Below are 144179 nucleotides of genomic sequence, written 5' to 3' on the forward strand. Positions count from 1 at the left end.
ACCTATCAGTAATAGCGCCCACATATACTATAAGGCTATGTTCACAGACAGAATGTCCACATGGAGATTCTCCGTGCAGATATTCCGCAAACTGCAAGACACCAACATAATATGTCGTCACTAGGACTGCACAGGAATGCGCCGTCTCATAGACAGCCATGAATTCTGTGCGGACACAGAAAATGGAATTTCCGTGCCAGAAACATCTGTGGATCCACCGGTGACCTGACCCATTTTGTGCCTCCAGCTGTTGCCACCCCCCTTCTCCCGCCTCACCCGCCCCTGGCCTGCTGAAAATGTTCCGAACGCTGGGGCAGTGGACTACCCCTTTAAGTACGCAGCATAGTCCCCCCCACCACCACCACCACATTAGGTAGGCAGTATAGTTCCCCCACATTAGGCTGGAAGTATGTTCCCCCACATTAGGCTGGAAGTATGTTCCCCCATATTATACTGGCAGTATAGTTCCCCCCCCCCCCCCCCACATTAGGCTGGCAGTTTATTCCCCCACATTAGGCTGGCAGTATATTCCCCCACACTAGGCTGGCAGTATATTCCCCCACAGACATACAGCCTACAACCATATACAGTGTATGGCTGGAGGCTGTATGTCTATGTATTGCCCTGCTTCAGTGCTCCTCCTGGCTTATAGGCCAAAGCAGTAGGGGCAACCTTGTGTCCCGAAAAGATCTTTCAGGACATAGGGATGTCCTTAAAAGTGATGGGGGCAATTAACCTGGGGGGGGGGGGGGGGGGCTTGCGGTCGGGCAATATCCCCATTGCCAATCCCCCCCCCCCCCCCCTGGATCTGCCACTGATACACTACCAATACTGCCAGGGCCATCTTTAATTTTGATTGGACCCTGGGCAAGCAATTTTTTTTTTTGCCCCACTCCCCTCCCCCTCCCTCATTTTTGCAACCTTAGGCAAAAGCTAATTTTGCCGCCCCTTCACTTCCACCTTACTACTGGGGTGACACACTGTAACATACCTCATCCTCATGTAATCTCCTTACTACTGGGATGACACACTGTAGTAACCCCCTCCTCATGTTATCACCTTACTACTGGGATGACACACTGTAACAACCCCCTCCTCATGTAATCACCTTTCTACTGGGATGACACACTGTAACAAACCTCCGCTTCAAGTAATCACCTTACTACTGGGGTAAAGCACTGTAAGAAACCTCCTCCTCGTGTAATCTCCTTACTACTGGGGTGACACAATGTAACAACCCCCTCCTCATGTAATCACCTTACTACTGGGGTGATACACTGTAACAAACCTCCTCCTCATGTAATCTTCTTACTACTGGGATGACACACTGTAACAAACCTCCTTCTCATGTAATCTCCTTACTACTTGGGTGACACATTGTAACAAACCCCCTCCTCATGTAATCTCCTTACTACTGGGGTGACACACTGTAACAAACCCCCTCCTCATGTAATCTCCTTACTACTGGGGTGACAAACTGTAACAAACCTCCTCCTCATGTAATCTCCTTACTACTGGGGTGACACACTGATAACACACTGTAACAAACCTCCTCCTCATGTAATCTCCTTACTACTGGGGTCACACACTGATAACACACTGTAACAAACCTCCTCCTCCTGTAATCTCCTTACTACTGGGGTGACACACTGTAACAAACCTCCTCCTCCTGTAATCTCCTTACTACTGGGGTGACACACTGTAACAAACCTCCTCCTCCTGTAATCTCCTTACTACTGGGGTGACACACTGTAATAAACTTCCTCCTCATGTAATCTCCTTACAACTGGGGTGACACACTGTAACAAACCTCCACCTCATGTAATCACCTTACTACTGGGGTGACACACTGTAACAAACCTCATACATACATACATACATCATAGATACATAGCTAACACACATCATCCATACACATAAATCTATCATGCACACATCATACAAAATCATACACATACTTATATACAATACACAGCCCCAACCCAAAGCCTCTCCTTACCCGGGTTGGCTGAGGCTGCGTTGCTTCTGCGCCAGGGTCACGTCAGCAGGGGCTCCCAGCAGCCCCTGGCCTCCTCAGCCCTGCAGGGCCGCAGATAGTAGAATAAAAAAAAAAAAAGTGCTGGCCCGGGCCCCGAGCAGTGAAGCGCAAGCAGGATGTGAGTGGGATTCACTAGTGGAGCGCTGCCTTCCAGCGACGTCTGATAAGTGGAGCCCAAGCAGCGCTCCTCCAGAATGCTCAGGACAGGGGGAGGAGTGTTAGTGCCTTATGCCCTGAATACTGCATTTTAAACAAATTTGCAGCAAAAACGCAGCGATTTTACCGCGATTTTTTGCAAAATGGAGTATTGTTAGCTTTTCAGGGGCCCCCTTTTGGATGGGGGCCCTAGGCAATTGCCTAGAATGCCCCGCCCTAACGCCGGCCCTGATCACAGGGGTGCCAGCGTTCGGACACCCTGCGATCAGACACTTATCCCCTATCCTGTGGATAGGGCATAAATTGTTATGGCTGCATATTTCCTTTAACCTGTTAAGGACTCAGTCCATTTTGGCCTTAAGGACTCAAGGAATTTTATTTTTATGTTTTCGTTTTTTCTTCCTCGCCTTCAAAAAAATCATCACTATTTTATATTTTCATCCACAGACTAGTATGAGGGCTTGTTTTTTGTGCAACCAGTTGTCTGTTGTAATGCCATCACTCACTTTACCATATAATGTATGGTGCAACCAAAAAAATACTATTTGTTTGGGGAAATTAAAAAGAAAACTGCAATTCAGCAAATTTTGGAAGGTTTCGTTTTCACGCCATACAATGTACGGTAAAAATTACATGTGTTCTCTATTCTTTGGGTCAATAGGATTAAAATGATACCCATGATTACATACTTTTTTATTACCGTTACTAGAGATGAGCGAATTTACAGTAAATTCGATTCGTCACGAACTTCTCGGCTCGGCAGTTGATGACTTATCCTGCATAAATTAGTTCAGCTTTCAGGTGCTCCGGTGGGCTGGAAAAGGTGGATACAGTCCTAGAAAAGAGTCTCCTAGGACTATATCCACCTTTTCCAGCCCACGGGAGGACCTGAAAGCTGAACCAATTTATGCAGGATAAGCCATCAACTGTTGAGCAGAGAAGTTCGTGACGAATGGAATTTACTGTAAGTTAGCTCATCTCTAACCGTTACGCTTACAAAAAAATCGCAAACTTTTTAACCAAATTAGTACGTTTAGAATCCCTCTATTTTGAAGACCTATAACTTTTTCATTTTCCCATATAAGCGGCGGAATGAGCGCTCATTTTTTGCGCCGTGATCTGTACTTTTTATTGATACCATATTTGCATATATATAACTTGTCATACATTTTTATACATTTTTTGGGGAACAAAATGTTATAAAAAAGCAGCAATTTTGGACTTTATTTTATTTTACGTTCACGCCGTTCACCGTACAGTATAATTAACATTATATTTTAATAGGTCGGATAAATACGCATACGCCGATACCAAATATGTTTATTACATTTTTTAATGGGAAAATGGGACAATTTACATTTTTATTGGGGGAGGGAAGTTTTCACATTTTAAAAAAACTTTTTTTTACTTTTATTTTTACACTTTAATAGTCCCCATAGGGGACTATTTATAGCAATCATTCGTTTTCTAATACTGTTCAGTGCTATGCATAGGGCATAGCACTGATCAGTGTTATCGGTCATCTTCTGCTCTGGTCTGCTCGATCTCAGACCAGAGCAGAAGACCCGTGGAAGGCAGCGGAGGCAGGTGAGGGGACCACCGTCTGCCATTCTGGATGATCGGATCCTCACGATCTGTATTGATCACAGCATCTGAGGGGTTAATGGCAGACATCCGCACGATCGCAGATGTCGGCCATTACTGACAGGTCCCTGGCTGCTATCAGTGTAAATGTACGACCTGGTGCGTTAAGTACCACCTCACCAGGACTTACATTTGTGTCCTGCATCGTTAAGGGGTTAAAGAAGCGATCTGATTGGTTGCTATGGGCAACTGGGCAATTTTTCCTCTGCACATGTTTTGATAAATCTCCCCCCTATATGCTGCACACAGGTGTCTGATTCTTTGCTGTGTTCTGGACACCGGGAGAGGTAAAAATAAGGGAAAGTGGCTTGATGTTTTTGCCAGGACATATATATATAATATATATATATATATATATATATATATATATATATATATATAAAAAGTGATATTTTGTGTGGGAGTGCATGGGATTACCAGGATCTGCAGGTATAGCATGAAGCGGGATCCCGTTCCCAATGCAAAAGTGTATAAAAACATAAGTGTTTTGCTAAATCGGATACAATTTTGCTAAAATTTAGGGGGGAAAAAAGCCCAATAAAGTGTAGGCAAATGGGCAGTCCTACTAAGGCAGTGTTTCCCAATTTAGTACTGGTACCTGTAGTTTTACAACAGCTGGAGGCACCCTGGTTGGGAAACACTGTACTAAGGTATTGACAGCTGTATGTGTATAGATGGCTGTCAAACACTGAGGTCTACCCTCACCATTACTTGTAGTATAGAATCAGCAAAGACTTCCATGGATAAATGACATTATCCTGGAAATCTCCCTTAAAACAATATATTAATCTGCTTGGCTCCTCCTGATTTATAATATGATTCCTGCAAATTGGGTTGCATTTCAATGTGCCAGGTACCCTTTAATTTACCTCATTTGCCACTTGATAGATTACTTTTTAACCCCTTAACAATAGAGTACGAACATGTACGTGCTAGGGAACTTAGCTCAGGAGCCGGATCTTACTGCTAATGACTGACATCAGAGATCATGGTGATGGTCAATTATTTATCTTTTTAGATGCCGTGATCAATGCAGATCACAGCATTTAAAAGGCTAAAATAATATTGGTGGTTCACGGCTTTGATCGGGACTTCTGCAGTGTGTAAGTTCCAATGGGGGCCTGAGGTTTTTTCCTTACCTCTGTGATGCTGATTGACCCTCTTTTTGTACAGTCTGCCTTGGGCAGAATAAAATTATATAAAAAAAAAAATTTTATAAAAAAAACACATAAAAAAGCCCCTTCTCTAATAGAAAAATTTAATCTCCCCCTTTTTTCCTGAATAAAAAAAATGTAAAACAAAAAAACATTTGATATTGATATGAGAGTTTAAAATGAATAAAATATAATGTTAATGAAACTACACAGAGAATGATGTATACATAAAATAGTAAACCACAGAATTGCAGATTTTTGGTCATTTCATATATCCAAAAAAATGTATAAAAAGTGAACGAAAACTAAACCTGACCACAGGTTGTGTGGTATTGCAGCACAGCACAACCCACTTTCATAGAGCTGGGATAACAAGATGGCAAAAGATCACAGCACAAAAAACCAAGAGGCTGTATATGTGGAAGAAAAAAGGCACAAGTAAGAGTAGGGCAATTTTAGCACTCATTACAAAGTGACCAAAAATGCGCAATTTTGGACTTTTTTTTTATGTGTATGCCACTGACCGTGCGGTTTAATTAACATTATATTTTTATAGTTCGGACATTTACGCACGTGGCTATACTACAAGAAGCCTCCCACTGTCCTCTCAGCTGTCCGGGACACTGCAATTTCACTGTGGCGGTCCCAAACAGCCCACTGAGCTAACCGGCAACAGTTCTCCTGTTTTAGACGCCACAATCAACTTTGATCGTGGCGTCTAAAGGGTTAATACCGCACATCAGCCAGATCGGCAATGTCCGGTACTAGCCATGGGTCCTGGTTGCTGATAGCAACCGGGTCCTGCCGGGTATGAAGCGCGCTCAGCTCGTGAGTGCGCTTCACATATCAGGAGCCGGTGCAGGATGTAAATATACGTCCTGCATCATTAAGGGAACCCCCTTAAAAGGAATGTTTTGCTCACTGTTGTCATCTTTCACTGTTATCCTGTCTGTTATAGGAAGCAGACTGCTGTAAAGTGATCTGAACAGAAGTCTCAGTTTAGGCTTAGTTATCAAAAAGATGAAAAAAAAAATTAAATTATAGACAGTAAAATGGAAAATTAGAAGGAAAAAAAAACACCAAATTCTTAACTGTGTTTAACATACAAACTTGATTAAAACAATAGGTCATTTTCTAATGGCACATTGGAGGGAACTTATTATGCATGCCAGACAGTCAAAAGTTGCAAAATTTTCTGCGTGGCTATTTACCTACAGGAGTTGGGGGGGGGGGGGGGGGGTGGAATCTGTATAAGAGCCTTCCTAATTCACTCTGTCAAGGATCCTAATATAAAATTGTGTTGACCAGCAAATACACAGTGGGGACACTAAACCAGTACATTGAACCCAAACTTGTCCACCTAAGACAAAACTGTTAATAATTTACATAAAGGGGCCAAAAAAGGCCAGATATAGAAAATGTCAAATACTGGGATCCGTAGTCAATCCCTACAGAAGAAGAAAATGGCAATAAAAGAAGTCTAATAGGCAGATAATAGAGTCACGGACTACTCAGTGAACAATTCATGACATGAACCCACTAGCATTCATAACCGGTATCGATGAATCAAATGGATTTTGTTTTGAAGGTAACACAAATAGTCTTAACCTAACATTTCTCTGTGATGTTTTCAACCATTATTGATCAAGGATATCAATTGTGAAACCAGTGATAAACCAATGTTCAAATTCGATTATACAACTAGAAAATATAGAAGATTTTGATTGGTTGGGGTGTTCAGATTCTGACCAATTGTTAGAAATAGCGGGGAGAAAAAAAAGTTGATACTCTCATCTCATAGACTAAGGCTAGTTTCATACTATGATTTGTGCCTCCGAGATATGGGAAATTACATGCTGACATGTCCGTGCACATTTCAATTGCCCTTTGCGTATTAACTTAGAGGGACATTTATCAATGTTTGCTTATGTATTCTTTTTTTTTAGTAATTTTTTCCTTACTTTTTTTTTTGCTTATGTGTGACTTATTTATCAACTGGTTTCAGCCTGTTGATAATTTTCTTTCACGTAAGCAATTTTTCCTTTTTTTACTTTGGTAGTAGCTTTTTCTGCTCCATGTTTGAGCTGGAGTAAATATAGTCAATTTTTAACCCTGTTGCGACTTTTTTTTTTAGCGCAGTTGCGACTGTCGCAGTTAATAAATACCTGACTACCCGTAGTCCATTTTAAAATTACTACGTAGTTAATTTTTGGAAAACTTGCTTTTCTCGATTTTCAGTCAAAATGTAGCACGAAAAATCGCGTAGTCGCAGTTGCGACAATTTTGCGACAATTATAGTAAAGAAAACCTAACTAAACCCGTTGATAAATGTCCATATTAGTGACTACGTTCTGGTCAAAAATCCTCCCACTGTCAGCTTGTGTCCCGCTACTGTCAGTGAGGACAAGCTGGGAGTTGTAGTTTTCCTAATGCTAGGGGAGATGTGACCAGACAGCATACTGAGGGAGGGGGCGGAGACCTGCACTGTGAGGCCACACCCCCTCCCTTTGAGAGGAATTCAGACTAGTGAGATAAACTAAAAGTGTAATAAAAAATAAATAAAGGTGCTAGACACATATACATGTACATGGTCAGGATTAGGTACGGAATGATATATAAAAAAATGTTTTTTGTTGGATCTGACAGGTACACTTTAAAAATCTGTTCCCGCTCTGCATCAATTTTTATGTTTAAATTTCAATATCTATAGGCAACATTTTACACCCCAGTCTTAAAGGAGTTGTCCTGCTATTTTTTCCCCAATAAATGTCCCCAGGCTGTCTGCTTAAAGTAAAAAAGCCTATACCTCCTGTGCTTCCCCACAGCCTGTTATCATGGCGCCTAGTCCCCACCACACTACACTTCCTGGTGCAATGGTCAATACATCACATTTACTGAGGCAGGACACCACTGGGGGAGAGGGAGAGAGCTGTCAGCGTATGGCCAATTTATCTCTAACATATGGTTTGTGTCATTATACAAACTTATGTTCAACCTGCTAAAACTATGCAATTTCATAAGGATTTGTGGCCTCCCCAAATATTAGGGCGTCCCGAGTGTCAGATATGAAGATTTTTGTACCCTTCATTACAATGCTGTGTTCTGATGCTGCAGTGAGGGGCTGTGATTTACATAAGGGTCGTGCTAGAGTCGGCTGTGAGAGTCTCAGGTTATACCATCCTATAGGTGTAGGGGATGATCGGGGTAATGGTACCTGCACAATCCTTTCCCCTTCAGATCCCTCATATTACAGAGACCTGTAAATGCAGCACCAGATCCCGGCTCACAGTATGTAGCGTAGAGGCTGTGAGATTTTTAGTGTAAAGGTCCTGGCAGTGTGGAGCTCACGTTGTATACAATGGCTCCTGATCTACACTTTGCCAGGAACTGCAGGCTTTACACTACAAACTTACTTTAGCATGGGTCTGAGCTGGGAACTGGTGCTGCACTGGTATTTTTTTCTATTTTGAATTAATAATGTATTGGCACACATTTATAGTGCCAAGCCCTGTGGCGCTCTCATAGACAATACACAGAGCACATGGTGCCTCACTACTCCATTCAGCAGGGAGACTCCAGGGCCCCGTTTTTAAGGTCAATTGGGGCCCCAGTGGTCAAACTCTTGCAATCAGGAATATCTAATCTTTGTCATTACCGTACCTATTACTTGGTCACAGAATGAACACACAAATCAATTTACCATTTATGACAACCAATAAAAAGGCTTTAATTCCTCCTCTTTATATTCCGCACAGTACATTATGTAGTAATTCTGTCATTTGTTTTTATTTTATTTGTAAACAAAAAGAAAAAAAAATATTCAGCAGCCTTTGGTCAAACGAATTAATGAGTTCAACGGAGTCTTAAAGCGTATCCTCCTCCAATTGTGTAATCTTGTAATGCTTTTATTCTCCAGCCACAACCACAGCATCTGTTCATCACCGCAACCACACAAATTCCTGAGCTGGATCCAAAACAAAAACATTACGTATTCAACGTTGCAGGTGCCTGGATCCCTGAGCTGAATCCAACAGAACAGAACTTGTTCATCACTGTAGATCTCCTTATTCCTGAGGTGGACCTAGTACAACAGATTTTGTTCAGCGCTGCTATTTATACAGATATTCCTGAGACAGATTTCCAGAATCAGCCATCAGTTATACTTGCAGGAGTATATTGTGCATGGGTATCAAGACAATGGTTAAGTACCAGGCAGTCTCCTTTTATAAGTGCTTTGTTTCTAAGGTTTCTTTTCGTGGAGTCCAAGTATACAGGAAGAGGGAATAAGCAGGTACGTCATCAGTTATAATCTAGTCCGCTAAAGTTTAGGCATTCTTTTAGCTAAAAGGTTCTCTTTCCCCTCCAGGAATGCATATATTTTATATAGGGACATCAATTGTAACCTTGTATCACCAGTACCTGCCTCTACCCTCTTCATCAGACCTCACACAAATATGTAACAAATGCCATGTGTATGTGCTTGAAGAAAGGGCTTGTATGTTAAATTAAATAGAATAATATTATAAGTATCCGGCAGTTATAAGCCTCTTATACTCTTCTGACTAAACCAAATGTCACTTCATGGCTTATATAAAACCCGTAAAATTTCTAGCAGTCTGTAGGGCCTTCATCAGAAAGGTTAGAGAGCAGTAGGAGTTCCAGAAATCTGTGCTTGTTCCCCGGATGCATCCTCACTGCCAGGATCATCTGTAGAGGAAAAGACATGTTACTAATCAATTGCTATATCACATCTATATGTACAGCTCTAAGATGAAAATGGCATTTTGGTTCACTGCCCGTCCATCACAAGCCAACTTTCTTTTGCTTAAAGGGGTTATCTAGGATTAAAGAAACAGCTGGTATCTTCAAAAACAGCCCCACACCTGTCTTCAGGTTGTTTGTGGTATATTTGCTCAGTTCCAATGAAGTGAATGGAGCCAAATAGTAATACCAAACACAGCCTGAGGACAAGGAAGGTGCGGTGCTGTATTTGGAAAGAAATAAGTTTGATTTTTCTATTCCTGGATAACCCCTTTAAAATGGGCACAGTCACGATGAAAAATTACTTTTGATATGTAAAAGAAATCAAAAGTTTTAATCGAATGAGATCTGAGTGTTCAGATCCCGACCGCTCAGAAGAAGGGTCGGGAAAAGTGCGTGCTTAGCAGGTTTTTTTCCAGACTCTAACGTTATGAGACCATCTTGGACACGTGACAGTCTATGGTACAGTCTTGCTCATATAGACACAGAGCGGGGAGAGAATCAGGTGGATGCTTGTTCTAGCGATCTGTTAGCTATCATGTTAAAAACGTATCCTCCTTTATGAAGCCCCGGCTCTCCTCCACATCGGCGCATCACAACACCCACCCCCTCTATATAGCTCTATGGTAGAGCCTTTCTGCAATCTTCAACTCTCCCATAGAGCTATATAGAGGGGGCATGACAGCCCCCACTTCGTGCGGGGGTCATGAAGTGCCGGTGTGGAGGAGAGCCGGGGCTCCATACAGGATATTGTATATTGGGGATACGATTTTGTCCATGATACGACTTCTTTAACTATTAAATGTAAACATTTTTACGGTATATACCTGAAAACATTTTAATGTAAAGATTAATTTCTATTATGCAACACTGACAAACAAGATGTTTGTCCATGTTTCTCTAGTTTCTGGTTTTTTATTTTGCTGTACAGTTTAGTATAATAGTCTGTGCTATTATTTACAGACATGTTGCTTTGAATTAAAATTTACAATGTTTTCTAATAGGAAGCAGATTCTGCTGTATAGCATACAGCAGAATCTGTTTTCAGCATCTGGTTAACATATACATTGTTGTTTTTTCCTTTTCAAGAGTATAAAAACCATGTTCGTTAACCAAAAACGCAGAGTGAAAAAACAACTAAAGGAATGCAGTTATATGTATATGAATGTGTTGATGATGGTAAGATACAATAAACTCTCATGCACAGAACTATTGCCTCAGTACCACAAGACACAACACCCATTTATTTGGGGCAGAATGGTTAAAATTAATTGGAACAATAAATTTCCAGTACAATAAAACTCTAATGGTCTCATCTGCTTTTAGTTAGTGCGCACTAGAATCATAAATCTTGCTAGCAACTTTCAAAGGGGCTTTTTCTTTACAGGTAGGGGGCAGATTAACATCATCCCAAAGTAAACCATAAAGGTTTTATTCTATAATGACCAGCTGGGGACTTAGCAGGGGACCACCCCCTCTATGATGTCTGTATACCCTGATAATTCAGGACAGCAGTCCTTATTATCAGGACAGTCACAGAACATTGAGGCCATTTGAAGCACACTAAAATACAGAACCACATATAAGGACAAGCTTAATTATCTGAATATATAACTGTGCTTCTCTTCTACTTTTCTTTACTAGAGTAAGAAAAAAAAAGGAGGAAAAAAAAGGGAACGCGTCCCTAGTGAAGCACAGTAAAACATTAGTGTAGGAGAAAAAGGTGTGAATCTCACTCACCATGTAGTGTTGCGCAAAGAGCACAACACCTTTATTGGCATGTAGAGTGGGTCTTTGGGTCCTGCGGCTCACAATCCCTCCGAACACTCCCTGGAGTCATCGGTAGTATCAAATGCAAATAGGTGAAAAAAGGGGATTTTCTCTGCAGGGCTCGACCAAAGAGGCCAGGCTCTTAAAGGGTTTAATCGGGTAGCGTTTATTATGAGCACATCAACGCGTTTCTGGCCTGGAGTGGGCCCTTCATCAGGACAAGGTGCTCACTGCACCCCTTATTACAATGCGTGAGAGGTGTAGTTTCCAAAATGGGGTTACATGTGGGGGGTCCACTGTTCTGGCACTATGGGGGCTTTGTAAACCCACATGGCCTTCAATTTCTGATACCTTCTCACTCCAAGAGCCCAATAGCACTCCTTCTCTTCTGAGCATTGTAGTGCACCCGCAGAGCACTTTACATCCACATATGAGGTATGTTCTTACTCAGAAGAGATGGGGCTACAAATTGTGGGGGGGATTTTTTCCTATTCTCCCTTGTGAAAATGAAAAATGTAGGGTAACACCAGCATTTTAGTGAAATTTTTTTTTCTTTAATTTTCACATCCAACTTTAACGAGCCTGTGGGGTGTTCAGGCTCACTATACCCCTTGTTACATTCCGTGATGGGTATTTATGGTTTTGTGTTTATGTCAGAACCGCTGTGAAATCAGCCACCCCTGTGGAAATCACCAATTTAGACCTCAAATGTACATAGTGCGCTCTCAATCCTGAGCCTTGTTGTGCGCCCGCAGAGCATTTTACGTCCACATATGGGGTATTTCCCCAAATTTTGGGGGTCTTTTTCTCCTTTTACCGCTTGTGAAAATTAAAAGTATGGTGCAACACCAGCATGTTAGTCTAAAACATATTTTTTTTTTACACTAACATGCTGGTGTAGACCCCAAGTTTAACTTTTCATGAGGGATAAAAGGAGAAAAAGCCCCCCAAAATACTCCATATGTGGCCTTGAAATACGACAGGGCTCCAAAAGAGAGAGGGCGCCATGCGCATTTGAAGCCTAAATTGGGGATTTGCATCTGCCACAAAAATACCCTAAGGCAGTGTTTCCCAAACAGGATGCCTCCAGCTGCAGCAAAACTCCCAGCATACCTTGACAGTCAGTGGCTGTCCAGCAATACTGGGAGTTGTTGTTTTTTCAACAGCTGGAGGCTCTGTTTTGGAAACAGTGTCCAAGACTTTTTTTTATTTTTATTGGGGGGGGGGACTGTGTAGTGTTTTACTTTTTATTTTGTGTAGTTTAGTGTAGTGTTCTTAGGGTACATTCGGACTGGCGGGGGTTTACAGTGAGTTTCTGGCTGGGAGTTTGAGCTGCAGCGGAAAATTTGCCGCATCTCAAACCTGCAGCAGAAAACTCGCTGTAAACCCGCCCGTGTGAATGTACCCTGTACCCCAAAACTTCAACTTCCAGCATGCACTGACAGACCATACATGCTGGGAGTTGTAGTTATGCAACAGCTGGAAGCACATTGGTTGCGAAACACAGAGTTTGTTACTTAAGTCAGTGTTTCCCAACCAGTGTGCCTCCAGCTGTTGCAAAACTAGAACTCCCAGCATGTACAGTCTCTCAGTGCATGCTGGGAGTTGTATTTTTGCAACAGCTGGAGGCACACTGGTTGCAAAACACTGAGTTTGGACACAAACTCTGTTTCACAACCAATGTGTCTCCAAAACTGCAACAATCAGCATGCAATGACAGTCGAAAGGCATGCTGAGAGTTGTAGTTTTGCAACAGCTGGAGGCACACTGCTCCAACTCCCAACATGCCCTTTGGTAGTCTGTGCAAGCTGGGAGTTGTAGTTATGCAACAGCTGGATGCACACTTTTTCATAGAAAAAATGTGCCCCCAGCTTTTGCATAACTACAACCCTCAGCATGCACAGACTACCAAAGGGCATTCTGGGAGTTGTAGTTGGAACTCCAGCTGTTGCAAAACTACAACTCCCAGCATGCCCTTTGGCTGTGCATGCTGAGAGTTGTTGTGGCCTCACCTCCTGCTGTATCCTGCCGCCGGGACCACCGCCGCTGCTGCCACCGCTCCTGTCAGCGCCGCCGCACCGGAGAGGACCCCCGCCGGATCAAGGAGAGGTAAGAGACCCCCGCCGGCCCTGATCACCGCACCGATCACCACCCAGCAGGGTCATGATTGGTCAGACGTTCCGACAGATCAATCACGTGATCGTGAGGTGGTGGCACCCGTGCCACCTCACTCTTGCTGGATAAGGGTGAATGGGTGTGTCTTGGACAGCCCCATTCACCCTTTTTTTTCCAGGTCACCAGAGACACGATTGACCCGGAATCGTCGCAAATCGCTGGTCTGAATTGACCGACGATTTGCGGCGATCGCACACATGGGGGGTCCCCCTGAGGTTTGCACGGGGTGCCTGCTTATAGATATCAGCAGTTACCCCGGTACGGTCTCCTCCCGGCGTGCGGGGGCCGAAAATTCCCACAGGCGTACAGGTACGCTATGTGTCCTTAAGTACCAGGACGTCAGGGCCTACCTGTACGCCATATGTCCATAAGGGGTTAAAAGGGTAATCCGGTGGAAAATTTTTATTAATATTGTTTTTGTTTTTTTTAAATCAACTGGTGCCAGAAAGTTAAAAAGATTTGTAAATTTCTTCTATTAAAAAATCTTATTCCTTCCAGTACTTATTAGCTGCTGAATACTATAGAGAAAATTATTTTCTTTTTGGAACACAGTGCTTACATCTCTGTCCATTTTAGGAACTGTCCAGAGCAGCATATGTTTGCTATGGGGATTTTCTCCCACTCTGGACAGTTCTCAAAATGGACAGAGATGTCAGCAGAGAGCACTGTGCTCGGGATGTCCGCCGAGAGCACTGTGTTCCAAAAAGAAAATAATTTCCTCTGTAGTATTCAGCAGCTAATACGTACTTGAAGGATTAAGAATTTTTTATAGAAATAATTTACAAATCTGTGTTTATCTTTCTGACACCAGTTGATTTAAAAAACAAACAAACCAAAAAAACACATTTCTATCGGAGTACCCCTTTAATCTCCTCCTTTTATTTCCTATATTTTATCTTATTTTATCACAGCTTCGAATCTGCAACTTCACATCTGGTGCATCAAATGTGGGCTCATTCACAGGGGCCGATCCATATCGTATTTTACGCTGCGGGTACGCTGACAATGGACCCTAAGGTGTGCTTGCTCGGAGCGGCAATCAGCCGCTATGAGCGGACACACTGCTGTGATGTGTGAGTCCCCGCACGCATGCGCAGTGTACTCTCACCCATCACGGCCGCTCCCCCTGCTCCCTAAGCTAGGTCGAGAGCAGTCACAATATGTGCAAGTATACTGCGCATGCACGTGGCAACTCTCAAATCCCAGTGTGTCTGCTTATTGCGGCGGATTGCCGCTCCGAGCAGGTACATCTGAGTCACACTGTAGGGGTCCATCGTCAGTGGATCCACAGCGTAAAATATGCTGTTGATCCACCTGTGTAAACAAGCCCTAAAGAAGTATTTTGAAGAAAATTATTAACTCCCTTAACAATTTGTGTAACTCCCATTGACAATAATGTGAGATAAATAGTATAGCTCAGAGGGATACGCTGTTTACGTAAATTTCTAGAGCTCCCGGGGTTTGGCCAATGTGCAGTGTAGAAATAGCGAAGCACCGGGAGCTCCGCTACTTACATAACTGGAAGTTATTGTTAACAACGTAGCTTGCAGGCTTACACTGTTTGTGCAACACCCATTAATATCACTAAGCGCCTAGCCATCTTTACTGGCCACATAGAGATGGCTAGGTAACCATCTTTTTGACTTGTGGGCATACTCCTAAAACTGCTTTAGGAACATGCAGAAAATTCTAGCGACAGGCAGTGTGGACAACGTTATCTTCTCTTTACTTGTATCATTGATTTCTAGGTTTAGTCTTCCTTTAATAATTGATTTCATTAGAAGAGAGTGTACAGTGTCGCTTAGATATTTGTTACTGGTATATTACTGTTCAAGACAAAGGACTTTAAGGTTAGAAGAGGTACTCCGCTACATTAAAAGGCAAAAGGACACATACAATTATTAGTTCATATAAAAGGTGTTACTATACAGGGGAACGTACTACATATTCCCATTATTGCTTATATCCATACTCACACTTTCTGTCATTACTGCCGGCGACTTACTAGAACCTCAAAGATCAGAAAATGTCACTGTGCACATATGCTACGGACAGTGGAAGAGTCTCCTTCTCCATATTGAACTTAATATAAGTCTTTGTGACATCAGCTAATCTGAAGGACAAAGTGATATTGTACAGTAGTTCTAGAATCTCGTTTATCAGGTATAACAGGCATTTGTAATGTTAATGTACTTTAACAAAGTATTAACTAATCTGACTGTACACATGTAGCAGTAATGTCTAAAGAGAGTTGTTTTGGTGGGCTACATATATTCTTAACCTCTTAAAGGGTACTTCTCATCAAATAAACTTTTGATATATTTTAGATTAAAGGAGTAGTCCAGTGGTGACTCAGTGGTGAGCAACTTATCCCCTATCCTAAGGATAGGGGATAAGTTGCAGATCGCGGGGGGTCCGACCGCTGGGGCCCCCTGCGATCTCCTGTACGGAGTCCCGACAGCCCGCGGGAAGGGGGCGTGTCGACCTCCGCACGAGGCGGCGGCCGACACGCCCCCTCAATACAACTCTATGGCAGAGCCGAAGCGCTGCCTTCGGCAATCTCCGGCTCTGCCACTGAGATGTATTGAGGGGGCATGTCGGCCGCCGCTTCATGCGGGGGTCGACACCCGCTATCTGGGCCGAGAGCCGGGGCCCCGTACAGAGAGATCGCAAGGGGCCCCAGTGGTCGGACCCCCCGCGATCTCAAACTTATCCCCTATCCTTAGGATAGGGGATAAGTTTTTCACCACTGGACTACCCCTTTAACATGCAATTGTAAAGTTATTCTGCATACATTAATCTATAATATATCAAAAGTTTTTTTGATGAGAGGTACCCTTTAAGGACAAAAGGATTTTTCATTTTTGCACTTTTGTTTTTTCCTCCTTGCCTCCTTTAAATAACCATAACGCTTTCAATTTTACTTCAATTGTACTTTGTAATGTCACCAATCATTTCACCACAAAATTTACAGCGAAAGTAAAAAAAAAAAAAAAAAAAAAAAAAAAAAAAAATTATATATATACATATATATATATATATATATATATATATATTTGTGGGGCAAAATTGGAAAAAAAAAAGCCTTTTTGTAACATTTGGGGGGCTTTTCCACGCAGTGCACTTTTCGGTGAAAATAACACATTACAGTGGTCCCTCAACATACGATGGTAATTTGTTCCAAACGACCCATCATTTGTCGAATCCATCGTATGTTGAGGGATCCGTGCAATGTAAAGTATAGGAAGCTGTACTCCCCTGTCCCCGTGTTTTCTTTGCGATCCTCCGGCTTCTTCCGCATCTTCTGCAGGGTCCGGGCCTCGCTTTCTGGTGACGTTATTACGCTGCTGCGCCGGCGAGGCGTGCGTAGTGACGTATTAACAATGCCGGAAAGCGAGGCCCGGACCCTGGAGAAGATGCGCAAGACACCAGAGGATCGCGAAGTGGACCCGGAGCATCGGGAATAGGTAAGTGAACCTGCCAGGGAGGCTTAAACTGCTATCCGACAGCAGCTTAAGCATTTTGCGCTGTCGGATAGGAGTTAATGCGATCGCCCCGACATATTAAAGCATCGTATGTCGATGCTGACATCGACATGCGATGGCCTCTGAGAGGCCATCGTATGTCGATTTTATCATATGTCGGGGCCATCGTAGGTCGGGGGGTTACTGTATTATGTTGGTCCAAAGTGGAGTGATTTTAATATGGAAGGGGTAAATGTTTGTTTCTACACAGTGCACTTTTCAGTGAAAATAACACATTATCTTTATTATGTTGGTCCAAGGTGATTTTATTATGGAAGGGGTAAATGTATGTTTTTTTTAAACCTTTGTTAAACTTTTTTTTTTTCTACACTTTATTAGTCCCCTTAGGAGACTTTGAGGAGGAATCATTAGATTCCTCATGGAGATCAAAGCAGTTCTATTGATCCACACCCCTACACCACCAGGTCAGCTTTGACAGCGGCGATCTAAAGGGTTAATAGCTGCAGCGATTGCCACATGCTGGCTTATTAGCGGTGGTACCCCGCTACTGAAATCAGCTGGGGGTTGCCGGATATGGAGTAAGCTCAAGTCAGGAGCCCGCTCCATACACCCTGAGCAGCACCATGATGGACTAGATCTGTCAAGGGTCGCTAAGGGGGTTAAAGAAACATTTTTGAGGAAAAAGATAACCTATACATCTTATCCTAGGGGTCCCACTGCTGGGGACCCCCACGATCTCCTCAGGCATCGCCTGGCACAGAATGCAAGGTGCTGCACCGAGATCGCAGGGGTCCCCAGCGGCAGGACACCTGTGATCTAGGGATCGACCGATATCGTTTTTTTAGGGCCGATACCGATAACTTATACCGATATTCCGGTATAAGTTATCAGCTATTTAACCCCCTGCGACACCGTTGCAGATCATTGATTTAAAGCGGGCGCTTTAAATCAATGATCTGCAGTGGCTTTTGCGGGGCCATAGGCCGCCGCCGCCACCCGCTTCTCTCCCCCTACCTGTCCGGGTGGTCCGGGCCATCCATCCATCGTTCCTGTAGTGTCCGGGGGCGTTCCGGGTGGAGGATGAACTGGTCCGGGCTGTCCTTCTTCTCCGGCGGTCATCTTCTCCACTCCGGGCAGGCTCCGGCCTAGTACGCTGCATAGACGCCGCTGCACAGTGATGCCCGTGCGCAGCGACGCACCTGACGTCACGGTGTAGCGACGTCTATGCAGTGTACTAGGCCGGAGCCTGCCCGGAGTGGAGAAGATGACCGCAGGAGAAGAAGGACAGCCCGGACCGGTTCACCCTCCACCCGGAACGCCCCCGGACACTACAGGAAGGAAGGATGGATGGCCCGGACCACCCCCATTACGGGTAAGTTTAATTTTTTTATTGACTCGGAAGGTGGGGGAGGGGCCCGACCGGTATAGCGGTATGGGCAAAAATCCATACCGGTATACCGCCCAGCATCACGGTGGGGGGTGCGACACGGTGCGGTGGGTTGGGGGTGCGGCGGGTCAGGGGGGTGGCGGTCGCGGTGCGGTGGGGGCGGTGCGGGGCATTATCGGCAAGATAATTGCCGATACCGATAATAACCAAAATCGTGATTATCGGCCATACCTATAATCGGTCGATCCCTACTGTGATCATACATCTTATTCCCTAACCTTTGGATAGGGGATAAGATGTATAAATGTGTTTTCAGTGGGGGTCTAAAAGGTGGTCAGGTCACACACATTAGATAAAAGTAGGTTAATAGTTGAAGAGCTGTTAACCCAACCATCATGCAAAGAGCGATTGTATTGCACATACAGCCATATACTGGCTGTTATAGTTGTTCAAACTGACTGTACATGATATGGGGAAAAGGATAAATGATCTTTCTGGAAGTATTTTGGGCAGCATTAACATTAGACCACTATGGGGGAGATTTATCAAAAACTGTGGAAAGGAAAAGTTGCTGAGTTGCCCATAGCAACCAATCAGATCTCTCCTTTCATTTTACAGAGGCCTTTTCAAAAATGAAAGCAGCGATCTGATTGGTTGCTATGGGCAACTCAGCAACTTTTCCTCTGGACAGGATTTGATATATCTCCCCCTATATGTTCGCTCTAAGCAGTGAAAGCTAGCCCATCAGCATTTTTCCCAGAAAACCTCTTGGGTGTAATATTTCTTCTGGATTCTTATAGTTATTGCTACAGAATTAAGATCCTTCTAATTACACTGTCACTCCAATGAGGTGCTGCCGCAGTGGAGAAATAAGCTAAGGTGTAAAAACCTGACAAGCCTATAGCACAGATCAATTCCCAAACATATAATGAAAGTTGTAACGCTGTGCCAGACACTTAATAGCAGGCTTTAGAAATGTTTGTTTAACCCCTGCTTATGTTTCTATTCTACTTCAACAAAGAAATTATTGATTACAACTCTTGAGAGCAGACAGTTCAAAATATACATATATTAGTATGATGAGTGGGTCAAGGAAAAATGGAAAACTATATGGTGCGCCTGGTGTTTTTGCTATATTTTTTACATTTTCCTATGTCCTCAAATAATGAAGGAAAAAAAGACTAGGAGGGAGATTTATCAAAACCTGTTTTGCTTCTTTCATTTTTAACAAGGCCTCTGCAAAATGAAATAAGCAATCTGATTGGTTGCTATGGGCAACTCAGCAACCTTTCCTCTGGACAGGTTTTGATAAATCTCCCCCTTGGTGTCCAGCAGCTTAGTCTTTATAGTCCCTTTAAGAGGTGCTGCCTGACAGATGTTTTGACACTTGTGACACCTTCAGATTTCTTGCATCAACTTCTGATTTTGGCTTCATGTTGGCTAATTTTGATAATGAACCCCTTAATGATGCAGTGTGTGATTGTCCCTGATTGGCTGAGGCGCATACACACCGCTCTCATCTATATTCATTGCTTATATAACCATGTGACCCGCTCAGCTTTCTCAAGACAGCATACCCATCACAGAGCTCTAACTACCTTCCTGCTATGACACGTATACACATTATATAGAGGAAAAGGGTTAAGTCTTCAATCTTTATTAGGTGTTTCAATATAATGCAATTTTATCTGTGCTATGATGCCGCTATATGACGTTTTGGCTTACAACAGTAAAGAATGTAACATTTTGCAATATAGTACCAGTCATGAAAAAAAACTACAGTATCTATGTAATGGAATGTATAAATAAAACAAATTAGAGCAATTGTCAAGAAGACTGCACTGTGCCCAGAAATGCACTCACCTAGCAATGCAGTGGTCTCCCCTGCGTCTTCCTTGGCACTGTTACATTGTTGTAAGGTGTCTCCTGTTGAAGAAGTAGGCAGGTTGTTTATTTCACTTCTATTGTCCTCTTGGGCAAAACTTAGAGTCCCAACAGAAAGGCTGCTGCCGGCAATGGATTCAGGCACAGGGATTTCATGTGTTTCTTCAGGCTCCACCTTTAAGATATTTACAGTTATTACAAAAATAACCTTTACATGTATTACTTATAACCACTCACTGATGGCATGCTATATGGTGGCATTGGTATGCCAACTGTGGTGGGGGTATTTACAGGTCAAGCTTCACCTTATTGCAAATCAGCGCATGTCACGTTGAGAAAATCCAGAGCATGCCACTTTGTATCAGATTATACACATTACATACTTTGCATTGCTTGGTATCATACCTACTGCTCACATTATCCCATAAAATGCAGTTTATTTTATAATATTACATTACGTCTTGTTAATACAGCTAGTAAGTTCTATCTTGCACTAACATTAACCATATTATTTCTCAACAAGTATTCTGATTTTATCAGAATTGTCTGTGATACCAATAAAAAAATGATACATATGAGATGTAGAGTAGAAAAAAATACAACCATTTTTTTTTTACTCCAAACTACTGCTGCAAAAAATGTAAAAATGGCTTAAAAAGGGTAGATTTCTCTGTTTTCATATGATACCACCCAGAAATTCAGATTCCAAGTGCTGAATGGCACCATATTTTTCATACAGTTGTGTACATGGATGTACTACCTAGAACCAGCAGGATACAGCATTTACTCATACTGTATTAATAAAGGATACAGGTCATTTCAGGTAACTTTTTGGGATAAGCTATTGTGTGTACATGACGAGATGCAATATTTCTGGCCATTCTTGTATATATTTTTTTAACCAGATAATTGAGTTCCAGGATCTAATATTCAGATTTTTCTGAGCTAGTGGGTGGAGCCTAGCATCTCTGATGCAGAAGAGCGATACTGATTCCCTAAATCTCTATAGCACATATTTTGATGTAGCAGCAGCATGAAGAACATTATAGAACTGTTCTGAGCATTGTAAACTGTGAATCATCCACTGAAGTGAAATCTAATACTCACTAAAGTTCTGTCCAGCCATTCCTCCTATTCTCTGTTTTTCCTTTCCTCTCTCTAGACTTGTATGGCCAAAATGTAACCTGATCCCTCAGTCAGCTATTCTATTGTCCTCTTGGGCAAAACTTAGAGTTCCATCAGAAAGGCTGCTGCCGGCAATGGATTCAGGCACAGGGATTTCATGTGTTTCTTTGTTTTTTTTTTTCCAACCAACAGAACACAGGGAAATTCTATTAGTAATCTCCTAAACACAGAACGAGAACTACAAAAAGCCAATGTATACAGATGCACAAAAGCTCTGCGTCATCAGTTTCTTCGTGGACTTGTACAGAACAGTAAGTTACAGAGATCATCTAAAAATATTTCAGACATTATGTTACAGTTCATCTCCTCTCTCAAGATGGATCGAGGTGTCAGAGTGAATAATGAGATTAGGATATAAGACATTACCAAGCTTTATACTTGCTTGTACTACTGATTTATGCAAAGTATGCCGAAACAGTCATTATTTAACCTTTAGTTCACTGTCTAGCAGAAAGAAGAAGAGCAGAGAAAATAAATCACCTTTTTGGCTGTTTTGCTCCGGGGAATGTAGTGTGTGTGGTGGTGGGGATAGGTCGGGGGGCTCAGTTGGTGGTTCAGATGAACACTGAACAGATGTTACTCAGATTTTGGGAAGGTGGAATGAGTTTCCTAAGCAATAATTGTCTCATTTAATCTCTTCATGAAATTCGACTTCAAACAAGTTCTTGAGTTATAGCCATTAATTGAATTCAGCCGGGCAGATGGCAGAAAGTTTCACCTTGAGGCAAGTTTATTAGGAAGTTCTTTACGAACAGGACTTATTTTTATGCTCTCACATGCTCTACTGCACCATGTGTTCCAACCAGCAGAACACAGGGAAATTCTATTAGTAATCTCCTAAACACAGAACGAGAACTACAAAAAGCCAATGTATACAGATGCACAAAAAGCTCTGCGTAATCACTTTCTCCGTGGACTTGTACAGAACAGTAAGTTACAGAGATCATCTAAAAATATTTCAGACATTATGTTACAGAGATAAAAATAGATCTAAGTACATAGTAAAATGCAGATCTTAAAAGTGATAGAAGTAAATAATAAATAACTGAGACGGTGAAACATTACGTACTGGCAGCTTACAGTCCTCTAAATATTTAAATACAATGGGACTTTGTGCTCTTTATGTAACTCCAGTACACACAGTTCATAATACGCCCTAGCTAATTTACTACCCATATCTGACAGAGTGGAACACTGCCGCCTCAGGACAATATTTCTACATTTAAAAACAGAACACTGTTATAAAAGTGTTCCCTAAAATAGTGTCACTCATGTATTGCAACTAACCCCATTCAAGTACAAAGCACAGACCAAGAATGCTGCTATTTCTGGAATTAAAAGCAGACTCTTTTCTAAATCTTGTGTATCCCACTATAACCACAAATATGACTTTATTTTACAAAGGTCACTAAAATGCCTTAGGCCAGGTTGTCAGCTTTTTACAAGATCTTAGTCTAAGTGCTGCATGGGTGTCCTAATATACCAAACCCCAAGGCCGAAGCCTGGGGTGAAAAACCCCTTATTATTCAACCCTTAAAAAATTACCTTTATTGGTGTATCACTAAAACTTCCCACTTAGTGCATTAAAATAGCAACTGACAGGTAAGAGATCAGTTAGCAGGGAATAGCTCCCTTTTCCTAGTGCTGTGCTGCAGACACCCGCACTTATAACTGTCAGAGTGCGATTAAAATAATATAGATTGCCCACCCCTACATGTTTCGCTGCCATGACGTCACGACCCCCGCCGCTTGCTCCAAGCGTTCAGAACAAAAGGTTTTGAAAGCTGGGGCAGCGGAGTACCCCTTTAGGTAACAGCAAGATGGGTGTTTTCACTCTATTCACATTTAAATAAATATTCTGTGTTGTAGCAATATTGCTGTAGGCTTAGAAGATGCAAAATAAGGCATACATATGCCTTGGCTGGCTCAATTAATGTAATACTTAAGTTCTTGATGTCTTGGATTCCTCATATGGGATTCATCAATGTAAGTGATGCTGAGTACGCTACTAAGACTGCAGTAACCACTACATGCATTTGCTGCCAGCCATTACGAATTATGTCACAAGCAAGCATGATGTGTTCCAACCTCATTTTACATGTTATTTACATTGAGAGGTTACAAACATATTCTGAAAACATGCTACTGTGCACAAGCACAAGATAGCACCTCAGATTTTTAGTATTCAAATATAAACAGCAAGCAGAGATCCTGAAAACTGTGAGGAACTGCTTTAGTGTTTGGTAAAGCTATGGCCCCCATTCAGCATATGCAGGGATAAACAGAGAAAAGAAATTAAAAAACAATGTTGTTTTTCTTCCTGCCATACAGAGTGGCTCTGACCTACCCAGAATCCCAGAGCTTTAATAACATCCAGTTTACACATGGGACACGTCCTGTGATCCAGTAACCATGGGTCTATACACAGTCGATGGAAGATATGTCTACATGGAGAAGCGGAAAAAATAAATTGTCAGTAACGTCTCGAAATAAACATCAACAAAATGTGATGTATGCAACAACATTTTTCATATAAAAAAAAAAAAAGTTCTTATTTTTTTTATCCTAAATATTTGCATAAAAGTATTTATACAATACATGAATAAAGAGGTATTCCGGGGATGTAAATAAATTGTTTAATAAGTCCTTCTGGGGGAATGTAGTCACAATCAGAAACAGGCTCTTTCTTTCTTTTAATAAATTGTATTGCACACTTTTCCCATGGGAATTATTATTTTTATTATTAATCATTGTTTACACCCAGAATAATCCTTTAAAGGGGTACTCCCGTGGAAAACTTTTTTTTAAATCAACTGGTGCCAGAAAGTTAAACAGATTTATAAATTACTTTTAGGAACTGTCCAGAGTAGGAGAAAATCCCCATAGCAAACATATGCTGCTCTGGACAGTTCCTAAAATGGACAGCAGAGGTCAGCAGAGAGCACTGTGTTCGTGAAATCAGAGAAATCTAAAAAGATAAGCATTTCCTCTGTAGTATATAGCCCCTAAAAAGTAGTGGAAGGATTAAGATTTTTTTTATAGAAGTAATTTACAAATCTGTTTAACTTTCTACCACCAGTTGATTTAAAAAAAAAAAAAATGTTTTCCATGGGAGTACCCCTTTAACACCATGGCAACATCATTCCTAAAACCTAAAATATTACGATTATGACTGTCCATGCAATACTAATGTTGACCACAGGCCCTGCTAGGTTCTGATGTATCAGTTCTTTAGTGCATTTATTCCAATTTTCCATTTTCATCTTCTGAATGGTTATTGGTATCGTCGCTTTTTCAGCCTCTGAATATTTAATAACTCTGCATGTAATGTGGAAATTAGAATGGAACACAAAATGAAAAATATAGGACATACTTGCATGGAAGAATGCGAACAACATCTTTGGGTTTGTAGCTCTCTATGCATACCGCACAGTTTTCTGCTTCAATGTCGATACCCTGAATTGACAAAAAAAAAAAAAACATAAGTGATGCAATTCAATAACAACATGCAGTGACCGCAAGAATCTAATAAGTGAGTCACATCCTGCGGAGATTACACGGCAAATAGTTCTAAGGACAAGCCCCGGATGACGGCAGCAGTGTTGGAAACATAACAGGCTGACTTGTCCAGACTAAGTCTGTTCTAACAGAACTAGTCCATGACAAGCACACACAGCACTGCCGTAGTTTGCCTAATGATTCAATCCAGTTCCTCCCAATCGCTCTGTAAATGTTATGGGCTTTGTGGATTCTATCTTTCTCAGCATCATATTTAACAAGCAAATAATAAGTGATCAAAATAAGACTGAGCAAAGATACAATGTGGTATGATGTTACAGATAAGTGTAAGCAACACCTCTCAATGCGACTGAGAGGTTCTACAGTGTAGGTGTTCTATTTGGTACCGATCCCACATAAGAAGGAGGCTAAGGTTTAGGTAGAATTGAAAATACGTTCTGAACATTGTATGGCACTGATGGGTGTTGGCATCATAGGAATATTGCTAAAAGCAGCAGATGTCAGTTTATGGCTGTATCTCTCTCTATATATAATCTGTATAATCCATTAATCCAGCATTTGTTATTCTAGAAATCCATCTAGTCCAACATCAACCTAGAAATGCCTGACAGTCTGGATTCTCAAAGCTGGGTTCAGAGTAGGAAAGTGTTGTGTTGGTGGCGGAGCTGTGGATATTAAATAATACTATAATATACTGCTTCTCGCCTATAATTATGGGGCTATTGAAGTAAAAACTGGATTCCCTTGTCATTTATAATGACAGCTCCAGCCCCACAATGAACTTCTAAAGTATCAAGCCTTCTCTCAGGTGCTTTCACACAGGAAATGCCCGCTGCAGATTTTCTATATAGCTGCATGTAAATCTGCAGCATAAAATCTAGATTAAAGAAGGATTAAACTGAATTAAAATATCAACATATATATATGTAGATTAAAAAAAAAGAAATCAATTTATTTAGAAATCAGTAGATTTGCAGAATGACTACAGATTTCCCAAAAACATTTCTGACATGGACCCATCCTGTGGAAAAGCAAAATGGCATACAAAGCTAGGGGCACCACATCGCCCTGCAAAATCTCCACTTTAAAATATTCAAAATATTTGCAAAGAATAATATAAACATGTTTTCTGTTTTCAGATTTTGCTGCCAGTACAATGCAAGTGCCTGTGTCCAGTCTGTGTGACAAGAATAGTCTATGCAAGAGGGCCGATGCTGCACAGAGACAGCTCTTAGAGAATACATTTACTACTACGTCAAAGATTCCAGGACTGAATATTCATTAAGACGATGTGTTCAAACCAGTACATAATTATACTGTACAAAAGACGACTGACGTCCTTCTGAATCACGACAGCAAAACAGGAGGAAGAAACCAATCAAAGTATCACTCCTGAGTAATCTGCTTTCTTATGGAATGTTGCCTTTCCAATAACTATGTGCTGCTCTGTTAGGTTGTTTGGTTTAGAAAACACTTTTTTAACCCTCTCAAGGCCTGTTTGACACGGCAGAATGTCCATGAATTTTCCACAGGAATTTTCTGCATGGACATTCTGCAGCAGCAGATTCTAATTGATTTCAATGGGATTCTGCTGCTCTGTTCACATGGCAGAATTTCCACGGCAGCAACATCTGCTGTGGAAATCCCGATTCCTGCATCCGCCAAAAAAAATTGAACATGTTGCGGATTCCGGAAGCAAATGCATTGCTATGAGATGGCAATTTTTTTTTACAGAAATGCCGGCGTTACGAGGTCTGTAGAATATCCTCCAGAAATGTGAACAAAGCCTTATAGGGAATTTCAGAGCCAACAGGTAGGTCCCCAATTCAGGATGCTTACTTATTACCTGAGGTACCCAGCACATCCATGAACTAGGAGGGGGGGGGGGGGGGGTCAGCGGCAGGACCCCTGCGATCAGACATTTTATCTCCTATCCTTTGGATAGGGGATAACATGTCTAGGGGTGGAGTACCCCTTTAACCAGCCTAGCGGTATTCCCGAGTGTGACTCGGGGTTAATTTTCGCTGCTAGAAGCGGTAACCCCGAGTCACGCTCGGGGTAGAATTGCAGAGTTGCTGTGCGGGCTGCACAGTATATCGCAAAAGCAATCAAATCGCGATTTTTGCAGCCCCCGGGAAAATATGTGATTATCTGCTCGGGTCGGCTCCCGTTGCGGGGGCCGGCCAGAGCAGGTAAAGACATATACTAAAAGTCAGTGTTTCTCAACCAGGGGGCCTCCAGATGTTGCAAAACTACAACTCTCAGCATGCCCGGACAGCCAAAGGCTGTCCGGGCATGCTGGGAGCAGTAGTTTCACAACAGCTGGAGGCACCCTGGTAGAAAACCCTGAACTAAGTGTAAAAGTAAGAAGGAAGAAAATAAAAAAACCTTTTGCTCACCTAATCCCGGTCCCTGAAGATGTCGTTCCCCTCCGTGCGCTCTGTTCACTGCTCTATTCATCTTACAGGACCTTTCCCTTTTCAGCCAATCACAGGCCGCAGTGGTGTAAAGCCTGTGATTGGCTGAAGGGGAAAGGGCTTGTTCTGCAGCAAATACACTAGGTTTGAAATCTGCCGGCAAACCTAGTGTATTCTACTGCAGGACAAGAAGGTGACAGAGGGGGGAATGTGACACAGGGGAGAATGTAACAAGAGGGGGGGGGGAATGTGACATAGGGGGGAATGTGACAGAGGGGGGAATGTAACAAGGGGGGGGGAATGTGACATAGGGGGGAATGTGACATAGGGGGAATGTGACAGAAGGGAGAATGTGACAAGGGGGGGGATGTGACAGGGGGGAGGAATGTGACAAAGGGGGGATGTGACAGGGGGGGAGTGGAATGTAACATGGAGGGGGGAGAAGGTAACAAGGGGGGGGAGAATGTAACAAGGGGGGAATGTGACAGGGGGGATGAATGTGACGGGGGGGGAGAGTGTAACAAGGGGGGAATGTGACAGGGGGGATGAATGTGACGGGGGGAGAGTGTAACAAGGGGGGAATGTGACAGGGGGGATGAATGTGACGGGGGGGGGGAGAGTGTAACAAGGGGGGAGAATGTGACAGGGGGGAATGTGATATGGGGGGGGAAATGTGACAAGGGAGGGGGAATGTGACGGGGGGGAGATGTGGAATTTCAATGCAAAAAATTGTACCGCTTTTGGTACAAATTTCCAGACGGAATCGTACCGCTAGGGAGGTTAAAGTACTAGGGGCAAATTAATACACATCTGGTTTATCACAGATATTTTTGTGAGACTGTCCCACTGAATAGAAAAGAACTTCCAGAAAAACATGCTAGTAGTTAAAACACCATTCAGATCAAATTACTCGATTTTAGGTTGCAGAAATGTCTGAAGCCAATTTGTACTCCGTGAATTTCCCCTAAAAATGTTTTATCCTTAGAAAATTCAATTTATGGAAACAATGGGAAGAAAAAACATTTTCAGTATAACTTGATTGGAAATATAATCACCTTCTCGCCTTTCTTTACTCTATGCAGCTGAAGTTGACTGATGGCTTTTTTGGTTTCTTTCCGGTTACCCTTTTAGACAAAGGAAAAAACGTTAAAGTAAAACTCTGTATTCATTACATAATTTTAATCATTTAATGCTTTAGGCATATATATATATATATATATATATATATATATATATATATATATATACACACACAGGTACATGGATACCTACACAGATATGAAGTCCACATCATGAAAGGCAAACTGACAGTCCGTTCACTCGAACAAAACCAAATACATAGTGCGGGTAAACCGGGTGACATTACCTATCTGGATCTGCAGTCCAGCCCTGGAGATACCCGTTGTATTAGCAGGATTTGTAAAATGGATGAGAGACCTGGCATACCCAGCATGTCGGATCCCATCCCCATTGCGCAAAGCAGACTATTGGCAATGGAGGCTTATACAAGAGGTATCTCCAGAATAAGACCGCAGATTGGCATAAGTGATACCTTATTGTAATATGGTTTAGCTGCACTATTACCTTGTGTATTGGGTTTAGTGTGGGTGAACTGACTGTAACCTTGCCTTTAAATCACAGTGAATAAAAGCAGACATACACATTAGATAAATGCCAAACCTGCAGATTTTGCCGGAATTGGCCAACCGGCTTTTGTGTATGAAGGTCACTCATCTGCAGATGCCAAGGGATATTAGTATTGGGCATCTAGATGTCAGGGAAAAGGTTCAACTGATTTGACAGGTATTAAATGTGCATGGCCATCTTAAAACAACAACTGGATGGCAATTGTACTCACCTGATTTCCATACTGTGCTCCAGTATATATGAAACGTTGGATGTAGTAGAATATTAACCAGGCAAGGGATATAATCATCATTGTGATGAAGGCAATGGCCACAAACACCACTGACTGACCACTGATGAACTCCTGAACATGTCGGGTGCCCACAGTGATAATCATCTTTACTGCTATGTTTCTTCTTAGAAGCTCCATAATGTCCATTCCTTTTGGGTAACCGACCATTATTACCACAGTATTACCAGTTCCTGTAAGAGAAAAAAGAAAATAGTCATCAATAAGAAAAGGTTTTTCCATGCAAGGCAGGAAACAAGAGAAAAATAAAGCAAATATGCCAGCATACAGCACGAAAATGTCTTTACATCATATCCACGTGTCATTAGAAGTTTTCCATAAACCTTTCACATGTACTGAAACTGAGGTTATGGATGGAGATTAAATGATTACAATTTTTGCTTTTGGAATATTGGTTGCATTGTCCAGGCTTTTTTGAGACAATGCAAAAATTATACATGACTGTGCTTTATCGCTTCATACTGGTACGTCAATTCTTATAAATAAACATGAGGGAACTATCTTGGATCAGATAAGTTATATACTGTACTTTGCTTACAGTGAACACAAACCTTGGTATCCAAACTATTTGATGAGCTCAACAGACTTGTTCTATCTGTATTTTAGGACAAATGACATTAGAGACTGCTCTCATATTTATCCTACCTTGAACTAGCAGCAAACTAAGAGTTAACAGAAAAAAATGGTATTTGCCCCTTATAAGTGGCGTTCCCCAATATTCTGCATATTACATATAACTGGAAGCATTCGTGAAACGGTGCCGAAGAGTGTGTACCCTGGTGTCATATTGAACAGGGCATCTTTGGAGTTGGGTACGTTATCATCTTATGGTTGTAAATAGTGCTCATCCACTTCCAGATCTCTATATGGGTCACAGGCTAGATGTTTTGAGGACGTTCGGATTAGCTATGATCTTGATAGCTCAGATAATATGTATGTCAGTTACAGGTAAGCCAGGAACAAGATCTAAGGCAGGAATATCCACAGGAAAAGTGGCAAAAGGCTGTAAGATGCCCCATTCAGGAAATATATTGGCATTAATCTCATTCAGTACACTAGAAAATACAATTACAACAAAACACTGCAGTGGGAAGGGATTGGCTTAGTGGCAATGTGTCACAGTTGGCACAAAACATTGTTCCTCAGCCAATCACTGCCCACAGTTGTGTCCTGTCTCAGTATGTGACCACAGCACCAGAAAGAGCAGCACAGCAGACACAGAGTGCCAGGATAGGAAGGGCTGTGGGGGAACGAGAGAGGTAAGTACAGACTTTGTTTTGTTTAAAGGAGAACTCCAGCAAAAATTAACTCAAGTAGCTGATCGTGGAGGGGGGGCAAACACTGGGACGGGACCCTGGCTCTCTCAGTGGGAGTGCTGATGATGCCCAAGTGCTGTACTTTGGTCTCTGCAGCACTACCTAAGATATGAATGGAGCGTGTGCCATCCACGTGCTCCTTACTGATAGTCGGGGTCCCGTTTTAGAGATCCGAGGGTGGGGGAAGGGGGGTGTCCCCCGGTGGTCGTACCCTGCATGATAAGCTACTTATTTCCTATCCTGTGGAAAGGGCATAAGTTAGTCTGTGCTGGAGGTCCTCTTTAACCCCTTAACGACAATGGACATAAATGTATGTCATGGTGCCGTGGTACTTAACACACCATGACGTACATTTATACTCCACCATGACTGTGAGCACCGGACCACATCATGCGCGGCAGGTCCTGATTGCTATCAGCAGCCAGGAGGGACCTGCCGGTAAGGGTGGACATCCGCGATGGCGCGGATGTCCGCCATTAACCCCTCTGATGCCGTGATCAATACAGATCCCAGCATCTGCGTCAGTGGGGATCCGATCATCCAGCATGGCGGCCGGAGGTCCCCTTACCTGCCGCCGTCCGTGTCCAGGGGTCTTCTGCTCTGGTCTGAGATCGAGCAGAAGATCACAGATAACACTGATCAGTGCTATGTCCTATGCATAGCACTGAACTGTATTAAAAATCAAATGATTGCTATGAGTAGTCCTCTATGGGGACTATTAAAGTGTAAAAAAAAAAAGTAAAAAAAAAAATTTTTTTAGTTTTTCCCATTTTACCCCCCAAAAAGCATAAAAAATAAATAAACATATTTGGTATCACCGCATGCGTAAAAGTCTGGACTATCAAAATATATTAATTATCCCTTAAAGGTGAACGGCTTAAACGTAAAAAAAAATTTAAAGTCCAATATTGCTGTATTTTTGTCGATAAAAACTACAAAATCACGGTGCAAAAAATTAGCCCTCAAAATGCCCCGTATACGGAAAAATCAGTTAGAAGTTATAGGAGGTCAAAATAGGGCAATTTCAAACAAACATACTAATTTTGTTAAAATAGATTTTTTTAAGCAGTACAATTATAGAAAAGCATATATCATGGGTATCCTTTTAATCGTATTGACCCACAGAATAAACAAAATATGCAATTTTTACCATTAAGTGTACACTGTGAATACAAAACCTTCCAAAATTTGCTAAATTGTGGTTTTCTTTTCAATTTTCCCACATAAATAACATTTTTTTGGTTGTGCCGAACATTTTATGGTAAAATAAGTGATGTCATTACAAAGTAAAATTGGTGACGCAAAAAACAAGCCCTCATATGGGTCTGTGGATGGAAATATAAAAGATACCGATCAACCCTTTTAAGATGTACAAATTGGCTGTCTATTTTTGCATCTGCAGTATTGGTTGCACTGGTCAGACTAGGTCAACTATTATACAACTCTCCATCTTAGAAAACGGATTTAGTTATCTTGGATCAGATGACTTATGCTTTGCTTATAGTGAACATGAATATTGGTATCTGAACTATTTGATGAGCTGAACAGACTTGTTCTATCTGTATTTCAGGACGGACTACATGAGAGGCTTCTCTGATCCAACAGACAATGGGGCTTCTGTTGAGTTGGGCAACACAAGAGCTGCTAACTGCATATAGTTATGTGCTGAGGCCGAACAGAAACTGCAAGCTCAGAAATGGAATGAAGGAAAGGACAAAGCACATAAGAATCAAGGATGCAACAATGAAATAAATCCGGATAATGTACTGCCTTAAGGCCAGGCCCCTAGCTGGTATATATGTCAGGTGGTCGAGGGGGGGGGGGGGGGGTGTAAGGGTGTCGGATTAGTGAACCCTGCCTGTAAGTGTGTATTGAAAGAACAAAAACAGCCACAGAAAAAATTACTTTACAAAGTTAACCATATGTGCATAAGGGGACAAAGACAATTTAATTTATCCCGATAACCCCTTTAAGTTACATTGGTACTGTACTCCGCACAATATAATGTTGATATTGTATCTTCTATTAGTAACAAGTAAAACTCCACCCAAAAAGCACCACTGTTTACCATCTCCAATCTCCCACACCTAAAGATCACAAAACCTGGGTAGGAAAAATTTCTAGATAAGACTGGCATTACACCTTACAGGAAAAGTACCGGTAAATGAAGTGAAAAGTCCTGTTAGAGCCAGAATTTCTGTGACTGAAAACTGGTAACATACATGTAAACAAATATATTCATGAATTTGTAAGGCTGGGTTCACACTGTGTTTTCTGCCATGTTTTGAACTCCCCCTTAGGGTACACCCACACGTGACATATAGGCCACATTGCATATATGCATATAACACCTACCGTATATACTCAAGTATAAGCCGACCCGAATATAAGCCGAGGCCCCTAATTTCACCCCAAAAACCCAGGAAAAGTTATTGACTCGACTATAAGCCTAGGGTGGGAAATACATCATCCCCTCATGTCATCATCCCCCCTGTCATCATCCAGACCCCCGTCATTAACAACCCCTCATCATCACCCTGTCATTTTCACCCCCGTCATCATCACCCCCTGTCATCATCCAGACCCCTGTCATCATCACCCCCCTTTATCATGACCGCCTGTCAATCCCTTCATCAGTTTATGCCCAGGTACGTCTGCTGTGCACGGACGTCCCTGTGCGTCGTAGTCAAGGCAACGTTACTAGTCCGGGGCCGGTCCGAAGCGGAGAAGAGGGCCTCCCAGTGAAAATGGACAGCCCGGAACGACTAACCCTCCTCACCGGACGGTCCCCGCAGCATAAATGGCCCGGACCAGCTCACCCTTCCTTCCCACCGAGGGGAGGCGAGTAGAAAACTAAAAGGGGGTCTGGATGATGACCAAGGCCGCAGTGGTCTTCAACCTGCGGACCTCCAGATGTTTCAAAACTACAACTCCCATCATGCGGCATGCTGGGAGTTGTAGTTTTGCAACATCTAGAGGTCCGCAGGTAGAAGACCACTGAGAAGGGATTGACAGGTGGAGAGTTCACTCGAGTATAAGCCGAGGGAGGCCTTTCAGCACGAAAAATCGTGCTGAAAAACTCGGCTTATACTAGAGTATATATGGTACATATTTTTACCATAGAATAGCCATGTATTTGTGATGAAATCTTCAGCAGGATCATTTATCCACATCTGAATCCACCATTAAAAAAAAGTTGACCGAATGTTTTAACAATTGATGGATCACTAAGATCAAGGTCCCTACTACTTCTAGTTACAGAATTCCCCTTTAAAATAAACATCTAAAAATCCCAGTTTAATACAGACAACAGATGCCGGATAGACAGGTGCAAGAAGAAGTCTCTGCATACGCTGAAGCGGTTCCAGGCTACAAAACCCCTTGGGAAGCAGGCAGAGCATAAGTTTACTATGACTGCGCCAAAATACTGCTGTAAGATAAACATTATTAATAATGTCCCCAAGGACAGCAGAATTTACACTAGGAATGCCATGCACGTATCTGTTTGGGTCTTGTAGATTTCAGATGGGATCTAAGGGATACACTAAATTTCACACTAAATGAAAACTACACCAATACTGCTAGTAAGCCTGTGGTATAAAGTAGGTTGCTTTTTGAAATGGTGGAATTTCTATGAAAAGTGATAAATGTTGTTCATGGGCAAGCCCCTTTAAAGACATCTAGCTTTCCCTTTGTCCAGTTCTAAAATACATGTTCCTTTAAGTATAATCCTCCTTTGTCCACTTGTGTGATCTGAAGATGGATAAGTGTGTGCCACAATAAAGGAACAAAACTTCTCCTCCCAGGCTGGTTGAGCACGTTAGGGCCTTGTCTGTTCCTTCCATTCTTCTTGGTTTTAATGATATATCCAAAGAACAAGTAAAGAAAACCTTTAAAGGGGTACTCCGCCCCTAGACATCTTATCCCCTATCCAAAGTATAGGGGATAAGATGTCTGATCGCGGGGTTCCCGCTGCTGGGGACCCCCGCGATCTCTGCTGTGGCACCCCAGATATCCGGTGACTGGCAATGCGGGGCGGAGACATCACAGCCACGCCCCGCAATGCAATTCTATGGGAGGGTGTGTGGCCGTGATGTCACGAGCGGAGCATGCCCATGACGTTACGAGCCTCCGCCCTGCATATCTGGGGTGCCACAGCCTCCACCCATAGACTTGCACTGAGGGGGCATGGCCGTGATGTCACGAGCCTCTAGCGCTGCACCCGATGTTCTAAATGAATGCTGGGTGCAGCAGGGAGGTTGCGGGGGTTCCCGCAATCAAACATCTTATCCCCTATCCTTTGGATAAGATGTCTAGGGGTGGAGTATTCACATTTTCGTGAGATTATTTTACTTTACTTCACCGTTCTACTAAAGACAAACTAAAGAAAAACAAAGAAAAAATAAAAAAGGCCCTCGAGGACCCTTGTTTACACACAAAAAAGCTAAGTCTCCCAAATAAGCCAAGCTGTGTTGGTCTGGCAGTGCCAAAATTAAGAGGAACCCCCTCACCTTTTTAAAAGGATAATTCCAAGGCTAATGTTCCTGGGATGTGCTATGTAATGTAGTAGGAAGTCTGCTTTGTTACTCGCCACATAATATAATACAACAATAGAGAGAGACATCTTCAAAGAATCGCCCTTGTCTGTCTGCTTTTCTTCTCACACCCGTCCCCATTTCCAATCAGGTTCAAAAAGTAACACATCCAACTCAGACACAGTAGAGAGTGTGGAAGAAATCTGGAGTACCTTATCTACCAAAATGTGAAAATGCCATGTCAGCTAAAGGTTATTTACTATAGCTGTATCGGTACACCGGGCATGTCATGACCAGTCACTGCAAATGAACAGGCAAAGACACAGAAGAGCGTTATTGCCCCTTTATTTGTTAGATTAGTGGAGATCTTGGCAATGGGATACCCACTCATCAAAACATGCCCTTAGGACATATCAGAGGATTTTTAAGAGACAGGTAACCTTTAACCCCTTAAAGGGGTACTCCGGCGCTTAGACATCTTATCCCCTATCCAAAGGATAGGGGTTAAGATGCCTGATCGCGGGAGTCCCGCCACTGGGGACCCCCGTGATCTTGCACGCCGCACCCAGTTTATAATCAGTCCCCGGAGCGTGCTCGCTCCGGGTCTGATCACGGGGCCGGAGCGTTGTAAAGTCAAGGCTCCGCCCCGTGTGATGTCACGCTCCGCCCACCTCAATGCAAGCCTATGGGAGGGGGCAATTTTGCAACTTTTGGGGGGTTTGGTTGTTACACAGTTCACTCTATGGTAAAAATAATACATTGACCCAGAGCTCGTTAGCTGAGCTGTGATTGGTTGCTGTGAGAAAATCCCTCCAGTTTTTCCCTCCCACAGTTTCATAAATCTGTGCCATTATCTTTATTCTGTAGGTTAATGCGATTAAAATAATACCCAGTATATATCGTTTTTCTACTATTGTACTACTTAAAAAAAAAATATATAAACTTTTTTTCTTTCTTTTAACATAATTCATATGCATAAAATGGTACCGATAAAAACTACAGATCACGGTGAAAAAAAAATTTGCCCTGTGATCTGTAGTTTTTAATCAGTACCTTTTTTTTTCTGGGACTTTTTGATCGCTTTTTACAATTTTTTTTCTGATATATGCCTATGGGCTATGGCATAGCAATATACAGCGTGATCGGCTATCCATTGATATAGACTGACTAAGCCCATGCTGCATCATTGGATCGGCGGCAAGAGGCAGGTAAGGGCGAGTCATAAAGTCTAGGTCCAATTTGTCATATTGCTGCTTAGCCAATCACTGGCCAAGGCTGGACATTGCGGAGGCCAGCGATTAGCTGAGCTGCAGTGTTGCATTTCAGGCCTCAGAGACTGAGACAGCGATACTGGAGGCACCAGGGGAGCCGCAGAAGCTAAGTCAAAGGTAATTTTTTAATTGAATTGGGGCAACCTGGGCATATTAAGATTTAAAACAATGGCTGAAATACCTCTTACATTTCTTTTAATTAAAAATGTATCTATGGAAATAAAAAAATATCTAGATTACCACAAGAGAAAAGAAGTTATAACTGCAAAACTCAATGCGCAAGACACTAATTCTGCCAACACATTAATGAGACCAGTTAGGTTGGTAGTGATAATCTCTAGATGCATAAAACAAACAGCTCAATGAACAGAATAGAGCTACACGCTGAATTCCAGCACATAGCAATAGAGGCAAACTGCGCAATATCTGCACTGCCCACTCAGAGTATATACACAAGGACATGTTAGAGTCCATGTGCCAAGTACCAGGTTGTGCCATGCTTTCAGATAACGCTGCTCCATCTGTGTGAGCTCTGACATGTAGCAATGACAAAATACAACTATTTGACTTTTCATGTCATTCATTTCATGTTTTTTTTTGGTATGCTATATCTGCACAAAAATGACAAAATGCAAAAGAAAAAAAAAAAGAGGGGGGGGTTACAGTTTCCAAATTTTATGCATATTTATTAACTAACTGTGAAGCCAGAAAAATCGCAAAACATTGGGTCAACTGTACGCCTACTTATAACACTTTCTAAAACACCATTTTTTAAGTGACCATAGGGGACTATTAATAGCCATCTTTTGATTGCTAACACTAGACAATGATATGACACATATGAAGCATGCTTCATACACAAAGAGCGCGCACAGAGCGCACATGTACGCTCTGTGTTGTTATAGTGTGCCTGTCATTTCAAGTAACTTTTCAGAATAAGGAACAACCCTATTTTTGGCCATAGTATTTTGCGTGGAACCGACACGACAGAAGAACTATATACTATGAAAAATGTTTTTGTTTTTTTTGGGTCCACTTATGGTTTTGTCCACAAAATATCAGCCACATAACAAGTGACAAAATGTGGAATTAAAATCCATCAGAGGTCAATTTCCACTTAAATTTTTTCCCCAGCATATGAATAAGGGTGGAGATTTATCAAAACCTGGGAAAGGTTCCCAGTTGCCTATAGAAACCAATCAGATCTTATTAGTTACTATGGGCAACCAGGGAAACTTTTCCTCAGGTTTTGGTAAATCTCTCAAGATTTATAAAATTGTACTCCAGATTTTCCATCTGCAATTTTACTGAGTTTCTCCCTGCGTGAAAATTCACATATACATAATCTGCTGTGGATTTAACACATACACACACAAATATATATTTGGGAAGAGGAGCTGAATACAGAGAGCACAATCACATACAAGAGTCCGAGTGTCACAATCAAGTATAATAGTTCTCAGTAGGGATCGACCGATTATCGGTATGGCCGATATTATCGGCTGATAATCACGATTTTGGGCATTATCGGTATCGGCAATTACCTTGCCGATAAGCCGATAATGCCCAAATCCCCCGCCCCGCCCCCACCACGACCCCCCCCCCCCGACCCGCCACGCCGCCCCCCACCGCTAGTGCTGGGCGGTATACAGGTATGGATTTTTGCCCATACCGCTATACCGATCGGGCCCCTCCCCCGCCCTCCGAGTCAATAAAAAAATTTTAAACTTACCCGTAATGGGGGTGGTCCGGGCCATCCATCGTTCCTGTAGTGTCCGGGGGCGTTCCGGGTGAACCGGTCCGGGCTGTCCTTCTCCGGCGGTCATCTTCTCCACTCCGGGCAGGCTCCGGCCTAGTAGCTGCATAGACGCCGCTACGCCGTGACGTCAGGTGCGTCGCTGCGCACGGGCGTCTATGCAGCGTACTAGGCCGGAGCCTGCCCGGAGTGAAGAAGATGACCGCCGGAGAAGGACAGCCCGGACCGGTTCATCCTTCACCCGGAACACCCCCGGACACTACAGGAAGGATGGATGGCCCGGACCACCCTCACAGGTAGGGGGAGAGAAGCGGGTGGTGGTGGCGGCGGCGGCGGCCTATGGCACTGCAAAAGCTACTGCAGTGCATTGATTTAAAGCGCCCGCTTTAAATCAATGCACTGCAGTGGTGTCGAGGGGGGATAAATAGCCGATAACTTATACCGGAATATTGGTATAAGTTATCGGCTATTGGCCCTAACCTCCACCGATTATCGGTATCGGCCCTAAAAAAACGATATCGGTCGATCCCTAGTTCTCAGTATCTATCAGTGGCAGTAGCTGTAGTATGGTTCGCTACCGACGGGGTGCCAAGCTGGTAAGATATAAGGTGCAGTAATCCAATAGAGTAGGTAGAAATAGTAGCCTGCACTCACTGCCCTCATAGCTTGTCACGACACGAGCATTCTGTGTGGCAGGGAGATGTTCTGATGCGGGCACTCAGAGGCTAACTGCTGTTTTCGCACACAGCCGTGTGCGAAAGCGGCTTTTAGCCTCTGAGCGCCCGCATCAGAACATTTCTCTGCCGCACAGAATGCTCATTCTCGTAGCTTGTCATGACACGAGCATTCTGTGCGGCAGGGAGATGTTCTGATGCGGGTGCTCAGAGGCTTACTGCTGTTTTCGCACACAGCCGTGTGCTTCTTCCAGCCTCCTTGGATGTGCGAAAACGGCTTTTAGCCTCTGAGCGCCCCCATTCAGAACATTTCCCTGCAGCACAGAATGCTAGTCCTCGTAGCTTGTCATGACACAAGCATTCTGTGCGGCAGGGAGATGTTCTGATGTGGCCTCCTTGGAGGCAGGAAGAAGCACATGGCTGTGTGCGAAAACGGCTGTTAGCCTCTGAGCGCCCGCATCAGAACATCTCCCTGCCGCACAGAATGCTCATGTCACGACAAGCTACGAGGACAGTGAGTGCAAGCTACTATTTCTACCTACACTATATATTTATATATAATCCACAAAATCAAAAAACAAATGTTATAAAGTATAGGCATACAGTATATCTCAAGTATATCTCACTGTGTATGGCCAGCTTAAAAAGTAAAAGTACAAATGTCTGGTTTATAGATCGCCCTCTGCCATAACAAATGATTCATATGACTTCTTTATACATATGTACACAGCTTTGATAATGTCACAAAGTGATCCTTCCTTAGAAAACTGCATTCTTCCTCATTCGTGGGCACAGGCTGCCGAGGCAATTTTGCTACATTACAATGCATCAATAATCAGAAATAACAGATCATAACCTTGTCGCCACTTTTGGTGCTAAATAATCTGCCTGGAACAGATTGTTCTCAAATTCTCTTAAAACAAAAGCTTTTGTGTAACATTTATGAGCCGAGCCTGAAGCTAAGCTTTCTTCATGTGACTACCCTCGCTTGGCACAACATCAAACAGAAGAGCTGGCTTGAAAGACGCTCAACGTTTGTTTATTTGTGCAGGGACACTTCTCACAATACATAACATGCTGATGGATTTACGACCGTACTTTCTCCTTACCTTCAATCCACCTTGTATAATTATAATGAAGGATCCTAGAGGACTTTAAATCACAAATTCTATGTCACAAACTGTATCCACTGATATAAAAATGTCCCCTACTGAAACACACATAACTAGATGTCCATCTGAACATTAAACAGGCATCCAAAAGAAAGAAGACAAATGCTGAAATGACTTGAGTGAAAGAATAAAGGGGTGACTATATCAATAGAAGAAAGCTAATTTGGTAATGACTCACAGATTAAAGGGAACCTGTCATCACTTTCATGCTGGCCAAACCACAAGTCATAGGAGTGGTCCCCAATGGCTTCTGCCTGCCCTACCAGCCTTGACAGAACTGTGACTGTTCCTTAAAGGGGTACTCCGGTGAAAAACTTTTTTTTTCAACTGAACTGGTGCCAGAAAGTTAAACAGATTTGTAAATTATTTCTATAAAAAATATATATATCTTTATCCTTCCAGTACTTTTTAGCAGCTGTATGCTACAGAGGAAATTCTTTAATTTCTTTTTTTGTCTTGTCCACAGTGCTCTCTGCTGACACCTGATGCCCGTATCAGGCAAAAAAAGAAATTAAAAAAGCAAAGAAGAAAGAATTTCCTCTGTAGCTTACCGCTGTTAATAAGTACTGGAAGTATAAAGATTTTTTTTAATAAAAGTAATTTACAAATCTGTTTAACTTTCTGGCACCAGTTCATAAAAATAAAAAAAATAGAAAGTTTTACACCGGCGTACCCCTTTAACATGATCTATCACTCAAAGCTGTGGGCGGAAAGAAGTTGCCAGGGACCCCCCTCAATGACTTGTGCTTTGGTAAGCATGAAAGTGGTGACAGGTTCACTTTAACTACTAAATTCTCCACTACATTAGCATTCTGTAGTTCAGCAATTGCCATTATAGGGTCCAGCATCTGCATCAAACCACCACACACTGACTTTGCTATCCATCAGTCAAACGAATTGTCCCAACATCCCTGACAATTCTAGTTATCAGGCATGAATTCTTATTACACATACCTCAAAACATTTTAGGTGATGTATTGACTTTTGTCACGCCCCCTCCCATAGACTTGCATAGCGGGGGCGGGGTGACGTCACACAGGGGCGGAGTCGTGTTGTCACGATACTCCGGCCCCGTGGTCACCTCCCGGCTGTTTGTGATCTGGCACCGCGGCGTGCAGCTCAAACAGGTGGGTGGCAAGTACAAGATTGCGGGGGTTCCCAGCGGCGGGACCCCCGCGGTGAGACATCTTATCCCCTATCCTTTGGATAGGGAATAAGATGTCTCAGGCCCGGAGTACCCCTTTAAGGATTGTTCTTAAGAACAGATGAAGCATAGAAAAAGAAAAAGTGAGGGGAGCACTCACGAAGACCCGGTCTCAGTTGCGGTGCAAAGTGTTCTTTATTCAGGTGCGTATAAAACCAAGCTGGACGCCAGGAACGCCGGTGTGACAGGTAAGCTTTCACGCCTCTGGCTGGGCGCTTCTTCAGACCACCTGAATAAAGAACACTTTGCACCGCAACTGAGACTGGGTCTTCGTGAGTGCTCCCCTCACTTTTTCTTTTTCTATGCTTCATCTGTTCATTTGTCACAGCTGTCCCTAAGGGGTTAGAGCACCGTAGATCGGTGACTGGTGCACAGCTCTCAAGTGAACCACGACAGAGGACTGTATATATCGGCCCTCATCTTCCTATGTACCGCTGCAAGGCTGATTAAGGTAGTGCCGATCGCTGTATCTATACCTTGTTCTATTGTTCTTAAGAAGTTGGTGCTTTGGACAGGTTTCACTGTATAATAGCAAAGCTGTTCTAAATGTTACTGAAATTACCTAGACAAATAAATGACCAAGTTTTGCCCAACAAAGTGAAGAATAGTGGCGTGAAAATTTTGGGTGTTTCTGTGCACAGCTTTTCTGATCTACAGCAGGGTGACATTAATAAGAGGCCATTATAAATTTTGTTTTATGACCAATGAGACTTATGAGTCCAATCTGGACCAAATCTATTTCTAAGCTGAATATGCATCTTAACCACATAGAAGTCATCAATCAATCGGGAGCTGAAAATAGCCCCGGAGATTTGTGTGGTACTAAAAGTTTCAGTAACCTTGAGAGCAAAAATAATTCAGGTCTACTTTAAAATGGGCAAAAAGAAATAAAACAGTAACACACAGGACATATATGCTTTAAACACCCAATTAGAGAATTGTCCAGAATAAGAAAAATGCTGCTTCTTTTTTGCAAAAACAGCACCACTCCTGTCCACAGGTTGTGTATGGTATTGCAGCTTAGCCCCCCTGAAGTGAATGGGACTGACTGAATGCCAGTATTACACACAATCTGTGGACAGGAGTGTTGCTGTTTTTGAAGCTGCATTTTTTTAATTATAATTATTATTATTATTATTTTTATTCTAGACAAACCCTATAAGACTCTCATATTAGCCAGAGAAGATAAATGCCCTGTTCTGGAGGACCTGGCATGTCTGTGTATTGGTTTTGCCACAATGACATATCGCGGACAGATAAAAAAGTGACCCTCACGGATGAAAAGAATAAGGGGGCAGCATTTCCCTGATTGGATATGTACACTTCTGCTCCATTCATGTTCTCTTGGGACTACTGAAGAAAGTCAACCACTGCACTCACCGACAGGACAATTATGGCCTATTGTATGAAATTCAGGCCAAAACTCCTTTAACTGATAAAAGTGTAATGCTACGTCTTTGGTTCTGTTTTACCAATCTAACACTTTATGCTGGGTTTACTGCTCTTCTGGTGTCACTGACTGGGCACATATGGGGACATAACTGATCTGTTGAGACTTTATTACTTGAAAACGTGTCAGGAAAAAGTCTACGTGCCACTACATTTCCAATGACAGAAATGATCTCCAATTGTAAAATTTATGCCATTTACCAACTGTACACAGCCTTTTAGTAAAAAGAAGCCAAAAAATGATCCTAGGTTGTCGTGTTAATATTTTATCAGTATGGCCAGTGGCAGGGTTCAGCACAAGTGCTGCGGTAAATGTATCCATCACCTGTGCAGACCAGTGAAGCGGACACGGCTCCGGTACTCTTCTGCTATTCACAGCTGAAATCTAATAACGTACAGAAGCATCAATGATCGCCCAAAGCTAGGCGCAATATCACAGTAGGCATCACATTAGTAGATACCAAAGACAACAATCACCAACAAAGCTACAATTTGCTCTTCCATATTAAGACTGTGGGCAGTTTATTCTATCACAAAAACAAAAAAAACAGCAGGATGATGCCTAAGGATGTGGATACAGGGCTCAGCTGTAATTTCAGCACAAATAACTGGTGTATACAGAACAGGTTACTAACAAAGTGGCCTAAAAAAGGACAGAAGTTGGATATTTTAGGTTGTTTTTCCTGGAAGTGGTAGAAGTATGTGGTGACTGGCAGGTTTCACTCGGAAGACATTAAAAACATTTATAGTATCAGCGAAGGAGTTCACTTGTACAAGAACAAAGTTCACTTTTAGTTTAATGCATACAGAGACTGTCTTGTGTTTATAACCCCTTTCTATATGCATTCTGGGGGCATCATATAATGTGATCCCTTGCTGCAACCTCCCTTCACTAGAGTGGGGAGCCGCTAAAATTGTATATGGGCAGCCTTTCATTTCAATGGCTGGCAATGTACACTACACCAGTCATAGGTTATCCTGGCACTGTCACCTAAGATTGCAGAGCAGTGGTCTTAAACTGTGGCCCCCCAGATATTGCAAATTTTGAGGTTTTCTTTTTTTCGCTATTTTGATACTTTACGTCGGCCTGATTACACCAATACCAAATTTTAGTTTCCGTCACGTTTTAATAATTATTATTTTTTTTTTTAACTTTTTAATTCAAAAAAATAAAAGCCCTGACCCCTATAATATTTTTATTTTTCCGTATACTTGGCTGTATGAGGGCTCATTTTTGGGGCCGTAATATGCTGTTTGTATCGGTACCATTTTGGCATTGATCAGACTTTTTGAACACTGGGATATGATGTTCTAAACATAAAAAAGCAATTCTGTGATTTTTTTTTTTTACGTTAACGCCATTTACTGTACGGGATATAAAATGTTATTTTTTAATAGTTCAGTCAATTATGCACGCGCCAATAGCAAATATGTTTATTTTTATTATGTTTACATATTTTTATATGGAAAAGGGGAAAATCTGCTGCGGACAGCAGAAAAGAGACCCCCCCCCCCTTCAAATACGCAGCGGGAAACCTGCAAATAAATCCGCCCATGTGAACGTACCTCTAATATGGAAGGGGTTAATGGGTGTTTTTAAACTTTTATTAAACTTTTTTTTTTATACACTTTTTTTTTTTTTTTTAGGAGGAATCATTTAGATTCCACATACAGATCAATGCATCTCTATTGAACTCCATTTGATCTGTGTTCATTTGATTGAGTCTGCCTTGAACAGGTTCAATCAAATGCAGATTATGGGGGCAGCCATGGATGGATCCACAGGGGATCGCCCCCCGCGATTGCGCTGCGGGGGGGGGGGATCCACCACACTAGACCACCAGGGTTGGTTAAAAGATCCCTTTAGACACTGCTGTCAACTTTGACAGTGGTGAAGGGTAAATAGCCGGCCGCTGCGATCGCCGCATGCCGGGCTTATAGCGGCGGCCCCCAGCTACTTAAATCAGCCAGGACCCGCCGAGTATGGAGCGGGCACGAGTCAGGAGCCGCTCCATACACCCTGAGCGCCGATGTAGTGCAGAAAACACCCCCCCCCCCCCAATCAACCAATCACAGTGTCTCAGCACTTTCATCAGCTGTTCGGGACACAGAACGGTTCAAGACACAGTTTTCTTCTACACCGGTGGAGGTGCAGACTTGCATCCATGCAAGTCTGCATCCGCTCCTGTGCCTCACGCCGGCATTAAATAAAAATCAGGGGGAAGTCGGTCTGTCCCTGCTTGCCCGATACAGGGCTTAATCTATGAAAAATTCACCTGCCTGGCGCCCGGAACTACATGTCCCGGGCGTGGGGCGATAGGATTTCCACATCCCTGCAGCTGTTGGCTGTCTGGGCATGCTGGAGGTTGAAGTTTAGCAACATCAGAAGGGCCACAGATCGAGACCACTGTTGTGGAGGGTTTCAGGAGCAGACACATTGGTGTAAGATAAGCCCCACCAGGCCAGATTCCAATGGAAAATTATGGTTGCTAACCTACAGTGTGACATCCCGGAGAAGATATGGCTGTAGAATCACAAGAGAAAAGAGCAAGGGCATGTTCCCAGAGTTACAAACCATTGGGGGGGGATTAATCATTTGCTCAGTTTCTTGTCCTACTCCAGTGGGTACTTTATTATTAGTTGGACACCTTTTTATATATGGCTTGTGCACTGATAATACATAAACCCTATAATACACATCTCTTGATTTGAAAATAAACTACATCCTTTGTGGCGTCAGAATGTGACAAAACTTGAAAAATCCCATTTAATAAACTGAACACATAATACAGATCCATATCTTAAAAGTCACACATTTTTTAAGTTTGCAGGGTTCTCAAGATTTTTCAACACATTTCTGCCCAGTTGGCAGGTTGCCCACAATTTTGTGACAATTCAAAGCAAAATATCAAAGTGTGTATCAATGAGAATCTGCCTCGTAGAACAGCCCCTTAAACGGCTTCTATTTCAATGCGTTTTTCTTATTACTTTCATGCCGTTTCTGGCATAGTCTCCTTCCAACGACAGTGCCAAAATGAACCTTGTCAACTACAAAACATCTTTGAGCTCCACACTTGATTCCAGTGGGAGAAAAAAAACATGCGAAAAATGCACGTGGAATCAAAGGGATATGATTTTTAAGCACTTTTTTTTTTTATATGAAAAATTTATTGATGACCTAAATATTTGCCCAGATTTATCAAACTGTGTGAAATTTTTTTTAGCGATTTTCCCATATCAACCAATCACAGCTCAGCAACTTAATAAATCTTTTGTCACTGCTAAAAATGCAAAAGTGTGTACCAAAGTCATTTTAGTCAAAATCGTTTAAAGGGGTACTCCGGTAGAAAACAACTGATGTATATTGATGGAAATGTAGGATGTACACAGGGTTTATACGGCACCAGATAACTTTTCTCTATAAGGGTGAAGTCTATGGGGGGGCTTTTATCAAGCTTTTCACACTGCTTTTTTGGTGTAAATTTGTCACAGATTTGTTGTACTTGTGAATCTTTGCTTAACCCCTTAAGGACGCAGGATTTTTCAGTTTTTGTATTTTCATTTTTTCCTCATCACCTTCTAAAAATCACAACGCTTTAAATTTTGCACCTAAATTAACATATTATGGCTTATTTTTTGCACCACCAAGTCTACTTTGCAGTGACATTAGTCATTTTACACAAAAAAAAAAAACACGGCGAAACGGGAAAAAAAATCATTGTGCGACAAAATTGAAGAAAAAATGTAATTGGGTAACTTTTGGGGTCTTTGGTTTCCACGCAGTGCCATTTTCGGTAAAAATGATACCTTATCTTTATTCTGTAGGTCCATACAATTAAAATGATACCCTACTTATATAGGTTTGATTTTGTCGCACTTCTATAAAAAATCATAACTACATGCAGGAAAATGTATACGTTTAAAAATGTAATCTTCTGACCCCTATAACTTTTTCATTTTTCTGCATACGGGGCGGTATGAGGGCTTATTTTTTTTGTGCCGTTATCTGAAGTTCTTATAGGTACCATTTTTGTATTGATTGCTTTTTATTAATTCTTTCATGATATGAAAAGAGACCAAAAATACGCTATTTTGGACTTTGGACTTTGTTTGCACGTACGCTATTGACCGTGCTGTTTAATTAATGATTCAAACATTGATTAGGGAAGGGGTTAAATGATCTTTATTCACTTTTTTTTGCTCTGTTATAGCCCAGGGGGATGGCTATTACACTGCACATACCGATCTCATACACAGATCATTGCCGTGCATTAGCACGGCAAAGATCAGTGTTATCGGCAGTCGATTGCTCAAGCCTGGATTTCAGGCTTGGAGCAATCAATCACCGATCGGACGCTACGGAGGCAGGTAAGAGACCCTCCTGCTACTTCATAGCCGATAGGGACATCGCGATTTCACCGCAATGGTCCCGATAAGACCAGCTGAGCAGCCGGGAAGCTTTTACTTTCATTTTAAACACGGCGATCAACTTTGGAGGGCACATCTAAAGGGTTTATAGCGCGCGGCACAACGATCGGTGCCGCATGCTATTAACCCAGGGTCCCGGCTTTCATTAGCAGCTGGGAATGGACGCAGGGCGTACAGGTACGCCCTGTGTCCTTAATAGGTTAAAGGGGTACTCCGGTGAAAAACTTTTTTTTTTAAATCAACTAGTTCCAGAAAGTTAAACAGAATTGTAAATTATTTCTATTAAAAAATCTCAATCCTTCCAGTACTTATCAGCTGCTGTATGCTCCATCGGAAGTGGAGTTATTCTTTTCTGCCTGACACCAGTGCTCTTTGCTGACACCTCTGTCAATGTCAGGAACTGTCCAGAGTAGGAGCAAATCCCCATAGCAAACCACTCCTGCTCAGGACAGTTTCCTACATGGACAGAGGTGTCAGCAGAGAGCACTGTGGTCAGACCGAAAAGAACAATCCAACTTCCTCTGTAGTATACCGTAGCTGTTAAGTACTGGACGGATTAAGATTTTTTTTTATAGAAGTAATTTACAAATCTGTTTAACAAATCTGTTTTAAAACATTTTTTTTCCCACCGGAGTACCCCTTTAAGCAAAAATTCCCATGCTTTTTGCGCAAGTACAACAAATCTACGACAAATTTACACCAAAAAAGCAGTGTGAAAAGCTTGATAAAAGCCCCCCATAGACTTCACCCTTATAGAGAAAAGTTATCTGGTGCCGTATAAACCCTGTGTACATCCTACATTTCCATCTATCTACATCACTGCCCTTGCTAACTGCAGAAAGACAAGTTTAAAAAAACAAGGGGAAGGAAAATGACTAAAGGGCAGAAGAAAAGTAACCACAAATGGCTGGCAATTATATGAAAATACCAAAATATCTTCTCCGTGGACCTCTTCTTCAACAACGCTAAAAGAAAATGCTTCCACGTTTATTTTTCCATACAACACAACAAGAATTTCCTAAATTTATTGTCCCATATGCAGCATTGCATAGTGATAAGAAGTACATGTTATTTTCACAAAAGAAGTGATCATATAAGTTACCGTATTTTTCGTCCTATAGGATGCACCGGCGTATAAGACGCACCCAATTTTTAGGGGCAAAATCTAAAAAAAGAAAGATTTTGAACCCAATAGTGGTCTTCAACCTGCGGACCTCCAGATGTTGCAAAACTACAACTCCCAGCATGCCCTGACAGCCGCTGGCTGTCCGGGCATGCTGGGAGTTGTAGTTTTGCAACATCTGGTGGTCCGCAGATTGAAGGCCACTGCATAGGAGGTAATACTCACGTGTCCCCGCCGCTCCGGACCCGTCACCGCTGCCCTGGATGTCGCTCCATCGCTGTCGCCGTGTCCTCGTCGCTCCGGAACATCTCTGCTGCCGGAAGGGTATCCTTGCTCTCCATCGCCGCCATCACGTCGTTACACACGCCGACGCACGTACGCGACGACGTGATGACGAGGAAGGAGAGCGCCATACAGGGGATCCCTGAACGGAGAAGACACCGAGGAGGCAGGTAAGGTCCCCCCCGTTGTCCTGTAAGCACTAACCCAGCTATTCAGTTGGGCTGTTCGGGACCGCCGCGGTGAGATCGCGGCGGTCCCGAACAGCCCGACTGAACAGCCGGGTTAGTGTCACTTTCCCTTCAGACACGGCGGTCAGTTTTGATCGCCGCGTCTGAAGGGTTAATACAGGGCATCACCGCGATCGGTGATGTCCTGTATTAGCCGCGGGTCCCGGCCGTTGATGGCCGCAGGGACCGTCACAATAGGGGTGTATTCGCCGTATAAGACGCACCGACTTTTCCCCCCCCCAGTTTTGGGGAAGAAAAAGTGCGTCTTATACGGCAAAAAGTACGGTAACTTAAATGATGTACCATAAAAAAAAAATTAAAAAAAATGTGAACAAGGACTTAAAGAGGTACTCTGGCACGAAGATATCTTATCCCCTATCCAAAGGACAGTGTATAAGATGTCTGATCGCAGGGGTCCCACCGCTGGGGACCACCACTATCTCACATGCAGCACCCACCTCTGGGAGCTGCATGCAGCGCTGCAGCCTCGGAGTCTGCCGTCAGGCAGGGCGTGACGTCACACGGGAGCTGAGTCATGATGTCAAGATACTCCGGCCCCGTAGTCGTGACCCGGTAGACTATGAGGCTGCAGCGCTGCGTGCAGCTCCCAGAGGTGGGTGCTGCATGTGAGATAGCGGAAGACCCCAGCGGCGCCCCCCCACCCCCACGATCAGACATTTTATCCCCTATCCTCTGGATAGGGGATAAGATGTCTTAGGGTTGGAGTACCCCTTTAACTGGTAATTCAAGAACAACTGATACTGTATAGTGATGGAAACGCTCTTTATTATTCGGATGTATGTGTGTATCCACATGCTGGAGGGTGGAATCCTGCCTAGGCCTGTAAATTGTTGTACTAGTGTGTTGTGTTATTCCTTTACAGAGCTCTTGATACATATGCTTTACTATATTATTCACATTTTATTATGTTTGTGGCTCAAGATCAATCTTCTCATTTTGCAAGAGACAGTGAATAAGTTGTCACTACAGAGTAATACTGCAATGTCAGCAATAACCAAAGCTGAAGTTACTTATTTACACCAGTTAAACACCAAGTATGACGTCTGCAGAGAATGTGCACTGTTTACTTGTACGGCCGCATAGATATTTGTTCTTCTACATCCAAAATCAAGGACAGGATAATCTTGGGAAGCAAAGGAACAACTTAGTGTTAAAGAAAATTTCTATCCCTGTCTGTATCTATGAATTCAGGTCAGCAAGCTATCAGTCCCCAGATGTTTCCTCATTGCGTCTCCATTGTTCTTACACACAAACAGCTTTGTCTGCTCTCTATTCAAGGACAAACACCTACTACAAACAATACAAAATGATATCATCTAGAGAAGAACAGTAAACACACACATAAAATACTTCACCAAAAGCCAAGCAAACACTACTGGAACCAGCCTTGGTGTAAAAACACACAGACAGCCATCTCTAAACTTGCCCGTAAGCATAGGATGAGGGGAGTAAACATGGCCATACACCTTTAAAAGCTGTCAGCTTGAATAAGCGTTCATGTTTTTTTAAACAGAGACCCAGAAGACGCCCAGCAAAGTGAAACATGGTGGAAAGGTATGCTCTTAGCATTAAGTTGACACACGGTCAGCCTATTCTATATATACAGTCATGGCAGTAAATGATTGTACCCCTGAAGTTTTTCAAGAAAATGAAGTATTTCTCACAGAAAAGGATTGCAGTAAGACATGCTTTGCTATACACATGTTTATTACCTTTGTATGTATTGGAACTAAACCAAAAAAGGGAGGAAAAAAAGCAAATTGGACATAATGTCACATCAAACTCCAAAAATGGGCTGGACAAAATTATTGGCACCCTTTCAAAATTGTGGAAAAATAAGATTGTTTCAAGTATGTGATGCTCCTTTAAACTCACCTGGAGCAAGTAACATGTGTGGGCAATATAAAAATCCCACCTGAAAGCAGATAAAAAGGAGAGAAGTTCTCTTAGTCTTTTCATTGGCTGTCTGTGTGTGCCACACTAAGCATGGACAACAGAAAGAGGAGAAGAGAACTGTCTGAGGACTTGAGAAACAAAATTGTGGAAAAATATCATAATCTCAAGGTTACGAGTCCATCTCCAGAGATCTAGATTTGCCTTTGTCCACAGTGCGCAACATTATCAAGAAGTTTGCAACCCATGGCACTGTAGCTAATCTTCCTTGGCATGGGCGGAAGAGAAAAATTGATGAAAGGTGTCAAACGCAGGATAGTCCTGATTGTGGATAAGCAGCCCCAAACAAGTTCCAAAGCTATTCAAGCTGTCCTGCAGGCTCAGGGAGCATCAGTATCAGCGTGAACTATCCGTCGACATTTAAATGAAATGAAACATTATGGCAAGAGACCCAGGAGGACCCCACTGCTGACACAGAGACATAAAAAAGCAAGACTACATTTTGCCAAAATGAACTTGAGTTAGCCAAAATCCTTCTGGGAAAACGTCTTGTGGACAGATGAGACCAAGATGGAGCTTTTTGGTAAAGCACATCATTCTACTGTTTACCGAAAACAGAATGAGGCCTACAAAGAAAAGAACACAGTACCTACAGTGACAGCAGGACAATTACCCCAAACATACGTCAAAAAGCACCCAGAAATGGATGGCAACAAAGTGTGGATAGTTCTGAAGTGGCCAGCAATGAGTCCAGATCTAAATCCCATTGAACACCTGTGGAGTGATCTTAAAATTGCTGTTGGGAAAAGGCGCCCTTACAATAAGAGAGACCTGGAGCAGTTTGCAAAGGAAGAGTGGTCCAATATTCCGACTGAGAGGTGCAAGAAGCTTATTGATTGTTATAGGAAGCGACTGATTACAGTTATTTTTTCTAAAGGGTGTGCAACCAAATATGAAGTTAAAGGGATATTAAAGGAAAAAAAATTCTTTTATATATCAACTGGCTCCAGAAAGTTAAACAGATTTGTAAATGACTTCTATTAAAAAATCTTAATCCTTTCAGTACTTAAGAGCTTCTGAAGTTAAGGTTGTTCTTTTCTGTCTAAGTGCTCTCTGATGACACCTGTCTCAGAAAACGCCCAGTTTAGAAGAGGTTTGCTATGGGGATTTGCTTCTAAACTGGGCGTTTCCCAAGACAGGTGTCATCAGAGAGCACTTAGACAGAAAAGAACAACCTTAACTTCAGAAGCTTATAAGTACTGAAAGGATTAAGATTTTTTAATAGAATTCATTTACAAATCTGTTTAACTTTCTGGAGCCAGTTGATATATAAAAAAAAGTTTTTTCCCGGAATACCGCTTTAAGGGTGCCAATAATTTTGTCCAGGCCATTTTTGGAGTTCGGTGTGATATTATGTCCAATTTGCTTTTTTTCCTCCCTTTTTTGGTTTAGTTCCAATACACACAAAGGGAATAAACATGTGTATAGCAAAACATGTGTTACTGCAATCCTTTTCTGTGAGAAATACTTCATTGTCTTGAAAAATTTCAGGGGTGCCAACATTTACGCCCATGACTGTATATGTATAGCTGCATGCACCCCAGTAATTCCTTTAAAATAAATGGCAGATAATGGAAGAAAGAGGGATTACGAATTATGTATTTGGATTCAATAGTAGAGCAGCAAAAAAATGGAACATTATTCGAAGGAAGAATAAGGACAAGTTGAATTCTTACCAGATGGAAGCTTTGCCCCCCCAGGACATATAAGCCACCAAGGGTGACTTACCTTGCTCCCTCATTATGCAGGTATCTTATTTCTACAGCAAAATTTAGACTATATGCTCTAATGGGTAGAGTCACCTTTCCTCATAGTCATGAATGTTCTATGAACTGTTGAACTATTCTTGCAGTCAATGGGGGAGGGGGGGGGGGGGTCGGGGGGACCAAGATCTATTTAGAGGCTTATTCTTTCTTGTAAATAATATGCGTTACCTTGAATAAAATTAATGTGACATTAGATGGTAAAATATTAAAACACTCACCATCCTGATAAATGCCACTCTAACACGGTGTTTCCCAACCAGGGTGCCTCCAGCTGTTGCGAAACTACAACTCAGCATGCTGGGAGTTGTAGTTTCGCAACAGCTGGAGGCACCCTGGTTGGGAAACACTGCTCTAACATGAGGTCTAAGCAAGTCAGGCTTGTGTTGGGATGATATGTAATTATAGGACACACAAAATAGCAGCCCAGACCAGAGGAAACACCTATACCGTCATCTGGACCAATATTATTAGTAACATGGCCTATCAATTCCTCCCAGGGCTCTGTTCCCAATCTGCAGTGCGATTACCCATTAGGGTGCATTCACAGGTGCATATTTTCTACTGCAGATTTTGCTGCCCATTGACTTCAATCTGCTGTCTCAAATCTGCCGTAGAAAATATGCATGTGTGAACGCACCCTTATGGTAAACCCAGAGGACGAGTATTTATTAGCAGCATAGTGTACACATTGACTGGGAAGAGGAAAAATTGGCAAGTTTTCACTCCTTTTAAAGAAACCCACTGCGAGAAAACTACTGCGACCTACCTCACCATTTACTTGTATAGGTGCGCAGAAAGTCCACAATAGTGACAGATTTGCACACTGCCAGTGGACCTGTTCACCCAGGACCTGGTTTCCCCTCATACACTCCTCCCTTTACTTGACTGACATACAGGGCTCGGCTTAAAGGGGTACTCCGGTGAAAACCTTTTTTCTTTTAAATACAACTGGTGGCAGAAAGTTAAACATATTTGTAAATTACTTCTATTAAAAAAATCTTAATCCTTCCTGTACTTATTAGCTGCTGAATACTACAGAGGAAATTCTTTTCTTTTTGGAATGCTCTCTGATGACATCACGAGCACAGTTCTCTCTGCTGATGTTATTATAATAATAATAACGCTTTATTTAATGTTGTCCTTAGTGGGATTTGAACCCAAGTCCCCAGCACTGCAAAGCAGCAGTGCTAACCACTGAGCCACCATGCTGCCCTTAGCATACATCTGCTATGCATGGTTGCTAAAATGGACAGAGATGTCAGCAGAGAGCACTGTGCTCGTGATGTCATCAGTCTTCCAAAAAGAAAGGAATTTCCTCTGTAGCATTCAGCAGCTAATAAGTACTGGAAGGATTAAGATTTTTTAATAGAATTAATTTACAAATATGTTTAACTTTCTGCCACCAGTTGATTTAAAAGAAAAAAGGTTTTCACCTGAGTACCCCTTTAACCCCTTAAGGACGCAGGACGTACTCAAACGGCCCCTTTTCCGAGTCCTTAAGGACTCAGGACGTTTGAGTACGCCCTGTCAAATCCCGGTCCTCCGCTGCTAGCTGGAGGGGAGCCGGTGCCCGATGTCTGCTGAAATCATTCAGCAGGCATCCCGGCATATCGCCCAGGGGGTCATGATGATCCCCCATGTCGGCGATGGCCGCAGATCGCTGGACAATTCAGTCCAGCGATCTGCGGCAGATTCCGGGTCAATCGGGTCTCCAGTGACCTGGTGACCCGGAATTACAGGCTGTTCGGGGCCGTCTCTGACGGCCCGAACAGCCATAGCCAGCAGGGGTGAGGTGGCACTGGTGCCACCTCACGATCGCCCTGATTCGTCGGTCGGTTTCCCGGCAGATCAATCAGGGCTCCTGTTGCGGGTGTCACTCCCGCAACCCGCTCCGCCCCTCTTCCGGAGGACGTGAGCGGGTGCGGGACGTGCACCCCGGCAGCTGGGGACCCCGATCCCCGGCGTCAATGTTGGGGTCGGGGCCCCAGGAGCAGCGGCGGCGACAACGAGGGACTGACCTGATGCGGCGTGGATCGTTGGTGGTGAGTGACAGCCTCCTGTTGTTGCTTAGCAACAGCTCCCAGCATGCAAAAAGGGCATGCTGGGAGCTGTAGTTATGCAACAGCAGGAGGCAGACCACCACAACTCCCAGCATGCCCTTATGGGCATGCTAGGACTTATAGTTTTGCAACAGCTGGAGGCACATTTTTTCTATGGAAAAGTGTACCTTCAGCTGTTGTGTAACTACAACTCCCAGCTTGCACAAACAGCTAAAGTGCATGCTGGGAGTTGTAGTGTTGCATCTGCTGGTTGCATAACTACAACTCCCAGCATGCCCGTTGGCTGTCGGTGAGAGTTGTAGTTTTGCAACAGCTGAAGGCACACTGAGTTAAGTAGCAAACCAGTGTGTCTCCAGCTGTTGCATAACTACAATCCCAAGCATCCCCAGCTAAAGTAGTATGCCTCAGCTGTTGCATAACTACAAGACCCAGCATGCCCTTCCGCTGTCCGTACATGCTAGGGGTTGTAGCTTTTGCAACAGCTGAAGGCACACTGGTTGCAAAACATTGAGTTTGTTACCAAACTCGGTGTTTCACAACCAGTGTACCTCCAGCTGTTGCAAAACTACAACTCCCAGCATGCACTGAGAGACCGTACATGCTGGGAGTTGTAGTTTTGCAACAGCTGGATGTTCCCCCCCACCCCCCAATGAGAATGTACAGGGTACACTCACATGGGCGGAGGTTTACAGTAAGTATCCGTCTGCAAGTTTGAGCTGCTGCAAATTTTCTGCCGCAGCTCAAACTGCCAGCGAGAAACTACTGTGAACCCCCGCCCATGTGACTGTACCCTAAAAACACTACACTACCAAAAAATAAAAATAAAAAGTAAAAAACACTACATATACACATACCCCTACACAGCCCCCCTCCCCATCCCAATAAAAATGAAAAATGTCTGGTACCCCACGGTTTCCAAAACGGAGCCTCCAGCTGTTGCAAAACAACTACTCCCAGTATTACCAGACAGCCAGACTGACTGTTCAGGCATGCTGGGAGTTTTACAACAGCTGGAGGCCCCCTGTTTGGGAATCACTGGCGTAGAATACCCCTATGTCCACCCCTATGCAATCCCTAATTCAGGCCTCAAATGCGCATGGCGCTCTCACTTTGGAGCCCTGTCGTATTTCAAGGCAACAGTTTAGGGTCACATATTGGGTATCGCCGTATTCGGGAGAAATTGTGTTACAAATTTTGGGTGGAATTTTCTGCTTTTACCCTTTTTAAAAATGTAAAATTTTTGGGAAAAAGAAGCATTTTAGGTAAAATTTTTTTTTTTACATATGCAAAAGTCGTGAAACACCTGTGGGGTATTAAGGTTCACTTAACCCCTTGTTACGTTCCCCGAGGGGTCTAGTTTCCAAAATAGTATGCCATGTGTTTTTTTTTTGCTGTTCTGGCACCATAGGGGCTTCCTAAATGCGGCATGCCCCCAGAGCAAAATGTGCTTTCAAAAAGCCAAATGTGACTCCTTCTCTTCTGAGACCTGTAGTGCGCCAGCAGAGCACTTTTCACCCCCATATGGGGTGTTTTCTGAATCGGGAGAAATTGGGCTTCAAATTTTGGGGGGTATTTTCTGCTATTACCCTTTGTAAAAATTTAAATTTTTTGGGAAACCAAGCATTTTAGGGGAATTTTTTTTTTTTTACATATGTAAAAGTCGTGAATCACCTGTGGGGTATGAAGGTTTACTTTACCCCTTGTTATGTTCCCCGAGGGGACTAGTTTCCAAAATGGTATGCCATGTGGGGTTTTTTGCTGTTCTGGCACCATAGGGGCTTCCTAAAGGTGACATGGCCCCCAAAAACCATTTGTCGTTCCTTCCCTTCTGAGCCCTCTACTGCGCCCGCCGAACAATTAACATAGACATATGAGGTATGTGCTTACTCGAGAAAAATTGGGTTTCAAATACAAGTAAAAATGTTCTCCTTTTTACCCCTTGCAAAAATTCTAAAATTGGGTCTACAAGAACATGCGAGTGTAAAAAATGAAGATTGTGAATTTTCTCCTTCACTTTGCTGCTATTCCTGTGAAACACCTAAAGGGTTAAAACGCTGACTGAATGTCATTTTGAATACTTTGGGGGGTGCAGTTTTTATAATGGGGTCATTTGTGGCGTATTTCTAATATGAAGACCCTTCAAATCCACTTCAAACCTGAACTGGTCCCTGAAAAAATGCGAGTTTCAAAATTTTGTGAAAAATTGGAAAATTGCTGCTGAACTTTGAAGCCCTCTGGTGTCTTCCAAAAGTAAAAACAAGTCAATTTTATGATGCAAACATAAAGTAGACATATTGGAAATGTGAATAAAAAAAAATGTATTTGGAATATCCATTTTCCTTACAAGCAGAGAGCTTCAAAGTTAGAAAAATGCTAGGTTTTCAAATTTTTCATCAAATTTTGGGATTTTTTTACCAAGAAAGGATGCAAGTTACCAAAAATTTTTACCACTAAGTTAAAGTAGAATATGTCACGAAAAAACAATCTCGGAATCAGAACGATAACTAAAAGCATTCCAGAGTTATAAATGTTTAAAGTGACAGTGGTCAGAATTGCAAAAAATGGCCGAGTCCTTAAGGTGAAAAAGGGCTCAGTCCTTAAGGGGTTAAAACACTGAGCCCTGTTTAAAAAATCTTGTGCATATTAACAGCAGCGCACACGAGTAAGCAGGCCCTGCTGTGGGCAAAGGCTTCATTGCCTCAATACGCGTGCTGCACTTCTGAAAGGGGCACATGCCCACTGATGCAGTGAAGCTGTGCCCACAGCAGGACCGGTCACTATGTATTTTCACATACCTATAACCAGAGATACAGGTCTGCCAATAGTTTTTCTAGCACACTTTAAAAGGGGTTCTCAAGGCAGGGGTGTGTTTTACTATATGGCCCTGGCTGCACTGAAAAAAAATAATAAAACAGTATACTTACCACTGAGCCACCATTCTCCACCGCAATCCTCTTCTTTACTAGTTCCAGTGACGTTCCAAGCAGACAGGAAATGCCCACTTAGCGGCTGATGAGATTGACAGCATAGAGATCAGCTGATGATCTGTCCAGACAGAAAGTCACCAGAACTAGTAAGGAGGACTGTGAAAGAGATCAGACATTGGGAAACCAGCAACAATGGGTATGTGTATGACTGTTATTTTTAACCTCATAAGGATGCAGGGAGTACCTGTACGCCCTGCGCCTGGTATATAACGCAGGGTCACGACAGCTGGGACCCTGGGCTAATAGCGTGCGGCAACGATCGTTGTGCCACGCACTATTAACCCTTTAGACATGGTGTTGAAAGTTGATTCTCATGTCTTAAATGAAAGTAAAAGCTTCCTGGCACCTCAGTCGGGATGATTGGGACCATCGCGGTGAAATCGCGATGTCCCGACCAGCTAGAACGCGAGCGGAGGTCCCCTTATCTGCCTCCGTCGCATCCAATCAGCGATTGATTGCTCCAAGCCTGAAATCCAGGCTTGAGCAATCGGCCGCCGATAACCCTGATCTTTGCTGTGTCAATGCACGGCAATGATCTGTGTATGAGATCGATATGTGCAGTGTAATAGCCGGTGGGGGGGGAGCTATAACACTGCAAAAAAGTGTGAAAAAAAAAGTTAATAAAGATCATTTAACCCCTTCCTAATAAAAAGTAAGAATCACCCCCCTTTTCCCCATAAAAAAAAAAACTGTGTAAATAAAAATAAACGTGGTATCGCCGCATGCAAAAATGTCCGAACTATAAAAATATATCATTAATTAAACCGCACGGTCAATGACGTACGCACAAAAAAAATTAAAAAGTCCAAAATAGCTTATTTTTGGTCACTTTTTATATCATGAAAAAATAAATAAAAAAGCGATCAAGTCCGATCAATATAAAAATTGTACTGATGAAAATTTTAGATCACGGCACAAAAAAGTGAGTCCTCATACAGGCCCGTACGCAGGAAAAATAAAAAAAGTTATAGGGGTCAGAAGATGACAATTTTAATCCTATACATTTTCCTGCAAGTAATACAAAATAAAAACCTATATAAGTAGGGTGTCATTTTAATCGTATGGACCTACAGAATTTATTCCAGGAAAAAATATTTTTTTTTAGATCAACTGGCTCCCAGAAAGTTAAACAGATTTGTAAACTACTTCTATTAAAAAATCTTAATCCTTCCAATAATTATTAGCTTCTGAAGTTGAGTTGTTCTTATCTGGAAACAGTCTGGAAACAGTGCTCTCTGATGACACCTCTGTCTGTCTCGGGAACTGCACAGAGTAGAAGAGGTTTGCTATGGGAATTTGCTTCTACTCTGTACAGCTCCCAAGACACGTGTCATCAGAGAGCACTTAGACAGAAAAGAACAACTCAACTTCAGCAGCTCATGAGTACTGAAAGAATTAAGATTTTTTTTTCTTTTCAATAAGATTTTTATTGGCATTTTAACAATATAAGAAATATAACAAAAGGAACATCTTGCTATAAGATTTTTTAATAGAAGTAATTTACAAATCTGTTTCACTTTCTGGAGCCAGTTGATATATAAAAAAAAGGTTTTTCCTGGATAACCCCTTCAATGGGTTAATGTAGCCTGACCCACATATTAAAAAAGCAACCCAGGCCCAGACAACCCCTTTGAATTTAAACCAGCAAGTGAAATGCTGGTTTTAACAAATTTTCCCTTAAGAGTCTATTAAAACCTGGCATGTAGATGTTTCTTTATCACTGTTAAGATAGGTTATAATACAGAGACATTTGCTGCACTAGTCTACATAACCCACATTAATGTTGCAGAAATGCTGCAGATTTCCAAATAAAATTTGGAGCAAGATAATTCAAATCTTATTCAAATGCTACAACTCTTTTTCCACACAGATATATAGGCCTTTTTTGTTCCAATTCATGGTCATGCTCACTTATTTTCACTGCAGATTTCCCCACTTTCAGGCCAGATTGCACCCCTACTACACTGAATCTGCAGCAAAATCTGCATGTAGCACAGATTCAATGTGAGCTATGGGGGAGATTTATCAAAACCTGTGTAGAGGAAGAGTGGTGCAGTTGCCCATGGCAACCATACTGCTTATTTTATTTTTCACAAGTATTTTTATAATTTAAAGAAACGATCTGATTGGTTGCTATGGGCAACCTTTACTTTGAACAGGTTTTGCTAAATCTCCCCCTATATGTTGGAAAGTTTCTGCCATCTTGACAGGGTTGTCCCACAGCTTAATAAAAAGGTACTGGAAGTACAGAGCTCAGGTTGTGTATATCTCCCCTGCTCTATACACACCCCCCCCCCGGGAACTATAAACCTGTTAGTTAAACCTCTGTTGTATGTAAATTGTTTGAGGGTTTCCTAAGAGATGCTATTTTGGAGTATCTTGATAAAAATAAATGTAGGACTCCATATCAGCATGGGTTTATGAGGGATCGGTCCTGTCAAACTAACCTGACCAGCTTTTATGAGGAGGTGAGCTCCAGACTGGACCAGGGGAAATCGCTGGATGTCGTATATCTGGATTTTTCCAAAGCATTTGATACGGTTCCACATAAAAGATTGGTGCTTAAAATGAGAAGGATTGGGCTGGGGGAGAATGTGTGTAAGTGGGTAAGTAACTGTTTCAGTGATAGGAAACAGAGGGTGGTTATTAATGGTACTTATTCTGATTGGGTGACTGGTACTAGTGGGGTACCACAGGGGTCCGTCTTGGGTCCTGTTCTATTTAATATATTTATTAATGACCTTGTAGAGGTGTTGAATAGTAAAGTAGCAATCTTTGCAGATGATACTAAACTCTGTAAAGTGGTAAACACTGTAGAGGACAGTGCACTGTTACAAATGGATCTGGATAGGTTGGAGGTTTGGGCTGGGAAGTGGCAGATGAGGTTCAACATTGATAAATGTAAGGTAATGCACATGGGGAAGAAAAATACGGGCTTGGGTTATGTATTAAATGGGAAAACACTTGGGACGACTGATGTGGAAAAGGACTTGGGAGTCTTAGTTAATAGTAAATTTAGCTGTAGTGACCAGTGTTGGGCAGCTGCTGCCAAGGCAAATAAAATCATGGGGTGCACCAGTTGATTTAAAAAAAAAGTTTTCCACCGGAATACCCCTTTAATCCTTCCAATAATTATCAGCTAATAAAGTTGAGTGGTTCTTTTCTGTCTGACAACAGTGCTCTCTGCTGACACCTCTGTCTGTCTTGGGAACTGTCCAGAATAGAAGAGGTTTGCTATGGGGATTTGCTTCTACTCTGGACAGTTCCCGAGCCAGGTGTCATCAGAGAGCACTTAGACAGAAAAGAACAACTCAACTTCAGCAGCTCATAAATACTGAAAGGATTAAGATTTTTTAATAGAAGTTATTTACAAATCTAAATAAGTATAGAGGGACTTGGCACCACCTGCTAGTAGCACTAGAGGATAATGATCTATACTCGGTATACTGTGTCTTCCCTTGCAACTGCTGGAGGGACTTCAGTGGTGCTCTACGTGTGCAGTAAAGTCCATTCAAAGCATGTGCATAGGAGATATAGAGAAAGGGAGCAACTCACCACACCGAACCAGGTAGTCTTTGCAGGTGAAAATTCATTCCAGGATTATCACCACAGAAGACAAGCAGGGGAGAGTGAACAAAAGATGCGGGGGTATCCTCTCGGTGACGGGACGTTTGGCGCCGAAGCGCTTCGTTAGACCGGGATAGTGAGGTCACATAAAGGGGAGTGCTTTTAAAACAGGTGATAACTCCTGACGCTGCAGGTAAGCCGCAGGTCATTGGTTCCTTACTATAATATGTTAATACATTACAAAACAGTTTGTGCATAGTGAAAAGCAACTTCCTCTTGTATGAAACCAGTATTCATAGCACAGTATTCTCATAGTAGGGCACCATATTCCTGTTTTTCATTGAGTCCTAGCGGGCCCGTGGCATCCGTTCGGATGATCCATCTGGCTTCGCTTCTCAGGAGCTGTTGGTGCTTATCAACTCCTCTGGGGGCATTTTCAATGCGTTCGATTCCTGCAAATTTGATCTCGTCAGGATTGCCATTGTGCTGTTCGTGCATGTGGGCAATAAGACGGGGAGCCCCTATACCTGTGGTTATTGATTTTAGGTGTTCCCTTACTCTATGGTAGAGGGGTCGAATAGTTTTCCCTACGTAGTATCGTCCACATGCGCAAATCAGACAATAGATTACGTAGCTTGTCTTACAGGAGATGAAATGTCTCAATTGGATGTCACATCCTCCTAACTTGATTGTGTTACATTTCAAACAATTTTTGCATCGTTTACAAGAGCCGCAAGCGAAGTTTCCTAATGGGCGAGAATCTGTCAACCAATTTGTTTTGGATTTCAGATTTTTTCTTTTTGAATTGTAAAAATCCTGAATAGTTATGTTTTTACGGTGTGTAACTATTGGATTGGATCCTGTTAGGGTTTTTAAATCTTCGTCTTGCTGCACTATGTAACAATGTTTGTGAATTGCTTTCTTAATAATTTCATTCATGTTGGTGTTTTTGAATGTGAACCTATTATTGTTGTTTTTGTTTTTTCATGATTTTAGTAAAGTATTTCTAGGGATTTTTTCTACCGCCTGTCTGGCATCTGTTAATACTTTAGCTGGGTAACCCCTTCTTAAAAGTCTGTCTTCCAGGGCGTCTGCTTGTTCCTTATATTTTTCAGCATTATTATTAATTCTCTTCAGTCTGATAAACTGACTTTTTGGGATCCATTTTTTATGTGGGTGGGATGGGAGGAGGCATAGTGGAGAATTGAATTCCTGGATATGGGTTTTCTAAACCCTGATGTGACAATGCAATTGTCTATGATGTCAATTTGCACATCCAGAAATTTGAGGGAGCTATTCCCAAAGGTGAAAGTAAATGTCATGTTCATGTCATTCTCATGATTTAGATAATGAACAAAATCTCCAAACTGTGCCTCTGTCCAATCCCACACTACAAAAATGTCATCAACAAAGCGTAAAAAAAGTTTAATAAACTTCATATAGGGGTTGCTAACGGAAAACACATACCTTGCCTCCAAGATGGCATGGTATATGTTTGTGTATGAGCACGAGGATTCAGGATTTTTACGATAAAAAAAAGAAAAAATCTGAAATCCAAAACAAATTGGTTGACAGATTCTCGCCCATTAGGAAACTTCGCTTGCGGCTCTTGTAAACGATGCAAAAATAGTTTGAAATGTAACACAATCAAGTTAGGAGGATGTGACATCCAATTGAGACATTTCATCTCCTGTAAGACAAGCTACGTAATCTATTGTCTGATTTGCGCATGTGGACGATACTACATAGGGAAAATTATTCGACCCCTCTACCATAGAGTAAGGGAACCCCTAAAATCAATAACCACAGGTATAGGGGCTCCCCGTCTTATTGCCCACATGCGCGAACAGCACAATGGCAATCCTGACGAGATCAAATTTGCAGGAATCGAACGCATTAAAAATGCCCCCAGAGGAGTTAATAAGCACCAACAGCTCCTGAGAAGCGAAGCCAGAACGGATCCCACGGGCCCGCTAGGACTCAATGAAAAACAGGAGTATGGTGCTCTACTATGAGAATACTGTGCTATGAATACTGGTTTCATACAAGAGGAAGTTGCTTTTCACTATGGACAAACTGTTTTGTAATGTATTAACATATTATAGTAAGGAACCAATGACCTGCGGCTTAAATGCAGCGTCAGGAGTTATCACCTGTTTTAAAAGCATTCCCCTTTCTGTGACCTCACTATCCCGGTCTAACGAAGCGCTTCGGCGCCAAACGGCCCGTCACCGAGAGGATACCCCCGCGTCTTTTGTTCACTCTCCCCTGCTTGTCTTCCGTGGTGATAATCCTGGAATAAATTTTCACCTGCAAAGACTACCTGGGTCGGTGTGGTGAGATGCTCCGTTTCTTTGATTTATATATAAAGTTTTTTTACTGGAATACCCCTTTAATCTTATAACAATACCTACAATTCACACTAGACAAGAATTAGAAATAACACTAAAGTGTTACATAAAAACTAATAAAAAGGGACAGCAGTCAGACATAGCTGACAACCATGAGGTAGATAGTATTACATACAAATTAAGTGCATACACGTAACTACCCTATATACACTTAGGGCCACCAGTATATACTACATATACATATGTAAAACAATAAATAAATAAAAAACAGCAATTCATAAATACAGATGCACATGTGAACACTGAGAAGTCAACGGATCAACACGTGGAAAATGGGAAATAGCATACCAAACCCACAGATATGAAAATGTCAGTGAATGGAAGTAAATCTTCTTGGGTAAACAGGTAAGTATAACAATGCACGTTTCCCACGCTCCATATGCGGATCCAGCGACCTCCACTGTACCCATCCCCTCCCAGTTTATCAGTACCCCAATGCCGTTTCACCGTTAGGCTTCCTCAGGGAGTCATTACACTTGTTGTTGGTATGGTATATAAGTACTTGTGCAGTCAATCAGAAACAAACTAACATTCATTAACCCCTTAACCCCTTATGGACCGGGGGTTTTTCCGTTTTTGCATTTTCGTTTTTTGCTCCTTGCCTTTAAAAAATCATAACTCTTTCAATTTTGCACCTAAAAATCCATATGATGGCTTATTTTTTGCGCCACCAATTCTACTTTGTAATGACGTCAGTCATTTTGCCCAAAAATCTACGGTGAAACGGAAAAAAAAATCATTGTGCGACAAAATTGAAAAAAAAAAACACACCATTTTGTGAATTTTGGGGGTTTCCGTTTCTACACAGTACATTTTTCGGTAAAAATGACACCTTATCTTTATTCTGTAGGTCTATACGATTAAAATGATACCCTACTATATAGGTTTGATTTTGTCGCACTTCTGGAAAAAATCATAACTACATGCAGGGAAATTAATAAGTTTAAAATTGTCATCTTCTGACCCCTATAACTTATTTTTTTTTGCGTGTATGGGGCGGTATGAGGGCTCATTTTTTGCGCCGTGATCTAAAGTCTTTAACGGTACCATTTTTGCATTGATAGAACTTATTGATCATTCTTAAATGATATAAAAAGTGACCAAAAATGCACTATTTTGGACTTTGGAATTTTTTTGTGCGTACGCCATTGACCGAGCGGTTTAATTAACGATATATTTTTATAATTCAGACATTTCCGCACTCGGTGATACTATATATGTTTATTTTTATTTACTCTGTGTTTTTTTTTTTTTTTTTATGGGAAAAGGGGGGTGATTCAAACTTTTAATAGGGGAGTGGTTAAATGATCTTTATTCACTTTTTTTTTCACTTTTCTTTTGCACTGTTATAGGTCCCAGTGATCGATGATTCTGCCGCTTGACTACTCATGCCTGGATCTCAGGCACTGAGCAGTCATTCGGCGATCGGACAGTGAGGAGGCAGGTAGGGGCCCTCCCGCTGTCCTGTAAGCTGTTGGGGATGCCGCGGCTATCCCGAACAGCCCACTGAGCTAACCGGAAGTTTTTAGTTACACTTTTAGCCGCGTGGCTCAGCTCTGAGCATGCGGCTAAAGGGTTAATAGCGCGCGGCGCTGCGCGCTATTGGCGGCAGGTCCCGGCTTCACTATGACGCCGGGCCCGCCGTGATATGATGCGGGGTTACTGTGTAACCCCGCGTTATATCACGGGAGCAGGACCAAGGACGTACCGGTACGTCCTTGGACCTTAAGGGTTTAAGGACTCAGCCCATTTGGGCCTTAAGGACTTTTTCCCTCTTCGCCTTCAAAAAAATCATAACCTTTTTATATTTTCATCCACAGACTAGTATGAGAGCTTGTTTTTTGCGCGACCAGTTGTCCGTTGTAATGCCATCACTCACTTTACCATAAAATGTATGGCGCAACCAAAATAATACTATTTGAGTGGGGAAATTAAAAGAAAACTGCTGTACAATTTACGGTAAAAATGACGTGTTCTTTATTCTTTGGGTCAAAACGATTAAAATGATACCCGTGATAACATACTTTTCTATTACTGTTGCGCTTAAAAAAAAAACGCAAACTTTTTAACCAAATTAGTACGTTTAAAATCCCCCTATTTTGAAGACCTATAACTTTTTCATTTTTACATATAAGCTGCGGTATGAGGGCTCATTTTTTGCGCCGTGATCTGTACTTTTTAATGATACCATGTTTGCTTATATAAAACTTTGAATACATTTTTTATAAAAAATTTTTGGAATAAAATGTTATAAAAAGCAGCTATTTTGGACAGTGTTTTTTTTTTATATGTTCACGCCGTTAGTTAACATTATATTTTAATAGTTCGGATATTTTCGCATGCGGCGATACCAAATATGTATATAATAAATAAATATACAGTAACCCCCCGACCTACGATGGCCCCCGACATATGATGAAATCGACATACGATGGCCTCTCAGAGGCCATCGCATGTCGATGTCAGCATCGACATACGATGCTTTTATATGTCGGGGCCATCGCATTAACTGCTATCCGACAGCGCAAAATGCTTAAGCTGCTGTCGGATAGCAGTTTAAGCATCCCTGGCAGGTTCGCTTACCTATTCCTGCTGCTCCGGGTCCACTTCACGATCCTCCGGTGTCTTGCGCATCTTCTCCAGGGTCCGGGCCTCGCTTTCCGGCGTCGTTATTACGTCACTACGCACGCCGCGCCGGCGCAGCAGCGTAACAACGTCACCAGAAAGCCAGGCCCGGACCCTGGAGAAGATGCGCAAGACACTGGAGGATCGCGAAGAAGACACCGGAGCAGCGGGACAGCACCGGGAGCCCCTGGGACAGCATCGGGAGCGGTGAGGACCTTGTCCAGAGCGACGGGGACAGGTGAGTATAACTTCCTATACTTTACATTGCACAGATCCCTCAACATACGATGGATTCGACAAACGATGGGTCGTTTGGAACGAATTACCATCGTATGTTGAGGGACCACTGTATACAGTAACCCCCCGACATGTGATGGCCCCGACATATGATAAAATCAACATACGATGGCCTCTCAGAGGCCATCGCATGTGGATGTCAGCATCGACATACGATGCTTTTATAAGTCGGGGCCATCGCATTAACTGCTATCCGACAGCGCAAAATGCTTAAGCTGCTGTCGGATAGCAGTTTAAGCATCCCGGGCCTTGCTTTCCGGCGTCGCTATGCACGCCGTGCCGGCGCACCAACTTAATCCGATCAATTTTAGTGACAACAATGCTGCAGATGCCATGATCTGTATTGATCACGGCATCTGAGGGGTTAAGGCGGACATCCACACGATCACAGATGTCTGCCATTACCAGCGGGTCACTGGCTGCTATCAGCAGCCGGGACCTGCCGCGCATTACCCGAGCATCGCTTCGATGCTCGCAGTCATGTATAGGACGTAAATGTACGTCTTGGTGTGTTAAGTACAACCTCACCAGGACGTACATTTACATCCTGCGTCGTTAAGGGTTAATAAATATAAAACAACAGGTAACTGTATGCTAGCGTGGTATCGGTGGTGGCCGCCATCTTGGTCTGCTCTGCGCAATGATGTGGCACGTCTGCAGACGTCATCCCGCAAGTATCGGGACATCTCGCCCGCACAGTGCAGATGAATGGGGCTAAACTGAGTGCGCAACGCAAGCATATATCGGAGAACTACGTGCGCAAGGGCACAATCAAGACTTGCGGCCGCAACGTATCATGCGAATATTCAAAACCCAGCTAAGCCACAAGGCTTGCGCATGTGCAGAACACACTAAACATGGCAATATATTAGTGTATAATAAAAAATATATAAGGTATAGAATATAAAAGCCAATACCAGTGACAATATATAAGCAGAAGAGAGACACAAAGCCCCATTAAACAAAAGAGTGTATGACTAGTGGTGTGTACATATATCTTACAAAATATCAATATATGTGCGCATATAGAAAAATATTAATATTTATAAAAAATTACATATATGAAAATAGTGTAAAAACGTTTGAACATAAAAATGGATATTAATATATAAAATAAATATAATATATAAAAATTGTGCATCAAGTGTACAGGATATAACCTGTAAAATTTAGGGGTTATTAAAAAATCATAATATCTAGAGAGGCCACAGGTCTTTTAAAGGGGTTTTCCAGTATTTGAAAAAACGCTGCTTTTGAAGGGGCATTGAAGCTATCCATTGACCTCTCCATCAGTTTTTCCCCAACCAGGGTGCCTCCAGCTGTTGCAAAACTACAACTCCCAGCATGCCCGGACAGCCGTTGGCTGTCCAAGCATGCTGGGAGTTGTAGTTTTGCAACAGTTGGAGGCACCCTATGATCACTTGACAACACATATGTAGAAGGTGGCGTTATTTTCTCTTGACAACCATATCCGATGGGAAGCCTATGTGGATAACCCTGGGCTGATTGTACTACACGGTGAGCCGGTAAGGTACCTCATTTAATAGGAATGCATTGAGTCACACAATGAGAACAATGCCAAGAATTTACAATGGGAGAAGTGTCCAACGGTCAGATGACCCCGCTATGATGACAATTTTGGAGAAGGCTGTGTAACCTGACTTGTAACAATGGTGATGACTCTTTCCACTTTTTAAAAGTAACAAAAAAAACTTTCTGGAGAGCAGAAAACACCCAGCAGGTGTGATAGTAAATAGTACCCAGCAGATCATACAGGTACCCCAATAATGTGCATGCTGCGGGTAACAGCAAAGGTGAGGTAGAAATAGACCCAGATAACAGAGGGGGCACCAGGTGCCACCTCCAGGGACCACCTTCAGGTAAGAGAGCAAATAGTACCCATCAAATCATACATGTGCCCCCATAATGTGAATGCTGTGGGTGACAGCCCAGGTGAGGTATACATGGATCCAGATAACAGGGGGGGCACCAGGTGCCAACACCAGGGACCCCCTTCAGGTAAGAGAGCAAATAGTACCCATCAAATCATACAAGTGCCCCCATAATGTGCAAGCTGTGGGTGACAGCCCAGGTGAAGTATAAATGGACCCAGATAACACAGGGTGACAGATGCCACCTCCAGACACAACCATCAGGTGTGATAGTAAATAGTACCCATCAATCATACAGGTACCCCAATAATGTGCATGCTGCGGGTGACAGCCCAGGTGAGGTAGAAATAGACCCAGATAACAGAGGGGGCACCAGGTGCCAACTCCAGGGACCACCTTCAGGTATGATAGTAAATAGTACCCATTAAATCATACAAGTGCCCCATAATGTGAATGCTGTGGGTGACAGCCCAGGTGAAGTATAAATGGATCCAGATCACAGAGGGGGCACCAGGTGCCACCTCCAGGGACCCCTTCAGGTATGATAGTAAATAGTACCCATCAATCATACACGTGCCCCCATAATGTGAATGCTGTGGGTGACAGCCCAGGTGAGGTATAAATGGACCCAGATAACAGAGGGGGCACCAGGTGCCACCTCCAGGGACCCCCTTCAGGTATGATAGTAAATAGTACCCATCAATCATACACGTGCCCCCATAATGTGAATGCTTTGGGTGACAGCCCATGTGAGGTATAAATGGACCCAGATAACAGAGGGGCACCAGGTGCCAACTCCAGGGACCACCTTCAGGTATGATAGTAAATAGTACCCATTAAATCATACAAGTGCCCCATAATGTGCATGCTGTGGGTGACAGCCCAGGTGGGGTATAAATAGACCCAGATAACAGAGGAGGCACCAGGTGCCACCTCCAGGGACCCCCTTCAGGTATGATAGTAAATAGTACCCATCAATCATACACGTGCCCCCATAATGTGAATGCTGTGGGTGACAGCCCAGGTGAGGTATAAATGGACCCAGATAACAGAGGGGGCACCAGGTGCCACCTCCAGGGACCCCTTCAGGTATGATAGCAGACAGTACCCAGCACATAATGTGAATTCTGTAGGTGACATCCCAGATGAGGTATTAAGTGACCCAGATCACACAAGATGCCAGCATAGGGAGAGGGCACAGCAGCTTACCTAGATGTGTCATGGGAACCGTGCCATTGCCATTCTTGGCCTCATTGAAGATGACCACTGCTGATGCCCTCCTGCGGGCAGCGTTCACCACTTTATCCTTGAAGGTGCAGCCTCCTCGGGAAACCAGCGCTATCCAGGGCTCGCCCTCCTCCATGGCCCTGGCATTCATGCCGGGCACGACGTACTGGACATCAGGCTGACAGCCCTCCAGGTGAGCCGGATCCCGGGGGAAGCCCACCAGACCCTGGACGCTCTCCTTGGGGGAGCTGTCCCCATAGCGGCCGCTCTCGGTGGTGCCCTGCACCGTGGTGTTAGTCAGGGGCTCCGTGTACTCTGTGCGGACCAGGGCGGTGAACCACTCTAAGGAGCGGCTGGAGGAGCAGGGGCACAGGGCGCACAGCACGGAGAACACACACAGTCCGCTCAGCATCCTCTCCTCAGCTCGTCAGCACCTGGGAGCAGTGCCGGGCATTGACCCTTTGTGCTGGAGTCACTGCTGCCAAGCTGGCATGAGCTGGACGGGGCACTCGCTGCAGTGTCTGTGGCAGCAGCCGGGTGAGTCTATACTCCGGTCCCTGTGCCAGTGTTGTGATCCCAGGTACTAGTCCTCCTCCTCCTGCACTGCTTCCCTTACTGGCTGGCTCCTCCCTTTCCTCTTCCCTGGTGCTCAGTCTGGATTCTCTGCTTCTCCCAGCGCCCTCAGCGGCCCAATACCACGGCAGGGTGGCATTGTGGGTGCCGGGTCATCCCTGGCATTGTGGGTGTCCGGGTCATCCTGCCCTGACTGGTGACATACAGGCACTGATACACACTGCCTTAGGCTGCATTCACATCTCGTTTTTGCAATACGGTTGCCGTATCCGGTTTCATTGGAAAAAAACGTATCAAACCGTATTGCAAACCGTATATATAGACATTTCATTGTAAACCGTATGCCAACCGTAGCATCAGGTTGTGTACGTTTTGCATCATTTACGGGTTTATACGGTTTTTAACGGTAAATCAAACCATAGTCTACTACGGTTTTGTGTCAAAAACCGTATCCAACCTGTATACGGTTATTTTAAAATGGAGTTCTATGGTAACTGTATAGAACCGTATGTGCGTACGGTTACATCTGGTTTGCACAATACTGTTTTTCATTTATTCTTTGGGGGAAATTCAATAAAAAAATAACTTTATTTAAAATGTTGACAAACATAAAACCGTAAACGTTTTTTTCAAGGAAAACGTTTTCAAACGGACATCCGTTTTCAAACCGTATACGGTTTAAAAACGTGCGGAGGCATATACGGTTGCATACGTTTCGGTCCGTCTGGAGACATAAGTTTTTGGTACAGAAACAGGATACGGCGACTGTATTGCAAAAACGAGATGTGAATGCAGCCTAACACACAAACAATTGTGTAGTGTCTGTTCTTATCAGATTAATCGGTGGATCAGACACCATTGATGTGTGACTGGTGAGGACGGATGCTGCATGGAGGTGGCAGGTGGTACCGGGGCTGGTTTTTCGATGGAATCAGCTCATCGGCTGCCCCGATGTGACCTGCTTCTTTCGGGTCTCGTCATGAGGCTGGGAGGGTCTAGAGCCTGAGGTACTTTTGTGCCTCGGGGAGTGGTGACCCAGAGGTACCGAAACTCACTGAGAGAATAGGCTCACTGGGGGACATGTATCAATGAATTTACACAGTTTTTGTGTGTAAATTATTGCGCAGAATTTAGCGCAAGCTGTTTTTTTGTGCCTTTTTTTTTTTTGCATATATTCTGATAGAGCATTTCCTCCTGATGTCGCGATACGGGGTACCTTGGAGTGATATCTATAGTACGCACGGATTTACTAACTGCGTACTTTTCCTTTACACCCAAAAAATTTTCGCAAGTACCTTTTTTTGAACGCAGATATAAGCCGTCTTGGACTTGACGTAGCAAGATGCTCTAAATCAGTGGTCTTCAACCTGCGGACCTCCAGATGTTGCAAAACTACAACTCCCAGCATGCCCGGACAGCCGTTGGCTGTCCGGGCATGCTGGGAGTTGTAGTTTTGCAACATCTGGAGGTCCACAGGTTGAAGACCACTGCTCTAAATCATCGATTCTATTTTTCAAAGAGTGGATTGAGGAGATTACTATACTTATTTATGACACCCATTGGGGGAGATTTATGAAAACCTGTGTAGAGGAAAAGTTGCTGAGTTGTCCATAGCAACCAATCAGATCGCTTCTTTCATTTTTCACAGGCCTCTTTTAAAATGAAAGAAGCGATCTGATTGGTTGCTATGGGCAACTGCACCACTAGTCCCCTGCACAGGTTTTGATAAATTTCTCCCATTGTGCTTGATTGATAAATTTAGCGCTTCTGCGCATAATTTGGAATTCGGCAAAAGGGGTAAACTGCTTCCACCATACACAAATAATGATACATGTCCCCCACTGAGTGTGGAAGCACTTACCCTAAGGGGGAGATTTATCAAAACCTCTGCAGAGGAAAAGTTGCTGAGTTGCCCATAGCAACCAATCAGATAGTTTCTTTCATTTTTAAAGAGACCTGTGTAAAATGAAAGAAGCGATCTGATTGGTTGCTATGGGCAACTCAGCAACTTTATCTCTGCACAGGTTTTGATAAATCTCCCCCTATATCTCTACACCTTGTGGCACTCACTAGAGATGAGTGAACTTCCAGTAATTCGATTCATCACGAACTTCTCAGCTCAGCAGTTGCTGATTTTATCCTGCATAAATGAGTTCAGCTTTCAGGTGCTCCGGTGGGCTGGAAAAGGTGGATACAGTCCTAGGAGAGAGTCTCCAGCCCACCGGAGCACCTGAAAGCTGAACTCATTTATGCAGGATAAAGTCAGCAACTGCCGAGCTGAGAAGTTCATGACGAATCGAATCACTGTAACTTCGCTCATCTCTAGCACACACCTCTTGATTCCCGGCCTTCTGGCTAGGATCAGAGAAATTTTTATAGATCTGGGCAGTATATCTGCACACATTCACTTATTTATTTATTTTTGTTCACTGTCGCTTTTTGCGTATTGTATGACCACAGGATTGTTAGGATGTGGTAGCTTTTCTGGGTGTCCCGTCTGGCGGTCTAGGGGAGGTGTGTGTGGCCATCAGGTTCCGCAACTCCCTGCAAAAACTCTGGGTACTCCTGCATGGGCAGGGTACCGACCTTAAACGGCACTGAAGGCAGATACCCTGGCTAACGCCAAGGGGGATGCCGGGAGCATTTGTGGTCCCTTAGTAGCTTCGGTGAAAAGGGACATCGGACCTGGAACCTCACAGGTACCTTTTGGTCCGGAGGCGAAGGGTAAGGTTTGTTGGGTGGCCTCTCTCCTGTTGGAGAAGGGCTTGCGATAGACCGCATCCTTTGCGCACTTTTTTTAGTGTAACACGTTTTGCACCTTTTCTTGCACTTTGGGTGATTCGAGAGCACGTTCCTCGGCTCTTAAATTAAAAGAAATAGGATTTTCCACGATTACTTCAGATGTAGTAGGCTGTAGGAGGTCACACAACATCTGTGTCATGGTATAACACAGTGTTTCCCAACCAGGGTGCCTCCAGCTGTTGCAAAACTACAACTCCCAGCATGCCTTGTCCGGGCATGCTGGGAGTTGAAGTTTTGCAACAGCTGGAAACACTGGTATAATAGCATCCTAGTGCAGTGTTTTCCAAACAGTGTGCCTGCAGCTGTTGCAAAACTACAATTCTCAGCATGCCCGGACAGTCGAAGGCTGGGAATTGTAGTTTTGCAACAACTGGAGACACACAGTTTGGATAACACTGTCCTAGTGTATGTAAGGTATGACATGGCATACTATTTTGGAAACTACACCCCTCAAGGAATGTAACAAGGGGTAAATTGAGTCATTATACCCCACAGGTGATTGACGAACTTTCGTTAAAGTCGGACGTGAAAATGAAAAATTTGATTTTTAACACTAAAATGCTTGTGTTATCCCAAACTTTTCATTTTCACAAGGAGTAATAGAAGAAAATGCCCCCCAAAATTTGTAACCCCATTTTTCTCGAGTAAGGAAATACTTCATATGTGGATGTAAAGTGCTCTGTGGGTGCACTAGAGGGCTCAGAAAAGAAGGAGCGATATTCAGCTTTTGGAGAGTGAATTTTGCTGAAATGGTTTTTAGGGGGCATGTCACATTTAGGAAGCCCCCATGACACCACATGGCATACAATTTTGGAAACTACACCCCTCAAGGAAGGTAACAAGGGGTAAAGTGAGCCTTAATACCCCACAGGTGATTGACGAACTTTCGTTAAAATGGGACATAAAAGTAAAAAAATTTGTTTCATTTTCACAAGGGGTAATAGGAGAAAAAGCCCCCAAAAATGTGTAACCCCATTTCTTCTGAGTATGGAAATACCCCATATGTGGATGTAAAGTGCTCTGCAGGCACACTACAATGCTCAGAAGAGAAGGAGCGCCATTGGGCTTTTGAAGAGAGAATTTGGTTGGAATGGAACCCGAACTATTGGAGATTTATAACAACACAGTGCACTGTTCCACTGGATACACCCCATTCTATTTGATGATGGGCCAATGAGGCCAGCTACCAAAGGATCGCACGTTTGGACTCCAAGCCCCATCCACTAACTCTCTGCAAGCTTCTATGGAATGGGTCTCCGACCATCAAAGAAGGATCCAGGAAGCAAAAGATTGTCAACAGAAAGATGGGTGAGGCTCAACAGAAGCAGCAGCAAGACTACAACCGTCATGCCTCTGCCAAACCTCTCCAAATAGGTGACGAGATCTGGCTGCGGAAGTTCCCGAGAACCCACAAACTGGACTCCATCTAGGAAACGGAGCCCTATACGGTGACTGCAGTACCCTATTCCAAGTCAGGTGTGTATGCTATCCAGAAGTCAGGGTACGAACCGCAGGTCGTTCATTGCGACCAAATCAAGTTGTGTCACAAGGAGGATTTGCCTCTTCTTCCGATACCTTCCTCACCACCAGTCAAACCTGCGAGGGATTATGTGCCCGGAGAAGGAATTCACCTGTCCACCGATGTTCCCTCCTGGCCGAGCTGAAATCTTCGGTTTCATACCAATCTGTGGGCCTGTGCAACCAACTCTAGTCACTACACCGGCTCAAGTTCTGTCACCGTTGGTGCAAGAATATACTCCAGTCTCCAGACCACCTGCCTCCCCCATGATCGAACGTCCGAGTGCAAGTCCTGTTAGTCCAGAGTTACAACCTACTTCGGCTGCTGAAAGGGGGGAACCTGTCGTAAGTCCAGCTGAGTCAAGAGCTCCTGAAGAAGTTGCTGTTCCTGAGTCCCAAGAGATGGTGCTGCGTATGTCCCAACAGTCCTTGCAAGGGCAGATACCCTCCAGATACAAAGACTAATGTACACATTACCCAGTACACGTAATGTACACATAAAAACTACACATAAGTAGTGTATACCTCAGTCACATACAGTAGTACTGTAGCACTCAAAATGTCACAGTCTACTCAATGTCATATGTCAAATGTTTCTAATGTCACATGTTATTATGTTCATGCGCAGGATACTTTCCTGGCCAGAAAGTACTCCTGAGACTAAAGTAATGCACGTAGTCAATACAAGGTAACAGAAATGTCAAAATGTTATCTGTGTCAGTTATCTAGCATAAAAATGTCTAGAATAAACTTAATATAGAGTTCTGGGGAGATGTGTTTTAAATGCCAAGGGACTCCAGTAGCTAAGGCATTGGGCAGAGAGCCTCAGGCAACCCAATCCGCAAATGTCTAGTCATGTATAAAATGTCTAATATGTATAGTCATAAGTCTAGTCATAAGTGTTATGTTATATGCATAGTCAAAAGTGTTATGTATAGTCAATTATCATGCATAGTCAAAATGTCATGTTGTGCATAGCTCGTTATTATGCATAGTCAGTCATCAAATGCATAGATAAAGGTTCTTAAAGTAAAGTTCAGTACTAATCCTGTTCTACACAAGTCAGAGCATGTATGGACAATCGATACAGAGACTCTTATAAGTTTTACCAAAGAAATTTTACTAGCTTGGAATGGACGTTTGTGCAGAAAAGCCCCAGGGCCACCTCGACCCTCAACTCTGACAGAACCTGTGTCGAGGGCGACTAATGTTAACCCCTTCATGACCCAGCCCATTTTCACCTTCAGGACTTGGGCATTTTTTGAACATCTGACTACTGTTACTTTAAACATTAATAACTCTGGGATGCTTTTACTTATCATTCTGATTCCAAGATTGTTTTTTCGTGACATATTCTACTTTATGTTATTGGTAAAATTTCACTGATATTTGCATCCTTTCTTGGTAAAAAATCTAAAAATTTCATGAAAATTTTGAAAAAATTGCATTTTTCCAACTTTGAAACTCTCTGCTTGTAAGGAAAATGGATATTCCAAATAAATTACATATTGTTTCACATATATAATATGTCTACTTTATGTTTGCATCAAAAAATTGACGTGTTTTTTCTTTTGGAAGACATCAGAGGGCTTCAAAGTTCCGCAGCAATATTCCAATTTTTCTCAAGATTTTCAAAATCTTACTTTTTCAGGGACCAGTTCAGGTTGGAAGTGGATTTTAAGGGTCTTCATATTAGAAATACCCCATAAATGACACCATTATAAAAACTGCACCCCTGAAAGTATTCAAAATTACATTCAGTAAGTGTTTTAACCCTTTAGGTGTTTCACAGGAATAGCAGCAAAGTGAAGGAGAAAATTCAAAATCTTCATTTTTGTAGACCCAATTTTTGAATTTTTACAAGGGGTAAAAGGAGAGAAATCACCCTAAAATTTGTAACCCAATTTCTCTCAAGTAAGTAAACACCTCATATGTGTATGTAAAGTGTTCGGCGGGCACAGTAGAGGGCTCAGAAGAGAAGGAGCGGCAATGGGATTTTGGAGAGTGAGTTTTTCTGAAAGGGTTTTTGGGGGGCATGTCCCATTTAGGAAGCCCCTATGGTGCCAGAACAGTGGACCCCCCCCCCACATGTGACCCCATTTTGGAAACTACACCCCTCATAGAATTTAATAAGGGGTACAGTGAGCATTTACACCCCACTGGCGTTTGACAGATATTTGAAACAGTGGACTGTGCAAATGAAAAATTTATTGTTTTGCGTTAATGTCAGAACTGCTGTAACAATCAGCCACCCCTGTGCAAATCACCTCAAATGTACATGGTGCACTCTCCCTTCTGAGCTTTGTTGTGCGCCCCCAGAGCACTTTGCGCCCACATATGGGGTATCTCCGTAGTCGGGAGAAATTGCATTACAAATTTTGAGGGTCTTTTTTCCCTTTTACCTCTTGTGAAAATGAAAAGTATGCGGCAACACCAGCATGTCAGTGTAAAATTTTTTATTTTTATACACTAACATGCTGGTATAGACCCCAACTTCACCTTTTCATAGGGGTTAAAGAAGAAAAAGCCCCCCAAAATTTGTAAATTTCAGGCAATTTCTCCCGAGTACGGAGATACCCCATATGTGCCCCAAAACTGTTGCCCTGAAGTGCGACAGGGCTCCAAAGTGAGAGAGCGCCATGCGCATTTGAGGCCTAAATTAGGGATTTGCATAGGGGTGGACATAGGGGTATTCTATGCCAGTGATTCCCAAACAGGGTGTCTCCAGCTTTAGCAAAACTCCCAGCATGCCTGGACAGTCAATGGCTGTCCGGCAATACTGGGAATTGTTGTTTTGCAACAGCTGGAGGCTCCGTTTTGGAAACAGTAGCGTACCAGACGTTTTTCATTTTTATTGGGGAGGGGAGGGGTCTGTGTAGGGGTATGTGTATATGTAGTGTTTTTTACTTTTTATTTTAGGTTAGTGTAAGTGTTGTGTAGTGTTTTTAGGGTACAGTTACACGGGCAGAGGTTCACAGCAAGTTTGCCGCTGGGAGTTTGAGCTGCAGCACTCACTGTAAACCTCCGCCCATGTGAGTGTACCCTGTACATTCACATTGGGGGGAGGGGGGGGGGGCAAACATCCAGCTGTTGCAAAACTACAACTCCGAGCATGCCCTTTGACTGTCGGTGCATGCTGGGAGTTGTAGTTTTGCAACAGCTGGAGGCACACTGGTTGCAAAACACGGAGTTAGATAACAAACAGGTGTTTCGCAACCAGTGTGCCTTCAGCTGTTGCAAAAACTACAAATCTCAGCATGCAGTTACAGCAGAAGGGCATGCTGCTAGAGGCATACTGCTACAACTCCCAGCATGCCCTTTGGCTGTCCGTGCATGCTGGGGGTTGTAGTTATCTAACAGCTGAAGGCACACTGGTTGCAAAACACTTGAAAGTTTATTACTTAACTTAGTGTTTCCAAACCAGTGTGCCTCCAGCTGTTGTAAAACTACAACTCCCAGCATGCCCAGACTGCCCAAGCATGCTGTAAGTTGTAGTTTGGCAATATCTGAAGGATCAGATGTTGCCGAACTACAACTTCCAGCATGCTTGGGCAGTCTGGTATGCTGGGAGTTGTAGTTTTGCAACATCTGGAGGTTCACAGTTTGGAGACCACTGTATAATGGTCTCCAATCTGTGCTCTTCCAGATGTTACAGAACTACAACTCCCAGCATGCCTGTACAGACTGAGCATGCTGAGATTTGTAGTTTTGCAACATCTAGAAGAGCACAGATTGGAGACCATTATACAGTGGTCTCCAAACTGTGGACCTCCAGATGTTGCAAAACTACAACTCCCAGCATGCCCAGAAAGCCAAAGGCTGTCTGGGCATGCTGGGAGTTGCAGTTTTGAAACTCCCAGAGGCAGCGGTGAGATCGCTTTACGGCGATCTCACTGCTGCCAATGAAGATGCCGCCCTGCTGCTGCAAACTCACCCACCGGGGACGCACCACCGCCGAGACCACCTGGAGGACGCCGCTCGCTCTGGGACCGCTCGGGACACCGCATGGCCGGGTAAGTGACGCCAGGGGATGGGTAAGGGACACTTAGCAGAGCGGTGCGTGTCCCGATCCCCGTGATCGGGACTCACACACTGCGCTGCTAAGTATTCTCATAGCGAAACGCTGCTATCAGCTAGTCAGAATTGACTAGCTGATAGCAGCGATCGCTGGGGGGGGGGATGAAACCCCCCGTGGTCGCATGGTAAGATGGCTGGCTATCAGTGATAGCCACCATCTTACCGGGCGCTGCGGGATGCAGCGAGTAGCTGCAAAAATGTTATGAAAAATGTTATGAACTGGTGCCAGAAAGTTAAACAGATTTGGAAATTACTTCTATTAAAAAATCTCAATCCTCTCAGTACTTTTTAGCAGCTGTTTGCTACAGAGGAAAATCTTTATTTTTTTAATTTCTTTTTTGTGTTGTTCACATTGCTCGCTGCTGACACCTGATGCCCGTATCAGGAACGGTCAAGAGCAGGAGAAAATCCCCATTGCAAACCTATGCTACTCTGGACAGTTCCTGACAAGGACAGAGGTGTCAGCAGAGAGCACTGTGGAGAACACAAAAAAGAAATTCAAAAAGTAAAGAATTTCCTCTGTAGCATACATCTGCTAAAAAGTACTAAAAGGATTAAGATTTTTTAATAGAAGTAATTTACAAATCTGTTTAACTTTCTGGCACCAGTTTAAAAAAAATAAAGTTTTCCACCGGAGTACTCCTTTAAGAAGGGGGGTTTGTAATGTCCCAGTACAGGACATGGTCCTGCACTACACTTATGCCCTGTCAGGTTGAGTCCCTCAGTGACCTGGGTGCTCTCCTGCAGTGTCTCCCCTGCTGTTAGTATAAGTATCATTTGTTGTCATAGGATTATAGTCAGTACATTAATGTATAGCTAGTCTAAAGGACCTGAGAGGTCTGAAGGACCTGTGGAGTGTCACATGTTATGTTATGTTGTCACGTGATGTTATCCAGAGAGCACCAGCTTAACCTATGACCCACAGCTTGACCAATGAGCTTTAGTCCAGCGCCACACTATATAAAGGGGCGGCTATTAGAATTCACCCTCTTATGCTCCGTGCTGAGGAACAGCAAACACCAGAGATCTCAGTGCTAGTGACTCAGTGCTAGTGACAAAGCTACAGTCATTCCAGTAAGTCCGAGTCTATGTCTGCTGTCACTACAAATAGTCAAGTCCAGCCTATAGTCAAGCCTGAAGTCACATCTCTAAAGTCTACCACAAGTCTAATTGGTCCCAGCAAGCTGCGAGGTCCCTCTGGGTTCCTGGCCACCTCTCTGGGATTCTGGCCTAGCTGTGAAGATAATTCCATCTGTCTTAACTCAGTAAAGCCTCCATTAAATCATAACTGTTTGTGGACTCTCCTTTCACTAACTAGCCATTGGAATAGCAGAGATACCGTTCGTGTGGTTCCGGTATCCAAAAACAAGTGATCATCAGTTGTCATGTGAGTTGTCATGTGAGTGTAAACCAGTGAGGTAGCAGTGAACATGTGACCTAAGGGTGACCTATGGGAAGAGTCTCTTCGCTCTCTTGGAGCTCAGCTCTTTAGTCTTTGCTGCGGTCCAGTGCAGCCAATGCGAATAAAATTTGTGACAGAAAGTGTATGGGACTTTGTCAGTGAAAAGTGTTTTACCCGAGGCGCTTGTGAAATAGAAGGGGAGGTGAAGAAAGGACTGTTATTTGCCATTGTGAACTGTAGTGAGTCGGTACCTGAAAGGGTTAACCTGGTACAGTGTTTCCCGCACGAGTGAGCTGTCACAGCTCCTCCCCGTCAGTCCCCAGCGGTGACGCCTCTTCAGTACAGTGAGGAATAACTAAAGAGCCGCCCTGTGTTGCACAGGGGAAGATTTTGCCTACCGAACCAAAACTGGAAGTTCCCAGGGCGCAGCCATATTGGAAGCTCCGGCTGCTGCGCTCGTCTCTGCTGTTATCTGTCAAGCACCCACTGCAGCGCAGACTCTGCAAACACTAATGATTGTCAGTATTAAGTCTCCGGTGTCAGTAGCTGTCAGTATTAACCCGTTAGTGCCCGCAAGACTGATCGCAAGACTATTCCGGATGCAAAATATGTCGTCTATGAACCTTTTCCAGGTTCTCACATATGTGAGAACCTGGAAAAGGTTCATAGACAACATATTTTGCGTTTGGGAGGGGCCACAGTATAAGTTACAAGAGTTCCTGAATCAACTCAATTCCGTAAGACGGGAACTGAAATTTACAATGGTCTGCAACCAACATCAGATCAGTTTCTTGGATACAAAGGTGTTGAAGGATCACAAGGGTGGTCTGATGACTGATTTGTATAGAAAAAACACTGATCGCAACAGCCTACTGCACTTCACTAGTTCCCACCCCAGGTAAGTGAAATTCTCGATCCCATGGGCACAGAGACAACGGATAGAAAGAATTGTCTCTGACTCCAAAGGTCAGAGAATTGAGGCTGAAAGAACTAGATGATAAATTCCACGAATATGGCTATCCTACATCAGTCTTGGAGGCAGCTAAAACTCCAAGGGCCAGAGACTATACATCACAAGATCCTCGGATCCCGTTCATGAGGAATTATCATCCATTGTCCTAAAAGGTGGATAACATTGTGAGGAGACATTGATACTTGTTAAATAAATCATATCGAGCAATTGCAGAATTTAAGTCAGCACCACTTGTTTGCAATAAACGAGCACCCAATCTATGGGACAAGCTTGTCCGTGCGGATGTTGGGTCTGCTCACAGTACATTGCGACAAATGACACTGAAGAGTAAGAAAAATGGAACATTTCCGTATGTACATTGTGCACAGTGCATCAATGTGACACGAGGGCACATTTTACAACATCCACATGCAGGGGAAGAAATCAGGATCAGACACTTTTCTACTTGTGACTCTAGGAATGTTATTTACATAATTAAATGTCTGTGCAGTCTCCTATACATTGGGGAGACTACCCAGCGTCTAGGAGACCGCATAAATAGGCATACATCGAGTATTCAATGTAAAAATTTACTGTACCTGATCCCCCACCACTTTGAAAAAGCAGGACATAATATTGCCCAACTAAAATTTCAGGTGATTGGAACTACCAAGGAGAGGAGGTAATTTGAAAAAATTGCTTCTGAAACGGGAAGCCTACCGGATCCACAAATTGGATACAGTAGAACCCACGGGTTTGAATCGTGACTATGAACTAACACAACTGCTGTAATAAGTCAATACTGCCCTCCTTTTCCACTGATATCTAATATTGTATATAATATGTATTTTATACTAACATGAATACATTCCTTTGTTTTAGATACAATGTAGAGAATAAACAAGCAAATATTACAGTCAAAGTAAGATATAGGTTTGCACATTCCTTTTTGTCTTTGTTTTTGTTTTGTAATATGTATTGGGACACTAAGTGTCCATTTTGTGTTTCCAGGTTTAGTGTCAGTTGACACCCGTATAGAGTCAGGATTAACTAAGCAGCCTACCGGAACGGTTGATAACGTCTTGTGGCCAAAATGCGTCATGTGTGTCGCTATATTGAAGATGTGTGAATAAACACGAAAGTTTTTGCAGAGATACGTGAGTGCCGAGACTTCATTCTACAAGTGTCTACTATACTTAAAAGTGTTTTCTATCAGCATTGGGATGCTAGTTTATTGTGTGAGCCTGATGATGTTAACTTCAGAGTAGTGGCAGGAAATGGGCAACCAGTCCCCAGACATGGATACTGGGAGCCAACCATTTAGTTGGGAGAGCATGTGCTTACCGGGCAGGGAGGGATTGTTACTAATGTGACAGATAAGGGGTCTGCTGAGTTTATGCTGGAGATGAACATTATGAAGAATGGTTTCACTGAAGTGTTAGATGCCTTGTATGCCTCTCTTCCCCATATGTCCCTTTAGGCCAGCTGGCTGCGCAGCACCACTTGAAAGTTCTACAGGTGGAGCAGAAGTTTGCCAACAAGCAAGGTGAAATCTGCCGAGTACGAGTTCAAGATATCAGGTCGGTGACCTTACAACCCAACACAGAGACTATCATCTGGTGTCGTACACGTCCCAGAGTCAAAAATCGGGACTATCAGGCCCTGCTGGAACCTATGCAACTAGAAGATCATCCGAGAAGGCTTGTCACTGTCACCAAAGGGATAGTCCCGGTGCAGTTAGTCAACCTGTCTGATGCTGCTACTGTATTACCCAAATGCACCCCAGTAGCCCAGTTGTACCTCAACTGTGGGACAAAGGACATTTTGACATTTTGCCCTGATGGGTCGTGACTGAAAAGTTCAAGGACTATTTGGCTGCCACGCCATTTACTGTCTACATGAATAATAATCAAATGGCCCACCGGAACACTGCCAAGTTGGGTGCCATTGAGCAGCGATGGGCTTCAAGACTGGCCAATTACAATAATAATAATTTATTTATATAGCGCCTACAGATTCCGCAGCGCTTACAATTATGGGGTACAAACAAAGACAAGTATCAGACATAATATTACACAATAACTATTCAAACAAGAGGTGTGGGGATATGTTGAGCAGGTGCACTATTTTAGGTTGCACAGCGCGATGACGCGAATGAGGCCGGATAAAGCGCATAGTAATTGCGTGAAACCGCAGGCAGTCGCCTTCTCTGAGCGCTCCACTTCTGATATGCCCGATCGTGGATTGAAGGCACCGTTTGAGTGAGGCTGGAATTACGGTACCCTTGCGGTGAGTGTAGGTGTGATTTTGTTCTCTGTTTGCTCTTTTACTGATTTAGTTCTGTTTCACCTAGCACCGCCGATGGGACCCCTTGTGCAAGTACCTATCTGTTGTAAACCTCCGATGTGTAGCCTTTGTTTTTAGACCCTGTGGTTACTGGCAGTGCCACTTGTTCTTCTTCTACATATGTTGAGGATATGTTGAGGCCTATTAGAGAATGTTATAGGCCTGTCTTAAGAGATGTGTTTTCAGGCCACGTTTGAAACTATGGATGTTGTTGTTGAGTCTGAGGGATTGAGGGATAGCATTCCAGAGAATCGGTGCAGCACGAGTGAAGTCTTGGAGACGGGAGTGAGAAGTTCGGATTATAGAAGATGGTAGTGTGAGATCATTAGCAGATCGTAGAGAACGTGTAGGATGGTAGACAGAGATAAGAGAGGAGATGTAGGGAGGTGCAGCATTGTGGAGAGCTTTGTGTGTGAGACTGAGGATTTTGTACTGTATTCTGGACTGAATTGGTAACCAGTGTAGTGACTGGCACAGGGAGGAGGCATCGGTGTAGCGGCTGGAGAGGAAGATGAGTCTGGCTGCGGCATTAAGGATGGACTGGAGAGGAGAGAGTTTGGAGAAAGGAAGGCCTATTAGTAAAGAGTTACAGTAGTCGAGGCGGGAGTGAATCAAAGCAATAATGAGAGTTTTATCAGTTTCAGTAGTGAGAAACGGGCGGATTCTGGAAATGTTTTTGAGATGCAGGTGACAAGAACGTGAAAGGGACTGAATATGGGGAGTAAAAGAAAGCTCAGAGTCAAGTATAACTCCAAGACAGCGAGCCTGCTGCCTGGGAGTTATGGTAGTCCCACATACCGAGATGGAAATGTCAGGATTAGGTACAGTATCAGTTGATGGAGAAAAAACAAGAAGTTCTGTTTTCGAAAAAGATTTAGTTTCAGATATAAAGAGGACAAGATGTCTGAGACAGCAGAGAGACAGTCACTGGTATTCTGTAGGAGTGCAGGGGTGATGTTGGAGGAAGAGGTATAGAGTTGGGTGTCATCAGCATAGAGGTGGTACTGGAAACCAAATCTACTGATTGTTTTTCCAATGGGGGATGTGTAGAGTGGAAAGAGTAGAGGACCCCGGACTGATCCCTGGGGAACCCCGACAGCAAGGGGAAGAGGAGAAGAAGTAGAGCCAGAAAACGAGACGCTAAAGGAGTGGCCAGAGAGATAGGAGGAAAACAAGGCGAGAGCAGAGTCCTTGAGACCGATGGAGCGGAGACTACTGAGGAGGAGCTGGTGATCCACAGTGTCAAAAGCCGCAGAGAGGTCCAAGAGAATCAGTAAAGAGAAATTGCCATTTGATTTGGCCGTCAGAAGATCGTCAGTGACTTTGGTTAGGGCCGTTTCTGTGGAGTGAAGGGAGCGGAAACCAGACTGTAAGGGGTCAAGGAGAGAGTTCTCGGAGGGATAGCGGATAAGGCGGGAGTAGACCAAGCGTTCCAGGAGTTTTGAGATAAAGGGGAGATTTGAGACAGGTCGATAGTTGGCTGCACAGGACGGGTCCAGAGATGTTTTTTTCATGTTTTTTTTTAGTGGGGTTATGATAGAGTGTTTGAAGGAGGAGGGAAAGACCCCAGAAGAGAGGGAGAGGTTAAAGATTTTAGTTAGGTGACAGCTGATAGCAGGAGAGAGAGACTGGATGAGGTGTGAAGGCATGGGGTCACTAGAGCAGGTAGTGGGGCGGGTGGAGGAGAGGAGCCTGGAAACCTCATCCTCCGTTACAGGCTCAAAAACTGAGAGTGATGAAGAGGAGATGTGGCTGGGAATTGGATCAGAACTTTTAGGGGACTGGGAGAGGATTTCATCACGAATGTCATCGATTTTAGTTTTGAAGTAATTGGCCAGGTCTTCAGCACAGAGATCAGTGATTGGGGTCTGTACTTTAGGCCGAAGGAGAGAGTTGAACGTGTCAAAAAGGCTTTTTGGGTTGTTAGACAGAGAGGAGATGAAGGAGGTAAAATATGTTTGTTTGGCGAGATGAAGAGCAGAGTAATAGGCTTTAAGCATGAATTTATAGTGCAGATAGTCTGAAGAAGTCTTAGTTTTCCTCCACAGACGTTCAGCACACCTAGAGCATCGCCTGAGAAAGCGGGTTGTTTGCATGTGCCAGGGTTGCTGCCGTCTGTGTCGGGAGGTTCGTGTTTTAGGGGGTGCCATTTGATCCAGGGTAGACTTGAGGGTGTCATGGTAATGTTTGGCTGCTAGATTAGGGCAGGAGAGGGAAGAGATTGGTGATAGTGAAGATTGTAGAATGTCTATAAATTGATTGGTGTTTATGGCATGCAGGTTTCTGTACGTGTACAAGGTTGGAGTGTCTGGAAGAGGATAGGAGTTACTGATAAAGAAAGAGAGAAGGTTGTGGTTAGAGAGCTCAAAAGGAGAATTGGTGAATTTAGACACAGAGCAAAGTCTAGAGAAGATCAAGTCCAGTGTATTCCCATCCTTGTGTGTGGGAGAGTCAGTAAGCTGTGAAAGGGCATAGGAGGAGGTTAGAGATGGAAGCCGAGAGGCAGAAGAGGAGATTGGGGGTATCAATGGGGATATTAAAATCACCCATGATGAGTGTAGGTGTTTCTGAGGAAAGAAAGTGAGGGAGCCAGGTGGCAAAATAATCCAGGAACATTTGGGGAGAACCAGGAGGACGATAGATGACCGCCACTCTGAGAGACAATGGGCGGAAGAGCCTGAGGGTGTGGACCTCAAAAGAGGGAAACGTGAGTGAGGGTAGTGGGGGGATGACTTGAAAAGTGCATTGTGGTGCTAGAAGCACCCCAACTCCTCCACCATGCCTGGTGTCAGATCTGGGGGTATGGGAAAAGTGCAGGTCACCATAAGATAAAGCAGCGAGAGAAGCAGTGTCAAAAGGTTGTATCCATGTTTCTGTGAGAGCCAGCAGATTAAGAGAATTAGTGAGAAATAAGTAATGGATCTGGGTGAGCTTATTGCACACAGATCGAGAGTTTAGGAGAGCGCAGTTAAAGTTTGTAGTGGTTCCGCAAGAGGCAGGTAGTGTAGAGCAAGTATTAGTGAAAGGTGGGCAAGGGTTAGGAGCAATGTCCCCAGCAGCTAAAAGCAGAAGAAAGAAGAGGGAGAGCAGATGGCTGGGTGAAGTGATGTAGCGACTTCTGTGCTGTACCATGGAATGAGGTGACTTTGGGTGGTTTATGATGGTGAGCAGTGCATGCGAGCAATACATAGGTGAGGAAAGGAGGCATGGACAGATGTATATAGAGTCCACCGGAGAAATCGGTGGGGGATAGAAGAGAAAATGTATCGCAATGATGTAAATAATAAGTGTGTACATGTTTGGTATTTGTTGTTTTTTTTTCCTGAAAAAGAGTGACTTATTTTTGTAGTTATAATGTTGAGTTAGTTACCTTTTGTTCCCTTCTGGTTCAATTCTGGTAGGCACTAGGGGTACTCTAGGGGCAGAGTACCCCTTTAACGTCTCTGAAGTCACTGGTCACCTCCGTGGCTGAACTCTATAGACTGTTCCATCTGTCATTCACTAAAGCTACCGTTGTCAGTAACTTGGCGTCAGAGTCATTATTGCCCCCGTGCCTCGCCCAGGATCCAGCGGTATACCTTCAGGCGATATTGAGGATAAACAACGCCCTGGCATCACGAATAGAAACGGTTAATGCCATCTGCCCCTAGGGTAATTACAATTTCACTATCAAGTACAGAAGCAGCAAGTCAAACATCAATACTGATGTACTTTCTCGGATGACCCCCTGGCGAAGAACCACCTGTCCTGTGGGAAGACGTGGAGATGCCCCTCTTTTGTTAACCGTTTATGTACCAGAATGTTCTGACCGTCTTGATGGACGGTGAACCCAGGTCCGAAAAGGTTAAAGAAGACCTGTACACCTGGAAGACTCTTCAGGATGAAAGTCGAGTCATGGGGGATCTGTTGGACTACTTTCTTGCGAAAAAGGTACCAACCTGTCCACGCTGGGCCCAGTGTGATTATGAGTTGAAACGTCTGTGGCAACAGAGGAAATGACTTTGTGCATAAAGGACTGTTGTACCGAAATTCTTTGGATCCTGTCTCTGGTAATCGACTTCACCAGATTCTGGTTCCCCGAAGAGACGTGGAGATGGTCCTCAATGCATGCCATGACCATTCGGGACACTTTGGAATCCATAAGACCGAAGCTACTGTCAGGCGAAGATTCTATTGGATCTGAATGCGGAGTGACATTGAGAAATGGTGCATAGACTTGTATTAAGGGGCGGGTCGTGACGTCACTAGGGGGCGGAGCTGTGACATCATGATGCTCCGGCCCCTGTATCGCCCGTCATTATGCACAGAGCGAGTTTGCTCTGTGCAGTAATGACAGCGGGGTTCTGCAGCCGAGATCCTAGGGGTCCCCAATGGTGGGACCCCCGGGATCAGACATCTTATCCCCTATCCTTTGGATAGGGCATAAGATGTCTAGAGGCAGAGTACCCCTTTAAGGTCTCTGAAGTCACTGGTCACCTCCGTGGCTTGGCTGAACTCTATAGACTGTTCCATCTGTCATTCACTAAAGCTACCGTTGTCCGTAACTTGGCGTCAGAGTCATTATTGCCCCCGTGCCTAGCCCAGGATCCAGCGGTATACCTTCAGGTGATATTGAGGATAAACCACGCCCTGGCATCACGAATAGACACGGTTAATGCCATCTGCCCCTAGGGTAATTCCATCTTCCCTGCATGTCACACCCCATACCACATGTATAACATAACTGAGACACAAGTATGGACTTAAGTTTATTTGTATTTAACAAATCATCATTCTAGCTTGCCCTCACTTACTGGACTTTGTCCATGCCTGTGCTTCAGCTTGGACAAAGGAATGATTTTATAAGTAATGATTTCTATAAAAAGGAAATAAAATTTTCTTATGAAGTATATTAGAAAGGCTAATGATTTGCCAAGATGTACAACATATAAAACATTATTGTATCTGACAGTGACCATTTAAGCCTGGGACCTCACATAAGTGACTACGATGCTGCAAATACCACACTGTATAATTCAGCTTGGTTTCACACTGCTTGAAGTCAAATTGAAAACTTTGAAGAACCTAGCCTAAGGCCAATTTCCACTTCAGTATTTTGGTCAGTATTTTTGCATTAGTATTTGTATGGCAAAATCAGAAATGAAAGCTAGAGTAAAAAATGTAATTAAAAGATTTGTACCTCTTTCATATTTCTGACTCACACCTGGTTTTGGCTTACAAAGGCTGTTTTTACAGGGCAGTGTTTAGCTAAAATCAGTATTAAAACTATAGGGAAAAAACATGATGCAAACATTTACATCTTTTGGTTTGTCTTTTTGACCCACTCTTGGTTTTGGCTTACAAATACTGATGCAAAATACTGACCCAAATACTGCTGTGTGAAGGGGACTAAAAGGGGTACTCGGGTGAAATTTTTTTTTTAAATCAACTGGTGCCAGAAAGTTAAACAGATTTGTAAATTACTTCTATTAAAAAATCTTAATCCTTCCAGTACATATCAGCTGCTAAATACTACAGAGGAAGTTCTTTTCTTTTTTAATTTATTTTCTGTCTGACCACAGTGCTCTCTGCTGACACCTCTGTCTGTCTCAGGAACTGTCTGGAGCAGGATAGGTTTGCAGTGGGCATTTGCTCCTGCTCTGGACAGTTCCTGAGACTTTTATAAAAAAAATCTTAATACTTCCAGTACTTATCAGCTGCTGTATACTACAGAGGAAGTTCTTTGGAGCATACAGCAGCTGATAAGTACTAGAAGGATTAAGATTTTACAAATCTGTTTAACTTTCTGGCACTAGTTGATTTAAAAAAATAAATAAAATGTTTTTCCCCTTTAATAGAACAGGTTGGGAGAACCAGAACAACAGCTGAACACCATCTTCACATGTAGATCAGTCCTTGAAGAAGGCATTACTCAGTCTATTTTTCTGCAGACAACAGCTCCATTCATAGAATACAATACCGGTTGGTAGAACAAGTGCCACAGGGTTTAGAAATATTCATTGTTGAAATATGTCCAGAACTTGAAAGGATTTTAAACACAATAAATATTGTAGACAAGGGAAGATTAAGCAGAACATTTGCAGAGTGCGGTATAGCAAATTATTACAAAACCAGTATAAGAAAAAAATTTAAAGGGTGTAGAGTTCCTGTTACCTATATGAGTTCTCTCTGAATCAGGACATAGTGGATACAAATATACCTAAAAAGCTGCACTATAAACTAAAAATCAAGCTTTTCTTTCTGTTTTGTATGACCTTCTGTCAAAAAAGACCTATCTCTGTACTTAAAGGGGTTATCCACCATAAGGTGATTTTAGTATGTACCTGGCAGACAGTGATTGACATGCTTAGGAAGGATCTGCGCTTGTCTTGGGGCTAAATGGCTATGTTGTGAGATTACCATAATGCTGTGGCTAACTTTTTGTGAACTTGTATTTGCTGTTTGACTTCTTTTTTTTACTACAAATCCCACAATTCCATTCCTCCCTCCCACACATCAGCCACCCCACCCATTGAAACAAAAGACCTGTGATTTTCAATCAGGGTGCCTACATTTGTTGCATTAGTTGCAGATTGATCCCTCCACCCATTGAAGCAGACAGTCTCCCTGTCATTAGCTGACTAGTGAGTCAGGTCTCGGCCGCATTGCAAGCTGGAAAAAATCTGAGACAACAGTCATTTTGTATGCTGTTATAAATAAATATTGGGGTGAAAATCCCAGAAGAATTGTGAGAAAACAGTCACACACAGGTACAGACACTATATTATGAACTACACTATCTTTACAGCCCCTGTAGCATAGTCAAATAAAACAAATTCCTGGAATACCCCTTTAAGCTAGGGCTACATGGCAATATTGTTTGCCTGACATGAAGTCACATTGTCACATTACATCCAATGATTGTCAGTGTGGTTGCATTGCAATTTGCTAAACATGACTGTGGCAATCGCAAAAAAATCCTTTTTGATGGATTTTGATGGCAGGTCTTAACACAAGGTTTTGCACATGACTTTCTTACCATTGCCATCAATGCAAGTGACATGTAATTGCGATCTGCTTGCAACTTCTCTGCAATTTGGCTATTATTTTAAATGCCATATCACAACTCTAATAAAATAAATAATGTGATTGTGTAGCCCTAGCCTAAGAAGGAGTCAAAAGGCAAGGGACTCACAAGCTCCCTTTTTGCAATTTATCTGTAGGTAGGCATTTTGTAGGTTACGTTTTCCTTAGAAAACTTTAGATATATATACTACTGTATTGTTGGGCATTATGTTATAATACAGGAGGATCTGAGCAGATTGATAATTTTGCAAGAAAAGATTCAGAATTACTTGTAATTATTTGATTTAGCCTTTCCCTATTTGGACATGATTATGCATCTATTTTGCTTTTGAACTTATGAAAATGGGCATACAGGTACATCTAGTGGATGTCATGGGTATAGCCTCAGTAGCAGGTACCAGCTGTAATATATAGCTGACATTCCACTGCAACAGCTGGGGCTGGAGATAACATAGAGCTCAGCTGCTGCAGTCGATGGTAACTGTGACACCTATGTGTTATAGAGGTTCTAAGGCCTACTATGTCTATATATCTATTAACCCCTTCATGACCCGGGGTTTTTCAGTTTTTGCACTTTCATTTTTTCCTCCTTACCTTTAAAAAAACATAACTCTTTCAGTTTTGCACCTAAAAATCCTTATGATCGCTTATTTTTTGCACCACCAATTCTACTTTGTAATGACATCAGTCATTTTACTCAAAAATCTACAGCAAAACGGGAAAAAAAACATTGTGCGACAAGATTGAAGAAAAATCTCCATTTTGTAACTTTTGGGGGCTTCCGTTTCTACGCAGTACATTTTTCGGAAACAATGACACTTTATATTTATTCTGAAGGTCCATATGATTAAAATGATACCCTACTTATAAAGGTTTGATTTTGTCGTACTTCTGGAAAAAATCATAACTACATGCAGGAAAATTTATACATTTAAAATTGTCATCTTCTGACCCCTATAACTTTTTTATTTTTCCATGTCAGGGCCGGTATGAAGTTTTTAGCGGTACCATTTTTGTAATCACCGGACATTATGTTTGCTTTTTATTCATTTTTTTCATGATATAAAAAGTGACCAAAAATATGCTATTTTTGACATTGGAATTTCTTTGCCCGTACGCCATTGACCATGCGGTTTAATTAACAATATATTTTTATAATTTGGAGATTTCCTCACCCGGCGATACCACATATGTTTTTTTTTATTTACGCATTTTTTTTTTGTTTTATGGGAAAAGGAGGGTGATTCAAACTTTTATTAGGGAAGGGGTTAAATGATCTTTATTAACTTTTTTTTCAATTTTTTTTTGCACTGTTATAGCTCCCATAGGGGCTATAACACTGCACACACTGAACTTTTACATTGATCAATGGTTTCTCATAGGAAACCATTGATCAATGATTCTGCTGCTTGACTGCTCATGCCTGGATCTCAGGCACTGAGCATTCATTGGGCTGTTCGGACACCAGGAGGCAGGCAAGCGGACCCTCGCAATTTCACTGCGGCGATCCCGAACAGCCCCCTGAGCTAACCGGCACTTATTAACTTTCACTTTAGATGCGGCGATCAACTTTGAACGCTGCGTCTAAAGGGTTAATAGCGCGTGGCACCACGATCAGTGCCGCGCACTATTAGCCACGGGTCCTGGCCGTTGCTAGATGTCGGGCCCGACCCACTATGACGCAGGGCCACGGTGTGGCCCCGCGTTATAGAATGAGAGCCGACCCATGACGTACATGTATGTCATGGGTCGGGAAAGGGTTAAACTTGTAGACTGTGCTAATGTGGAAATAAACATAACCCCTAACCTATACCACACAGACTGTGGGTCTTTGAATATATTTACTAGAAGTTACTTTCTTTACTAGAAGTTACTTTATTTACTAGAAATTTTCCCAGCACATACAGGAACTGTACAGTAATGTAAAAAGATCCTTATTTTTACTGCATCTTTTCTCACAAAACTGTATGTCTTTAAAGTTTAGCAGCTTCTACTGTATAACATGCTGCATGCGGGATAGTCTAAAGCAAAACAACTACATATTCATACTCTCATTAAAAATACATAAATCTTTTCTATCTTATCCCAGAATGCTCATTTTACCTCCATCAATAACATACTGACCAAAGAATAATGGTAGAAGTTAGATTAGCATATATATTTAGTGTGCTCCTTGTTTTGTTTTTGTAGTAAATCCTGTTTTCTCCTCCCCTGCTGCAGCTATAGGGTGTCATGAATAATTTAGGGAGACCATATAAAGTCAGAATGAACAAAGAGGTTCAGTGTTTTCCATGTAGATCTAAGGATGTGTTACATTCATATGTGTCCTTTACATTCATTCGTGTTTGCAAGAAAGACAACCTTTGGGTATTTGTATCATCTAAGGCCCCATTTACATCACATTTTGCTACTGGTATATATCAGGATATCATCAAAATAGTATTCCAGCAAATACAGTATACTGTGGTGTACCAGCAGCATGGTCTTAGACTTTGATAGGCAAAGCTTGGTCTGCTTGTGTCTAAGATCCCAACATGCTGCTCTGTTCTGTGGCCACATGCCAGACTTCAGACCTGGATGCATAAGTAAACCACCCAAGATGCAGCAATGGGCTCAGGGGATAACTTAAAATAGCACATTTTACATGTATAAGTCACTACATAGTCACATAGCTCAGAACACTCTACCAGATAAAGTGCTGAGGTGGGAAAATCCCTTTAATTCAATTCTTCAAGGGAATCTGTCACTATACTATCCTATCTGAGGGTAACATAAACGATCAGACCAGTGTATCGCTTTCCTCATTTTATGCATGATTCTGATAATATCCCTGTTTGTAGCTAATACACTGAGCACAGGGAAGTAGTTCTTCCCATCATGTGCACATGCTTAATAGCCCTGGATGTTCATGAGGAGCCACTCCCTCTGTCCACCCGTCACTGACTGACACCTTTCTGGCTATACTGTGTATAGGCTGTGGCTGGTGAATGGGGAAGTGACACTGTACTTGCAGTTCTAGATATTTTCTGAATGACTGAATTCACTGACATAAGTAATACATCATTGTAACCAGCATCTCTGTGACTAGTTGATGATGCCCGTGGTAAGGACAACATAAATATAGTTACAAAGAGCATTTAATAACACTTTGCAGGTGCAGAACAGTTGTAACTGTGCTAACAATCCTGCAACACCCTTATCTAAAGCATACTGTCGACTGAACTGAAAATATAAGCTTTACACTTAAGGATTAAATCGGTCTGGCTTCAAGGAGAATGCCGGCTCCACGTGGCACAGGATACAAAAGGAATGGAGATCAGATAAAATCGAGGTAGTTTATTTCCCAAGATGCAACGCGTTTCGCTGCGGGAAAGCAGCTTCATCAGATGCCTGATGAAGCTGCTTTCCCCCAGCGAAACGCGTTGCATCTTGGGAAATAAACTACCTCGATTTTATCTGATCTCCATTCCTTTTGTATCCTGCGCCACGTGGAGCTGGCGTTCTCCTTGAAGCCAGACGGATTGAATACCTTGCCTAGCCGGAGGGCTCCGGATACACTACCTCTTGATGCGCTTACAATTGTTGTGTATGACGTTACACAACTGATGAGCTGCTGTCTTATTTCATTTTTATACTGAGTATCTCTTTTATCACACCAAGAAGCGCTCTCCCTTTTCTCCCCTTTAGACTTAAGGATTAAGGCACCCATAGCAGTATGGATGACTGGTCATCTAAATAGGGCCAAAATAGCATTGCTGCAAAATATCTATACCGATTTACCAACTCCTGCCCTCTTGTTTTCAGAAAGTGCTGTTGAATAAATTTGTCTTATAATTGGCCCAAACACTCAAACAGGCAAAATTAGATGTTACTTGTATATGTACCTTAAGACTCTTACTGAAAAATTGAACAAGTCACATCTGTTCTAGTCAATAGACTACTATAGGATCTAAGGGTAGGTTCACATCAGGATTTGGCCCTCCGATGTGTGTATACGCCGGCAACCTGTCAAAATCAGCTTCTGACGTATACCTACACGGGTCTCATTCACTTCAATGGCTCAAACTTAGCTAGTGACTACTTTCAGGTCATTTTCCCGCACAAACACAAGTTTTTACATGGATTCAAAAGTGTGGTTTACTGCACTTGGATCTGAGTAAAAACTTAACGCACGTTCAGAAACTGAGGCCAACATAGTCACTCCCTTACTACATTCAGGTCATTGAAATGAATATGGCCAATGGCTTTCCATGTAGGTTTACATATTGGAGTATACGTGCATTGGAGGGTAAAATTTGTGATGTGAATAAACCATAATACTTTAGTTAGTATGTAAAGTCTTTGATCATATTTGCCTTATCCCCAGCATATTTTTCCAGAAACACAAATACTGTTTTTGTTCATGTTGAAATTGAAAAGTTTTAGCACAATGGACAAAATACTTGAGCAGATGTATACCCCCTGAAACACATTTACAGTGATAAACTGTAGTTAAGAAAGACAACAACGGCTTCAGTGCAATAATACTAGTTGTAAGTATGTAGATGATGTAGATGTCAGCCTTTCTGTTGCAGTATTATAGACTGTTGTCAAGTGGATGGCATGCTATATACAGTAACAGTGAAGAAGAAAGGGACATTTCCATTTCATTTTGAATTCACTTTGTAATACTCTTCCAGTGGCAGGCTGTACACTCCTCCATAACAGTCTGTTACATAGATGTACTCTATGTTCATCTTCATTAGGAGGCAGTTGAAACTCTGAGACCACTTTCTCATAACAGGATGTCTATGAAAGATATAAGATAAAATTAAGCTTTATTTCAGAGCTGGTAAGCTAGGTCAGAAATGAATTGTTAAGAAACGTAAGAAATATATCACAATGCAAAGGGGTTCTCAGCCAACAGTTGACAGCATTAGTTTTGAGAAAAAAGAAGAGGAGATTTACTAAGCAAAATGCATCAGATTTCTACTAGACAATTTTAAAAGAGTTCTGCCTGTCTCGTATAGTTATTGTTATTGTTATTGGCCGACCCAATATTACATTCACAGGTAAGCATATATGATCAATTTACTAAACCGACTGTTTTATATTATGTTTTAAAGGGGTAGTCCAGTGGTGAAAAACTTATCCCCTATCCTAAGGATAGGGGATAAGTTTGAGATCGCGGGGGGTCCGACCGCTGGGGCCCCCTGCGATCTCTCTGTACGGGGCCCCGGCTCTCCGCCGAGATAGCGGGTGTCGACCCCCGCACGAAGCGGTGGCCGACACGCCCCCTCAATACATCTCAATGGCAGAGCCGGAGATTGCCGAAGGCAGCGCTTCGGCTCTGCCATAGAGTTGTATTGAGGGGGCGTGTCGGCCGCCGCCTCGTGCGGAGGTCGACACGCCCCCTTCCCGCGGGCTGTCGGGGCTCCGTACAGGAGATCGCAGGGGGCCCCAGCGGTCGGACCCCCCGCGATCTGCAACTTATCCCCTATCCTTAGGATAGGGGATAAGTTGCTCACCACTGAATCACCACTGGACTACTCCTTTAAGTTCAAAGCAGGTATTTACAAAATATGTGCACCATTTACATTAGAATAAGTTAAGAAAGAACTAATGTTTAGAGGGATATATACCGTGTCTTAGTGTCCCAGAGCACTATCTATGGCTGGGTTTCTGGTGGCTATCTGATTTATCTGCTGAGAATTTTTTTTTATTCCTATGTACTTTTTACTACTTGTACCAGCATTACTGGCAGTAGTAAAAGGTTAGCACCCACTTACACTACATTTAGCTGCATAAGCTAAACAATGCTGACACCTACTAACACTTTTCTTGCACTTTCCTGGTACAATTAAATATTACTCGGAACATTCAAGGACACTGGGAGGAGTTAATTTAATTAGCCCCTATAGAAACCCAGCACACCTGGAGAGTAATTGAGAAGTACAAATAGAGATGAGACGTAGAGGATGTACTAGCTGATTTCTCCCCTCAGGGGATCGGGCCTAGTCATGCACTTTAACTAAAGTACCGTTTAAGGTCTAAGGCTTCTGTGTTAGAGGAAAACATCCCACCGAGCCTTGAACCCTAGTCCAGCACCCAAGGAAAGGCATTAATGTCAACATTTCTTGACCAGACAGTTGATGTAATTCTATTAAACATAGACTTCATAGTAAAAATCCTCTTACCTGTATTAGGATCTGGCCCAGGCTTAAGGACAAGTAGCTACACCTCATAATCTGCATTGCAGGACCATGTACAGTACGTGTGGACTTTTCTTGTATATTTCTTAAGACATAACCCCTGTGAGCCAACCAGGGACATTTACATGTCACGTCAGTGGGAAAAAAGTGCGGCTGACGAGACAATCCCATAGACTTAAAGTGTAAGTTTGTTTTGCTTCACACGCTCTCCTACCAGCTTATTCTAGGGATTTGTACAGACACATCATAAGTTTTGATTGGTCGGGTCTGAGTCCCTGGATCCCGACCGACAAAACTTTTGATGTCTCTGTACAACACGTCAAAGTTTTTTTAAAGTGATGGTACCCATTTGAGGTAATTGATCCAACTTCTGATTTATAAATGGGGTATTCCCATTTAAGAGGTTATCCACTCCTCATTCTCTATGATGCTGCCAAACATTGCAAAGTACAGAAATTGTCTATGCTCAGTGTCCCCATGAATGATTGGAGTACTTGCCTTACTTACATGGTGCACACCATTCATTCAGGGGACAATTTTGCCCCTGTTCTGGGGCTTGGTGGAATAGGGGATAACTTCTTCAGATGGAAATACCCCTTTAATATTTGACCAGTGTGGTACTTATCATTTTAGGTTAACACAAAGTTACTACCTGGAGAATAGTGCTTTCTTGGCAAATTCTTCTTCATCTGGTTGTACATTCATCACTTGGCCTATTAGTGTTAATGCAGCACACTGTGGATCCTGTGGGTCTGTAATAGTCTCTCTGTAAATACATCAAGATCAAATGCGTTATTTCAGGGTCTACATGAAAAAACAACACCATTAATGATGTACCCAGTATAAAGTTGTTTTTCAGCTCTGTGCAGCATCGCATAAAGCTGAGGGAAACTGCATTCTAAAACTATTTTCCTCACCTTATAGGTGCTGGGGCCCATCTGTGAGGCCCCAGGGACCTGACAGGTTCTTTTTATAATATTGTTCCAGTGAGACTGAGGTACACAATTTTCATATGTTAAGGTTGACAGTCTCTCTCTTTGTTATTGTACAGTATTACTATAAGAAAGGTGAGATGTTTATTATATTTGGGGGCATCTACCTATATAATTGACCTATGGGGGTTGAGGGGGGAATTCCTTACCCACCTACTGGGGGGGGGATTCCCTTACTTCCTAGTGGGGGATTCCCTACTTGTATATCTATCTACTGGGGAGATTCCCTACCTGCGTACCTACCTACTGAGGGAAATCCCTACCTGTTTACCTATTTACTGGGAGGATTCCCTACCTGTGTACCTACCTAATAGCAGAATTTCCTACCTGTGTACCTACCTACAGGGGATTTCCTACCTATGTATCTACCTGCCTCTACTTAAAGGGGTACTCCGGTGCTTAGACATCTTATCCCCTATCCAAAGGATAGGGGATAAGATGCCTGATCGCGAGAGTCCCGCCGCTGGGGACCCCCGTGATCTTGCATGCGGCACCCCGTTTGTAATCAGTCCCCGGAGCATGTTCCCTCCGGGTCTGATTACCGGCGACCACAGGGCCGACGGCTTGTGACGTCACGCCTCCGCCCCCGTGTGACGTCACGCTCCGCTCCTCAATGCAAGCCTACGGGAGGGGGCATGATAGCTATCACCCGGAGCGAACACGATTACAACAGGGACTGATTACAAACGGGGTGCCACGTGCAAGATCACGGAGGTCCCCAACGGAGGGACTCCCGCGATCAGGCATCTTATAAGATGTCTAAGCACCGGAGAACCCTTTTAATGGAGGGGAACTACCAACCCAACACTACCCAATCCTCCTACCGTTTCCTCCCAATACACTTATACACAAGTTTGGCCTAAGGCCTCCTAAAGTCTAGAGCCCCGTCTAATTACTCAGAGCTTAGGAGGACAGTCTCAGAATGTCATTCTCTGCTCGTTAGATCCCGGGGCTTACAGTTGAAGCCATGGGAACCTGAAAGGTTCTTTTAAAACAATTCTCCCTATACAAATTACTTTTATTACCTGCAAATATCACCATTTGGATCTGCAAATGTGAACGATACAACTGGATTCTTCATCAAATCGGTAATAAAGCTTGACTTTGGAGTAACATAAAAGTATGGAACTCCAGTACTGTTATCCACAGGGCCATCGCTGGTTAGTAGAACTTGGCCAAAAGGCACTCCTTGTATCTAGAAACAGGAAAAAAAGAAGATGACACATACAAGACACGTATGTGAGTGTTTCAGCAAAATAGCCCCCTCCAAGAAAAGCATAAATAGTGCACAACACTGTATTAACAATTATGTCACATGATTTTATTAAATATCAAAAACAACATACATGATGGTCACATAAAAAAATTAAAAACATTTAAAATGCTCATTAAGAGCCAGAACGCTATCTGAGGGCAGGGCCATAAACCCCCCACTCCCGAGATATAACCCCGTCCTGCAGTATAATAATAGGTCATACACAATGCTCCTAATTACTATGCTGCATAGGTATGACACAGTGCACAAAAAAATACAATAGACGTGTGGAAATAATGAGTACCTTGTACTGTGCTAATGTGTAAAATGATATGTATGATGATATTAAGGGCTATAGTATGTGCAAGGTCATAATGCAGAACCAATTTGAACACAATCTAGCCAAAAATAAAGACAAAGTAAAAACATTCCATATGCAAGCATAGCAAACCAAACGGGAGCCAGTGATCCAGATTGTAGAGCAGGAACGGGGCCACAGAAACCCCACGCGTTCCGTCGCAAGCGACTTACTCAGGGGTGTCCTGAGGAAGTCCATTCGGCCTGGCATTAACCATTTAGACGTCATGATCAAAGTTGATCGCGGCGTATAAACTGAAAGTGAAACTATCCCAGCTGCTCAGCAGAGTTGATCGGGACTATCGTGACAGAATCGCCTCACCTGCCTCCTCGTCTTCTGATCGGCGATCTACTGCTCCATTCCTGCGCAGCAGGCTAGAGCAGCAGAGCCCCCTTTTCCTATTTTTTAAATAAAATAATGTAATAAAAAAAATCATATGTGGTACTGCTGCATGCGTAAATGTCCGAACTATTAAAATATAATGTTACCTAAACCGCACAGTCAATGGCGTACATGTAAAAAAAAGTCCAAAATTGAGAATTTTTGGTCACTTCATATACCATAAAAATATTAATAAAAAGCAATCAAAAAGTCCAATAAAAATAAAAATGGTATCAATAAAAACTACAGACTACGGCACAAAAAATAAGCCCTCATATAGCCCCATATGTGGAAAAATAAAAAGGTGATAGGGGTCAGAATATGACAATTTTAAACATACTAATTTTGGTGCATGTAGTTGTAATTTTTTTTAAAGTAGTAAAAACAATAAAACCTACATAAATTGGGTATCCCTGTAACCGTATGGACCTAGAGAATAAATATAATGTGTAATTTTTACCAAAAAGTGCACTGTGTAGAAACAGAAGCCCTAAAAATTTGCAAAATGGTGTTTTTTCTTTTCATTTCATGCCACAAATAATTTCTTTTTCCGCTGCAGATTATGTTATAAAATAAGTAATGTCATTACAATGTACAATTGGTGACACAAAAAACAAGACCTTATATGGGAATGTAGGTGCAAAATTGAACGCGTTATGATTTTTAGAAGATCAGGAGGAAAAAACGAAGATTGTTTTGAGTCATTAAAGGCGTACTCTGGTGGATATCTTTTTTTTTTTTTTTTAAATCAACTGGTGGCAGAAAGTTAAACAGATTTGTAAATTGCTTCTATTAAAAAAATCTTAATCCTTCCAGTACTTATCAGCTGCTGAATACTACAGAGGAAATTCTTTTCTTTTTGGAACACAGAGCTCTCTGCTGACATCACAAGCACAAGGCTCTATGCTGACATCTCTGTCCATTTTAGTAACTGTCCAGAGTAGGAGAAAATCCCATAGCAAACATATGCTGCTCTGGACAGTTCCTAAAATGGACAGAGATGTCAGCAGAGAGCTCTAGGCTCATGGTATCAGCAGAGAGCACTGTGTTCCAAAAAAGAAAATAATTTCCTCTGTAGTATTTAGCAGCTAATAAGTACTGGAAGGATTAAGATTTCTTAATAGAAGTAATTTACAAATCTGTTTAACTTTCTAGCACCAGTTGATTTAAAAAAAAAGTTTTCCCACCAGAGTACCCCTTTAAGGGGAAAATGGGCGGAGTCCTTAAGGGGTTAATGAACTGTACCACTGCCTATTAATGAACTGTGCCCCTGCTCCCATAATGAACTGTGCCACTGTCCCCCTAATGAACTGTGCTACTGCTCCCTTAATGATCTGTACCACTGCTCCCTTAATGAACTGTGCTACTGCTCCCATAATAAACTAAGCCACTGCTCCTCTAATGAACTGTACCTCTGCCTATTAATGAACTGTGCTCCTGCTCCCATAATGAACTGTGCCACTACCCCCTAATAACCTGTGTCACTGGTCCCTAAACAACTGTGCCACAGCTCCCCCAAAGAGCAGTGCCACTCTCCTCTAATGAACTAGGCCATTGCCCCTTAATAAATTTTGCCATTGCACCCCTAAATAACTGGGTCACTGCCTGCCGATACACTGTGCCCCTGTTCCCCAAAATAACTGTGCAAATGCCCCCTAATGACCTGTGCTACTGCTTACCTAATGATTGCCAGTGCCCCCCAAAAAATCAGTGCCCCTAATGAACTGTGCCACTTTGGTTGTCCCCAACCTGTGACTGTCCAGATGTTGCAAACTACAACCCCCATATTCAGTATTGCACAGAGCTGTAGATGGGAGCTGTAGTTGGGAGAGCTACAGGTTGGGGAACAGGACTTTCCCCCTGGAAATACTCACCTGCCCTGATCCTGCTTTGCTCCACTGATCGGGCCTCTTCTAGTCAGGCCTGGCCAGAACAGAATGATGCAAGCAGTGCTAATTGTGCAGCCACAATGTAGGGCAAGCGCTGAGTAGCTGGTGGGGAGCAGAGTGTTCTCTTGCTTTGGCTATTAGGTTGTATGAAGGTACCCATTCAGTTAAATGCAGGTAGAGCGGATAACCCCTCTCGCTGGTTCCCTAAACCAGCTTGGGCAGACAGGCAGCTTTGGGGCATTGGTGTTGCTTGCTGGTCCAGACAATTGCGGACTAGGTTTGGATTGATGTCTGTCAGTTAAGTACCCCTGCTCAACCCACCTGACTGCAGCAGCCAATCACTGCCCTCGGTGGTGTCATGCTTTACACTAGCATCACTTAGGCCAGTAACAGGGTTCACTGGTCACAAAGTTGTATGTGCAATTCATCACTGCATGAAATAAAGACTATTATGGACATTTATCAACAGGTTTAGTCAGGTTTTCTTTACTATAATTGTCGCAAAATTGTCGCAACTGCGACTACACGATTTTTCGTGCGACATTTTGACTGGAAAGCGAGAAAAGCAAGTTTTCCTAAAATTTACTATGTAGTAATAATTTTAAAATGGACTACGGGTAGTCAGGTATTTATTAACTGCGACAGTCGCAACTGCGCAAAAAAAAGTCGCAACAGCGTTAAAAATTGACTAAATTTACTCCAGCTCAAACATGGAGCAGAAAAAGCTACTACCAAAGTAAAAAAGGAAAAATTGCTTACGTGAAAGAAAATTATCAACAGTCTGAAACCAGTTGATAAATACGTCACACATAAGCAAAAAAAAAGTAAGGAAAAAATTACTAAAAAAAAGAATACATAAGCAAACATTGATAAATGTCCCTCTATGTGAGAACTTTTATTTATTTATTTTCATTTCAAATCACCTGGTTCCAGAAAGTTAAACAGATTTGTAAATTACTTCTATTAAAAAATCTGAATCATTCCAGTTCTTAGCAGCTGCTGTATACTACAGAGGAAGTTGAGTTCTTTGTTGTTCTTTTCAGTGTGATCACCGTGCTCTCTGCTGACACCTCTGTCTATGTCAGGAACTGTCCAGAGCAGGAGAGGTTTGTTATAGGGGATTTATGGGGATGGTCCCCATCAGAGCCACATGCCATGCTGCAAACAGCTAGATGAATTGTTAAAGTACCCTAAACACTGTCAAATGGATTCCTGATGAACGGGCAGTGAGAAACCTTAACTTGGATGGACAGTAGCTGGCACTGTACCACGAAGCAAGCCCAGGAGTACAGGTTTACCTACAAATCTAACTGTGTGGATTGCCGGTGGACTCTATGATGGACATTTATCAACGGGTTTAGTCAGGTTTTCTTTACTATAACTGTCGCAAAATTGTCGCAACTGCGACTACATTTGTTTTCGTGAGACAATTTGCATGAAGAACAAGAAAAGCAAGAAAATTCAAACTTGCTTACGTAGTAAATTTTTCAAAATGTATTTGCTTTAGTCGGGTATTTATCAACTGCGACAGTCGCAACTGCGCAAAAAAAGTCGCAACAAGGTTAAAAATTGACTAAATTTACTCCAGCTCAAACATGGAGCAGAAAAAGCTACTACCAAAGTAAAAAAGGAAAAATTGCTTACGTGAAAGAAAATTATCAACAGGCTGAAAGCAGTTGATAAATAAGTCACACATAAGCAAAAAAAAAGTAAGGAAAAAATCACTAAAAAAAAGACTACATAAGCAAACATTGATAAATGTCCCTCTATATAATAGTGCACTGTGACCTTCTTCCTACAATGTTTATGTGATGCGGTTCACTAACATCTAGAGACATGTTGAAAAAACTAAGAGTTTTCATATCACAATGCATCTGAATTGATTAATCTTCATGTCACCAACTGTGAAAGATAAACGTGAATGTGAATGGTACCTTAACCAACTAACACTGATTTATCTACTACTACAAATAAATGTCTAAGGATAGACTAACCTTATGAATGGAGAGTGAACCACACGTGCAAAGTGAACTTTAATTATAAGAAAACACTAAGATACGGAGTGTGTGTACTGTAGAGAGACTTTTAAATCTATGGTTTAAAGGAGTACTCCGCTGCTCAGTGTTTGGAACCAACTGTTCCGAACGCTGGAGCCGGAGCCGGGAGCTCGTCATGTCATAACCCAGCCCCCTCATGTTATCACGCCCCGCCCCCTCAATGCAAGCCTATGTGAGGGGGGTTATTACATCACAAGCCCCCGGTGCCGGCTCCAGCGTCCGGAACAGCTTGTTCTAAACGCTGAGCAGCGGAGTAGACCTTCAAGTGCATGTATGCTGAAGCATTGCAACTAAAGAGGATATGCGATTATTTTTTAGAAGTGTGAACAGTGAGTGATGGTACATATCTAATGGAGGACTGAGCGAATTGGATTGTTTCCCTGAGTTGGAATTACAAGAAGTGCACCTACTTAAACCTGGATGATTGAGGTGATCTGTGCTCAGACAATGTGGCAGAATATATTGTTATGGGGATTTGTTCCTGCTCCGGACAGTTCCTGACATGGACAGAGGTGTCAGCAAAGAGCACTTGTGGTCAGACAGAAAAGAACAACTCAATTTCCCCTGGAGCATACAGCAGCTGATTTCTTAATAGAAGTAATTTACATTTGTTTTTTGGAGCATATAGGGTTAATCCCTGGTTCGTAACTTTTACTCACCTGTTCCATCAGGAGGCTGGGATATATTCCCTCTCCCCTCTGCTTCCCACCATGCATCTGATGAAAGGTCACATGACCTGAAACGCGTCATGCTTGGCGCTGATTCCTGGGATTTTAATCGTTTGTCTTATTGAAGTCTCTCCATGTCGATGATTTTAATGTGGATCTAATAAAGGTGAAGTTTCTTAATCGCTGGCATCTACCTGCTTTCTTCATAATTTACAAATCTGTTTAACTTTCTTCTGATTTAAAAAAAAAATTTGTTTTTCACCGGAGTACCCCTTTAACAGGTAAGTTTTGGTTGTTTTTGTTTTCATGTTTAGCTGATTTTCTGTAACTGGCAGTCAACCCCTTAAAATTGCCTGAAATGGACCAGTCCCCAAAAAGGTCAAAGGGCTTTATAAAAAATTAAAAAAGTAAAAATAAAAGACTTTTCATTTAAATTGGGTCTCTATGTTAAGCATATTTTAAGGTATTTTTTTCATTCATTCCATGTCACTGTCTCTAATAAAAAATTACTGAAATATAACAGTTTGTACTGTGGCCACTGATAACTGCCCCATATATAACCAATCCTCCTCAATCTCACAGTGAAAAGAAAACCACGTAAGCTTAGAGAAATACGTTCACACTTTAACTTTTTTTTTGTTCATTTACAGCAAGAAACTAAAAAATTTGGTTTGGTGTCTCGTAACGACGTTCCCTGTTCTTTCTGAATACTAATACAAAGAAACTCCCTCCTCTCTAGATAAAGGGATAACCAATGTTATACACAGTCTGGAGATGTATTTAGAGATGCTGTAAGAGTTGCATGTTGTCTTTGTCTCCTCCAGGGGCACCAGACTCGATTTGTTTTAAAAGGATATTTTAAAGAGATTTGTTATAAAATCATATATTTTCGTAAGTAAAAAAAAAATAAAAATCATTGAATCAACTAAAATTACAAAAATAAATATATAATGGATTCGCAAACATTATCTGTTTAACATGAAAGCGTGATTTGTGTATAGAGCTGCACATGTCAGACAGAAGATCTCATTGAGGCACATATATACATATATACATAACCGTAGAGCAGATGCAGACTGAGAGAATGAACTCTGAACATCAGGTATGTATGAATGTAGTTGTATTGCAGACACAAAGCACTTACAGTCTCCTGGGTGGAAAGAGTTGCCAGGGTCCCCCATTTGCTTTTGTGGGCTAATATTCTGGCATTGGTGAGCAGCCTTTGCTGGAGGACAGCTAGAGAAGAAGGGCTTTCGGTGACCGTGCTGCTCTCTCTCTTGTAGGAGAACATCCTGGATGGCGAGATCATCTGTTTGGACACATCAGGCCCTGGCCTGGACTTCATCTCCCTTTCCTCCTTGTAAGCTGAAGCTGGATAGCTCTGCTTCCACATGCTGATCGTGTCTTCTAGTAGTGCTGGTAAAGCATCTTCAGTGGAAGAGCTGTCCAATTCTTCTTCTACCTCATTGGTGACCGACCATGACACTGAATTTACAATCACATATCCGCGAGAATAAGAGAGAATACTGAATCCCACCAGCCACAGCATGTAAGATGAACAAGCAGTTGTTCTGCACTTGAAGCTGGACTCAGACATTTTGTGCCAGGCAAATGATGCTGGATTCTACATTCGCCTTGCTGAGACAATGAGGTATTTTCGCACACAAGACTGTGAGCACCATCTACTGGGCAAATCCGGTCTATGTCATGCAGAAGAATTGTATAGCTGTATTTTTTATTTCTATATTCTTCACTTTTTCCAAACAAAGTGTGGTAACGGGATGTGATGAGGGCAGATGTTGTTACCCTAGGGACAGATGGCATTAACCCCTTGTATTCGTGACACCAGGATGCGGTTTATCCTTGATACCACCCGAAGATATACCGCTGGATCCTGGGCTAGGCACGGGGGCAATAATGACTCCAATGCCAAGTTACAGATAACGGTAGCTTTACTGAGGGTAGACAGATGATTACGTCTATACAGTTCAGCCAGGGCCCACGGAGGTGACCAGTGGCTCAGAGACCTTAAGGGCTTGCTGGGACTTCTAGTAGATTTGGACAGTTTTAGTGCACGACACGTTGATTGACAAATGATGACTGTAACTGACTTGACTGATGACTGACAATACTGTGCCTGAGGCTTACTTGCAATTGACTGTGGCTGCAGACTGGACTTGAGGCCTCCAATGACTCTGGACACTCTCTAGGACTCGACCTGACCTCAGCAAAGACTTGTAAGGAAAAGAGAGAGAGAAGCTCCACCCAGGGCTTATATGGGGGAGATTTGCAGGGAGCCCATAGGTCACCCCTGGGATCCCCTGGTCACTGGTACCTCCTGGGTAACAATCACATGACAAGTCACATGGTAAACAGTCTTAAAATGACAATGCTTTCTGAACACATTACATGGTATATTACATTAGAAACATATTTTCATGGGGGGGCAGATGCAAGGGGGCCCAGGGGACACTGTAGGGAGGCTGCATGACAGGGCAGCAAGGGTACGGGGTAACACCTTCCGTACTGGGCCACCACAAAAGACAATATAAAAAGTATAGACATTTCAAAATAGAAATATAAAGTCAAATCTAGTCTATAGACATAATAGTAGAGGACGCAAATATGTAATATATTAAAACTCAGCAAAAGCAGTAAATCAGAAAAACCTGGGAACCTTCAGTTCATAAGATACAACTCAAGGGTTAAGTAGTACAGGTCATTTACATTCCACAGAATGTGATGGGGTGGGTGGATGGATTGAGTTGAGTGTTCAAGAAATGTAGTTCTTTTTTTTTCTTTTTTTTTTAAATAAACCCATTTAGAATGGAAACTAGAACAGGGGGTAGATAGAGATATGTGAGAAGTTTTGATCGGTGGTGGTAATGTTGCTAAGACCACCAAAGATTTATAAAATTAATGGGTGTAACCAGTTGGCAACCAGTAGCATTCTATGTGTCCTGTCCTTACCAGCGCCAGGTGACATCCTCCTGTGCCATGTATCTTTCGGCTTCCTGGTCTCGCTGTTCTGGAGTGTCTTCTGTTGCAGTTCCTGCTGTGTCCTCCAGGGACCCCGCACTGAGTGAATCTTATAGAGACACTCACTAATGGATCCTCCTCCTATCCCTGCTTGGCACTCCCTATATAAACCTGCCACACCTGCTGTTCCTGGCCTCAGCAAGGTTTTGTTTCCTGTATTGCTAAGCTCCCTGATCCTGTCTGTCTGCTATACCTGAGTCTCTGATCCTGTCTGCAACTGTAACCATCTTGACTAGCGGTTCTCACAGCATCTTCTCAGCTAATATACACCTTTTTTAGCTCTGCTAACACTATCTTTGATCTTAGTTTGCCCCATTATGTCTGCCTGGCCGGCTGCAACTTATGAAAAGTGGGTCCACACCCGTGGGGCGTTACAATGGACAAGGTCCTTAAGGTGCATGGTATGAAACTGTCTAAGCCTGTAGTTGAAGACTGTTCTCCATGAGTATGGGCACAGCATATTGGACATCAGAAATAAAGATAAAGTCTCAGACGATATTTTAACAAAGTGGACTGGATGTTTAGTACCCCAAAAGTATTGTAGCTGGAAGAGTCATCTGCTCAAATTGAAAGATCAGTAGCACTCTGGAGTGCCCGGTACTACTATTGAAACTAATGTTGATGGATACATACTTGAAATTGACATTAGCTACTTACTCAAGCACCACAAGAAAGTACTTGTGACTAAAGTAGCACAATGCTGAATGTTGTGACTAATGCACATATAAGTGTGGTTTAATATAACAATGCCCAGAAAAGACCATGTGTGATGAAACAAGAGCCCATCATAACATGAGGGACTGTTGTAATAATTTTCTTTGCATTTCAATTCTGTTTTCTTGCATGTGCTGTATCTGGCATTACAGTTCAGCCCTATTCAATTTCTCAGTCAATTACTATAGAGATCTGACACATAGTAAAGTACTGATGCAAAAAAGAATGTACTGTGCGCAGTGTTATGCAAGGAGCCTCGGCCCTGCCTTCTCCCTTCTGCTCGGGCTCCTTAAATGACACTGCACTCAGCCTATCACCGGCAAAGGTGAGACATTTCTGCGACCGGCGATACGCTGACTACAATGTGATGATCCGTGCACACAGAAGAAGGAAGGAGACCGGAGGACCAAAGAGCTATAGCGGGGGAATGGAGGAAGGTGAGTTAATGTTTGTTTGTTTTTTTAGCCAGGGCACAACAGGATTAAAAAAAAATTCACAATACTACTTTTTTAAAATAACTTAGGAAGACAATCCTTTTTTTTTATTTCCATAGGCCTCACATTTTATTTTTATTTTTTTGCAAGCGTTTTAATGTCATTTTTTATTTGGTATTTTTCAAGTTCTAAAGAGAAGCCAACAGTAAAATTGTCAAATGCCATAAGCAGAGCACACTGTATTTAGAAAAAAAGCCAACACCATTGTCTCGAAAAGCACTTTTATGTACTGCAGGTGTACCCAATTGCTTTTAAATGCCCACTTTCAGATTCAAGCACTTTATATATGCTGCACATATAGGCAAAACATTAATTGTTCTAATATACTTTATAAGAAAATGTTATTTGCTTTTTATAGAAATTTTGGATTATAAAAACACCATCCAGAACATAATCTTGTCCAGCTGCAGCATCATCTTTGTCCAAGGTTATACACAGGCTGAGACAAAGTCCTGTAAGCGAGGACAAGACTAGCACTCCTCTTTGCTCGCCCCTTTACTATCAGACTGCAGCATGAAAATAGAGAGAAGAGGGGATTACAGAGCAGCCTGCAGTGATTGGACCCAGCACAGCACAGCAGATTTAGGGATGAAGATGAGTCATGCAGAATGAGGGCAAGAAACTGACATGCCTCCTTTAAAGCACAGGATGAAAAACCAAGTGAACAACAGAATGAAGGTATTTGTGAGAGAAATATAGGTGCTGAACACATAATAATTATATGTACATGATCAGGATTAGGTACTGAGAAACATATATCAATTTTTCTTTGTGGATATGACAGGTACTCTTTAAGGTCCACTTATTCATCCAAGTCTGAATGCTAAGGCCTGGTTTTACACCTACGAACTGCTCTACCATGTAAGAAAAAGGCACTCCCTGTTGTCGTAAGTTGCTGGAAGAAATGTAGCTTTAAAAACTAGGTTCCAGCCATCATCTCACTACAGATTATAGAGAGACTACAGCACTGATCAAATGCAGGAAGAGGCAGAATAAATATTTACATCCAGAAGTCACAGGTGACATCTTCTCTGTTTGGAGCTGTTCACTTTTCCTTTTCTTCTTAATTCAATCAAAATGACCATTTTCCCCCTTCTTCTTCCAGCTATGTCTCTACTGTGCAGAGTTTGTTGCCAAAAGACTCTTAGATCTCCCCCTCTATACAAGCTCCAAAAATGGTCAAATTGCACACCTGATTTAATATTGCCACACACTGCACCCTGAAAACAAAGCTGCTAAAGCTGTGTCTCCTAAATATAATATTGCCACATACTGCACCCTGAAAAAATACTGCTACATTCTGTGACCCCTAAATATTATATTGCCACATACTGTACCTTGAACCCAACACTTATGCCACTGTGCCCCTGAATAAATGAATTGCCAAAGTATTCCTCAAACAATGAATTATGCAGCTGTGCCCCTAATAAACTTTGCCATTATCCACATAATGAACTGCACCACTGCCCCCTAAAGAACTGTGCCACTGCCCCAGAGCTTTTTTCAATAGAGTATACAGGCAAAAGACAATAAATTGGGCAGCAGGCAATAAGTCTATAACTGGAGAGCAGCAGGAGTGAGATGACAAGCACAGAGTAGACTTTTTTGATCTTTGTGAACACCTTTGTTGGCGTAAAAGGACACGTCTATCTTGTCAAAAGCAAGCTAACAGCAATGGATAGGTGTAATGTGACACGTGGTGAGGTTTATTAAAAAATTGCAGGATAAATAAAGGTATATTAAACAAACTACCCTAGGGTAGTAAGGGGCCATATACAAACTCAATAACTAAACCCCAAGGCCGAAGCCCGGGGTGTAAACCCCTATTGCTTACCCCTTAAAAATTTACTTTTATTATTTATTGTTAAAAGATAATTCCCACAACAAAAAGATTAAAACTGACAACCAGGTGATCCAAGTGTAGCAGTGAGTGCGTTAAACAGGATCAATGTCCTCTCAAGTACTAGGTAGCCCTGCAGTGGCTGCCTATTCAGAGGATCACTCTGGTGTCGCTTAAAAAATATACACACAATTGCCGCCTCTACATGTTTCGCCGCCTCCACGGCTTTCTCAAGAGCCATTGCCACCATTGCCTCTTGAGAAAGCCGCGAAGGCGGCGAAACATGTAGAGGCGGCAATTGTGTGTATATTTTTTAAGCGACACCAGAGTGATCCTCTGAATAGGCAGCCACTGCAGGGCTACCTAGTACTTGAGAGGACATTGATCCTGTTTAACGCACTCACTGCTACACTTGGATCACCTGGTTGTCAGTTTTAATCTTTTTGTTGTGGGAATTATCTTTTAACAATAAACAATAAAAGTTAATTTTTAAGGGGTAAGCAATAGGGGTTTACACCCCGGGCTTCGGCCTTGGGGTTTAGTTATTGAGGATAAATAAAGGAAAACAAAACAGCAACAAAAGAAAATCTTTACCTACTCCTGTGGAAAACTTTTTTTTTTTAAATCAACTGGTGCCAGAAAGTTAAACAGATTTGTAAATTACTTCTATTAAAAAATCTTAATCCTTCCATGCATTTCAAGAGGTGGAATCCTCTCTTCTTCAGGTCCCATGATGAAGAGAGAGCCTGAGGGACCTGATGAAGAGAGGATTCCAAATCTTGAAACGCATCGTCCATTGCTCTATGTACACATGTATGATTTCTTATACCTTTGTATGCACCTGTACTTTGGAGAATAAAAAATTAACACAGTAATTCTCCACTACTACCATGTCCCACTACTCCGGTGGAGCGCCCAGCATTCAAGTTGGACCTGAGGTGATTCCCCGCCAAGAACACCCCGAACATCTTTTATCCTGCATATACTTTTTGTAACCACTCTCAGTTCTGGCTAAGAAATGAGAATTCTGAACTGTAGACCACTTCTCTTCACTCAGAAAGTGTATGAAAATATAGTTTAGATTAACAGATTGAAAATATAAGAGATTGGTAATACAGTAGATTCACGTTATAGCTTCCCTGCCATGTCATGTAAAACCACAAACCATATTTCCTAGTATCTTGGCATCACAAAGCTCTTCCTAACAGTGCCAAGCTGGATTCAGTTTTTTATGGAGCAAAAACTTTTTCATTGATCGTTGCAGGTCTCCACCAGACAGTCTGTCTACAATTGATTTTGAACAACTGTGCAATTCTAATACACAGTTAACAAGATTGCTGTAGGCTGCAGATGAACATCTTTAACTATGTATAATGGCTTAGGTAGGGAATTGGAGACGACAGGTGGGATTGTTATAGAAATATGTTTGTTGGCCCATAACTACACCTATGAGGTCATCTTGGTCTAGTGTTCTCAAATACCACACAATTCACAGTTTGTGCAGTCAGTCTAAGAAGAAAAAGACAAAATGCTATAGCTGAGATAGTAACTATTAATTTTACATATGTCTGAAAGTAGTTGGTAGTTGGTATGTTTTAGACTGTTTTCTACTTGGACAGGTAGACTGGTCAGTGATTATATCATCTGCAAAAATAATGCTTACATATGTTACTCAATAGGTCATGTCAATGTTTTCCATATCTTTTTTTGTGTTTAGTTTCTGCATTTGGATTACAAATCCCTCTGTTCTGCTGCTCACTCATTCTGACATCCACTGTTTAGAAAGGGGTGTGTCCAAGACAAGTACTGAGCTTGCCCTCACTCACCATACATTCACTTCCTCCCTGTCTTCTGTGCATTGCTGGGTCTCTTCATTCAATTACTGCAAGCTGCTCTGAAACTATCTCCTATCTTTTCATACAGGAGTCTGCTAGTTATAACAGGAGTGAGCACAGAGGGGTGCTTGTCCCACCCTCACTTCCTGGATGTTGTCCATGCCAGTGCTTTACCTGAGACAAAGATAAAACAGAAGCCAGTCAGGATTATGTTCTGTATGGTAATGGGACCTCTGGTGGTCTTTTTATTCAGCCATGATTTTTAGAAAAAGGAGAAAACAATTTGTATGAAGTATATTAAAGAGTTAATAAAGTTTTTGATTTTGTCAGAGCCCATTTAACTACAGGTTTTTACCTTAGGGATTGTTGTCCAGCTGGAGGTCACTATCTAGGGCAGATTATCAATGTAAGTAAGCCTACAGCTTGAGCTATCAATTTGTAAAGGCTGGATGGCCCCTTTTAAAGGGGTACTCCGGTGCTTAGACATCTAGATGTCTAAGATGAAGATGCCTGATCTCAGAGGTCCCCAGTTAAAATCAGTCCCCGGAGCATGTTCGCGCCGGGTCCGATTATCGCCGACCACGGAGCCGGCGGCGTGTGACATCCACAGCGGCGGGACCCCCGCGATCAGGCATCTTTGGATAGGGTATAAGATGTCAAAGTGCTGGAGTACCCCTTTAAAGCATTAGTATCATTTCAAAACACTGTCACACGTCAACCCCCCCCCCCCCCCCCCCCTCAGCACTCCATACTGCATTTGCTGATTTTAGACTTCTGCCAGGCCAGCAGGAGTCCAAAGTATGTGCAAGAGATGGGAGGAAATGTGCTCTGGACAAGTTGGGAGACACCTAGTGGCAGCCTTTTTAAACACAAAACATAGAAAACTTTATTTTTTTTTTTTTAAACAAAGTACATGAGAAAGATTTTTTTTTATTTACCAAAATAGCAAAATTTGTTTTAATGAGAGTGACCATTTAACCTTTTTTCATAAAGGCTCACACTTTTCCTATTCCTATGCCAGTTGCTTATTTTACAACCCTTCCCCCCTTCCACATGCACACTTTTCTAGATACTGTCTATGAATGTGTATAAGGGGGAGATTTATCAAAGGATTTAGACTGTTTTTTCTTGTCTAAATTTGTCGCACAGAAAGTCGCAGTCTAAATCTGTGCGACTTTTCTGGGACTTTTGCTCTAGAGGATTTTTAGAACATGATGCATACAAGTCTATTTTAGACTGAAATGCATTGAAAAATGCATTGGTGCTGAATTTATCAAGTGCGACTTTTCAGCGACAAGTCGCATAGGCTGAAAGTACGCCGAAATGTCAGACCATGTTGGAGCAGGTTTAAATATAGACTAAAGCATAGATCATGCAGTCTGTGCACAGAATTTATCAAGAGCCGTGCACCATTTGATAAATTAGGTGCACAATAGACCAGACTAACCCTCTGTAGTTTGGTCTATATTGATGCGGGACATAGACAACTTTAATAAATCTCCCCCTAAGGGTCTAAAACATAATGGGGGATATTTATCAACCCGTATTTAGCCACAAACATTTTTAAACTAAATTACCAGGCTCAAGTTATATGTATGTACACCTAATTTAGCAGAAGTTGCACGCAGTGTGATAAATTTAGGGCATGTGTACATGTGTGGGATTTGTTCTTCTCTGAAGTTGTTTTGTAAGTGAAAGCATTGCCGGTGTTGGTTTGCAACATCTGGAAAAAAGTTGCCAGTGATAAATTCACAACCACTACAAAGTCAAATGGCAAAAATCTTTGGACAAAAAGTAGCAATAACATAGTTGCACACCAGAAGATGTGTAAAAGGCTTGATAAATCCCCCCTCTTGTTGTCTGAGACAAGGCAAAGACAGGAGTAATCTGGCCACCATACCGGAATACATGTTTGGTGAAAACAAAGAGCATTTTATCAGAAACTGGCACCATCTGTAAAGTATGGGGCTGTAAATGTCATGGATGGGTGATGCCTTACTAAATCAGGTCTTGGCTAGCTCACAGCATAGAAACAACTCTAAATTCTTACTTTTACCAGAGGATAATGTAATCTACATTCTAATCAATTTGTCAAGGATCAGCTGAAGGAACAAAACTGAACAAAGTGAAGGGTTCATGAATGCCAAGTCAAAGCCTGGATATACTGTACATGCCACTGAAATATTATGCTGGGATTTGAACTGTGCATGCAAAATATAATAATAATAATAATAATAAATAAAAAAACACTCAAAAATTACAAAGCTAATATTTTTTTCCTCTGTAAGTGGAAATTATCCCATGTGATGTTAGAGACTGGCTGAGCGTTATTAGAAATCCAGTTTTGCTTAGTTTTTTTGCTAATGGAGCAATTCCAGATACTTACTTTTCCATAGAAGGAAATTGTATAGTGCAGTGTTTCCCAACCTTTTTTGGGTCGGGGCACCCCATCGGAATTTTTTTTTTCGCGGGGCACCCCCCCTTCCGAGGTTGACGAGCAAAAAAAAACAAAAAAAAGGAAAAAACGTAATGCACTATATTTATATCGATGGGTATGTAGATTACAGTGCTGCTTTATACAGCAACTCACAGATGATGTCTTCTCTAATAGGCGTTGTTCCCGTCTCTTCTCCATCTAGTCTGGGCCATCATGATGATTTCTTCCAGCCACAATTCTTCACTGTTAAACCTGCAAAACAAACCTATTAGGCTCCGCATTTTTTTTTACATGGGTGACAGAGGAATGTAGAAGAGTGTACATGGGTGACAGAGGGGTGTAGAAGAGTGTACATGAGTGACAGGGGTGTACGTGGGTGACAGAGGGGTTTACATGGGTGACAGATGGATGTAGAAGAGTGTACATGGGTGACAGAGGGGTGTAGAAGAGTGTACATGGGTGACACTGGTGTACGTGGGTGACAGAGGGGTTTACATGGGTGACAGAGGGATGTAGAAGACTGTACATGGGTGACAGGGGTGTACGTGGGTGACAGAGGGGTGTACATGGGTGACAGAGGGGTGTAGAGGAGTGTACATGGATGACAGAGGGGTGTAGAGGAGTGTACATGGGTGACAGAGGGGTGTAGAGGAGTGTACATGGATGACAGATGGGTGTACATGGGTGACAGGGGTGTAGATGGGTGACAGAGGAGTGCACATGGGTGACAGATAGGTGTACATGGGTGACAGAGGGGTGTAGGGGGGACAGAGGGGTGTAGAGGGGTGTACATGGGTGACAGATTGGAGGAAAAGGGGTGTACATGGGGGAGAGAGGGGTGTAGAGGAGTGTACATGGGTGACAGAGGGGTGTACATGGGTGACAGAGGGGTGTAGAGGAGTGTACATGGGTGACAGAGGGGTGTAGAGGAGTGTATATGGGTGACAGAGGGGTAGAGGAGTGTACATGGGTGACGGGTGTACATGGGAGACAGAGGGGTGAACATGGGTGATAGGGGTGTACATGGGTGACAGAGGGGCGTAGAGGAGTGTACATGGGTGACAGAGGGGTGTAGAGGAGTGTACATGGGTGACAGGGGTGTAGATGGGTGAAAGAGGAGTGTACATGGGTGACAGAGGGGTGTAGAGGAGTGTACATGGGTGACAGGGGTGTAGATGGGTGAAAGAGGGGTGTACATGGGTGACGGGTGTAGAGGAGTGTACATGGGTGACAGATAGGTGTACATGGGTGACAGAGGGGTGTAGGGGTGTGACAGAGGGGTGTAGAGGGTGACAGAGGGGTGTAGGGGGGTGTAGAAGAGTGAACATGGGTGACAGGGGGCATAGGGGTTGACAGAGGGGTGTACAGAATGACAAGGTAGTAAAAGAGGGGTGGACAGGGGTGACAAAGGGACAGAGGGATAAATAGGGGGTGGACATGGGTGACAAGGATGTGGTCAGAGGGGTGGACAATGGAGGGTGAACATGGGTGACAGGGATGGACAGGGGTGACAGAGGGTTGGATAGGGGGGGTGGACATGGATGACCGGAGGGTAAAAGAGGGGTGGACAGGAGTGACAGAGAGGGGTGGACTGGGGTGACAGAGGGGTGAATAGGGGGTGGACATGGGTGACGGGGTAGACTGCGGCAGTGGACATGAGTGACAGTGGGGGTGGACATGAATGACGGTGGGGTGGACATGAATGACAGGGGGGGTGGACATTAGTGACAGGGGGGTGTAGAGGAGTGTACATGGGTGACGGGTGTACATGGGTGACAGAGGGGTGTAGAGGGGTGTACATGGGTGACAGATTGGAGGAAAAGGGGTGTACATGGGGGAGAGAGGGGTGTAGAGGAGTGTACATGGGTGACAGAGGGGTGTAGAGGAGTGTACATGGGTGACAGATGGGTGTAGAGGAGTATATATGGGTGACAGAGGGGTGTAGAGGAGTGTACATGGGTGACGGGTGTACATGGGTGACAGAGGGGTGTACATGGGTGACAGACGGGCGTAGAGGGGTGTACATGGGTGACAGATTGGAGGAAAAGGGGTGTACATGGGGGAGAGAGGGGTGTAGAGGTGTGTACATGGGTGACAGAGGGGTGTACATGGGTGACAGAGGGGTGTAGAGGAGTGTACATGGATGACAGAGGGGTGTAGAGGAGTGTACATGGGTGACAGAGGGGTGTAGAGGAGTGTACATGGGTGACAGATGGGTGTACATGGGTGCCAGGGGTGTAGATGGGTGACAGAGGGGTGCACATGGGTGACAGATAGGTGTACATGGGTGACAGAGGGGTGTAGGGGGGACAGAGGGGTGTAGGGGGTGTACATGGGTGACAGATGGGTGTAGAGGAGTGTATATGGGTGACAGAGGGGTGTAGAGGTGTGTACATGGGTGACAGAGGGGTGTACATGGGTGACAGAGGGGTGTAGAGGAGTGTACATGGATGACAGAGGGGTGTAGAGGAGTGTACATGGGTGACAGAGGGGTGTAGAGGAGTGTACATGGGTGACAGATGGGTGTACATGGGTGCCAGGGGTGTAGATGGGTGACAGAGGGGTGCACATGGGTGACAGATAGGTGTACATGGGTGACAGAGGGGTGTAGGGGGGACAGAGGGGTGTAGGGGGTGTACATGGGTGACAGATGGGTGTAGAGGAGTGTATATGGGTGACAGAGGGGTGTAGAGGAGTGTACATGGGTGATAGAGGGGTGTACATGGGTGACAGAGGGGTGTAGAGGAGTGTACATGGGTGACAGAGGGGTGTAGGGGGGTGACAGAGGGGTGTAGAGGGTGACAGAGGGGTGTAGGGGGGTGTAGAAGAGTGAACATGGGTGACAGGGGGCATAGGGGTTGACAGAGGGGTGTACAGAATGACAAGGTGGTAAAAGAGGGTAAAAGAGGGGTGGACAGGGGTGACAAATGGACAGAAGGATAAATAGGGGGTGGACATGGGTGACAAGGATGTGGTCAGAGGGGTGGACAATGGAGGGTGAACATGGGTGACAGGGATGGACAGGGGTGACAGAGGGTTGGATGGGGGGGTGGACATGGATGACAGGAGGGTAAAAGAGGGGTGGACAGGAGTGACAGGGAGCGGTGGACTGGGGTGACAGAGGGGTGAATAGGGGGTGGACATGGGTGACGGGGTAGACTGTGGCGGTGGACATGAGTGACAGTGGGGGTGGACATGAGTGACGGGGGGTGGACATGAATGACAGGGGGGGGCGAACATGAGTGACAGGGGGGAGGGCATGAGTGACAAGGATGGACAGGGGGGTGGAAAAGGCAGACATGGATGACAGGAGAGTGGACATGAGTGACAGGGGGGGTGGACATGAGTGACGGGGGGTGGACATGAGTGACAAGGATGGACAGGGGGGTGGACAAGGCGGACATGGATAACAGCAGGGTGGACATGGGAGACAGGGGGTGGACATTGGTGACGTATGGACACAAGGCGGACATGGATGACAGGAGGGTGGACATGAGTGAAGGGAAGGGTGGACATGGGTAGCAGGGATGACAGGGGGGTGGACATGGGTGACAGGAGGGTGGACAAGAGTGACGGGGGGAGGGTGGACATGGGTGACAGGGGGGTGGACATGGGTGACAGAGATGACAGGAGGGTGGACATGGGTGACAGGGAGGGTGGACAAAGCAGACATGGATGACAGGAGGGCGAACATGGGTGACAGGGGGGTGGACATGGAGGACAGAGGGGTGGACATGGGTTACAGGGGGAGGGTGGACATGAGTGACAGGGGGAGGGTGGACATGAGTGACGGGGGGAGGGTGGACATGGGTGACAGGGGGAGAGTGGGCATGGGTGACAGGAGGGTGGGCATGGGTGACAGGGGGGTGGACATGGGTGACAGGGGAGTGGACACGAAGCGAACATGGATGACAGGAGGGTGGACATGAGTGACGAGGGGGGGAGGGTGGACATTGGTGACAGGGATGACAGTGGGGGTGGACATGGGTGACGGGGGGTGGACAAGGATGACAGGAGGGTGGACACGAGTGACAGGGTGGACATGGGTGAAAGGATGGTGGACATGGGTGACATGGATCACAGGAGGGTGGACATGGTTGACGGGGAGGGGGGTGGGTGGACATGGGTGACAGGAGGGTGGACATGGGTGACAGGGATGACAGGGGGTGGACATGGGTGACAGGGTGGGTGGACATGGATGACAGGAGGGTGGACATGAGTGACGGGGGGAAGGTGGACATGGGTGACGGGGGTGGACATGGATGACAGGAGGGTGGACACGAGTGACAGGGTGGACATGTGTGAAAGGGTGGTGGACATGGGTGACATGGATCACAGGAGGGTGGACATGGGTGACAGAGTTGAGAAGCAGTAACAGAGGGGAGGGGTGGAAAGGGTACAGTACCTTAAGCAAGCCGACAGGGATGACAGGGGGGGTGGACATGGGTGACAGGGGGGTGGACATGGATGACAGGAGGGTGGACAAGAGTGACGGGGGGAGGGTGGACATGGGTGATAGAGGGTGGACATGGGTGACAGGGAGGGTGGACAAGGCAGACATGGATGACAATAGGGTGGACATGGGTGACAAGGGGGGTGGACATGGATGACAGAGGGGGTGGATATGGGTGACAGGGGGAGGGTGGACATGAGTGACAGGGGGAGGGTGGACATGAGTGATGGGGGGGGGAGGGTGGACATGGGTGACAGAGATGACAGAAGGGTGGACATGGGTGACAGGGAGGGTGGACAAGGCAGACATGGATGACAGGAGGGTGGACATGGGTGACAGGGGGGGTGGACATGGATGACAGAGGGGGTGGAAATGGGTGACAGGGGGAGGGTGGGCATGGGTGACAGGAGGGTGGGCATGGGTGACGGGGGGTGGACATGGGTGACAGGGGGGGTGGACATGAGGCGAACATGGATGACAGGAGGGTGGACATGAGTGACAGGGATGACAGGGGGGTGGACATGGGTGACAGGGGGGTGGACATGGGTGACAGGGATGACAGTGGGGGTGGACATGGGTGACAGGGGGTGGACATGGATGACAGGAGGGTGGACATGAGTGAAAGGGTGGACATGGGTGAAAGGCTGGTTGACATTAGTGACAAGGATCACAGGAGGGTGGACATAGGTGATGGGTGTGTTTGGACAGAGTTGAGAAGCAGTAACAGAGGGGAGGGGTGGAAAGGGTACAGTACTTTATGCAAGCCCGGCTTGCAGTTCGTTCCACGGCATTCAGGGCACCATTTTGGCTCACTGCGCCGCAAGGGGGGCTCTGGAGGATGCTGAGTGATGCTGTGTGTGCAGTATGCAATCACGCTTCCCTTCCCCCTGCAGCGCTGTGAGTCGCAGGCGTGCAGGCTGGGGCGGGAAATAAAAATAAAAAATCCTGCGGCACCCCGGTTGGGAATCACTGGCATAGTGTAATACTTCAATTTCCCTGCAGCAGGTGCTTTCTCATACAGACAGTTAAGAAAATGTTTTAACCCATGATCACTAAGTTAGCTTATATATGCCCATATTCTGCTCCATAATTTTTCTATGAACTTTAACTTTTTTTTTTCATGTAATAAATTTGAGGTAAATATTTATGTTTCCACTAGAGGGCATCAATAAGCAGTGCATCGTCCCTGCTACACTCAAACAGTAACAATTCCCACTAATGAGTAATTCATGATAAAAAAAATAGTACATTAGCTATATTTAGAAAATAAATAAAATTTAAGAATGATGGTGCAACACAATTCATATCATGTAGAAAGAAATCAGAGATGTGTTAATGCTGTAATAAAGGGTGATAAATCCATCCGAAACGCGTCCAGATTTCCTTTTGATGTTTCCCCTGGTGTGTTGTGTCTTTTTTTTATCTGCAAGAAAGTTAGACTTTCCATATGCTGGACTTCCTCCAATTTTCATTGGTTTGTCTGCGCACGTGGGTCAGTGCGAGTCCGAGCACAGGAACGCAGGATCAGTGGAGCTGGCTCCCTCACTTGCATCACACAATGTGTTAATGTACACTGCTTGTGGTTATGTCATAAGCAGATTAGTTCAGCTGATGGGGCAGTTGTCACACAGTTTTGTAACATAGAATATTGTCATGTAATACTTACTTGAAAATAGAATGAAATAAATGTAGTGCAATGCAAGATACGGAAATATGTACCAATTGAGCAAATAGGGTTTAAAGGGGTATTCTTTTTCTGTAAAATGATGATTAGAGGAGAAGGAAACTCCTGGAGTTGAAGTGCAGACCATAACGCCTTTCAAAGGATTTGGAGCTTCTTCCTCAGATAAGATATTTTGATACCAATATTCTCAACAAAGAGTAGGAACTGTTCAACTGTTCCTCCAAATGTGTGATCTATATGTGCTCGTGCACATGTCCCCTCTTATATGTTGGAAAGACCTTGTGTGAACTACATAGACAAATTCTTGAACATGTGGGGGATGTTTACAATCACTGTGACACCCCCATTGCCAATTATATCAATGACCAGCATGTGTCCAGTTTATAATTTGTAGCTATCGAACTAGTCAAAATTCTCTTTCAAAAAGAAAGTCGATGGGTCTTTGAATTGGGCACCACAGCACCTAGTGGACTGAATGAGAAACTTCATTTTGGCTGCTTTATATGAGGGACAAGATCGATGATGATGGAGATGTGGCTAGGCAGTCAAGGAAGACTGTAGTCAGTCTATGCTTATCACACAATATACTATTGTTGACAGAACACAAATCCCTGCTATTTGTCTACTTCAGGCGAGCAATACTAGATTGGTGTATTCTAGCATCCTCTCATTTTAAATGGTTACTTGTTCACTTAACACTAATTGGTGTGATATTAAAGTATTTTCATTAAAAGTTATGTTTTAATGCACTAACCCACTATTTTTTTTTATACCATATCTTACCTGACGGATTATATGTGTGGCATTTTAACAATAGTCCACATTCACAATATCTACATATCTACCATCCATCCAGTGGTCTGCGCCTCCTCTCCAAATCAAAGCTTTGCATACCGGCTGGAATTACATCTGTGTCGTTTCCTGGATGGCTGTAATATTGTTACAATCCCACCTACATAAGCTGTTGTGTCTTTTACACAGACATCAAAGTTGTGCAGTTCCCATGGGGTGCTATATTGTTATAAACTGTATGCCTGTGTGATGACATATTGCGATATGAGAAGCCCTGTTTCTATTTTCTTTGTATAGATTTGCATCCTGTAAAGTGATGACATATAGCTAGGGCATGGCGTCACTTACTGATCAGTGGAGCTCACATTCTAGTTTTACTCTGTGTCAGTACCACTCCTTTTTTTGGATAACAAATACTGGCTAAATTACCTACTGAAATACTCTGTGTGAACCCAGCTTTAGTCTGGATTTATACAGTATGAAATAAAAACAACAACAAAAATTTATAAAATAGGTATACAAAGTAGCATTGGTAAGTGGCATATGAAAAGCACCTACCAATGCACATGTTGTATTCAAAATGGCCATTATTCCATTTAAGACCATTTTTACATCGACTTTAAAGAGAAACTGAAACCCTGTTTACTTGCACTAAACTCCAAAACACATTTTTCAACAATTTAGCAAAAAATAAAAATAAAGTATATTTCTGCAATTTTGTGGTAATAGCATCAAAAACCCAATTTGACTGTGCTGTGTGAATGTACTCTGAGGGTGGTTCCATATATTGCAGTTATGCTGTTTTTTGCCATGATCTTCACAAAATTGCAACACAGTGACACTGTTTTGCACAACAATAATTGCACAATGGGGGAGATAAAACTGACTGTGCTAAAAATCTGGCACAACTAGTGCCAAAAAGATGTTTTACATAACATGCCCCTCATTTTCAATGCTTTTTAAGCACTTTTTAGTCACTTTTTATCAGTAAAGAAACTGTGTTTGCCTTTAGGGAAAGGGGGAAAAGTTTTAAGGGGTTATCCAGTTTAGTAACATTTATCCCCAATACAAAGTGTCAGATCGTGAGGGGTCCGACCACTGGGACCCCTTGTGATCTCCTGCACGATGCTCCAGCTCTCTTCCTGCACGATGCTCCAGCTCTCTTCCTGCACGATGCTCCAGCTCTCTTCCTGCACGGTGCTCCAGCTCTCTTCCTGCACGGTGCTCCAGCTCTCTTCCTGCATGGGTCAAGAGCGTCCTCCCTTCATCTCTATGGGAGTGCTGAAGCGCTGTACTCGTGTATCTCATGCTCTTCCATAGAGATACATGGAGAGGGTATGTTGACCACTGTCACTGTCACTGGCCTGTGCATGGGGATAGCTGGGGTGCAGAGCAGAAGATCAAGGGGGGGTCCCAGTGATCGGACCCCCATGATCTAACACTTATCCCCTCTTCTTTGGATAGAGAATTTGACTAAACTGTACTACTCCTTAAAATTTTGGCATCCATTTTTTATATAGATTTAAGCCTCCTAATTAGGCTTAATTGACTTTTTTAAATTGACTAATTGATAAGTAAGTATCCTCTGCTTTATACCCCCCCCCCCACCAATAATAGGAGTGATCTCCTGAGTCAATACATATTGATGTTCTATATATTTATATATACATATCACTTTCTTTCAATGCGTGTTTAACAGGGTGTCCTTTAAAGTTTGGTTTGCCTGGACTCTCCAAATTTTTCAGAAATTGTGACTTCAGCTCGGTTTGACTTGAACCAGCAATTAAATAAGCCCCTAAACACATTTATAACACTGCCTAACACCTCTAAATTGATGTCTAACAGTAGGAATTAGGAATATATTTAAGTAGTTTTAAAGTGTTTTCAAGGCTCAGTTATGGTCACATGCGGTAACCCATGGTAACTATTAAAGCTTGCCCATTTGTTAGGCTTATTCACACCAAAATAAAGCAGCATAAAGAATCCCTGGTTGTCAGTAGATGCCTGCCAGTATACTCCCCTTTAAAATCAACTTGTGCCAGAAAGATAAACAGATTTGTAAATGACTTCTATTAAAAATCTATAAATTGTAAATTACTTCTACAAAAATCTTAATCCTTCCAATACTTATCAGCTGCTGTATGCTCCACAGGAAGTTGAGTTGTTCTTTTTAGTCTGACCACAGTGCTCTCTGCTGGATGATGGGTTGTGTACGTGTAGGCCTGGCTGGAAGTAGGTTATGGTGGATAGGTGTTATTGTAGTATCCAGCGTACAGCAGGTGGTGGCTGACAGATGTCACTAACGTACAGCATGAGATGGCAGAGTTATGTCAATAGCATACAGCAGGAGATGGCAGACTTGTAGTAGCAGGAAGGTTGTGGTTTCCATACATATAAAAAAAGTTTCAATGACATTTTTTCATTTTGAAAAAAAAAAAAAAAAAAAAGGAATTATATGGTTCCTGGACTGGTGATGCTGACATGCATGGGTTGTAGATGCATAGACCTGGCTGAAACTACCAGCAGAACATGTCATAGTGGCTTACTGGCGGAAGTAGTAGTAGTCTGCATAAATCTGCAGGTTGAGACACCTTTAAAATTAATTCAAATTTGGCCAGCCAGGTGACCCAGGCAAAGCTGGCTGGGGGGAGTGAGGTTGCAATAGCAACCTTCAGCATGTCACAGTGGTTTACTGGAGGAATGGTAGTATCCTGCATACAGCAGCAGGTTGAGAAACTATTAAAATCAATTCAAATTTGGCCAGCCAGGTAACCCAGGCCTTGCTGGCTTGAGGGAGGGAAGTTGCAATTGCCACCTTTAGCATGTCACAGTGGTTTACTGTAGTAGCCTGTAGTAGCCTGTGTCAATTAGAATTTTGCCCCAGCCAGGCGGCCCAGACCTAGCTGGAAGTAGCAGGTTTGCCAAAAAAATCTACTTTAATTTGATCAGCAGCCCTTGCTGGCCACATTGTGTTTTGGTGTTTGCTGAGACCACAGCAATAGAGAAAAACTTTTTTTCAGACATGTATTGCCTCTGGTTGTAGCTATTAATCCACGTATCAACTGTTCTGCACACAGACAAGTTCATGGACTGGCCCACCCTCTCCGCCACATGATTGGGCAGTGCGGGGGCTTTCTTTGCAAAATAATAGCAACTAGGTACAAGCCACCGGGGCTGGGCACACCCCATTAGTTGTCTGTAGGCCGTGGAGTCAACAACATGGTATGGGAGGGCCTTGGCCAGGTATGAATTGAGGCGCACTACAACAGGGTGACTGGGGGAATACTGTTGTCTGGAGGACATGGATTCCCCAATGGATAATTGACAGGATAGGGGAGGAGGGCATGACACAGATGAGGAAATCCCAAAAATGTGCTGCCTGTGGAAGAGGCCTGGCTGATAGACAGTTTGGAGGGATAGGGAGGATCATCAGTAGCAGCAGTAGCCTTTTTTAATGTTGTTGGGTCTTGACTGTCCCACAAGGCCTTGTGGAGATGCTACATAGAGACGTAGTTCCTACACTCAAACCGTGGCCCATGCTTACTTTCTGTTTTCAGAGGCAACATATTGCCGTGTTCTCTGCATCAGGTAAGGTGGAAAAGAAGTTCCACACATCAGAATAGCACACAGAGACTGTACCACCTAACTGTGCCCCTCCTCTGGAACCTGAACAGGCAGCAGGGTCGCCGTCACCTGAGCTCATCAGACCAGCAGCTCTATGCCTGTTACGGTTCACAGGTTTTTTCCCCTACCTCGGCTACACTCTTCTTCACTGCCACTGCCACTACCCTCCTGCTCTGAACATGTCAGCTCATGCCCAGGTGGTTCCCACGTCCTGTCCAACATCACATCATCGTCAACATCAAACTCCTCATCGTCCACGCCACTCCTCTCTGCATGGACTTCTTGGGCTCCTTGCTCCCTCTTAGCTTAGCCACCTCGACGTCTTACAGTTTTCCCACAACTCCTACTACACCCAGTCCCGCCTCTCTCAGATGGGGAGAACTTGGGATGGCTGACACGGCTGCCACTACTACCACACAACACCTGGCTGCTGTTGTGGCTAGCTGTACTAGAACTGACAATAACATTCTTATTGGCAGAGAACATGAAGGGGGTCTTCTGCTCTCTACCCTGTCCACCATGTGTAACTTCAACACGCTTTTTGGGTGGCAGAGGAGACAGCACAATGAGTACTGAAGGTGTTTGCTGAACAATATTAAATGCACGAGAACCATATAACACTACAGGCTAGATATGTGTAACTTCAACATGCTTTTTGGGTGTCAGAGGAGACAGCACAATGAGTACTGAAAGTGGTTGCAGAACAATATTAAATGCACCAGAACTGTATAACACTACAGGCTAGATACGTGAAACATAAAGAAGCTTTTTGGGTGGCAGGGATGACAGCACAATGCTTACTGAAGGTGTTTACGGAAATCTGTTATATTCACTACTGTGTTGACAGGCCCTATAGGTACACTGCTCAAAAAAATAAAGGGAATGCTAAGATAACACATCCTAGATCTGAATGAATGAATTAATCGTATGAAATACTTTCGCCTTTACATAGTTGAATGTGCTGACAACAAAATCACACAAAAATTACCAAATTTATCAACTCATGGAGGTCTGGATATTGAATCACACTAAAAATCAAAGTGGAAAACCACACTATAGGCTGATCCAACTTTGATGTAATGTCCCTAAAACAAGTCAAAATGAGGCTCAGTAGTGTGTGTGGCGTCCACATGCCCGTATGACCTCCCTACAATGCCTGGGCATGCTCCTGATGAGGTGACGGATGGTCTCCTGAGGGATGTCCTCCCAGACCTGGACTAAGGCATCCGCCAACTCCTGGACAGTCTGTGGTGCAACGTGGCGTTGGTGGATGGAGCGAGACATGATGTCCCAGATGTGCTAAATCGGATCCAGGTCTGGGGAACGGGTGGGCCATTCCATAGTATCAATGCCTTCCTCTTGCAGGAACTGCTGACACACTCCAGCCACATGAGGTCTAGCATTGTCTTGCATTAGGAGGAACCCAGGGCCAACCACACCAGCATATGGTCTGACAATGGGTCTGAGGATCTCATATCGGTACCTAATGGCAATCAGGCTACCTCCGGTAAGCACATTGAGGGCTGTGCAGCCCCCAAAGAAATGCCACCCCACGTCATTACTAACCCACCACCATACCGGTCATGCTGGAGGATGTTGCAGACAGCAGGATGTTCTCCACAGCATCTCCAGACTCTGTCACGTCTGTCACATGTGCTCAGTGTGAACCTGTTTTTATATGTGAAGAGCACAGGGTGCCAGTGGCGAATTTGCCAATCTTGGTGTTCTCTGGCAAATGCCAAATGTCCTGCACGGTGTTGGGCTGTAAGCACAACCCCCACCTGTGGACGTTGGGCCCTCATACCACCCTCATGGAGTCTGTTTCTGACCGTTTGAGTGGACACATGCACATTTGTGGCCTGCTGGAGGTCATTCTACAGGGCTCTGGCAGTGCTCCTCCTGCTCCTCCTTGCACAAAGGCAGAGGTAGCGGTGCTGCTGCTGGGTTGTTGCGCTCCTTCAGCCTCCTCCACGTCTCTTGATGTACTGGCCTGTCTCTTGGTAGCGCCTCCATGCTCTGGACACTATGCTGACAGACACAGCAAACCTTCTTGCCACAGCTCGCATTGATGTGCCATCCTGGATGAGCTACACTACCTGAGCCACTTTTGTGGATTGTAGACTTTGTCTTATGCTACCACTAGATTGAAAGCACCACCAGCATTCAAAAGTGACCAAAACATAAGCCAGGAATCATGGGAATTGAGAAGTGGTATGTGGTCACCACCTGAAGAACCACTGCTTTATTGGGGGTGTCTTGCTAATTGCCTATAATTTCCACCTGTTGTCTGTTCCATTTGCACAACAGCATGTGAAATTGATTGTCAATCAGTGTTGCTTCCTGAGTGGACAGTGTGATTTCACATAAGTGGGATTAAGTGTTCCTATTGTGTTGTTTAAGTGTTCCCTTTATTTTTTTCAGCAGTGTATATGCACGTATGTGGTAGCAAAAGATTAGCCCTTCAGAGGCTGTGATTAATATGTCCCCTCCTTATATGCTGTTTTGGTGTATAGGAGCCCCTATAGGATTCTTGTATGAGGATTGAATCCTGTTCACACACACCTATGTCTGGCTCTCTCATTCTCTCTGTCCTCTCTCTGCAGAAGTTCCCAGCGCTCTGAATGCTGTGGGTGACGTCAGTGCCCTTTTATCTGTGTCCTTATTGGCCTTTGTGCTTGATTGACTTATCACTGTACCTATCTTTCTACTTATCACTGTACCTATCTAGGTCTGCTTTCCTATTTCAGCCCAGAACCCAGTGGCCATTGTGCAAGCCCTTGTGTGAAATAGGTTGTTTTATTTCTGCCTACACTGATGGGTGATATATTTTATATGATTGAATTAACAGTTATATTTTATATTCTAATTCTGTGCTGAAGACTACATAGAGGAAGCAACTACTGGAAAAGACTAATGAAGAGGTTTGAAGGTGAAGAACAGACAATCCTTTGGACTCTGGGGGAGATTTATCAAAACCTATGCAGAGGAAAGTTGCCCGTAGCAACCAATCAGATTGTTTTTGTTTTTCAGGGGCATTTTTAAAAATTAAAGAAGCAATGCTATTGGTTGCTATGGGCAACTGCACCACTTTCCTATGCACAGGTTTTGAGAAATCTCCCCCTCTATTCCCCAGTTTACAACAAAGCCAGATCCAACATAGTTGCTACACTATCTGACCTCTTGCCTGTCCATAGTTTATCCATATCATTAACACATGCTCATCTTTAATTTAAGAATATAAAGTTCAGAAGAGGAAAGAGTAAAATAAGAAAATAGATATAAAATAAAGAGATAAACCAGTTTAGAAGAAAAGAATAAGCTGAAGAACAAGCTGACTTTGCAGTTTTTGTCACAATACAAAAAAACCTTGCAATAATATGCTCTCATCTTACAAAATCCTGCATGACATCTGATATCCAAATGACTATAAACAAATTGTGGAAGTCAGAGGAGGGAAGTGGTGTATGCGCATAAATAACACATTTAATTTAAACCATTGCCCGGAAAGTTCAACTCCTATGACCAGAACATTTTTTTTTAAATATTTTTCTTCTTTCCATTTTGCCAGTCATATTTTATTTTTGCTTTTTGTAAAATGTTCGCTGCATGAGATTTTTTTTTTTTTTTTTTGGAGGACAAGTTGTACTTAATGCAAGTTTTTTTTTAATCACAGAAAATAAACATGTTTTTTAATACCATAGGGTATTTTAATTCTGATTATATATTTTTCCTAAGCCAGTCTATATGCCAGTACATTAGCCTATGAACTAATAGCACCCAATAATGTATACCTATAGGCCCCTAGACACATTAATGAAAAGTGTTCAAATCTGCCAGTTTTGGTGGGACTGGCTGACTATCTAATGTGCATGGCATTCTCCTGACTCGCCTCCATTTTGTGGCAGACAATACTTTTGGGTAGGTGCAGACAGCTTCAAATCTCCAGCAACTCCACCTGTGCCCGGACTGGCGGTTAGCGCACCCGCCCAGTAAATGATACAAACAGGAAAGTCCAGCACACGGTGTCCGATGCTATTAGGTTTATTAAGGCATAAAATCTGGATACAGGATACAGGACAACAGCCTATGCGTTTCGGGCGTTAGCCCTTAGTCATGGCATAAGAAACATTAAAATTTCAAACATTTTATAACACACACATTGGTCATGTGATTTAGTTTCAGGTAAAATACAAAATGCGGAATGGATTCTTAAACACATAATAGAGTTACCTCCCCACTCCAGAACTGGATTACAGGCTATTACAATGTGGTCTGACTTACATTAGTGACAGACACAGAACGGGGGAACAACAAACCGCAACTAAAAATTGGGGAATCAATATTGCATAGTAAATCGTTCTCCATATATAAACAAATTACAAAAAATCCAGTCACATAAAGAACATTATTGGATATATCTCCAAATTTCAATACGTAAGGATAAGATCCTGAAGTAGATTTAAACCATTCGGCTGTCTAGTCCCCAAAAGAAAAATCCGAAATGATTCCCTATTCAAAAGGGTACGTCTGTGATCTCCTCCTCGTATAGGTCTCTTCACCCTCTCGATCCCTGTCACCCTAAGGGAATTAGTATTACCTTGATGCTGTTCCCTAAAATGTCTCATCAGAGCTGAAACATTAAACTGATTGTTAATGCAGTCTGATACGTGTCTTCTAATTCTAACTTTTAGTGGTGTTGTGGTACAACCCACATATTGACACCTGCATGTGTTACAGGAGGCCAGAAAGACAACGTACTTAGAATTACAATTGATATACTCTTTTATACTGTAAACCTTATTGTTACGCCTAGCGCTCCGGGTCCCCGCTCCTCCCCGGAGCGCTCACGGCGTCTTTCTCCCTGCAGCGCCCCGGTCAGTCCCGCTGACCAGGAGCGCTGCACTGTGTTGGCCGTTGGGGATGCGATTCGCACAGCGGGACGCGCCCGCTCGCGAATCGCATCCCAGGTCACTTACCCGTCCCGGTCCCCTGCTGTCATGTGCTGGCGCGCGCGGCTCCGCTCTCTAGGGCGCGCGCGCGCCAGCTCTCTGAGACTTAAAGGGCCAGTGCACCAATGATTGGTGCCTGGCCCAATTAGCTTAATTGGCTCCCACCTGCTCCCTGCCTTTATCTAGTCTCCTCCCTTGCACTCCCTTGCCGGATCTTGTTGCCTTGTGCCAGTGAAAGCGTTTAGTGTGTCCAAAGCCTGTGTACCTGAACTTCTGCTACCCATCCTGACTACGAACCTTGCCGCCTGCCCCCGACCTTCTGCTACGTCTGACCTTGCTTCTGCCTACTCCCTTGTACCGCGCCCATCTTCAGCAGCCAGAGAGGTGAGCCGTTGCTAGTGGATACGACCTGGTCACTACCGCCGCAGCAAGACCATCCCGCTTTGCGGCGGGCTCTGGTGAAAACCAGTAGTGGCTTAGAACCGGTCCACTAGCACGGTCCACGCCAATCCCTCTCTGGCACAGAGGATCCACTACCTGGAAGCCGAATCGTGACAGTAGATCCGGCCATGGATCCCGCTGAGGTGCCGCTGCCAAGTCTCGCTGATCTTCCCACGGTGGTCGCTCAGCAATCGCAGCAGATTGCCCAACAAGGACAGCAGCTGTCGCAGTTGACCGCCATGTTACAGCAACTTCTGCCTCTGCTACAGCAGCAACCATCTCCTCCGCCAGCTCCTGCACCTCCTCCGCAGCGAGTGGCCGCTCCTAGCCTCCGCTTGTCCCTGCCGGACAAATTTGATGGGGACTCCAGACTCTGCCGTGGATTTTTGTCTCAGTGTTCCCTGCATATGGAGATGATGTCGGACTTGTTTCCTTCAGAACGGTCTAAGGTGGCGTTCGTAGTAAGCCTTCTTTCAGGAAAGGCCTTGTCTTGGGCCACACCGCTCTGGGACCGCAATGATCCTGCCACAGCCACAGTCCAGTCCTTCTTCACTGAACTCCGGAGTGTCTTCGAGGAGCCAGCCCGAGCTTCTTCTGCCGAGACTGCCCTGTTGAACCTGGTCCAGGGTAATTCTTCCGTTGGCGAGTATGCCGTACAATTCCGTACTCTTGCTTCAGAATTATCCTGGAATAACGAGGCTCTCTGCGCGACCTTTAAAAAAGGCCTATCCAGTCGCATCAAGGATGTGCTGGCCGCACGAGAGATTCCTGCCAATCTGCAAGAACTCATTCATCTAGCTACCCGCATTGACATGCGTTTTTCTGAGCGACACCAAGAGCTCCGCCAGGAAAAAGACTCAGATCTCTGGGCACCTCTCCCACAGTATCCGTTGCAATCTACGCCTGGGCCTCCCGCCGAGGAGGCCATGCAAGTGGATAAGTCTCGCCTGACCCAGGAAGAGAGGAATCGCCGCAGGGAAGAAAATCTCTGTCTTTACTGTGCCAGTACCGAGCATTTCTTGGTGGATTGCCCTATCCGTCCTCCACGCCTGGGAAACGCACGCACGCACCCAGCTCTCGTGGGTGTGGCGTCTCTTGGTTCCAAATCTGCTCATCCACGTCTCACGGTACCCGTGCGGATTTCTTCTTCAGCCAACTCTTCCCTCTCAGCCGTGGCCTGCTTGGACTCCGGTGCCTCTGGAAATTTTATTTTGGAGTCATTTGTTAATAAATTCAGCATCCCGGTGACCCGTCTCGTCAAGCCGCTCTACATATCCGCGGTCAACGGAGCCAGATTGGACTGCACCGTGCGTTACCGCACAGAGCCCCTCCTCATGTCTATTGGACCCCACCTTGAGAGGATTGAGTTCTTCATTCTCCCCAACTGTACTTCTGAGGTCCTCCTCGGTCTGCCTTGGCTCCGGCTTCATTCCCCCACCATTGATTGGACCACCGGGGAGATCAGGAACTGGGACTCTGCCTGCCACAGGAAGTGCCTCTCCCCCCCTCCCAGTCCCATCAGGCAAGCCTCTGTGCCTCCCCATGGCCCCCGTCCTGGTGTCACACTGCCCCGTGCCAGGCCTCGCCCTCTGCCCTCCCTCCCCATTCCCACTCCTGCTGTACTGCCTGCCGTTGAGGAAACCCTCCATTCTTTCCCGGTGTCCTCATCCCAGGGGAGGCAGTTACCGGACAAAGAGAAGGGGAGACCTAAGGGGGGGGGTACTGTTACGCCTAGCGCTCCGGGTCCCCGCTCCTCCCCGGAGCGCTCACGGCGTCTTTCTCCCTGCAGCGCCCCGGTCAGTCCCGCTGACCAGGAGCGCTGCACTGTGTTGGCCGTTGGGGATGCGATTCGCACAGCGGGACGCGCCCGCTCGCGAATCGCATCCCAGGTCACTTACCCGTCCCGGTCCCCTGCTGTCATGTGCTGGCGCGCGCGGCTCCGCTCTCTAGGGCGCGCGCGCGCCAGCTCTCTGAGACTTAAAGGGCCAGTGCACCAATGATTGGTGCCTGGCCCAATTAGCTTAATTGGCTCCCACCTGCTCCCTGCCTTTATCTAGTCTCCTCCCTTGCACTCCCTTGCCGGATCTTGTTGCCTTGTGCCAGTGAAAGCGTTTAGTGTGTCCAAAGCCTGTGTACCTGAACTTCTGCTACCCATCCTGACTACGAACCTTGCCGCCTGCCCCCGACCTTCTGCTACGTCTGACCTTGCTTCTGCCTACTCCCTTGTACCGCGCCCATCTTCAGCAGCCAGAGAGGTGAGCCGTTGCTAGTGGATACGACCTGGTCACTACCGCCGCAGCAAGACCATCCCGCTTTGCGGCGGGCTCTGGTGAAAACCAGTAGTGGCTTAGAACCGGTCCACTAGCACGGTCCACGCCAATCCCTCTCTGGCACAGAGGATCCACTACCTGGAAGCCGAATCGTGACACTTATTATCGTTGTAAGATCTGAAATCCCTGGACACCTGCATGTATTTACATGTTAGACACGTATTATGACCGCACTTCCAGTTACCTGGAGTATGAAGCCACGTAGCATTCAAATTCGATTTGTTAGAAAAAAGACTGGGGGACAGTTTATTACCAAAGAGGGACCTTTTTTAGATACCATTTTAAAACCCTGTGATAAAACTCCTTCCAAAATCGGATCTTGGTGTAATATAGGTTTTTCTCATTATGTGACATTATGTGATTTTCTCATTATGTGACCGATCTTACCAAATTGTCTGCTATATTTAGTAATAAAGTATGGAACATCATTATCAGATATTTTGACCTTATTCTTGGTAGTATCGGTCACTATGAGTTGTTGTCTATTCAGACTGTCTGCTCTCCTCTTGGCTGTAAGGAGGTTGCTATTAGAAAAACCTCTTTCTTGTAATCTATTATGTAATTTTTTGGATTCCACCTCATATTCTTCTGTACATGTACAATTGCGGCGCAGTCGGCACCATTCGCCATATGGAATATTTTCTACCACATGGCGAGGGTGACACGATGTCGCCTGCAATATTGTATTCCCTGCAGCTACTTTACGATAAGGTGATGAGATAATCCGTGTACCCTCATGTGAGAACCTAACGTCTAGAAATGGTATATTTGAACGGGAGAAAGAAGCTGTGAATTTTAGGTTCAAATTATTATTATTCATATGTTCTACAAAGTCCCAGAACCTCGGCTCTGTATCCCTCCAAATAATTACCAAATCATCAATATAGCGTCCAATCCACTTTATTGACTCAGCAAATGGGTTGTGTGACGAAAAAATATACGACTCCTCCCATTGCGACATAAAGATGTTCGCGAATGAGGGCGAGTATTTAGCGCCCATGGATGCTCCCCTGATCTGAAAGAAATACATGCCATTAAACATAAAAAAATTATTTTCCAACAAAAATTGTGTGGCGTACAAAATGTATTCCTTCAGATCAGGGGAGTAGTTGCTGTATGCGTCCATATGCCGGGACAGGGCCCGCAGACCCTCCCCCCAGGGTATGGACGGATACAGTGCTGTCACGTCACAAGTGGCCCATAAGTAGCTTTCCTGCCAGTCTATCTGTTCCATGGTCTCCAATACATGCTTAGTGTCCCTAATAAAGGTGGGAGTAATGCTCACTAGGGGTTCAAGAAAACTATCAACCCAGTCTCCCAGTCTCTCTCCAAAGGATCCTATGCCTGCCACAATAGGGCGGAGGGGAGGTGGAAAAACCCCTTTGTGGACCTTGGGGAGAGTGGAAGACTGGGGAGACAGGATTCTGGACATACAGAAAATCTTTCATTTTTTGGTCAATCACCCCTAGTTGTAATCCATGTTCTAAAAGGGCGTTCAGTCTGTTTTGGCTAATTTTCGTAGGATCATTAGATATCATTCTATATGTATTCAGATCCAACATACACATATTGAGGTGCTCATAGAGGTCCGAATACATAACGATAGTGCCCCCTTTATCAGAATTACGAACAATTAGGTTTTTATTGGATTGCAGCTCTTTTATCCCCTCTAACTCTTCTCTGCTCATGTTATTATGCTTAAACTCTATTTGTGTTTTTCTGTGTAACTCCACCAAATCCCTCTCCACCAACTCCTGAAATCTATCCAATACCGGGGGGCCATGAGGCCACTGGGTAGAGGTCAGGGTTGGCGGAGCGAAATAGACGGCCCCTATCACAAAACGGTACAGAATCAGTATATAATGCATTTAAGTTTATAACATTCATGTGATCTGAAAAATCAGTACACACACCATTAAACACATTTGTTGCAGGGGCCATATCCTCAAATGGATTACGGGGCATAGTTGCATTCTGAAAATCAGGGGGCTCCATCAGACTGAAATGTCTCTTGAGCGTGACTTTCCAGGCCCACCTATTAACATCTAGTATGGTAGAAAAAGGGTCAAAATCACATGAAGGAACAAAATTAAGTCCTCGACTTAGTGCTGTAATTTGGGGGGCAGACAAAATGAAGGGGGTCAAATTAATGACAGAGTCACTCACTTGTTCGAAACACGGGGACGTAGCGCATATCCTTTGTCTCCTCTGTTTCCGTCCCGCTCTCCTCCTGTGGCGCCACGCTGCAGAAACCCCGGCAGCTCAGAATCACGTTGAGCATGTGTAACTTGAATTGAGGCAATGCTCTCATTGGACGAAGAGGCATCCTGAGTTGTTTCTGCATCAGAGAAACTTACTTTGCGGTTGCTATTGCGGTTTTTACCACGTCTCTTGCGGGACCTCGAACGGAGTATGGACTTGGGAATGGAATCTTCCTTAGCAACCCCATGTTTTCGCTGGGTCGCCCATGTATATACTACATCTTCCCGAATATCTCTGTTAAACTTTTCTTTCTTATATTCCATAATATTGGACTCCAGCTTGTCCAAGTTAGTTTTTATTTTTTCTTGCAACACCTGAAGGTCCGTAACAACCGAGTAAGTCTCAATTTTGTTTTTTATCTCAGTAATCTCTTTTTGTAAAGATGAAAGCTCAAGTTCCTCTTCCTCTATGATATAACTTATCAACTCCAAAGAACATCTATTTAGTGCCGAATCCCACTTATTCTCAAAAGCAGGTCAGTAAACCCTGGTAGGTCTTTTTTTAATTCACAAACCTCTTGGGATCATGTTTTCTCCTTATAGGTTGTCAGAGTAGTAAAGTCCCACCATTTTTTAAGTTCTTTTGTCTGTGTTAGTTCCAATTGCCGCATAAAGCAAATTAAATCTTGTGGAGCTGCAGGATTCATACCTTCTGTGTTGGACCCAAAAACCGAGCGTGCTTTATCAGCTCTGTTTCTCTTCGGTAATTTATCTCCCGGTCCAACAGGCGATCCCGTGACATCCATGTTCTCTGTAGACCTGCTATCCTTGTGAAATCTTGGCCTCTGTTACCCACGGAGATGAGCCCGTCCAAGCGCTGCAGTAGTAGAGGGTAGGTGCAGACAGCTCCAAATCTCCAGCAACTCCACCTGTGCCCGGACTGGCGGTTAGCGCACCCGCCCAGTAAATGATACAAACAGGAAAGTCCAGCACACGGTGTCCGATGCTATTAGGTTTATCAAGGTATAAAATCTGGATACAGGACAACAGCCTATGGGTTTCGGGCGTTAGCCCTTAGTCATGGCATAAGAAACTTTCAAACATTTTATAACACACACATTGGTCATGTGATTTAGTTTGTATTTTACCTGAAACTAAATCACATGACCAATGTGTGTGTTATAAAATGTTTGAAACTTTAATGCTTCTTATGCCATGACTAAGGGCTAATGCCCGAAACGCGTAGGCTGTTGTCCTGTATCCAGATTTTATGCCTTATTAAACCTAATAGCATCGGACACCGTGTGCTGGACTTTCCTGTTTGAAGACAATACTTTTGTTATTATTATTATCTTATTATTAGTTACAGCAATTTGCTCCTTTACAATAGCCATGTACAGGAGGAAGAACTAGATGATCTGACTTACACCTTCAACATCCTGGCTAGCATTGTGCTACTTCTGTCTGAACCTCAAACTTGCATTAAAGGGGTATTCCAAGGGGAAAAAAAACTATATATATATATATATATATATATATATATATATATATATATATATCAACTGGCTCCAGAAAGTTAAACAGATTTCTAAATTACTTCTATTAAAAAATCTTAATCCTTCCAATAATTATCAACTGCTGAAGTTGAGTTGTTGTTTTCTGTCTGACAACAGTGCTCTCTGCTGACATCTCTGCTTGTCTCAGGAACTGCACAGAGTATAAGAGGTTTGCTATGGGGATTTTCTTCTACTCTGGACAGTTCACGAGACAGGTGTCATCAGAGAGCACTTAGACAGAAAAGAACAACTCAACTTCAGCAGCTCAAAAGTACTGAAAGGATTAAGATTTTTTAATAGAAGTAATTTACAAATCTGTTTAACTTTCTGGAGCCAGTTGATGAATAAAAAAAAAAGTTTCTTTCCCTGGATAACCCCTTTAAGTATTAGAATTCATTATTAACTTTTACAGTTCCATTTTGTTTCCATGAAATCATTGATGTGTAGCCGACTTCCAAGTGTAGCATGTTCCCAAGACCCCAGCTGCCAGTTTTGCTTGTTTATTTCTTTCAACTCTTACAGTTTCCTTCCTTCATGTGTCTGCTGTAAGATTTCCTGGTAGGGATGCTGTATGTGGAATGTGCCAGAGTACTCTCTCTTTAGGGAGTACTAATATTACAGTCTGGGGGGATGGGACGATATACAACCGTTCCCAGCCAGTACCACTAAGCTAAAGAAAAGTCACCCGAAGACTCGAATTACATGGGAAATAACCCCTGTAAACTCTTCTCAATAAATAACTGCTCCTGTGAGAATAACAGTAAAAACTATTGTTCTTCCTCTCTAATAACTATTTATTTAAAGAAAATTGAAAATATGTTTTATTACTGTTTGGTTAACTTATTCTCTGAGTGTTTCAATGGAATCTTACTTAATAAAATAAATAGTTTATGGCCAGTCTATATAACACACTGGTAAGGCTTCTTTTGAACAGAAAGGCTTCTGATCTGGAAACATCTATTTGAGACATTTATTTTCTTTCCCATGTATCGACTCTCTAAGTACTATAGAAAACTAAGTATGTGAATACAGGGGTTATATAGGGTTAGGAAATTTAATGAGCCTAATAGGAATCAGCAATGTCTCAGTTGCCATACAGTCACCACATGACCATCTGTTCTCCGTCTACTTGTTGTTATCCAATTCCTAATAGGACATGGTTCTTCGTACTCTTATAGGAGAATAGTATTGTTCTCTTAGGGATTATCTAAATAGCCTGATCTGTCCATTGTATAGCCAGCCTTGATAATGTTGCGGTCATATCCTGGCTACAATGCAACCAAAACCAAAGTAAGAGCGTTTTAAAATGAACTTCACCTTAGAGCATTTTGTGTTAATGGTTTTGCAGAAACTACTGTATTACTGCGCAGTTATATATTAGAGATAGCTTATAGCTGAAGTGAATTCATTGTGGTTATGAATGCAATAGCGATGTGTGAACCCAGCCTAACACTGCCAGTTATTTAATTTAAAACACCTGGCAGAAAATATTTGCTAAGTAAATGCATTCAACATATTAGGTGCTTTATTTTTCTGCCTCTTTACAAGCCAATTTTTAAACACTTTATGTGGTAGTTTAACTATACAAAGACTAAGTATGGTTCCAGTATAGGAGGTGCAGTCATACTGGGGCCTTGGGTCCTTTCACTCATGACACCAGTAGGATATGTGGTGAACCAGGAGAGTTGTGGTGTCTGGGGTGTTGCGGTAATGTAAGTGCAGGGTCTGGTGGTATTAACCCTTAGATGTCGTGACGCCAGGGTGAGGTTTCCTTAGTGTTAATGGCCCTACCGCCAACCAGCCCAGAAACGGCAGGGAAAAAATAACGGAATGTCCACAGAAGACTTTATGAATAAATTTTATGCAACAGTCTTCATACATAAACGTCTCTTAAGAGGTAACCGGGATGCAGGTTCCTCACAGGTTTTACTGGGACTCTGAAGCAATGAGCTTTGATGCAGGCCACTGTGCTACTAATTATAATAGCTGAGCTGGTAGTAGTCACACAGGATTTGATAGATTGAGCTTGGTAACTCATTCTTTAGTGGCTGCAGGTTCTTAGGCTTTGGCCTAGATGAATTGAGATCTCTGCTGAGACGTTTGTGCTTGCTTGATAATCCAGAACTAAGAGCAGGAACTAAGAGAGCGAATTTAGTGGCTACAGGTTTACATCGAAATGCAGAAGATACAAGTTGCACATCTCTTTGTAGTTGCAGTTACACTACAAAGCACAAGAGTTGTAGACGTTTCCAATATGTAGCTGGAGGCTGAAGGAATAACATTATCCTTCCCCAGGTCCAGCAGTGCATTATTATATACATCTTATTGTTTTTAGGTCTGAATTCGGTGTTGACTTCATAAAGGGGTTATCTAGCCTTTAAAAATTGATGGCCTATCCTCAGCACCGATCATCAACCTTAGATCGGTGGGGGTCCGACTGCTGGGAACCCCTGTCAATCAGCTGCTTAACCCCTTAAGGACGCAGGACGTAAATGTACGTCCTGGTGAGGTGGTACTTAACGCACCAGGACGTACATTTACGTCCTAAGCATAACCGCGGGCATCGGAGCGATGCCCGTGTCATGCGCGGCTGATCCCGGCTGCTGATCGCAGCCAGGGACCCGCCGGCAATGGCCGACGCCCGCGATCTCGCGGGCGTCCGCCATTAACCCCTCAGGTGCCGGGATCAATACAGATCCCGGCATCTGCGGCAGTTCGCCATTTAAATGAACGATCGGATCGCCCGCAGCGCTGCTGCGGGGATCCGATCATTCATAACGCCGCACGGAGGTCCCCTCTCCTTCCTCCGTGTGGCTCCCGGCGTCTCCTGCTCTGGTCTGTGATCGAGCAGACCAGAGCAGGAGATGACCGATAATACTGATCTGTTCTATGTCTTATACATAGAACAGATCAGTATTAGCAATCATGGTATTGCTATGAATAGTCCCCTATGGGGACTATTCAAGTGTAAAAAAAAATGTAAAAAAATGTAAAAGTAAAAGTAAAAAAAAAGTGAAAAATCCCCTCCCCCAATAAAAAAGTAAAACGTCAGTTTTTTCCTATTTTACCCCCAAAAAGCGTAAAAAACATTTTTTATAGACATATTTGGTATCGCCGTGTGCGTAAATGTCCGAACTATTAAAATAAAATGTTAATGATCCCGTACGGTGAACGGCGTGAACGAAAAAAAATAAAAAAAGTCCAAAATTCCTACTTTTTTAATACATTTTATTAAAAAAAAAATTATAAAAAATGTATCAAAAGTTTTTTATATGCAAATGTGTTATAAAAAAAAAGTACAGATCATGGCGCAAAAAATGAGCCCCATACCGCCGCTTATACGGAAAAATAAAAAAGTTAGAGGTCATCAAAATAAAGGGATTATAAACGTACTAATTTGGTTAAAAAGTTTGTGATTTTTTTTAAGTGCAACAATAATATAAAAGTATATGATAATGGGTATCATTTTAATCGTATTGACCCTCAGAATAAAGAACACACGTCATTTTTACCATAAATTGTACGGCGTGAAAACAAAACCTTCCAAAATTAGCAAAATTGCGTTTTTCGTTTTAATTTCCCCACAAAAATAGTGTTTTTTGGTTGCGCCATACATTTTATGATATAATGAGTGATGTCATTACAAAGGACAACTGGTCGCGCAAAAAACAAGTCCTCATACTAGTCTGTGGATGAAAATATAAAAGAGTTATGATTTTTAGAAGGCGAGGAGGAAAAAATGAAAACGTAAAAATTAAATTGTCTGAGTCCTTAAGGCCAAAATGGGCTGAGTCCTTAAGGGGTTAAAGGGCTGCGGCTCTGTACTTTCTTGAATATTTTCCTCAGCTCGTACTTGTAATCACAGTAGCATTTGTAGTGCGAGTTTCTACAGCGTTGCTCCATTCATCTTACTGCATTCTGTGCTATTTCATCTTACTGCATTCTGTGTTATTACATCTTACTGCATTCTGTATATTATTATTATTATTATTATGTATTTCAACATCTGACAATATTCAGATGTAAAAGTATTCTCTAGTGCTTATGTTTTAAATTTCTTTATCAGTCCTCAGATCACTATAAAATATAGATAAAGATTTTCAAGTTTGATAAAGAGAAAGAATAGCATTCAAGGGTGAACATTCCCTTTAAGGTGATTGCTTTACCTGCACGCTGTAAACTCATTCCTGTGCCTACTGTGTAATCCATGTGATCCATATGAAACGGGAGGCACACAGGGGTACAGGCTATAAATTACAGTTTTTATGACCTCTTGGAAATGCCATTGGCTTTAACTTACTGTATGTAGAAGCCACTGCCACACTCACATGTAGTTTTGCTTAGGGTTGAGTGTTTACATTATGAAATGTTATTCATAACTATTGTGAAGAACATTAAAAAATGTAGAATGCTAATGTTAAACAAAGAACAGATAGACAGACAGAAACTGATACTGAATTATACTATACTGAAGACTTTTCTTAGTTTGGGCATATTCCCATGAACTTTTCACACTAATGGATGATGTCACATGCTCTCCTCGGATACAGAAATCTCAGGGGTGCATTTAGAATATGGGGATTTTAAATTAGAAACACATTTAATTCTGGTTAGCAAAGTTGAAATAAGGTGATTTTTATCTTGCATTGTATTAACCTTTTCAAAATACAGTTCTATCAGTCTGTTCTTTATGTCTCTGTGAAGTAACGCATTTATGGTTCTACCATAAGTCAATGTTTACCTTCAATCAAAGGTGATACCAATATTAACTTCTTTCTACTAAATGATATACTGGTAAGTCAATGGTGAGAGAAAATGTTCACAAGATGTTGTTTATGTACGTTATTATGATCAGACAGATACAAATGCTGAACCCTTGTGAGCGCCAGAGTTTACTGCCATAACCCTCTAAACACAGTGATTATTAGGCTATATTCACACGGCAGAATGTTTGTACAGAATTCCACATCAATATTCTGTAGCTAGGGTTCAGGGTCCTGAAGCAGACATTGTTGAGGAAGCTGAGGAGGATATCAGTGACGTGCAGACACTTGTTGATGATGATAAAGCTGATAACAATTAGGAGCCGGGTGCAGAAGGGGCTTCAACATCATCAGAAGAAGAGAGTTGCAGGTTACCCGTGAGGCAGCAGCTGAGCCAGCAAGGTGGTAGGAAGGTTGGCAGTCAGCATGGCGGCAGAAGTGGAAATTCTGGAGCCAAACGTGCCCAGGAGAGATCACCTGCTTCGTGGCAGCCTACCTCCCGGGAGGTAGTGGAACAGGGGTTCCTGGAGAAGGCAGCAGTAGCAGTCAATTTGTTCGGACTGTTGGTGGGAAATTCAGCTATATCGGCATCAGGTGAAGCATTGCCAGGGTCTCAATGTTGGCACCATAGCCCTGCGTCAAAATATGTTTCGCCACCATACAGCGACCTGGGAGAACCATGTCTCCAATGTAGTGGTCAAGCCTCCTGCATCACCCAGTGGCACGCCGCACCCTCTTTCACCAGCCAAGGATCCACCTCCTCAGCCGAAGGGAGCTGTGTGTCATACCCTCCTTCTGTCTCTTCAGATGCTCCTGCTCCTCCTACTTTTAGTCAGCCATTCTGCCAACAATCCATCAGCAAAGCCATGTCCAAGGAACAACAGTATGCGCCCACTCATCAAACGGTGCAGAAGCTTAATGCGCTCCTGTCCAAGTTGCTGGTGTTGCAGTCCCTCCCTTTTCAAGTGGTAGACTCTGCACCTTTCAGAGAACTGATGGCTTGTGCTGAGCTGAGGTGGAGAGTGCCAAGCCTTAATTTCTTTGCAAAGAAGGCGGTACCAGCCCTGCACAATTTTGTGAAAGAGAAGGTGGGCCAATCCTTGAGCCTGTCGATGTGTACCAAAGTGCACGGCAGCGCCGACATCTGGAGCTGTAACTATGGTCAGGGACAATACATGTCCTTTACGGCTCACTGGGTGAATGTGGTTCCTGCACAGCCACCACTCCAACTTGGACAGGTCATGCCGCTTCTTTCTCCAAGCTCTCAGGCTGTTGGTCCTGTGACAGTGTGCAACTCTGCCTCCTCATTCTCCACCGTGTCCTCAGTCTCCACTGCCCAGTGGCCCTTCAGCATACCATGTGTGCGGAGCACGGCGGTGTCACGCTGTTCTTCACATGGTTTACCTTGGCGAAAAGAGTCACACAAGGGAGGAACTGTTAAAAGTCATTTGTAAAGAAATCGGAGCATGGCTTACTCCACAAAAACTGGAAATGGGAACCATGGTGACTGACATCGGGAAGAACATTTTGCATGCGCTGGGACTGGGAAGGCTGAGCCATGCGCCCTGCATGGCACACGTGTTTAATCTGGTTGTGAAGCAGTTACTTGCACAATGGCACAATGTACAATTGCACAAATGGTACGATGCATGCTCACTTGCTTGCGTAGTGACTGCCCAATTGTCATCATTAGGCAGCGTTATGACTTCTGGATCTCCACCTTATTGGACCCTCGCTACCGCCACAAAATAGGGGCCTTTTTTATACCCATTGAAAGGAAGGACAAACTGACCTACTACAGAGGCATCCTATGTAGTCAGTTGGCCGATGCCTATCGGCGCCATCGTCCATCCTCTCGGAGGTCTGAATCGGGATGCCCCCTGCGCTCACCTTCCACTGCCATGACTGCTTGGGAGGGGTGGGGTGGCAGGAGCAGTACCAGCTTCATCAGCAGCAGCCTGAGTCTAATTTCACTGATGAGTAGCTTTCTTCACCCGCATAGTGAAGCAAATCATCAGCAACAGGTACACCTGGAGCAGGACCTGAACCAGCAGGTGGTGGCATTCCTTGACATGCCCATGCCAACACACCTTGAAGATCTGGGCAGCCAAACTTGATTGTGGCCAGGGTTTGCCATGGAAAAGCTGTCCTGCCCGGCCAGTAGTGTGCCATCAGAGCGGGTGTTTAGTGTGGCGGGGGCCATAGTCACCCCAAGGAGAACTCGTCTGTCCACGAAAAATGTGGAGAGACTGACCTTTGTGAAGATGAATCAGGCATAGATCAGCCAGGATTTCCAACCACCAATGCCTGATGCATCAGAGTTGATTGACCATGGTGCCACATCAACACTTCACAAATATGGATAGTGCAAAATAGATTTATGGCGCTGCTCCCCAGTTACAAACATTCCTCCGCATCAGAACTTTTTTACCCACCTTTGTCACCAGGTACTGGTATTGCCACACCCCACACCACTCTGTCACCGGCCCTCTTTCAGGACTCCTGATGCTGCTGCGGCCACCTCCAGGCTGTCTCATTCAGCCACTATATGGTCTCTTCTCATGCTTCATCCAACTCCAATCTGTGCCATTCAGCCACTATATGGTCTCCTCATGCTTCAGCCAACTCCAGGCTGTGCCATTCAGACACTATATGGTCTCCCCATGCTGCCACAAACTCCAGGCAGTCATTCAGCCACTATATGGTCTCCTCATACTGATGCCACCTCCAGGCTGTCTCATTCAGCC

General features: G+C 43.4%; 2 protein-coding genes and 1 long non-coding RNA gene across 4 annotated transcripts; 1 reads left to right on the forward strand and 2 right to left on the reverse strand.

The window, feature by feature from the left end:
• Positions 1-8693: 8693 nt before the first annotated feature.
• Positions 8694-70420, reverse strand: RNF149 (ring finger protein 149). 2 transcript variants are annotated; one of them, XR_008888615.1, is made up of 8 exons: positions 69737-70420; positions 29434-29684; positions 28631-28699; positions 25013-25095; positions 23987-24083; positions 20434-20629; positions 15675-15811; positions 8694-9699 (listed from the first exon to the last, which is right to left on the reverse strand). XR_008888615.1 is itself a non-coding variant. In XM_056556089.1 (7 exons), exons 1-7 carry the CDS (start codon positions 70164-70166, stop codon positions 9632-9634), a joined length of 1194 nt encoding a protein of 397 aa, XP_056412064.1. In that variant the 5' UTR covers positions 70167-70414; the 3' UTR covers positions 8694-9631. The 2 variants fall into 2 exon arrangements, 1 of the variants encoding a protein (XP_056412064.1); XM_056556089.1 differs by lacking the exon at positions 15675-15811 and having other exon boundaries at positions 69737-70414.
• Positions 26316-32633, forward strand: LOC130355666 (uncharacterized). The gene is made up of 3 exons (XR_008888617.1): positions 26316-26554; positions 26893-26971; positions 32398-32633. It is a non-coding gene; the product is annotated as an uncharacterized LOC130355666 (long non-coding RNA).
• A 23548-nt stretch (positions 70421-93968) lies between the features above and the next one.
• On the reverse strand, positions 93969-106513 carry CREG2 (cellular repressor of E1A stimulated genes 2). The gene is made up of 4 exons (XM_056556090.1): positions 105425-106513; positions 98698-98867; positions 97333-97446; positions 93969-95277 (listed from the first exon to the last, which is right to left on the reverse strand). The coding sequence occupies exons 1-4, from the start codon at positions 105875-105877 to the stop codon at positions 95136-95138; spliced, it is 879 nt and encodes a 292-aa protein (XP_056412065.1). The 5' UTR covers positions 105878-106513; the 3' UTR covers positions 93969-95135.
• Between the last annotated feature and the right edge of the window lie 37666 nt (positions 106514-144179).

Source organism: Hyla sarda, chromosome 2 (genome assembly GCF_029499605.1).
Source record: "Hyla sarda isolate aHylSar1 chromosome 2, aHylSar1.hap1, whole genome shotgun sequence".
Classification (NCBI taxonomy): domain Eukaryota; kingdom Metazoa; phylum Chordata; class Amphibia; order Anura; family Hylidae; genus Hyla; species Hyla sarda.

Coding starts and splice junctions, on each gene's coding strand:
- RNF149 (XM_056556089.1), bottom strand. CDS start 70,166: ATGCTGAGCGGACTGTGTGTGTTCTCCGTGCTGTGCGCCCTGTGCCCC. Junction 24,084..25,012: donor GTTCGCATTCTTCCATGCAA/GTATGTCCTATA, acceptor TTCTCCATGTAG/ACATATCTTCCATCGACTGT. Junction 9,700..20,433: donor GGAGACCACTGCATTGCTAG/GTGAGTGCATTT, acceptor TTTCCTCTACAG/ATGATCCTGGCAGTGAGGAT.
- CREG2 (XM_056556090.1), bottom strand. CDS start 105,877: ATGTCTGAGTCCAGCTTCAAGTGCAGAACAACTGCTTGTTCATCTTAC. Junction 98,868..105,424: donor CTCTTTCCACCCAGGAGACT/GTAAGTGCTTTG, acceptor TCCTGTTTCTAG/ATACAAGGAGTGCCTTTTGG. Junction 97,447..98,697: donor CCAAATGGTGATATTTGCAG/GTAATAAAAGTA, acceptor ATGTATTTACAG/AGAGACTATTACAGACCCAC.